General features: G+C 37.3%; 1 protein-coding gene across 6 annotated transcripts; it reads left to right on the forward strand.

Moving 5' to 3' along the window:
• Positions 1-7,278: 7,278 nt before the first annotated feature.
• Positions 7,279-106,614, forward strand: S1PR2 (sphingosine-1-phosphate receptor 2). Of its 6 annotated transcripts, none has more exons than XM_053718023.1 (4): positions 7,279-7,833; positions 84,480-84,577; positions 90,283-90,355; positions 100,190-106,614. In XM_053718023.1, exon 4 carries the CDS (start codon positions 100,339-100,341, stop codon positions 101,383-101,385), a length of 1,047 nt encoding a protein of 348 aa, XP_053573998.1. In that variant the 5' UTR covers positions 7,279-7,833; positions 84,480-84,577; positions 90,283-90,355; positions 100,190-100,338; the 3' UTR covers positions 101,386-106,614. The 6 variants fall into 6 exon arrangements, with proteins under 6 accessions (XP_053573998.1, XP_053573995.1, XP_053574000.1 ...); XM_053718020.1 differs by having other exon boundaries at positions 90,286-90,355; XM_053718025.1 differs by having other exon boundaries at positions 100,190-100,341.
• Positions 106,615-144,179: the final 37,565 nt, after the last annotated feature.

Below are 144,179 nucleotides of genomic sequence, written 5' to 3' on the forward strand. Positions count from 1 at the left end.
CCTTTGCTCCATAACTTGTCCGCTGCCTCTGAGGCCGAGGTCTTCAATCCACCCAATCATATACAATCGGGCTGATTGACACCAGAACTGCTTGTGCAATGATAAATGCAGACAGCGTATCCTGTCGGCATTTATCGATGTGCGGCGGACATGATACATTGTATCATGTCCGTCCCCACTGTAATAATTCGGCCCATGATGTGAAATGCTTGTGCAATACCGTCCCCTGCACATTCACGGCCAAATTGACTGCTAGCAGGGGGTGTCAATCATCCTTATCGTATCTCATCAGGATGATTGCTATTCGCCGCCTCAGAGGTGGTGAATAAGTTAAGGACCAGCGGTCTTAAGACCACTGCTTCTTAACTAACATTTCAGGGGAACCTGACACTATGGGGGTAGATTGCAGCATCTGCTGCTTGTTAAATCTACCCCTAAAAGTCTATTAAAATTGCATGTTCTATCTGAATAATGTAAGTTTAATTTTGACTTGCATGTCCCTTTACCCACTCCCTAACCGTAACTGCCAACTAAGGCTAATCCTTTACATGTTTTAAAATCCGGTCCAGAATCTTTGCAATATTTTACAGGGACTTTAATTGATCACTTCTAATAAAGGTGCGCTGGCCTGTAACTTACTTTTTAATATAGCCGTGCCATTTTAACACCCCGCTCTCCAATTGCCCACTTCAAAACTCATATTTTTTGTGAGCTAACAGTTTGAACTGTTTTCCAATTGGTGCTATAACTACAAAAAAAAGTGCCGTAAGGCTAAAGTAGCGATTGGAGGAAAGTTCAAACCATTAGGTCACAAAATAAAAAGAGTTTTAAAGTGGGGGGAGGGGGGAAAGGTATTAGAAGAGCACGGCTAGATTAAAAAGTAAGTTACAGTGCATCTTTATTAGAAGTGGTCCATTAAAGTCCATCTAAACTATTGCTAAGATTCTGGACCTCATTTGATTATAAAAAATGAAAAGTTTATCATCACTTTAACCCAAACCCTTACCCAATCCCTAACCATAACTGCTACCATTACCTACAAAATAGCAAATATTATTGAACACAACTTTTGTTGTAGTTGAATGTACATCTATAAGATCCCTTAGCCCTTTGGCCAAATGCGGTAACTGACTCTTTCAGTTTCTTTTAAAATTAGCTGAGAGCTTGTGAGCGAGTGCTAGACTTTATTTTTGTGTGTATTGTAATGTCTGTTTAGTAATTTTCCCTAGGGACTTGCTCCCAGGCTGGTCTGGGCCAAGACTGCATGTGACTCTAGAAATAGTGCAGTTTTTTGAGAGTGCTATAGCACCATAGCTGGGCAGTGTTTCAGGGTCATGTGATGTGTCCCCGGTCCGATCTGGGAGTACTGTTCCACTTTCCTTGTTTTGCTTGTGCTTAAAGGGACACTGTACCCAAATTTTGTCTTTTGTAATTCAGATAGAGCATGCAATTTTAAGCAACTTTCTAATTTACTCCTATTATCAATTTTTCTTCGTTCTCTTGCTATCATTATTTGAAAAAGAAGGCATCTAAGCTTTTTTTTTGGTTTCAGTACTCTGGAAAGCACTTTTTTTATTGGTGGATGAATTTATCCACCAATCAGCAAGGACAACCCAGGTTGTTCACCAAAAATGGGCCGGCATCTAAACTTACATTCTTGCATTTCAAATAAAGATACCAAGAGAATGAAGAAAATTTGATAATAGGAGTAAATTAGAAAGTTGCTTAAAATTTCATGCTCAATGTGAATCACAAAAGAAAATTTTTGGGTACAATGTCCCTTTAAGGGTGATTACAAAAGTCTGTGAACCCTGACTAGTTCCCAGTTTGAATATTTCATCCTTCAAAAAAAGTCGGTATACGGCGAAACATGTTAGGGCACTGGTGAGGAGTCTGGGAGCTTCTGTGTTTGTTAGGTCAGTTAGTTAGGAGTCTAATGCATACCTTTGGTGCTAATGGTTCTATTCAAATTTGTACCTGTTATAATATAGTTGTAACTTAAAGGGACATGAAAGCCAAAATTTTTCTTTCATGATTTAGAATGAGCATACAATGTTAAACAACTTTCTCATTTACTTCTATTATCTAATTTGCTTAATTTTCTTTATATTATTTGCTGAAAAGCATATCTAGATAAGCTCAGAAGCTGCTGATTGGTGGCTGCACATAGATGTCTTGTGTGATTGGTTCACCCATGTATATTGCTATTTCTTAAACAAAGGATATCTACAGAATGAAACAAATTAGATAATAGAAGTAAATTGGAATGTTATTTAAAATTGTATTCTCTACCTGATTCATGAAAGACAATTTGGGGGTTTAGAGTCCCTTTAACCGGATCTGTAAAGAGTGTGTTAACTTTGGGCCCCCCTCTCAGTATAACTTTCTCTCTTGCATCCGTTTAATTGATTTTGTTCATCCAATTCAACAATTAAATTATGGCTGCTATTTTTCACATTATAAGCCTGAACTAGTTTCCTGCAGTATACAATGAGTCGATTCTCAGCAGATATATATACTTCATCGATATACCTCTATTTTGTTTGCTACATCCACAACCGCATAGTATAATCTAATTTATATTCCCAGCACATTGATGCATATTAATTTATTAATTAATTAAATATACTGGGGATATCTAAGTAATCTTGGAATGTTAATAGCAATTATTGGGAACCTCTTTCCAGGGTATAATCACCGGTAATATTTATCAGGTGTATGACACACTGATATCTTATTAAATCCGGTAGAACAGTTTCTTCAGGCAGACCATTGAAGTGATTTGATACATTACATCTACCACAATAATATATCACCTTGATGTCTTTATACAGTCACTTATATCACTGTACACTACCATTACTGGCAAAAGGAAGTTAGATTTGTCAAACCTGATACAAAGGGTCTATAAAAATTCAGCAATCCAGCTGACATTTTCCCTTGGGTTGTTGTACTGCAGTACTGTTTGCACCAATCATACTGACTTAAAGGGACATAATACTCATATGCTAAATCCAGAGGCGTAACTAGAAACCACAGGGCCCAGGTGCAAGAATCTAAGAAGGGCCCCCCCCCCATCACCCCTCCCCCCTCCAAAAAAAGGTTAATTTATTACATTTATTTTTTTTACATTTAACACAGAAAAAAATGTGAATCAGATTACATGTCTGCAAAAGGAGGTACCCTGTACCCACAGTCTGTGAGATGGTCTGACCCCCTATTACTGTATATATATATATATATATATATATATATAGTGACACTATTTAACCCCCTAGTACTGTATATAGTAAGTTAGTGACACAGTCTGTAATCTGCCGGTGAGATGGCTGGCCTGACCCTACCCGCCCAGTACTTTTTAAAGTGACCACAGTAGTCAGTGACATGGTCCACCCCCCCATACTGTATATAGTGGTACTGTATAGTGACACTGTTTACCCCCTGCCCCCCCATGCTGTAGTAACAAGGTCTGTAATTTGCTGGTTCCACAAACATACACACCCACACACATACATGCATAACTACACACACAGTCACATACATACACACACACCATACACACACACATAAACACCAATTGGTAAAACAGAAACACTAACCCCTGTAGTCATGTCACACTTACATGATATCAGTGCAGGCAGTGGTAGGTTAACGTTTTTTATAAAAAAAGAATATATATATATATATATATATATATATATATATATATATATATATATATATATATATATATATAAATTTGTTTTTTATTTTTTTTAAGCTGGGCCCCCACCCTCAGGGGCCCAGTCGTACCTGCGACCTCTGCACTCCTGTAGTTTCGCCCCTGACTAAATCACTTGAAACTGATGCAGTATAACTGTAAAAAGCTGACAGGAAAATATCACCTAAGCATCTCTATGTAGAAAAGGAAGATATTTTACCTCACAATTTCCTAAGCTCAGCAGAGTAAGTTCTGTGTAAAAAGGTATACTAAGCTGCAGGTAAAAAAATAAAATGAAGAAATGAACAGCAGCCAATCGGCATCAGCAGTGCTGAGGTCATGAACTCTTTTACTGTGATCTCATGAGATTTTACTTAACTCTCATGAGATTTCATTATAAACTTCCTTACACTGAATAGGGAAATAAGATGAGTGTGCACGTAAGCTCGCTCCTTCCACTGTCCCGGGATAGACATACTGATTTGTTGCTTAGAAGTCCTTTACAATGGGATGTGGCTACTGAGGAACTTTTGAGGTAAAATATCTTTCTTTTTTACATAGAGATGTTCAGGTGATATTTTCTAGTCAGCTTTTTAGAGCTATACTGCATCACTTTCAAGTGTTTAAACATTTGGGTATTATGGCCCTTTAATTATCGATTTAGCAATCATCTGGTACACAATATAGAACGATTGTTAGTCCTCTCTAACTGTTTATTTTAATTGCACATCCCAGGATTTAAATTTTTTGCATTTTTAATAAAAGTTATGTTTTAACTTCCATCACAGCGTATGATCTCGAATCCCCATTTATATCTATGTATCCAGCAATATCAACTGTATCTGACTGCGCTGAGTGCTATATGTGTATTCTTGAATGGTTTCCTCTCCATTCTTTTGTTGCATCATTTGAATATGTGCTTGCACCTGTGTGTGAGCCTGCATTTGTGTGACTGTTTTAGGGTCCCAGATTTTGAAAGAGACCTTGACGTGGTACCTGGACTTGTCCCATTTGGCCAAATGAGGTAACTGACTCTTCCAGTTTCTTTTAAAATTAGCTGAGAGCTTGTGAACGAGTGCTAGACTATATTTTTGTGTGTATTGTAATGTCTGTTTAGTAATTTTCCATAGGGACTTGCTCCCAGGCTGGTCTGGGCTAAGACTGCATGTGACTCTAGAAATAGTGCAGCTTTTTGAGAGTGCTATAGCACCATAGCTGAGCAGTGTTTCAGGGTCATGTGATGTGTCCCCGGTCCGGTCTGGGAGTACTGTTCTACTTTCCTTGTTTTGATTGCAGGTGATACTATACGTCTTTTGGGACAAATATATATGTGTACAGTCTGTGATTTCGGAATTTGATAAACAGAAGTCCAGATAGCAGTTAAACAGTAACGTCATAATTAGACATTCATGATTTAGACACCATACTATTTTAAACAACTTTCCAATTTACTTCTATTATTTAATTTGCTTCCTTCTCTTGGTATACTTTGCTGAAAGGTTTAGGTAGGCTCAGGAGCAGCAAAGAACCTAGGTTATAGCTGCTGATTGGTGGCTGCATATATATATATATATCCATTGTCATTGGCTCACCCATGTGTTCAATTAGAAACCAGTGGTGCATTGCTGCTCCTTCAACAAATGATACCAAGAGAATGAAGCAAACCAGATAATAGAAGTACATTTTAAAATTGTTTACATTTTGGGTTTCATGTCCCTTTAATCTCTGTAATTTATATTGATCCATAAAGTTTCTTCCTGTAACTCCTTTTATAGTTGATCCTATAGGTTTATACACTCATTACATTCCCCTCTCCATGAATGCAGTTGTGATACTTTTTGTTTAGAAATACAAATACAGCAAAACATAAACTATATTAATATTTAATGAAATCTGCAAAAATAAATAAACTTTATAATGCAAAAAGTTCATATTTTGGAAAGACAAAAATGATAATTATGGTTAAGGGGTTAAATTCCCACAATACCAATCTCAAGGCTAGCACATATAGTTAGAAGCCAGGCTTTGTATCTCTTCATACTCATACAAGTTAGGATTTGTTAAAAATTAACCTACAAAATTTATCAAAGACTGCTGCAATAGTTTTATCTATGACATGCCATTGTGCTGACTCAGAACTTCTTATTTGTATGAAATATATTAAATAAAGGTCTACTTGAAAATGTTGATTGTTTAAAGAGATAGATAATCCTTTTATTACTTATTCCCCAGTTTTGCATACCCAACACGGTTATATTAATACACTTTTTACCTCTGTAATTACCTTGTATCTAAGCCTCTGCAGACTGCCCCCTTATCCCCGTTAATTTCACAGACTTGCATTTTAGCAAATCAGTGGTGACTCTTAAATAACTCCACGTGAGTGAGCACAATGTTATCTATGTGACACACATGAACTATCAGCGTCTAACTGTGAAAAACTGTCAAAATGCATTGGGATAAGAGGCGGTTCAATGGCTTAGAAATCAGTTTATGAGGATACGTAGGTTTAGCTTTCAACAAAGAATACCACGAGTACAAAACAAATTTGATTATAAAAGTACATTTGAAAGTTGTTTAAAGTTGCATGCCCTATCATGAAAGTTTTATTTTAAATAGACTGTCCTTTGATGCCCATTTGCTCCCCCGATCAACATTATATACCATATAATACCTAAACTGACCATTCTTAGGAAAGGGATGAAATAACTCACTGTCAAGACAATTTAATGCAACTTTTCTAACCACATTCCCAGAGTCCCTAGAGAGAACAGATTTGACATCAACCACAAGTTAACCAATGGGACAACAGATGTCCTATTCATAATTTCAGACTGCAATGCATGAGTTTAGCTATTCATGTCACAGATTTCCTAGTAATCATCCCTACATGTGTTGTGATCTAATTATTGCAAATTCTTTTGTTTCTATTGTTAATTAAAAATCCTAAATTCTACCCTTGTTCTTATTCAAATATCAACACAGGAGAACAAAATCCAAAACAGAATTAATTATTTTTATTTTCTAGCTATACAGGGTTAATTATATTACTTATTGTATATATGTTTTTAATGCATTACCTGAAAATTATTCTGTTTACTTGAAAATGTTAATCCTTATATTAGGATTAAACAGGTCCCCTTATTTTTGTCATTTTCAAACTGTATTTCCCTTTTCTACTTTGCCTGTAGAACATTTCACATAAAACTTCACTTTTCAGCTTCTAAACATGACCTCTTGTTCTAGCCTGTTTTTTTTTTTGGTGGGGGGTCTGTTTTGCTTTTAACCTTTTTCAATGATTGGACTAGCCAATAGTTAGAAACGATCCTTCTAAATGTCATTGTCATTCTTTAACCCATTCAACAAGATCCTTCAGCTGCAACAGAGTGGGTCTTTCCATTATAGTTTTTACATAGATAAAATGCATGTCTGGGTCACTTGCATATGATAAATCCTAAATAAAGTAATACACGACCCTTCCCCCTTTACAACAGCTGCGTTCCCTATACAGATACCAAATAATAGTGACTGTGTCTAAGCAAGGGGGGTGGAGAGATTGAAGAGGGGGAGGAGACAAGAGGGAGTCAGTCTGTGAATTCTCTCTGAGCTCTTGTGTTAGTCCTAAAAAAACCAGACACTTTTGCAATATTCTGTACTAGTTTCTCCATACTGCTTGCAACTCCTTATTCTCTCCAAATTCTCCTCTCCCTCCTCTTTCTATCTCAGAGTCCCAGAGTGGAGCAGAGGAAAACATCTGGATTGTGGTTTTTTTTAAACAGAAGAGGGGGAACGAGAGAAAAAGAAAAGGAAAAAGGGATGGATGTTCTCTGCTTAAAGCAGAAACCCCCTGCTTTGATATATTTAAAGAGTGAAGGCTGAAGTTTGCTAGGATGGTTATTTGGGACGGAAGTTCAAGGAATCAATATATTTAGTACAAGAAAGAAGATACAAGGAAACCTGTCTTGTTTTTTTGGATGTGTAATTGTTACTGTTAGCAGCAGCAGCAGCTATACTGAGTGCTGCTGCTCTGTGGGGCTTTTCCACTGTGGAATGTATAGGGTCTATTTTGGGTTGTGGATGCGATATAGCTCTTATCTCTTACTGGAGGAAACATTAAAAGACGAACAATTAAGGTAAGGGCTCTTTAGGAAACAAGGAGTGTGCAGAGAAAATTTCCTGCAGCATTTGCTCTAAAGTTTTATCAGAATGCCTAATATATAAGGATATAATGCCCCCTTATGATTACACTTTAGCAATATATATATATATATATATATATATATATATATATATATATATATATATATATATATATATATATATATATATATATATATATATAGTGTGTGTGTGTATATATATATATATATATATATATATATATACACACACACACACACACATATATATATATATATATATATAAATCACTTAAATCCATATTTTTCATTCTTATATATGTGCATTTTTTTATTTATATGCATGGAAACACCTTTAGGTTGTGTTTTGTAACATTAAGCTCATTTTATATATGGGTATATAGTTTAATTAGTATTTGTGTGTGGCTATTTCCCATGAGTGTAAGCATACAATGACTTAGATTCAAGGATAAAAAATTATAAATAATGCTTCAAACTTGCAAAACGTCCTGCATCTATGTTATGTCGTATAGATTCACTAAAGAGCTCTCCATAAGTTAGTGAATTAAAAATCCATGGGTAATAGAATGTTTTGGCACCCTTAAATTAATAAAGACCAGTGTTTGTGTGTATGGACTAATATAAATAATATAAAAAACAAATAATAATCAGATCATTTGGGAAAATTGAACTTTCCCACAATATGCATAGAGAGGCTAATGCATAACTTTTAACAACTACCATGAACAAGAATGAACGTGTGAAGTTGCAATTAATGACATAAAATAAATAAATAATATGAAGAAGAGAGGGTGTGAATGAGAAGAGATGAGCTATGTACCTGACCTATTTTACACCACTAGTCGTTGGAGTGTGTAAATGGGGTATTTATACGTTTTTGCTTCTACAGATGTCTGTCTAAAAACAGAAAAATACACTGTGCATTATCAGAGACATAATTTCTTAAAGTATAGATTACCAGACAACTCAATGCTGACTCATCTCTTACTAACCAAAATATAAGAATATGTTTATATATAGGGTGTAAGTGTAAAATAGTAAGAAAAAACTGTTTCATAATTGCTGTACATTTTTTGAGTACTCAAATTTTAAATTTTTTTTTTTTTTACAGTTAATGTTTTACAGCAGCAAAATGCCCCTAAATCCCCATAGATATTTACTAAGCATTTTTGTCATTTCTGTATTGAACTGTGGGATACCAGTAATAAATCAAATTACAGGTAGTGTTATCATACATATAGTAGGCATTGGACATATTTGTGTCCCTGCATAGTTCTGGGAATTTTAAAGAGGGATTGTATAGTATGATAGATGTATATAGAGCTAAAAAATGGTACATATAGATAATGATGGCTATAGGGTGAGAGATTTTATGTAGATGTTGGATTATTGGATTTGTTATGGGGAAAGGTAGGAAAAGTATCTGGAATTATGAAATTAAAGGACAGGAGGCAAGACAAGAGAGCTTGTATATAGATTCATGTGGAGTCATCAATACTTTGTATTCATAAGTAACATTTTGGCAGCCCCTGCTCCTGTGATCTGTCAAACCCTGTATAAAAGGAGATGCTATACTGAGCAATTGACAAAGTTATAGTGAGATGTTATAAAGAGCAACAGGAGGACTTATAGGGAAATTTGATATGCAGAACCTTAAAAAATATATACAGAAAGGTTTATGGAACAATATAATTAGATTTATGGAGCAATATAATGAATTACATTGAAAAATATGACATTGGACAATATGAAGAGATTGCATGGCTCTATAGTAGGAGATACTTTGCAATATGAGGAGTGATAGTGAAAGGTTATGTGGTGCACTAGTAAAAGTTGCAGGTAGTTGGTTGGTATAGAAGTAGCAGGGAAATTATATAAAATAAGAGCTTATATGGGGCAATGTTAAAGTGGACAACTGGACACAGATAAAAGATAAAGTCTGTGTAAAATAGGTCAGTAGCATACAGAGATACACATTGTTTTCAGTCCAAGTCTTACTCAATTGCATTAAGTCATTCATACTAGAGCGTGTCAGGGGACAAGGAGAAGTGACTGGGGTTGGGATTGCCTCCATTTTTCCATTAAGAACTTTCTGAAAGTCTGAATGTTTGCAGGAGAGGGAAGATTTCCAGGCTAATTAAATGAAAACAAGTGAGGCCAGTGGAAGGGTGTATAAAAGACATTCATGAAAGCAGGGTGTGTATGATGGAGACAATTACCAAAAGGGAAAATAAGTGCAGTGGTTTTGTGAGTCTGCTTTTGACTTCTGCTTAGAACTAGAATTGCTTTTTACCTTATTAGCTCTATTCTAGCATGTAAAGGCATTGGGATTTTTACATTCTACCCCCAGGCAAAGACTGAAGGTCAAACACAAGGTGTGTGAAAACACGTAAAAGAAGGAAGGAAAACAAATGTAATGCAACACTTCTGTCTGCTTTATCTGGTCAGATATTTGTATCTCTGCACAATAATGTGATCTAGATAGACAGACAGACATATATATAGATTGACAGACAGATAAACCTCATCCCATGACTCTCAGCCATATACATTCATATGGGCTCATATCAAACGTCATTTCCTGGAGACCCAATGAGTTATACATTAGACCTCAGATCACACCCATGGCTCCAAGCCCCAGAGAATTACATGCCCATATCAGACTTCCAAACAAACCACTGGCACTTAGAGGCAGTGTCACTTATATGCCCACATCTGACCTCAGAACAAACTCTATGGTCTCTGCCATATGCCTAAATCTGACCTCAGATCAAACAACCATTACCTGCAGCCTCTGGCCATTATATCCATATAAAAACTAGAGACCTGACAATCCTACAGCAAAACAATCCTTTTAATTGCTGTAACTTGTAGATCATGATACAAGCTGGCTATCCCTCCTAGACTTGATACAGACTTATACTTATTTTGATTGCAGATACAGATGCTACCTCCTTTATTCCCTAATACCCACACTACTACACTTCCTCATAACACTATCTGTAATGTCTTCTACGCTTTGAGAACCATTTACATTTTCTGCCCTAGAGAACAATGTTACCTCTTCCTAACAGATTCTACTATCTCATGACATGCACTAGTACCACTTCCTGAATTACAACCTCTTTGCCCCCTGGCAAGTTTTCTGCTCTTTCCTCACTTTGAAACACTCTGCTCTCTCATATACTCCTAGGGCTAGATTTATTAAAGCTGAGGCGGACAGGGGCGCGTATACGCGCCCCTGTACACCTCAGCTCGCCTGTGGCGGGGCGAAATTACCCACAGGTATTCGCCATTGCACACAAACGCAATTTTGCGCTCGCGTGCGATCCCGCCCCCTGCCCGCGCACAGCCAATGAAGCACGGGCAGGAGCTGTCAATCTCCTCGGTCTGACTAGACCGAAGAGATTGAATTTCTCCACCTTAGAGGTGGCGAAGAGGTTAGGGAAGTGGCGGTCTGGTGACCGCTGCTTGATAAATTACGGCGAGCAAGTTCTTGTGAGAACTTGCAGCCGTAGGGCTTTAATAAATCTAGCCCCTAGTGTAACCATGTGGCAGATCTTCCTTATAATATAGGTGGGGGTTAAAATGAGATCAGCCACATGTTTCATGTCATTGCATGTGTGCAAAGCTTTAAACAGATGTTCCATATCACAATCTAGAAGAAAGGGAAAAAAAACTACTGCTCATTCTCTCCCACAAGACTCCTGAGTGCTAATGGATCACACATTTTCTATGTGTTCTTGGTGATATTTACCCCCTTGGAAGTTATACTGGAATTACATTGTATTGAACTTTTGAAACACTGTTCTCCAATCAGTGAGCTATATGACACTGCAGGGTTTTAAATATTGAAGTCCTTTTCACAATGTTTACAAGTTTTGTTTAAAAGATTAATAAATACAGTAGATTTGCACACTCAACAAATGCATGATAAAAAGACAATGCAATAGCACTTAGTCTGAACTTCATATGAGTAGTAGATTTTTTTTTCTGACAGATTTCAGTTATATCTTTCTCCACTCCTCCTGTATCATGTGAGAGCCATAAGCCAATCACAAAAATAGTTTTTCAGGATGAAAAGTGTTTTCTATTAATGTAGTGCATTTATCTTGAAACATTTTTAAAAGAATTGTAACATTTTATAAAAAAGAAATGTTGAAATGTCTGTCTGATCTTTATTTATTTAATAAAAAAAATGCCCAATACAAACTTACATAAAAAATGAATTGTATCTGAATAAAAACAATTGTATATTGTGTTTGTATACACAGCCACATACCACCACCGCACACAGTTGTCTGCAAATATTCTTGTTACCTTCCCCTTCACTCTCCCCCCTCTCATTAATTTGTCACATACCTATCTGTAGGATTTCTCTAGGACAGCTTCTATTACTTTGAATTGTTTGCCTTGCTCTGTAAGACACCAAGCATTAAATATTTTAACTTTCCCTAAAGGCACTCCTGATTTTAAAGGGACACTGAACCCAATTTGTTTCTTTCGTGATTCAGATAGAGCATGCAATTTTAAGCAACTTTATAATTTACTCCTATTATCAATTTTTCGTTGTTCTCTTGCTATCTTTATTTGAAAAAGAAAGTCCAGAACCTTGGACAGCACTTGTTTATTGGTGGATGAATGTATCCACCAATCAGCAAGAACAACCCAGGTTGTTCACCAAAATGGGCCGGCATCTAAAGTTACATTCTTGCTTTTCAAATAAAGATACCAAGAGAATGAAGAACATTTGCTAATAGGAGTAAATTCGAAAGTTGCTTAAAATTGCATGCTCTATCTGAATCACAAAAGAAAAAAAATTGGGTTCAATGTCCCTTTAAGATTCTCATTTGTTCCCTATGTACTTCCTTTAAAGGGATAGTCTGCTCCAGAATTGTCATTGTTTGAAAAGGATAGATAATCCCTTTATTACCCATTCACCAGTTTTGCATAACCAACACTGTTATAGAAATATACTTTTTACCTTTATGATTATGTTGTATCTAAGCTTCTGCAGACTGCCCCCTTATTTCAGTTCTTTTGACAGACTTGCATTTTAGCCTATCAGTGCTGACTCCTAGTTAACAACACTGGTGTGAGCACAATGTTATCTTTACAGCACACATGAACTAGCACTGTTTAGCTGTGAAAAACTGTGAAAATGCACTGAGATAAGAGGGGGACTTCAAGGGCTTAGAAATTAGCACATGAGCCTACCTAGGTTTATCTTTCAACAAAGTATACCAAGAGAACAAAGCAAATTTGATGATAAAAGTAAATTGGAAAGTTATTTAAAATTGCATACTCTATTTGAGTTATGAAAGTTTATTTTTGACTAGACTGTCCCTTTAACATGTACCCACACAAGCTCACCTGTTAAAGGTACATAAACCCTTTTTTCCCTTTCATGATTCAGAAAGAGCATACAATTGTAAACAACTTTCCTATTTAATTCTATGGTCACATTTGCTTCATTCTCTTGGTATCCTTTGCTGAAGGAGCAGTGATGTACTACTGAGAGCTAGCTGAACACAACTAGTCATTCAATGACAAGAGACACATGTTTGCAGGCACCAATCTTAGCTCCCACTTGTGTAGGCTATATACATATTAGTTTTCAAAATGAATACCAAGAAAACAAAGTACATAGAAGTGAATTTAATAGTGTTACAGGCCCTGTACCCAATTGTTGTCTATGCAAACGTAATTTATATTTATCTTAGTCCAGGGTTCGGCACACCCAGAAGCCACTGGCTCTTAGAATTGTTACCCTTTTTGGGTTATTCTCCATATATCTATATACAAACACCACTGCCTGGCTCCTAAAAGTATGTGTGGCTTCTAAATATGCTTATTGGCTACTAAATTTTAAACAGATTTTTCGACCCTTGTCTTAATCAGTAAGCATGAATCTAATGTCAGAGCATATTAAAGGCACAGTTTACACCAGAATTGTTATTATTTTAAAAGATAGATAATCCTTTTTTTACCCATTCCCCATTTTTGCATAACCAACACAGTTATATTTATATACTTTTTACCTATGTGATAATCTTGTATCTAAGCCTCTGCAAACTGCCCCTTTATTTCAGTTCTTTTGACAGACTTGCAGTTTAGCCAATCAATGCTGGCTCCCAGATAACTTAACGTGCACAGTGTTATCTATATGAAACACATGAACTAACACCCTCTAGTGGTGAAAAACTGTTAAAATGCATTCTGAAAAGAGGTGGCCTTTAAGGTCTAAGAAATTAGCATATGAACCTCCTAGGTTAAGCTTTCAACTAAAAATACCAAGAGAACAAAGCAAAATTGGTGATAAAAGCAAATTGGAAAATTGTTTAAAATTGCATGCCCTATCTGAATCATGAAGGACTAGACTGTCCCTTTAAATTAGTTTGAGATATTTATAAATACTAGCTTTATTTAGCTGTTTTACATGTTTGCTGCATAATAGCTGATAACTCTCCCCCACAAGAGAAACAGTTGAGTGTGGCCCAGGCAGAAGGTTTATTAGGAAAAATGGAGCGCAAAGCTAACACTGTAGGGTGATAAAGGCTATAAGGAACTAAATACTAAGGGATAAGTTCTAGGTAAGAGAACCTGTCCCTGTACAATGATAACACTAAAACACATCATAAACACATGGACCACTATGTAAAGAAATCCTTTTTCTTTTACAGTTATAGTAAAATATTGAGTTATTAACAGAGCTCATGGAGTTTTCTTTAACATGTGAATTGACAGTTGACTTTTTGAAGTAACTGTCCTTTGTTCTTTTGCAAATTTTGCATTCAGAAAGAAAGATGACTTTGAATGATGCTGACATTGAGATGTAATCCATAATTAGATCTGGAATCTATCAGGATTTGACCTTGAGACTCAAAGTTTCAGCTAAAATAAACAAATCTCAAGGATCATAGCCAAAGGGTATGGTAGTTTCTGCACATATTCACCCTGTTTTAAACATTTTGGCTTCTAATTATACATAACCATGTTAGCTGTTATCTACATGAAATTCTGAACATTTGTGCTATTCTGTGATTCCTCTGCCATTGTATGTACAGGTCTATCTAGAAGCAGCAAAGGCTTTTTATGTCCATTGGCACAAATAAATTGCAACCCATAGAAATAACAGGCTGTAAGACAAAACCAAACAACAAATCTATCCAAATGAAATTAAAGGGACAGTCTATGCTAGAATTTTTATTATTTAAAAAGATAGATAATCCTTTTATTACCCATTCGCCAGTTTTGCATAACCAACACGGTTATATTAATATACTTTTTACCTCTGTGATTAACTTGTATCTAAGCCTCTGCAAACTGCTCCCTTATTTCAGTTATTTTGACAGACTTGCATTTTAGCCAATCAGTGCTGACTTCCTAGGTAACCCCACGGGCATGAGCACAATGTTATTTATATGGCAGACATGAACTAATGCCCTCTAGCTGTGAAAAACTGTAAAATTCATTCATATAAGAGGCAGCCTTCAAGGGCTTAGAAATTAGCATATGAGCCTACCTAGGTTTAGCTTTCAACTAAGAATACCAAGAGAACAAAGCACATTTGCTTATAAAAGTAAATTGGAAAGTTGTTTAAAATGACATGCCCTTCTGAAAGGAAAGTTTAATTCTGACTACACTGTCCCTTTAAAAAAAAATTATAATTTCCACTTAGCTCAATCATGACATCCCACATATGGATGGAATATTTGTGTATATCAAAAATAACCTCTACAAACATAAATAACATGTATACATAAATAACATAACACCATACTACTGTGTCAAGTTGCCTCTCCACATAAAAAGGTGTTGAGGTTCTAGTATCAATTACAAGATGGATATGGATTGCATGGTTGCAACTTAGGGAATGAGATCAGATGTCAGACATCTGGGGATAATTATGAAAAAAATCTTTAAGAGAGATGGGGGTAGAGGAACAAATGTTAATGCATGTAGTCCCTATACAATTAAATGGTTGATAGCAACCATTTTGGTTATATAGGGACTACATGTATTAACATTTGTTCCTCTACCCCAATTTCTCTTAAAGATTTTTTACCATAGGGTAACCATAAAGGGTCATGAAACCCAATGTACTATTGGGCAGCAGTGTACTGTTGGGAATAGGGTTGCCACCTCAGCCATGTTTTCCTGGACACTTATGAGTTACACATGCTGCAGGGTGTGCAGGGAAGAACATGTATTGTGTTTCTGGACAACACTATTCATATTCCTCCCTGCACACCCTGCAGCATGTGTAACTTATAAGTGTTCTGTATTTTAAGGGACAGGTGGCAACGCTAGTTGGGAACTAGCTGAACACATTGGGTGAACCAATGAAAAGAGGCATATATGTGCAATCACCAGCCAGCTCCCAGTAATGCATTGCTGCTTCTTTCCAAGGTATTCTCTTTAACTAAGGATACCAAGAGCATGAAGCAAATTAAATAATAGAAGTCAATTGGAAAATTAATTAAAATTGCATGCTCTATCTGAATCACATAATTTAAATTGTGACTTTACTGTCCATTTAACCCCTTAAAGGGACACTAAACCCAAAATGTTTCTGTCATGATTCAGGTAGAGAATACAATTTTAAACAACATTCCAATTTATTGCTTCATTCTTTAGATATCCTTTGTTGAAGATAAAGTAATGCACATGGGTGAGCCAATCACACGAAGCATCTATGTGCAGCAACCAATCAGCAGCTACTGATGCTATCTAGATATGCTTTTCAGCAAAGGATATCAAGAGAATGAAGCAAATTAGATAATAGAAGTAAATTATAAAGTTGTTTAAAATCACATACTCTTTCTGATTCATGAAAGAAAAAACGTGGGTTTCATGTCCCTTTAAGGACTGGGGATTTCAGACTAAGACTTCTCCAAAAGACCAGAGCATTTTTGACATCGCTACATTTATACAGAAATAGAGCCTTTTTAAATTATATTTACCTATCAAAAGTATATATATATATATATATATATATATATATATATATATATATATATATATATATATATATATATATATATATATTTTTTTTTTTACTAGACAACCCAAAGGGGCATATGTATCAAGGTCTGGCGGACCTGATCCGACACTGCGACCTCGCAATATGCTCACCAAATTCAGCATTGCACCAGCAGCTCACAAGAGCTGCTGGTGCAACGCCGCCCCCTGCTGACTCGCGGCCAATCGGCCGCCAGCAGGGAGCTGTCAATCAACCCGATCATACTCGATCGGTTGTATTGTGGTGATGTCTGTCTGCCTGCTCAGAGCAGGCGGACAGGTTATGGAGCAGCGGTCTTTGTGACCGCTGCTTCCTAACTGCTGTTTCTGACGAGCCTGCAGGCTCGCCAGAAACACGGGGCATCAAGCTCCATTCGGAGCTTGATACATATGCCCCAAAGTATTGATCTAGGCCAATTCTGGTATATGTAGCTTGTGCAATCATGGCACATATTAATGTAAAAGCTTCTCTGGGACCCCTTTGTTCAGAAAAGCAGACTTATGTGACTTTGCCATTGCTTCTTGGTAATTAGAAGGCCACTAATTGCAGCTGCGCACCACACTTGTTATTCCCAGCAGTGAAGGGATTAATTAGGTAGCTTATAAGGTTAATTTTAGCTTTAGTGTAGAGTTTAGGCTCCCACCTGACACTTTCCACCCTGTGATCCCTCCCTGATCCCTCTAAAACAGCTCACTTCCCTATACAGCACTAGATGGTATTTTCTGCCATATAGTGCTTCAAACAATTATTTAGGTGTCTCTTCAACAAAGATTACCATGGGAACGAATCAAATTTGATAATAGAAGTAAATTGGAAACTTTTTTTTTTAAATTTTATGCTCTGAAAGAAAGAACATTTTGGGTTTTCATTTCCCTTTAAGAACTTTTGTCAAACAAATAAGAAACAAAGAAAAAGGCAGCTTTGTATTTTTTTTTCTTTATTAAACTTTGAGATACACATCTTCTGCACACTCCTTTAATGTTTTATGAGCACTTGCTGATTAGTGTCAATCACATGAAGTTATTTTTTTTTTTTTTTTTAAGATTGTATATAGCAAAGTTTCTTAAAACATTTCCACACATAAGAGCATTTTCATTTTGTTCCTTTATGTCTCTTTAAGGGGACAGTTTACCCAAAAAAACTTTCTCTCCTTTAATTTGTTCCCAAATATCCATTTTACCTGCTGAAGTGTATTACATTGTTTACAAATATGTCCTTAGCGTTTATATTGGCACTTGAAAAGGCTGATTTAGACTATAGTCTCCCTACCTATGCTGAAGTTTATATGTAGCAGGGTTTGTTTGCTGTGCCTGTCATTATGTGTACACTTTGGATATGCAATAAATCACAATTTTACCTGCAAATCTCTCCCGGTCATCATTTATATCACTGTTGCGATCTATGTTTCTTCTCTGAAGTTTATATACCCAGGTATAGGGCTTGATTTATCAAAGCTGAGTCGAGCAGGGGCGCATATACGCGCCCCTGTCCGCCTCAGCTCTCCTATGGCAGAGCGAATTTCCCCGCAGGAAATTACCATTGCACACAAGTGCTATTTTGCGCTTGCGTGCAATCCCGCTCCCTGCCCGCGCACAGCCAGTCATGCGCTGGCAGAAGCGGTCAATCTCCTCAGTTGGACTAGACCGTGGAGATTGAATTTCGCCACCTTAGAGGTGGCGAAGAGGTTAGGAAAGCAGCGGTCTGATGAAGTAATTAGACTCATAGTGGGAGGTGGAAGAGATAAAAAAGGATCATTTTCAATTGTTCTTTCTAAGTATTGTACAGAGACAGAGATAAGAAAGGGAAGCACTTGAGTAATAAGATAACGAGATTTGATCTGTCTGCAAGCTTATCCTATTTGGTATGGGCTGTGGTTTTAAAGAACAAATCCAGCTATTTCTTTTGAAAAAAGAAGCATAAATTAGCAATTTCTCATACATTTTACAGGTGTATGCTGCAGCTGGTATGGGGAACACATTCAGGGGAAAACAGTTTTACAGTGAACTGTGCCTCTAAGTGAGTTTGGAAATTAGTTTGATATATACATTGTCAAAAATCATAAAGGCTCCACCTGAAATCAGATATCTGGTTAGTTCAAAATACATTGTTCAAGGTTAGATATGTTTGCACAAAATATTCTTCTAAATTCATTTTTAATTAAAAAACGTAGAGAATCCTAAATCGTGGGGGGGAAGGGGGGTTGAATGAATGATTCTTGTGCAGCCATTAAAGGGACAGTATACACCACTTTTCATGTAACTGCATGTAATAGACACTACTATAAAGAATAAGATGCACAGATACTGATATAAAAATCCAGTAAAAAACTGTTTAAAAATTTACTTAGAAGCTCTCAGTTTAGCTCTGTTGAAAAGGTAGCTGGAAAGCCCACTGCAAGTGGGAAATAAGACACTTTTCCCCCCTCTCCCTTCTTTTGCATATGAAAAGACCCTTTACACCAACAGAAGCAAGCTGGAGTAGGTATCTGATGGTATTCTCCTAAAACTTTGGGGCTTAGTTAAGAGCCTGAAAATCAGAGCAATATTATTTTAAAAAAAAAAATGATTCAGATAGAGCATGCAATTTTAAGCCACTTTCTAATTTACTCCTATTATCAATTTTTCTTTGTTCTCTTGCTATCTTTATTTTAAAAAGAAGACATCTAAGCTTTTTTTTTTATTCAGAACTCTGGACAGCACTTTTTTATTGGTGGATGAGTTTATCCACCAATCAGCAAGAACAACCCAGGTTGATCACCAAAAATGGGCCGGCATCTAAACTTACTTTCTTGCATTTCAAATAAAGATACCAAGAGAATGAAGAAAATTTGATAATAGGAGTAAATTAGAAAGTTTCTTAAAATGTCATGCTCTATCTGAATCACGAAAGAAAAAATTTGGGTACAGTGTCCCTTTAAGTGTGTTTTTGAAAGCTGACAGTTTTTCAGTCATAATTTACATAAAAGAAATGCAAAGTGCAATCTAATTTATAATATATATATTTATATATATATATATATATATATACATACAGATAGTATGAGCCTAATTTGTTAAAGTTACACAGAAACTGTGAAGGCATAATCAGAATTGCAAAATCACAATCCTTGACCTATCCTCTGCCTTCGACACAGTTGACGCTCCTCTCCTCCTAAAAATCCTTCATTCTTTTGGAATCCAAGAGACAGCCTTCTTGTGTTTTGCTTCATATCTCTCAAATTGCTAGTTTTCCGTTTCCTTTAACAGCATATCTTCTCTCTCAGTAGGAGTACCGCAAGGCTCTGTCTTGGGTCCCTTGCTTTTCTCTCTCTATACATCCTCCCTGGGAAAACATATATCCTCCTTTGGGTCCCAGTACCACTTATATGGTGATGATACCCAAATCTATCTTTCCTCTCCTGATCTGTCCCTCTTTACTTAAAGGGACAACCTACCATAGAATTATTATTGTTTTAAAAGATAGATAATCCCTTTATTACCCATTCCCCAGTTTTGCATAACCAACACAGTTATATTAATATACTTTTTACCTCTGTGATTACCTTGTATCTAGGAACCTTCTTCCAGCCCCCTGATCACATGACTGTGACTGTTTATTATCTATTGTCTTAAATTTAGCATTGTTTTGTGCTAGATCTTAAATAACTCCCTGTGCCTGAACACAGTGTTATCTATATAGCCCACGTGTACTTTTAGTCTCTTTGTGTTGAAAAGACATTTAAAAAGCATTTGATAAGAGGCAGCCCTCAAAGGCTTAGAAATTAGCATATGAGCCTACCTATGTTTAGTTTAAACTAAGAATACCAAGAGAAAAAAGCAAATTTGATGATAAAAGTAAATTGGAAAGTTGATTAAAATTACAAGTCCTATCTGAATAATGAAAGTTTAATTTATACTAGACTGTCCCTTTAAACAGATTTCTAACTGCCTCTGCAATTTCCTCTTGGATGTCCTCACACTACCTCTAACTCAATATGTCCAAAACTGAGTTGCTTCTTATTCCCCCCTCTTCAAGGCATCTGACACCTGACTTTTCTCTGACAGTCGGAGACTCTATTTTCAACACCTCAACCTAGCATACTTAGGTAGCCTCAGGAGCTGCAGCTGCTGATTGGTTGCTGCACATATATGCCTTTGTAATTGGCTCCCAGTAGTGCATTTTTGTTCAATCAACAAAGGATACCAAGAGAATGAAGCAAATTTGGTAATAGAAGTAAATTGGAAAGTTGCTTAAAATTGTATGATCTGAATTTCTGAATCTACAGGATACCTAATTCTAGGCGGGGATTTCAATATGGCCCCACACCAACCCTTGGATAGACTTAGACAGAAGCCTACTGTGGGGAGGAATAAGCGAGACAGCCTAGAAACTAAAATGTTTAAGAAAATTTCCAAAAATTTGTTAGTCAGGGACATATGGAGACTCCAGAACCCAGATCTAAGAGATTTCACCTGTTTGTCTCGAGCTCATAAGACTCTATCTAGAATAGACTTGTTCCTTATTGATGAAAGACTATGTAAAATGAAAATTATAGCCAAAATACTCCCTATTTGTATATCAGATCATAGCCCTATTACAATAGAAATTCAATATAATGATTTCAAACTAGGATCCTCTCGCTTCTTCTTCCCCACATGGCTGACGAATGATGTAAAATTTAAAAACTGGTTAAAAAGCAAATATGAAGAGTATGCTGAATTTAACAAGACTTATGTTGATCGCCCAGATATTTTCTGGGAGGCTGCAAAGGCAGTTCTTAGGGGGGAAATGATTTCATATATTGCTAATAGAAATAAAACACTAAGAATTAGAGAATCAGAAGTGACAAAAGCTGTAATTAACTCATATAATCGCTACTTGCTTGATAACTCCCCGGGAAGTTGGATCAGATACATTGGAGCAAAAAACGAAAGAGACTCATTTCTAACCTATAGAGAGACTCAGAAGGAGCTTAAACTTCAGGCAAGACTTTATCGCTATGGCAATAAGGCTGGAAAGTTATTGGCCAATCTGTTAAAAAGAGAGAAAAGATCCCCATTAATAGATAAGCTTCTGCATAAGCAGAAAACCCATATAAATATAGATGATATTGCCAACATTTTCTCAGAATATTTTTCAAAAATTTACTCTCTAAGGGATTCAGACAAAGTTAAATCAGATGAATTCTGGAGCAAAATTGTCCACCCTGTACTTGACGGTGAAAAAATGCTAATGGTTAACTCCCCAATTTCTCAGGAAGAAATTCTAAAGACTATTCAGGAGCTTCCATCAAATAAGGCACCTGGTCCAGATGCATTACCAAATGAATTTTACAAAATCCTTGCACCATTCGTTGTTTCACCGCTAAGTAAGCTTTTTAACCACATGTTTATTGATGGAAAGGTGGTCTCGCCTCAGTTTTGTGCATCTCACACTACACTGATTCTTAAACCCGGGAAGGATCCGACAAAAAAGGAATCTTATAGGCCCATAGCATTATTAAATTCCGATTATAAGATCCTGACCTCCATTTTAGCCAAGAGATTGCAATTGGTACTTCCGGAAATAATACATAAAGACCAAGCAGGATTTTTGCAGAAACGAAATCTAACAGCAAAGATCAGGGAAGTATTAGTCACTATAGATTATTTTAAATCTACTGATTTGGCGGGGCAGAGGAGAGAGGGGGACTCCCCAGATTTAGCAATTGTTTCAATTGATGCAGAAAAAGCATTTGATTCAATTCATCAGGATCATTTGCTCTCGTCTCTCTATAGGTTTGGGTTCAGAGGACATTTCCATAAATTTGTGGAGAATTTATATAAAAAGTCATTCACGAGGTTAATTGTTAATAATACACTATCTTCGGAAATATCACTGGAAAGGGGAACACGCCAGGGATGCCCCCTCTCCCCTCTCCTCTTTAACATTTCAATTGAACCCTTGGCAATAGCAATAAGAACACAAATGGAAGGAATAAAGATAGGTAGAACAGAGCTTAAAATTGCGTTATACGCGGATGACATCCTGCTATATATCTCTAACACGCAAAACAATATACCCATACTTATTTCAATTATAGAACAATTCGGATCCTTCTCGGGTTATAGGATTAATGCGTTAAAATCTGAATTATTATGGATTAGAAGGAATCCTGATTCTTCGATGGAAATTCCTTTTAGAGTCTCAGAATCATTTAGATACTTGGGGATAATGATCACTTCCGATTTAGACAAATGTTATGATCTTAATGTAAAACCAGTACTGAGAGAGATTGAGGTGAGTTTGAAATTATGGCAGAATCTCCCACTCTCGATTTCAGGTCGCATTGCCGCATTTAAAATGATCTTGCTCCCAAAGTTATTATTCATCTTACAGAATACTCCAATAATCCTCAGAAGGAAAGATATTGAAAAAATTAATAGTATGATGAGAATTTTTATATGGCAGAGCAAAAAACCCAGAATTTCGTTAATGAAACTTTCACTTCCTAAGAAGTACGGCGGACTTGCACTGCCAAATATACAATTCTACAATCTGGCCTCACTGGCCCGAATAGTTATAGATTGGATTCTAAATAAAGATTATGTAACAAATAATGAACTTGAAAAAAATGTAAGTCTACCATACCTTCCCACAGCCTTAATACACTGTAGCCCTAAGACAATCCCCCAGGAAATTAAGATATTCAAAACATTAATATATCCACTACAGGCATGGAGAAAGATATGCAAGTTATTATCTATTAAAGGAAGTGTCTCGAATTATATGCCAATTAAAGGGAACCCTAAATTTCAAGCGGGAATACAATCGGCACCCTTCCAAAAATGGCACACATTAGGTCTGAATAACATTTCTCAGATAATAGACTGGAACGGCCACTGCATTAAAACATTCGAAAGTTTAAAAAGAGAATTCAGCCTCAGCAATAAAGAATTCTTTGCATATTTACAAATTAGACACTTCATAACTAAGATAATAAATGAATCTGGTTGGAACTGGTCCTGGGGAAAGCTGGAGAATTGGCTTGTATTAGCTAAAAATGGGTTTATGTCAATCTCACCATGCTATCAATTATTGATATCTAATAAAGGGGAGATGAATCTAGGAAACTTAGCAGTTGCATGGGATTCTATGATAACTCAACATCCTATAAATTCAAATAAAATCCAGGCTTCTATTTTAAAAGTATCACAAATTACTTTATCAGCCACATGGAGAGAATCCCACATTAAGTTATTGTATAGGACCTACTACACTCCAAAAAAAGGGACAAGATGTGGGAATATTAATTTTTGTACATGCCCAAAATGCTCATTACAATCAGCAGATCTTATCCATATGATCTGGGAATGCCCCAAGATTAAACATTTTTGGGCTAAGATAGAATACTGGATTAATCAAGTTTTAAAAATCTCTCCTCTGAGGTTGGACATAATCTCTGTAATCTTTTTATGGGAAGCAACGAAAGATCTTCGGAAGCATAATAAAATAATCAATATGATTATTCTAGCGGCAAGATATTTAATCTTCAAAAAATGGAAAGGAAGGGCTAGCCCCAGTATAAATGAGCTCAAAAACTGCCTAAAAAAACAATATATAATAGAGCAAAGAGACACTAATATAGAAGAAGAGAATGATATTGAAGGTTTCTTTAAAAAATGGACAGCTTTTATTAAGATATTTCCACTAAATGAAAGAGAACATATGATATACCCATTTAGGAACTCAGAACTAGTATTGATGGGACTATGGTAGTCTTCTCTGCTCATCTCCCATCCCCCCCTCTTTCTCTTTTTTTTTTTTTTTTTTTTTTTTGGGATAATTACATGTTGTGTTTTAGTGTTACTATGTTCAGTGTTGTCTGGTTGTTTAAGTCCTCTTTCCCCTAGTGGATTAGGTATGTTAGGTTGGTTGATTCTTTTTTTTTTTTTTTTTTTTTTTTTTTTTTTCTGTGTTTTTTTTTTTTTTGTTTTTGTGAATAATTGACCTAAGACGGAAAGGGAAGAAAAGGGTAAAACTTAATTATTGTTAAGACTGTTATTTAAAAGATAAGATATAGCATGACAAAATAATGTAAATTATAGTATACGTTGCATCTGAAAGTTCAATTCACATTAACATTTTCTGAAGAGGAATAAGCACTATAGCATTATATAATTTTGAATATCCTGAAGCTAGAGAAAAAGAAAAAATAGAAAAATGAGGTTGAGACTATTTTTGTTTCTTGCTTTTGTTCTTTTTTTGTGATGCAACAAAAATAATGTTCTTTTGCATCATGTGTATATTGTGAATATTTCTTTTTTTGTACCTATGCATTCTTTTTCAATGTATCACATATATGTTGTATTGTGATCTTAACCTCAATAAAAAAAAAAAAAAAAAAAAAAAAAAAAAATTGTATGATCTATCTCAATCATGAAATACATTTGTAGGTTTCATGTCCCTTTAAGAAATTGCCAGCATGAAGAGAAATTATGCAAATTGTTTTTTTATAGCATTTTATTATAATGTATCTGTCTGTATGTGTCTGTCATTCACGTTCAGAACCCTGCTTAGTGCATGTTTGGAGAAGTTGAAACCTGTTCATTCTTTACAGTCAAGCTCATAACATAAAATTTGTCTTTCTATAATTCTTTGATGTACCTTGCAGCACTGGCCCGACCTCATAGATAATCTCACATGACCAGACAGCTTTAGAGAACTTGGCCCTACGTGATAAGTGAGATGTTACTTCTTTGTTACAATTTGAGGAATTTTGCATTTGTAGTAGAATATTTATAATGATCTGGCATAACAGGTTAAAAAAATACTCTTCTAATTATTAACAAATTAGCCTGATTTTTAACAGACTATCTGCATAAAAGATTTGTTTTTAGATTTGTATTTTCTTAAATTAATCTGCTGATGTTAAAACCCAGAGATTCTGTTGTAATCAATATTTGGATCCTGTTTGTTTTCCCATTTGCTGGTGAGGTTTTCAGTAATGCAGTTGTGACTGTACAGTTCAGGGTTTTGTATCTTTGTACAACCTGATCCTCAGCTGGGTACTGTGACCAGGAAAAATTTAAGCTGATCTTGGACTTGCTACATGGGAAGCAAGAGAAAAAGCAATCCGTGAGAGTAACAGCGCACGCCTTTAAAAGAAAGCAAACTACAACTTCAATATCAGTATCCAAATGGTGCTGTATATGAATGGGTATACCACACTGCTGTTGTTAAAAGTTATTTTAATTTAAATTAGCCACTCATATACAGAACCATTTGGATACTGGATCCATTCCAGATTATTCCTGATGTTCCTGTCTGTATCTACTAGCACACTGGGGTGCTTTTGTCAAATGTAAGTACCCCCTTGTATGTGCAGTCCTTCTTGTTGGATGTAACTGATTGATATGCACATGAGGCGCCCCTTTATTTGTTTGATATTTAAGAATCGTTCCATCAGTATTGCGAGGAAGAGTGCAGCCTAAATGTTCTTTCTCTGGAAGAATTGACATTTACCTTCTACTGGGACTGCAGTATTGTAACAATATTTGTTACGTTTGGTACACTATTTTTATTTTTGCATTGATTTATGTGTATTATAGCTGCTTAGAGGCTCAGTGTTGAAGTTTAACCTTCACACCACTGTTTTTGGGCCAAGTTTTCTCCAAACTGGATACTATGTGTGCAATACTTTTTCAGTATGTTTTATTATAATTTTATAATATAACAGTATTTCTATATATTATATTACCTTATTAAAGGGACATACATGTGTAAAAAGAAAAATGCGTAAGTGCATTTTATTATTGCAGTATTCCTTGCATCTAACTCTGTATGTAACCCCTGAAATCAGTAAAAAAAAAAAAACAGCTCCAAAGCAGCAATGCACTACTGAGAGCTAGCTGAACACATCTGGTGATTCAATGACAAATGTGTATAACTATAAACTTCAAAAAACTCCAGCCACCAGCTTCATTAAAAGACCTTTATTCTTTCATTCTGGGTCCCAATAACACATACAACGTTTCAAGCCTGCACTAGGCTCTTAGTCATGTACATGACTAAGAGCCTAGTGCAGGCTTGAAACGTTGTATGTGTTATTGGGACCCAGAATGAAAGAATAAAGGTCTTTTAATGAAGCTGGTGGCTGGAGTTTTTTGAAGTTTATGGATACTGAAGAGACTTGGCAAGTCTGTTGCTCCGTGCCCCACTAAAAGAAGGTACAGGTGTGCTGTTTCCACTACTTGAAATGTGTATAACTGCCAATCACCAATTAGCTCCCAGCAGAGCTTTTCTGAGCCTACCTAGGTATGCTTTCCTAGAAAGGATACTAAACTAAATTTGGTAATAAATGTAAATTGAAAAGTTGTGTGCTCTAACTGAACCACAAAAGTTTTATTATGACTTGTATGCCCCTTTAAACATACACACCTTCTGTACACTCCAGGTCCAGTATAAGCAGCCACTAATTGGTGCATAGATACAGTATACTTGCCTGCTTGTCAATTAGAAAAGTGCAAGGTGCATTTGCACCAATCAGCTCCTGTGTTTCTGTCAAGATTGTCACCAGAAGGGTTGTAAAATGTGCCAGTCTTTTAGTTTTAACAAAAAGGCAAAATATATTTTTCTTTACAGAAATCTTATATATGAGGAACTTTCTTAAAATAGTATAATAGGGCATTGTGACCTAAATTGCATGATATATAGTTCTGCCCAGTGTTGTAGAGGAAGCCTGTTGTGACAAGTAAAACACTACGTGACAAAGTAAAAAGCTTTCATAAATATCACACAGCTATAGGGGTAGAGGGGAAGAGACTTTACATGAGGGTATTATGTGTACCTGCATGTACGCGCATTCCTTGTTTTAACCCTAACTTTAAAGGACAAGTAAATACAGTAGATTTGCATAATTAACTAATTAATTATACAAAGACTTGATGCAGCTGTTTCCGCGCAAGCCTTCAGGCTCGTCAGAAACAGGAGTTAAGAAGCAGCGGTCTTAAGACCGCTGCTCCTTAACTCGTCCACCTGCTCTGAGGCGGCGAACAGCAATCCGCCCGATCCCATATGATCGGGTTAATTTATACCCCCTGCTAGCGGTCGATTGGCCACAAATCTGCAGGGAGCGGCATTGCACAAGCAGTCCACCAGAACTGCTTGTGCAATGATAATCGGCATTTATTGATGTGCGGCGGACATGATCGCTACAGCGGATCATGTACGTCCACACTTTCATAAATTAGCCACTTAGTCTGAACTTCAAATGAGTAGTAGATTTTTTGACAAATTTCAAAGTTAAATCTTTTTCCACTCCTGTATCATGTGACAGCCATCAGCCAATCACAAATGCATATATGTATTTTCTGTAAATTTTTGCACATGCTCAGTAGGAGCTGATGACTCAAAGGGGCATAGTTATCAATGTGCAAGCGGACATGATACGATGTAGCGTATAATGTCTGCTGCACTTTGATAAACATTGATAAATGCCGACAGCATATGCTGTTGGCATTTATCATTGCACCAGCAGTTTTGGTAAACTTCTGGTGCAATGCCATCCCCTGCAGATTCGCCGCTAGCAGGGGGTGTCAATCAACCCGATCGTATTCGAACTTGAGTGTCCCTTTAATAAAGGAAACCCAGTGATGCTCAATACTATCTATCCACTGTATATTGAATACAGTTTCTTGTAAAACAATTGGAATCTTGGCTGACAATAAACACCCTGCACTATATAAAGATTCAGTATTTATCAACTGAACTGACAATAAACTTGCTGACCTGTATAATGATGCTGAGTATGCCAAAAATCCATATACTTATAATTGCATTATATGGGGGGGTCTCAAGTCGGTTTTGAGAGCCTTTGTACCTTTGTACATGATTGCATTGAGGAAGTTGCTATTTGCTGAAGTTTCAGTATGGCTAATGCTTATCCTTTTATGTTCTCATACACGATAAAAAGCTAAGTAAGGAACTTTGGGGCACGATGACACATATTGACGCATTCAGGAAACAGCCTTAAGACAGTCTGGCTGTCACATGGGGTAAATTTATCATGAACCCATATTTCTGATTATGATGACTGTATATAGTAAGAAATCATTTTGCATTTACAATGTTGCTAAGCAGCTATAATTTATTGATTGGCCATGGTAATTTCAAGCAGCAGATTTCCATTTATTATAGTTATATTTCATGCACTGTTTATTTAGTGAAAATAAATGCCCCATTTTGAGTTAGATTACAAGTAAAACTCTAATTTAACGTGTGCCGTAAAGGGGCAAATGTGCCCGTTAAATAACCAGCCATTACAAGTGGCTGGATAATGGTCCCGCAAGCTCTCTGTATCACTTTGCGCTAAGTGAAATTAACCAGAGGTCATAAAATAATAAAAATAGTAGATCCTTTATTTTTTAATAAAAAAACTGCACAAACCAGTTATAAGGGGATATGGGGTGTTAGAAAAAAAAAAGGCACTGAAAAGTGCCTTTACATTGCGGTCTATGGGGAATGTGTTTATACTGTTAATATATATGTATACACATATAAACACAAATATATATGTAACTATTCATATATATATATATATATATTAAATTTGCTGCACAACGCTACACGACTTACCCCCTGCGCTGCGCTAGGTTCTCTGCTGTGTCTCACAGCATGAGAACGAGGCTCCCAGGCAATGCGAATGCGAGGTTGTGTTTGCATTGCGCTTAACTTGTTATACCTGTGCACATTTGCATGTGCTCCACTCGTAATCTAGATTGTTATTGGTATCAGTGGTAGGGTAACCATATTGCCGCTTTAAAAAGGGACACATATGGAAAATACATATGTTTTCAGGGCTGTTCAACTAAATGTTTTTTTATAAGAACCCTGACATATGTATTTTCCATATGTGTCCCTTTTTAAAGCGCAATATGTTCACCATAATCAGTGGGCATTAACAGAAGAGTTTCTTATGCTTTTAAAATATTCTTCTTGCACAACTCCTCCACTCCTTAACTGCAGGCATGTGCACAGTAATCCAAAATTACAGCATGATGGGACGTGCACTTCCCCATGTGCAGCCTAGTTAAATGTATCAGAGAGACACTGCCAATTATAGCAAAGTTAAAGGGACACTGAACCCAATATTTTTCTTTCGTGATTCAGATAGAGCATGCAATTTTAAGCAACTTTCTAATTTACTCCTATTATCAATTTTTCTTCGGTCTCTTGCTATCTTTATATGAAAAAGAAGGCATCTAAGCTTTTTTCTTGGTTCAGAACTCTTGACAGCAGTTTTTGATTGGTGGATGAATTTATCCACCAATCAGCAAGGACAACCTAGGTTGTTCACCAAAAATGGACCGGCATCTAAACTTACATTCTTGCATTTCAAATAAAGATACCAAGAGAATAAAGAACATTTGTTAATAGGAGTAAATTAGAAAGTTGCTTACAATTTCATGCTCTATCTGAATCACAAAAGAAAAAACTTGGGTTCATTGTCCCTTTAAACTGGGCAGCAAACAGCAGCTTAATGGGCAATATAGAAATAGAATTCAGGCACAGGGTTAGTGTAGCAAAGGGTAACGACAAACATATTTGCATGACAGCCTAAACACAAGTGTGTTATCCCGATATATACACTAATAATGAACACACTGTACTCCACTGTATGGTGATATTGGATAATCATATACTGATTAGGTACACACAGCATTGCATGAAAATGAATGATTAGTGCTTTCATATTACTACGATAATCTGAATGTGCTTCATGTGTCTTTAAAGGGACATTCCAGTCAAAATTTAAATGCACATAGATGAATTACATCTTTGAATAGAAACATATTTACAATATACATTTATTGGCAAAAATGCTTCCCATTAAAAGTTATCACTGTTTAGTGTTAACATTTTTTGCTGCACGTGCATGTGAAGTATAACAAGATATTCTCAGTGCACCAGCATTTTAAATACTGCAGCTGCTCAGAGCACCAGTGGGGCTTGTATCCTATCAGCCATTAACAAATTGAGTGATTACCAGATGGTGCAAGTACCTTAGGCTGTCTGAGAAAGTTACGTGTTTAAAATGCTGGTGCACGGTGCATACTTAAATACACTTTTTAAACAGCTATAGCTTTTATTAGAAGCATTTTTGCTAATACAGGTAGCCCTCAGTTTACGCCGGGGTTAGGTTCCAGAAGGAATGGTAAATCGAAACCGTTGTAAATTGAAACCCATTTTATAATGTAAGTCAATGGGAAGTGAGGGAGTTAGGTTCCAGGCCCCTCTCAAAATTGTCATAAGTAACACCTAATACATTATTTTTAAAGCTTTGAAATGAAGACTTTAAATGATAAACAGCATTATAAACCTAATAAAATAATCCAATCTGGACTGATTTATAGACAGGAAGATCTTGTTCCTTTGAAATCTGCTCGATAGCTCAGGTCTGGTTAAACTGCTTAATTTCAGCTTGCATGGCTTTGCTGCAACACATGCGGACAGCTCCACCTACTGGCTATTTTAATCAATGCACTGCTTCTCAATGCTTTTCAATAGCAGTCACATGACTGGAAAAGAAGGTTGTTATTCTGAAACGTAAATTGAACCGTTGTAAACCGAGGGCCACCTGTATATGTATATTACAAAAATTATTTTATTCAAATTTGAAATGCATCTATTGTTGGCTGGAATGTCCCTTTAATTATAACAGCTCTATAATGCTCTAGGCAAATAAAGGGTAGGCAGCACATAAAAGGAAGCTGTTTAATACTATGACTACAGTTTATGATTTGTCATGACAAAAGTTGCAAAAGGACCTCAGGCATGCAGGTTGTCACTACTCAGCGAGACATTTAATGACAGACAGGTAGGAGCTATAGGACATTACAATCTGCCACATTCACTACACAGCATGATGTATTAAAATAAACAGTTTGTGCATTAAAGTGATATTCCAGCAAAAATTGGAATCCACATGGATTCGTTTCACTTTTGAATAGAAGCATTTTTGTCATATACATGTATTAGCAAAAATGCTTCTAATAAAAGCTATAGCTGTTTCAAAAGTGTATTTAAGTATGCACCGTGCACCAGCATTTTAAACACAGTCCTCAGAGAGTCTAAGTTGCCTGTATCATCTGGTAAATTATTCAATTTGTTAATTTCTGACATGATTAGTTGATTACAACCCCCACTGCTCCTCTGAGCAGCTTTTATTATTATTATTATCGGTTATTTGTAGAGCGCCAACAGATTCCGTAGCGCTATAAACAAATGGGGAGTACAACAAAACAATTATAGGGATCAAATGGGTAGAGGCCCTGCCAAGAGTCGCACTGTTGTAGTCAGCTCTTAAAAAGGTGATCTACAAACAGCTGGACTCTTAGGCTTACATGCTAAGTGGGTTCAGGGGATAGCAATGTAGGAGAGGAACTGGTATAAAGAAAGGTTAGCGTAGGTTGTATGCATCCCTAAACAGTAGTGTCTTTAGGGAGCACTTGAAGCTTTTAAAACTAGAAGAGAGTCTTGCGGAGCGAGGCAGAGAGTTCCACAAGATGGGAGCCAGTTTGGAGAAGTCCTGTAAACGGGAGTGTGATGAGGTGACAAGAGAGGAGGAGAGTAGGAGGTCATGAGCAGAGCGAAGGGGATGGGAGGGAGAGTATCTGGAGACAAGGTCTGAGATATAGGGGGGAGTAGTGCAGTTGAGGACTTTGTATGTCAGAATGAGAATTTTGTGTTTGATCCTAGAGGCAAGAGGAAGCCAGTGAAGGGATTAGCAGAGAGGTGCAGCAGATGAAGAGCGACGTGTAAGGAAGATGAGCCTGGCAGAGGCATTCATTATGGATTGTAAAGGAGCTAGGCGGCTGGTGGGGAGACCAGAGAGGACAAAGTTGCAGTAATCAAGGCGGGAAAGAATGAGAGAGTGGATTAAAATCTTAGTTGTGTCTTGTGTAAAGAAGTGTCTAATTTTAGAGATGTTTTTAAGGTGGAAGCGGCAGGCTTTAGCCAATGGCTGAATGTGAGGAGTGAAAGAAAGATCTGAGTCAAATGTGACCCCGAGACTTCGGGCGTGCGGGGTAGGGGTAATGATGGAGTTGTCAACAGTTATAGAGAGATTGGGGTGGAGAGTTTTGAGGAAGGGGGGGAATAAGGAGCTCAGTTGTTTAGCTTGAGGTAGTGTGAGGACATCCAGTTAGAGATGAGAAAGACAGTTAGTGAAACGGGTTAGCAAGGAAGGAGATAGGTCTGGTGCAGAGACGTAGATTTAGGTGTCATCGGCATACAAATGATATTGTAAACCGTGGGACTTTATTAGGGAACCTAGTGATGACGTGTAGATTGAGAAGAGAAGGGGACCGAGGACAGAGCCTTGCAGTCCTCCGATAGAAAGTGGTGACGGGGCAGAAGAGGCCCCAGAGAAGGCTACACTAAAGGTACGGTTTGACAGGTAGGAAGAGAGCCACGAGAGGGCTGTGTCACAGATGCCGAAGGATTGGAGGGTTTGGAGCAAAAGAGGGTGGTCAACAGTGTCAAAGGCTGCGGATAGATCAATGAGGATAAGCAGAGAGAAGTGGCCTTTTGATTTTGCTGTAAGTAGGTCGTTGGTAACCTTAACAATTGCTGTCTCTGTGGAGTGATGGGTAAGAAAATCCAGATTGTAGTGGGTCAAGGAGGGAGTTTATTGTAAGGAAATGGGATAGGCATGCATAAACTAGTTTTTCGAGAAGCTTTGATGCAAGAGGGAGTAGGGAAATAGGGCGGAAGTTGGATGGGGAGGTAGGATCAAGGGAAGGTTATTTGAGGATAGGTGTGACCAGTGCATGTTTCAGCGATGAGGGAAATATACCGGTGCTGAGGGAGAGGTTGAAAGTGTGTGTGAGTATAGGGGTGAGGGTAGCAGAGAGGGAGGGGAGTAGCTGTGAGAGGATAGGGTCAAGGGGACAGGTAGTGAGGTGAGAGCGCAGTATAAGTGCCGAGACTTCTTCCTCAGTGACAGGGGAGAATGAGCTAAGTTTAAGGTTATGTGGGTTGTGGTTGAGTGAGAGCATTTGAGGGGGGAGAGAAAGGAATTATGTTGAGAGCTGATTTCATTTCTGATGGAGGGCGGAGAAGGGTATTGAAAGTGGAGAACAAACGTTTTGGGTTTGAAGAAAGAATAGAGATAAGAGTAGAGAAGTAATGTTGCTTATGGAAATTAAGGGCAGAATAGTAGGAGTTCAAGATAAATTTGTGATGTTGAAAATCAGCTAAATTCCTAGATTTTCTCCAGTGCCGCTCAGCAGTGCGGGAAGATCTGCATAGGTATCATGTCAGAGGAGTATGCCAGGGCTGAGGATGAGTGTTGGATTTCCGAGCTATGGTAAGAGGGGCAAGATTGTCAAGGACGGATTTAAGGGTGGAGTTATAGTGGCAGATAGATAGGTCAGGGCAGGAAAAGGAGGAGGATGAGAGGAAAGGTTTGAGGGAATTAGAAAGCTGTTGTTGATCTAATGAGATAATGCTTCTGTGAAGTTTGGTGTGAGGAGCAGAAGGAGGGAAAGTTGTAGGGAGGGATGATATGTTGCAAGTAAGGAGATGGTGGTCAGAAAGAGGAAAGGGTGAGTTTGTGAAGTTTGAGAGAGTGCATCGATAGCTAAAGATCAGGTCAAGGGAGTGACCATCTTTGTGAGTGGGAGAATCAGTCCATTGTGACAAACCGAAAGAGGAAGTGAGTTGCAGCTGCCGTACATAAGATGCTGGTGCACTGAAAATATCTCGCTATGCTTCACATGCACGTGCAGAGAAAAATGTTAATACATAACACACTGCAGTGTATAATGATGCTGAGTAAAACTATTTATACACTTGTAATGAGCACACTGCTCTATATAATGATACCTAGTAACTATTTACACTGCACTCTATAATGATACTGAGTAGCTATACACTGATGCTGAACGCACTGCAGTGTATAATGATGCTGAATACAACTATCTATACACTTATAATGAGCTCTATAATGATACTGAGGGGCCGATTTATGAAAGTGCAGACAGACATGATCCGCTGTAGCAATCATGTCCGCTGCACATCGATAAATACTGACATATTACGCTGTTGGCATTTATCATTGCACAAGTAGTTCTGGTGAACTGCTTGTGCAATGCCGCCCCCTGCAGATTCTCAGCCAATTGGCCTCCAGCAGGGGGTGTCAGTCAACCCGATCGTATGCGATTGGGCAGATTTCTGTCTGCCGCCTCAGAGCAGGTGGATGAGTTAAGGAGCAGTGGTCTTAAGACCGCTGCTTCTTAACTCTTGTTTACGGCAAGCCTGAAGGCTCACGCGGAAACAGCTGCATCAAGCTCCATTCGGAGCTTGATGAATCGGCCCCTGAGTATCTATACACTGATGCTGAACTCATTGCAGTGTATAATAATGCTGAGTAATATTGAAAATGAAAAATTAATTGCAAAGGATTCTAAGTCTAACCCTAAAAGGTTCTTTAAGTACATAAATAGCAAAAAATCTAAGAAGGACAATAAATAGGTACATTAAAATACGTGGAGGGTAGCATGATAAATAATGACAGGGAGAAGGCTGAGGTACTAAACCAGTTTTTTTCTTCAGTATACACAAGAGAGGAACCATTGGATGATACTTTGGAACAAAATAGAACATGCCAGTTCATACCATTAACTGGGTTATGTTTGTTTAGAGGATATCAGGAAAAAAATGGATAATATTAAGGTAAATAAAACTCCAGGCCCAGATGGAATACACCCAAGGGTGTTAAGGGAATTTAGCACTGTTATAGACAAACCACTACTCTTAATTTTTCAGGACTCGTTATCCTCAGGCATGGTACCCCAGGATTGGCGTAAAGCTGATGTGGTGCCACTCTTCAAAAAGGGAAGCAGGGATGATCCAGGAAGCTATAGACCAGTTAGTCTGACATCAATAGTGGGGAAGATATTTGAAGGGATTATAAGGGATTATATTGATGAACACATTCGTGTAAACAAGATTATGAGTTCTAATCAGCATGGTTTTAGGAGAAATAGATCATGTCAAACTAATCTAATTAGATTCTACGAGAAAGTAAGTAAAAAATATAGATAAAGGGGAATCAGTTGATGTGATATACTTAGATTTTGCAAAGGCATTTGATACAGTGCCACATGAGAGATTAATGCACAAAATTAAGGGACTGGGAATAGCTAAAAATGTTAGCTCATGGAAAAATAACTGAATAAAAGATTGTGAGCAACGAGTAGTTGTAAATTAATCATATTCAGATTGGACAAAGGTAATCAGTGGAGTTCCCCAGGGATCAGTACTGGGCCCTGTTCTTTTTAATATTTTTATAAATGACTTGGAGCAAGGATTAAATAGCGACATCTCTATTTTTGCAGATGATACTAAGTTAAATAAGGTCATTAGGTCAGAGCAGGATGAACTTTAATTACAAAGGGATCTGCAAAAATTAGAAGTATGGGCAAGTAAATGGAAAATGAGATTTAATACGGGAAAATGCAAGGTTCTACATTTTGGAAGTAAACATAAGCAGGCAACGTTTTTTTTTTAAATGGGACAAGATTTAGCCAAACAGAGGAGGAAAGGGATTTGGGAGTAGCAATAGATAACAAGCTAAATATGGGTGCCCAATGCAGGACAGTGGCTTCAAAGGCTAATAAGATACTAGCATGTTTTAAAAGAGGCATTGATTCAAGGGAGGAAAGCATAATTCTGTCACTAAATAAAGCCCTGGTAAGACCTCACCTTGAGTATGGAGTGCAGTTCTGAGGACCAATCGCAAAAAAATATATTGCAGAACTAGAAAAAGTTCAGAGAAGGGCCACAAAGCTTATAAGGGGATTGGAGAATTTAACCTATGAGGAGAGGCTAGCCAAACTGGGTCTGGTTTCTTTAGAAAAAAAGGCGTTTGAGAGGTGACATGATTACTTTATATAAATATATTCAAGGCCCATATACAGAGAAAGCAGAAGCTCTGTTTATTCCAAGAAAATTGTTTCTGACAAGAGGTCACAATTTAAGGTTGGAGGAAAGGAGATTTAATCTCCTGCAACGGAAACGTCTTTTCACTGTAAGAGCAATAAAATTTTGGAACTCATTACCAAAAGGAGGTAGTGAATGCCAATACCCTAGATACATTTAAAAATAATCTGGATACATTTCTGTATATAAACAAAATTCATGGATATGATTGCTAGTATTAAATGGGTCACCTTTTAGTGGGGTTATTTAAGCTTAACTGGAGCTTTTTGTAAGTATTTTAGATTTGTATAGGTTGAACTCGATGGACTTTGGTCTTTTTTCAACCTTATGTTATGTTATCTATAAACTTATAATGATCACACTGCTCTATATAATGATACATAGTAACTATTTACACTGCCCTCTATAATGATACAGAGTATCTATACACTGATGCTGAACTCACTGCAGTGTATAATGATGCTGAGTAAAACTAGCTATAAACTTATAATGAACACACTGCTCTATATAATGATACATAGTAACTATTTACACTGCCCTCTATAATGATACTGAGTATCTATACACTGATGCTGAACACACTGCAGTGTATAATGATGCTCATCATATATACACAGATAGTGATCATGCTACACTGCAATAATGTTGTTAAATATAATATCAAACCCTGAGCTTGGGAGTGGAGTGTTGGTCCAGTAAGGTTTCCATCTCCATTGCAATGTTCTTTGGCACAGCCCTTGTAATATTCAACAGTCTCAGAGCTCTCCACAACCATCTTGCTCTCTTCCCACATCCAGAGCTGTGAAAGGAACGTGGTGTGCTGCATGAGTGATAATAAAAGCTAAGGGGGTAGTTAAAGGTTTAGTCACTGTTGCTTGTGTTACATGTAATCAAGGGTTTAAATCACTGCTGCAAGTGTGTTTTTGTTAGATTTAGCACAAAGCCATCAGCAAGTGAGTGCAGCAGAGTATCTACAGCAGCAGGTTGATATTTGATCAAAGTAAAACTTATGGTCAATTCCAGGAAAAAGGTCAGGCCCAGGCAGGTTAGGGCAGCCTGAACAAGTTCACAGGTCAAACACAGAGGGTTAGGACAGGTTCAACAAGTTCACAGGTCAAGCACAGACAAAGGGTTAGGGCAGGTTTAACAAGTTCAAAGGTCAAACAGAGGGTTAGGACAGGTTTAACAAGTTCACAGGTCAAGCACAGACAGAGGGCTAGGGCAGGCTGAACAAGACATAGAGCACAGACAGGGTTAGGGCAGGCTGAGCAAGACATAGAGCACAGACAGGATTAGGGCAGGCTGAACAAGACATAGAGCACAGACAGGGTTACGGCAGGTTCAACAAGTTTAGGGCAGGCTGAACAAGTTCACAGGTCAAGCACAGACGGAGAGTTAGGGCAGGCCGAACAAGTTCACAGGTCAAGCACAGACAGAGAGTTAGGGCAGGTCGAACAAGTTTACAAGTCAAGCACAGAAAAAGGGTTAGGGCAGGCTGAACAAGTTCACAGGTCAAGCACAGACAAAGCATAAGGCAGGCTGAACAAGTTCACAGGTCAATCACAGACAAAGGGTTATGGCAAGCTGAACAAGTTCATAGAACAAGCCCAGGCAGGTTAGGGCAGGCTGAATAATTTCAGAGGTCAGGTCTAGGAAAAAGGTAAGGGAAGACAAAACAAGGCACAGATCAAGACAGTTACCAAACCAGCTACTGACTGAGCAATGTGTCAAGATACAAATTGAAAAATGTATGTGCATGTTAAAGCATTCAACCTTTGTGGTAAGTAGTGTGGAACCTGAAAGTTGTGCTGCTCTGACTTAACACTTTTGTTGTGTATGTGAGTTTGTTTTGTCATTTGAGGGTTAAATTCAAAGCTTCATGTGTGTTTATGGCAATCAAGGGCATAAACCACTGTTGTGTAAGTTATGAAGCAGTGATTTAACCTCTAAATACCAAATATGTGTAGTATGCAATATACTAGAAATAAGACTTCAAAAAGGACAGAACATTTTTTAAAAGTGGAATGAAAATAACAAATTCATTTCAATTCAGCCAGTATTACACAAATTAAAAAAATATATATACTTTACATGTATGCACTGAACATAGTCCAACCAAGCCTTAGCAAATTTTTAAAAGCTGAGTCTTGTGGCAATACAACCAATCAAATGCCATACCTTCTGAGCCATTGCAGCCTATGGGGATGCACTAGTAAGTACTTCTACACTACTAGTTCAATGGATATAAGTACATACATGTCTGGTAGTTTACTCTGTATGTAGTGCAGTTCTAGGGACCAATTTCAAAAAGGATATTGCAGAATTAGGAAAAGTTCCTAAAGGGCCACAAAACTAATAAGAGTAATGGAGGGTTTAGACAATGATAAAAGATTGGCCAAACTGGGTCTGTTTTCACTATAAAAAAGGCACTTCAGAGATGGCTATAAACATATATTTGTGAAAAAAAACATTATATATATATAGAAATGTGTATTTATGAAAACATAGAACATATTCTTCTATTTGAAGAAGAATGGAATGTGAAATATTAATATTTTCATGTTGGGTAAGCACACTTGAGAATATGTGATGGGGTTTGCGTGCGAGTAGGGTGTTTCTTTTTCCCCTTTATTTGCTTCATTGACTTTTATATTGTGTGCGCAATATTTTAAGTTTGTCTTTTTATGCTAATCAGGTTATCGCGCGAGCAATAACTTTTTACTTTCAACTTGTATTACAAGTGCAACCCGATGCATGCAAAATGCTAACTTCTAGCACAGTTAATGCTCAAGCGGGAGCATTAAATAGAGCTCCACTTGTACTCTGGCCCTTAATCATACTTTTTTGAGAGTTCTTTTTAACTACTACTAAGAGTTTAAATAATGCATTTACAAGGGCTATAATCAGTTTACAAAAAAAATGAAGGTATTGCATGTGATACAAAATCTAGTAATCTTGGTTGTGATGCTGCTCATGAATATATTATTTTTAGGGAATATGCAATTCTCCATCCTTTACCTATATTGAAAGGAAATATGTTTTGTTTTCAATCAAGGCACTACATTTTACTTTTTAAACTCTGGGTACATTCCAATCTTTTATCATTGTTAACCAAACATCAATTTTCTCCCACTATTTGTTTTTTTATGTATTAAATATATATATATACTGTATGTATATATATATATATATATATATATATATATTCCAATTTTTGAGAAACAACTGGGGCTCTTAAAATACATCACTGATAGTTCACCTTAACTCCAGTTATGGCCCTATGTTACGATAAATTAGATTATATTAGATAGTAACAGATAGCCGCATCAACTTTTAATTAACCCTTTGGGTCAGTGGGGCGAGCTTACAACGCTAGGCACGCCCACCAGGTCTCAATCCTATTCTGGAAGCACCATTGGCTTCAGTACAGCTAAATGGCTAGGGCGTTCCATGCCATCCTAATAGCGCTAAAGCCCAGTGCAATTAGGACAGCGTAGAAGGTCTTAACGTACGGAAAATGTTAAATAAGTCAAAAAATAAATAATAAAATAAATAACATCATAATAGCTTTAAATGCAGTTACGCTATTAAACATAAAACACAATCCTAAATAACTCCCACCTGCTATTCTACAAGCTAGCACCCTTACACAACTCAAGTAAGATGTGCCTACTTCACGCTTTTGCCACGCCTATAGGAGTTATCCCTTTACAGTGAAAACCACCAAATTAGGCCCCACTAATAATGCAACACGTATCGTAGCCTAAAAAATAGAGAGTGAGGACAGACAATCATCCTTGCCATAAGGCACTAAAACTAAAGACACTTATGGTTTTACGCTACCTATATTATCCTACCTATATTTCCTCTCCTGAATACAGCCCCCTGAACTAGCTGTGGTGCCCCCTGCACAGACCGGCCTTATTGGGCCCACATTAACCCACTTCAAGTGCTTTTCATACAGGATAGTGCTTTATTTCCTGCATTTGGATTGGTTCAATACCAATAAGTTATAAGTGTAACTGAAGAGTGTTCACATACCAACAAGGAAGTAAAAACTGAGGCACCAATGGGAAAGAAGATCATTATTAAAAATGGATACATTGATGCTGACGGCTGCTTTGTATATTGCAGCTGGTCACCTTACAAGCTTGTGGTTAGCCATTTCCTATCATTTTGTGTCAGTAAATAATTACAAATTAAATAACACCCTAATTTTAATATTTTTCATAGTGAAAAATGCGTGTTTATTATTTCAATGTCCTGATGAAACTAGGAAATTATTCATTGTAATATAAACTTTATGTATGAGATTGGCACCAAAGCCTAGATGTGATCTGCTACTTTGGATTGGACAAATTGTTTTTTTCAATAGGATAAAGGTTTGAAAAGTATTTTTAAACATCTAGTAGAAAAAAAACTATATGAAGTTTGTTTTCTGATGTTAAAGGGACATTAAATGTAAAACAGGACCTCCAGTTTATAAATGTATTAATTTGTTTTGCTTGCTTTTGTTGTAAAATTCATTTGAATATGGTACATTTTCCACACTCCATAAAGAGACTGGAGTTCAAATCTATAAACTAATCATGCAGCAAATAATGTGAATTGTCTAGCCTGACTACACACTGCATAGTGATTGATTAGAGTAGGGTACAAACTAATTTACAACTAGCCCTTAAAGTAAACACCTTTAAATTACAAGACATTTCGGTTGTCTTATAGAATAACATATCAGTCAAGTTTAAACAACTTAAAACAAATTAACATTGTTTGCTGTAATTGTTTTTCAATAGCCAAACTCCACCCACCAACCTGTGCTTCAGTCTGCAGCTAACAAGGCTAGCACTGCTTATATTGTTAGAGCTCGATTATATATTCTTCGCCAGCTGAAACCTTCTTTTTCTCTCTGACACTCGCAGGGCAGCCCCGGTGCAATGATCGCAAAAAAGGGGCAGTCCCTGCAAGTTGCGAGATGGCTCCTATTAAAAGTAATGAAGCTTGCCGGATAGGGAAACTTCGCTCCTTAGTGCAAAGTTAGCAGGGAGCAGGGGGAGCACTTTAAAATTAATATCCTGCAGCCAATATAACTCACATTACGCTACTTACTGCTTATAGCATCTTACATTCGCCCATATTTTAGTATGCATTTGTTTTTCTATTGGGGTTACAAGTGTTCATATTGTTTTGACAAAAGCTCGCCACCTTTTAGTTGGCGAGAAAAAACTGTGATATCTGCAGTGCGAAAATCTTAATAGAATTACGCTGGGATTAGTGAGACATTGTCATATACGCCCATGGTACGCCCATGTTCAGCCCATTTTACGAAAAAACAATTACACTTTGCATTTTTTACTTATAAATTAAAATTTCTGTGTGATTTTTGCACATCCAGTGTACTACAATTACGATTTACGCTGTGCATATTTAATTTGATTTATTCCTGTGTAAATTACATACTAATTTTACTTTTTTGTTAACATACAATTTTTGGTGAATAATTTTGTTACGATTTTTGATGCACATTAACAATACAATTTTTCCCTGCTTATTTTTGTGTGAATGGTTCAAATATTTGTTTTGTATAATGTTTAAAATACAAATTTTGTTGTGCACATTTCATATGAAAATGCAGTATACGCCCCTTAGCGAGACACCCTGTTTTCAGGGTAAAAAATGGCTTTAGATCATTCCACCAGGGAAATAGGACTGGCAAGCATTCATTAACAATCTCGCCAGCCAAGAGAGCTTTCAATCATCAAGCCCTTAGTATATGGTGTATTGTTTTACATCTGTTGAAGTCAATTAGGGAAAGATACACTATATGGCCAAAAGTATGTGGACAAATGGCAATCATATCAGTTCCAAAATTATGGGCATTATTATGGCATTGCCCCCTCCCTTTGCAGCTATAACACCCACAACTCTTCTGGGAAGGCTTTCCACAAGATTTTAAAGTGTGTCTGTGGGAATTAGAGCCTATTCAGCCTAAAGGACTGAGCTTGGATGATAAGGTCTGGTTTACAATCATCATTCCAGTTCTTCCCAAATGGGGTTTATGTCAGTTCCTCCACATTAAACTCATCAAACTATGGTTTCATGGACCTCACTCAGTCATGCTGGAACAGGAAAGGAACAAACTGTTGCCAAAAAGCACCCACTTTTCTAAAATGTCCTTTTACCCTGTAGTATAAAGATGACCCTTCACTAGAACTAAGGGGCCTAGCCCAAACCCTGATCATTATCCCTCCTCCACCAAACAGTTGGTACTATGCTGCCTGGTACATTATGCATCCGCAACACCCAAACGTGATTCATCACTCCAGAGTCCAGTGATGTTGTACTTTACACCACTCCAGCCAACGCTTGGCATTGTACATATTGGTGTGAGGCTTGTGTACAGCTGCTTGGCCATGGGAACCCATTTCATAAAGCTCCTGACACCCAGTTCTGCTGTCAATGTAGCTTCTAGAAGCAGAGATGCAACAGATGATAGGCAATTTCATGTGCTACTCGCTTCAGCACTACTCTGTGAGTTTGGGTGGTCTACCACTTTGTGGCTAGGCTGAGGTTGCTCCTAGATGCTTCCACTTCACAATAATCTCACTTTTTGTTGACAGGGGCAGATCTAGTAGGGCAGAAATTTCAAGATTAACTTGCTTTATTTAAAGGTGACATCCCATGATAGTGACACATTTAAAGTCAATGAGTTCTTTAGAATAAGCTGTTGTACTGCCAACATTTGTCTATAGAGATTTCATGGCTATATGCTGGGTTTTATGTACCTGTTAGCAATGGGTGTGGCTAAAACATCTTAACTCAATAATTAGCAGGGGTGTCCATATACTTTTGGCCATTTAGTGTATGTAGCAGGGATAGCACTGAGAAGTCTGCAGTGTGCTTTTTCAGTTCTGAGAATCAGAAAAATCACAATTTTTCCCAGAGCTAAACTATATGAAAAGGGGCAAAATAAACAATAAATGTATATTGCAAAGTTATTTCACTACACATAACTAAAACTTTTATGTTAAAATGTCAAGGTTTTAACAGTCCATTTAATTGGTCACAAACAAGGGAGATAAGATTATTACTACCTGAGCATAATTTTTCAACGTTTGAAACCTTTTAGAAGCTTGTTTTGCAATTCATTGTCAAAGGCTCCATTACAGTGAAAAATAATTTGCATACTATTTTAAAGCCTGTTTTTTTTAATTTATTGAAATATACATTTGAAAACAGCTTATTGTAATGCAAGAAGCTAATCGAGAAGACTAGAATATACCCATCTGATTCTATAATACATGGACAGTAATGTGGTGGATTAAATCTGTTTAAACATTAAAGGGACATGATTCAATATGCAATTTAAAGAAACGTTTCAATTTACTTCTGTTAACACTTTTTGTTGTCTTATCTTTTATTGAAAAGCATATCAAGGTAGGCTCAGCAAGCAAGCTTGTGATTAATGACTATACATGCACATAAGCCTCTGAATTAGTGGCTATGCACATATAAGTATTGCAATTTGCTCACCAGATGTGTTCAAATAGCTCACAGTAATGCAATTGCTGCTCTTGAGCTGATTTTAACTATGTATGTAAACCCTTTCCAGGGGTTGAATACATTGTTATATGCAAGCAAGAGAGTAATAGTTGCATGCTCTAACACATAACATTTTCTTTATGCATTTTATGTCCCTTTAAAGGGACAGTCTACTCCAGAATTTTTATTGTTTAAAAAGATAGATAATCCCTTTATTAACTATTTCCCAGTTTTGCATAACCAACACGATTATTTTAATATACTTTTTACCTCTGTGATTACCTTATATCTAAGCCTCTGCAGACTGCCCCCTTATTTCAGCTCTTTTGACAGACTTGCATTTTAGCCAATCAGTGCTAACACAGAAATAACTCCACGGGAGTGAGCACACTGTTATCTATAAGGCACACATGAACTAATGCCATCTAGCTGTAAAAACTGTCAAAATGCATTAGATAAGAGGCGGCTTCCAAGGGCTTAGAAATTAGCATATGAGCCTACCTAAATTTAGCTTTCAACAAAGAATACCAATTTGATGATTAAAGTAGATTGGAATGTTGTTTAAAATTGCATGCCCTATCTGAATCATAACATTTTTTTAATTTTTTTTAATAATAATTTGTATTGAGGCAAATTAGAAAAGACATACAGAAATTCAGTAAAATACAATATGTAAGCTTAGCGAGGATGACAATGGAGAAGTGTTATGAAACAACAAAAATATTACTAGATATGGTCTGTATAGGTCATTGTATGCACAAATATTATAGCGCCTCTTTTTTTTTTTGAGGACTATATAAAGTCATATTTCCACATAACAAAACAATGAAACATATAACAATTCGGGGCCCACTTTCCATTTCTCACCAATTATTAATAGATTCTCAAAGAACCCACATGCCTGCCTATACTGCCAAATGGGCAAGGGACCTCCATACCATCATAGACCAAAAAGAGTGGCATAGTATATTCCAAAGAACAAAAAAATCTTCCACATCCCCTCAGATTCTTGAGCTAAATTATAAAATCCTCTCCCGTTGGTACCTAACCCCAACGAGACTGAACACTATATACCCTGAGTCCTCTCGAAAATGTTGGAGAGGCTGTGGGGAACTGGGTAGTCTAATACATATGTGGTGGGAATGTCCCATAATAAAACCAATGTGGAAAGAAATAGAGCTATACCTTCGGAGATGGGCAGGGAATTCATTCAAATTAAATCCTAGAATAACACTACTGAATGACAAACCTAATATACCTTGTAAACTACGATCTCTCCTGGTATAGATTAGCCTCAATAGTGCCAGGTCATTGATTGCCCGGGCGTGGAAAACGCCAATAACACCGACAAAGGGGATGTGGTTAGAGAGAACATCAGAACTTCTACGTTTAGAAGAATATGGGTATCTTAAACGCGATAAACTGCCTTTCTTCCTGGATGCTAAATTCTTATGGGATGAATATATCCTCCCTCATCCTAACCCCACTAGCATTACTAACACCAACACACAAGGGTAAAAAAAAACAACAACAAAAAACCATATATATATATAAACTACCCCTGGCAAAGACGGTCTCCCCCCGGGATTGGGGGACAGGAAGCAGCCATTATATAGCATCCAGGATCTTTAAGGTCCCTTTACTGGTTCAAAACACAAACACAACCCTAGGTAGAATTGAAATTTTAATGAAGATTATATATATGTAAAGTGCAGAGGGGGTGGAGACAGAGGTTGTGCCCTTCCTTGGAGGACTAGGCAGAGCTATAGAAGATGATTCAAATATGGTATGAGCAAAACTGCGGACTATCAAGTTTGTTAGTTAATTATGTTAGTTAATGTTGTTATTGCTGACGATGTAATGAGATACACTTTGTGAAATGGTAAAAATAACAAATAAAAAAAACAAAAAAAAAAAAACAATGAAACAACTAACATAATGTTTTACCCAAATAATAGATATAGGCCTCTCATGGACCTCTCAAAAGACGTCAGTAACTAAGGGGTGGCTGGGGGAAGATGAACAAGATATAGGGTATTCAAGGGATGCATTTTCCTTTGTTTACCAAAGTAAACTGAATGTGGGGAGGAGCCAGTATTGCCATATGAAGGGATAACTGATCTAATTGGTGGTATGATAGTAAATTTATTTGCAATCTTTATATATAGGGTAATACTTTCCAAATAGAGAAACTGACATAAATTGTAATTTTTATAATATTGGCGGAGATATCAGGATCTTGTAAAAAGAGGATTATGTTCCAAAGCTGATGGGGAGTAGATGAGTAAAGAGGATCTCTGTATGCCATGAACAATAAACATGAAACCCAAAAAACTTTCTTTCATACAAGATAGAGAATACAATTTAAAACAATCTTTCCAATTTACTTATTATTTAATTTGCTTCCTTCTCTTGTTATCCTTTGCTGAAAGGTTTATCTAGGCAAGCTCTAGAGCAGCAGAGAACCTAGGTTCTAGCTGTTGATTGGTAGCTGCATATATATATATATTGATTGTGATTGGCTCACCCATAAGTTCAGTTAGAAACCATTAGTGCATTGCTGCTCCTTCAACAAATTATACCAAGAGAATGAAACAAATTAGATAATAGAAGTAAATTAGAAAGTTGTTTGAAATTGTATCCTCTATCTGAATAGTGAAAGAAAAAAATTGGGTTTCATGTTCCTTTAATGAAGAGTATAATGTAAATAAGGTAAGAACATTAGGTGGTCTTAATAAGGTCTATGCATTTAAAACTAACTAGTTCTGCTCCTGTTATGAGCGTCTGGAGTTCAATGTAGCAATGCTGGCCTAGTAAAAGCCTAAGAGATTTCACTATTCATTCAATAAGTCAGTTGGTACATACTAAACACATTTGTATGTGAAGACTGGAGACATAGGGGTCTATCTATTAAGCTCCGAATGGAGCTTGATGCCCTGTGTTTCTGGCGAGCCTGCAGGCTCACCAGAAACACCAGTTATGAAGCAGCGGTCTAAAGACCGCTGCTCCATAACCTGTCCGCCTGCTCTGAGCAGGCGGACAGACATCGCCGCAATTCAACCCGATCGAGTACGATCGGGTTGATTGACAGCTCCCTGCTGGCGGTCCATTGGCCGCGAGTCAGCAGGGGGCGGTGTTGCACCAGCAGCTCACAATGGTGCGTATTGCTCTCCGTATTCAGCGAGGTCTGGTGGACCTGATCCGCACTGTCGGATCAGGTCCGCCAGACCTTGATAAATAGAGGCCATAGTCACCAAGGGAATTGGAATAAGAGGTATAAGTACAAATTCTCTGTGAGTAGCTAAACAACTTTGCATTGTAGTCTAATAAATAGCTTGAAAGTACTCTTTAGTTTTATATGATCATTGAAGACCACAATATAAGGTATATATGTAAAATATAACCTCAGAGATATATGCACACACTAAGGTAACTCTAACCATATATAACACTCCCAGCCAGAAAAGGTTGTAAAAGCCATACATGTAAAAATATCTTAACCAATTCTGAACTATTAAGCAATTTCCAAAAAAGGCAAAGCTAACACCTTATATAATAACAACATGACTATTAAAATAGTTAAATTTATAGAGAGCATAGAGTACATTAGGACTCACAATTCAATCATGAAAAACGAAAATATATATTAAATTGAAACTTGAATTTGTGACCTTCATAAAGATCTTAATGAACATTAAAGGGACAGTCAACACCAGAATTTTTGTTGTTTAAAAAGAAAGATAATCCCTTTATTACCCATTACCCAGTTTTGCATAACCAACATTGTTATAGAAATACACTTCTTTACCTCTGTGATTACCTTGTATCTAAGCCTCTGCAGACTGCCCCCTTATTTCCGTTATTTTGACAGACTTGCATTTTAGCCAATCAATGCTCACTCTAGGGTAACTTCACGTGCATGAGTTCAAAGTTATCTATATGAAACACATGAACTAATGCCCTCTAGTGGTCAAAATGCATTCAGATTAGAGGCAGTCTTCAAGGTCTAAGAAATTAGCATATGAACCTCATATGTTTAGCTTTCAACTAAGAATATCAAGCGAACAAAGCAAAATTGGTGATAAAAGTAAATTGAAAAGTTGTTTAAAATTACATTCCCTATTTAAATCGTTAACTTTTTTTTGGACTTGACTGTCCCTTTAATAACTATAGAAAATGTTTAGTGAAAAACTATAAGAGCCATTCCTGGAGCATAGAGGAAGTCCATATATCTGTAAGCATAGTGGCTTACAATAGTTTACCTCACCCTAGTTACATACAATTCTTATTGGGAAAAGAGATTGTCACAAATCTGAAGCTAGAGTCACTAACTTCACAGTATGGCCTGGCACACCGCTAGTAGCTACACGCCTTGCAATATTTATTCCACCCCAGATGGCCAAGGTAGTTGACTTCTCACAGTATCGTCCCAAAACTGATATTGTCCCCAGGGTAAAGCCTCTATTGCTGGTTTCAGGTGTCTCATGGTCGAATGTTTCCCATCAATCAGGCATTTCTCTTAAGCGGTATAGGTTAGCTCATTTCTGTAGGGAGCAAACTGGGAGAGACCTATGTGGATCCCCTCAGCGCTAACATAGTATCCACAGCTGATCCAGATATCGCCATGTTGACCCCCTCTTTGCAGACAAGCGTAGGTATACTCTGACGGCTCTAACTCTGTGAGTTCTCCATTGAGGTCCTCCCTCTGCTCTTCTAAGGAGTATACCTCCAGAGTCTGGGGTTCAGCCACATCCCTCATAATGCAAGTATTGAAAGGTACGGGGATTTCCACGGTAGTAGCGTCTGTGTCAGGAGTTTGGTCTAGAAGGCAGAGCATAGAGGTTCTCAGCTGCATAGGTCTATCCTCTGGTACTATTGTCGGCTTAGCATCAGTGTGCCCTGCCACCAGATCGGTACGGTTTAGTGCTTGGTTGATCTCTTGTAACGTTGAGACCTCAAACTTGGAAATTAAGGCATGTAGCTTTGTGAAGAGATCCTCCATAGTGAGAATTTGCTGCAGGTCTCTAAAATACAGTCTCCTGTTTAAAACTGACGCGCCGCGTGGCTAAGAAAATGGCCGCTCCCTAGTGAACTCCTATATGTTTTCAAAGTAAGCGGGAGTGAGACTCCTTCCTCTAGGCTGCTTCATAGGTTGATATGATTGGTTTTAATCTCCTTACGGTGTTATCCTCCTCATTAGTGTAATTTGGGCTGCATTGAGCGGTCAGAGATGCAAATAAAATCATTTCTGGTCTGGAGCTGCTGTAACATGCGACCGCTCAGATGCAGGGCTAGACCCGCCCCCTGAATCATAACATTTTAATTTTGACTAGACAGTCCCTTTAATGTGACTTTAGACTTCATACATTTTAAATAATAGTAAATCATTGTAAATAAATGTGTGAATTACATGTTCATTTAATGAAAAAGGCAAACAAACATAAAACATAAAAATAAAAAAAATATATTATTATAGCCAAAAAACGATTTCAAGATGTGTTACATAACCTCTTAATCTTCTTTAGCTTTTGATTTTATCTAAACCAGAAACCCAAACTGTAGAAAGAATATCAGCTCTGCTTGGTTTCCTTCTGGTAAAAAAAGTAATGGGTTTGCTTTTTGATATTATCATTTTTCTTACATGTAATAGTATGTGCAGTGATAAACATTAATATTCTAATTCATCACACAAGACAAAATATTTAGTTTTGTCTGAGTCTGTCAGAGTGGAAACTCCCTGTGAGGTCTTTGTAGTGAAACAATAGGCCACATGGCTATTCAGGTCAGTTCTCTACAGGACGTCTAACCTTCTGCATCAAAGGGCTTACTCTAATATGGAGCCTGTGATAATAGAATTGGCTCAAGTTAAAGGGACAGTCTACTCCAGAATGTTTATTGTTTAAAAAGATAGATAATCCCTTTATTACCCATTCTCCAGCTTTGCATAACCGACACGGTTATATTAATACACTTTTTGCCTCTGTGATTGCCTTGTATCTAAGCCTCTGCAGACTGCCACCTTATTTCAGTTCTTTTGACAGACTTGCATTTTAGTCAATCAGTGCCCTTTCACAAGTAACTCCACGAGCGTGAGCACAATGTTATCTATATGGCACACATGAACTAACACCCTCTAGCTGTGAAAACTGTCGAATGCATTCAGATAAGAGCCGGCCTTTAAAGAGCTTAAAAAATTAGTATATGAGTCTATCTAGGTTTAGCTTTCAACTAAGACTAAAACTAAAAAAGTGTCACAATGGTGAAAAAGTAACACAGTTATGTGATAAAGTGAATATAAAATGTGTGAATAAATACAATTAAAGTAATCCGATACGACCATAAATCAGATATCAAATACCAATATTCCTTTGATTAAAAAGTAAGGCAGTCTTTATTTCCAAAGATCTTCCACAGCAGTCCTCAATGAAAAGAAAAGATAGCCATAGTGTAAATTAGTTTACAAGTATGTGCACAAATCCTACTCCTCACGTGGTAAAGAGCTTAAACTAGCTCTAGTATAAGCGCTCAATATCATAACATCTCCCAGTTCACAGAATACAATTTATTTAAAAGCAAAAACCAGACATAAGCCACTATGGGTTTACAGCTTTGGCAATAATAACAAACACTAAGATTTGGAGTTCGGCGGTAGCCGTCAAAACCAGCGTTAGAGGCTCCTAACGCTGGTTTTGGGTGCCCGCTGGTATTTGGAGTCAGTGATTAAAGGGTCTAACGCTCACTTTTCAGCCGCGACTTTTCCATACCGCAGATCCCCCTACGCCATTTGCGTAGCCTATCTTTTCAATGGGATCTTTCTAACGCTGGTATTTAGAGTCGTTTCTGAAGTGAGCGTTAGAGCTCTAACGACAAGATTCCAGCCGCCTGAAAATAGCAGGAGTTAAGAGCTTTCTGGCTAACGCCGGTTTATAAAGCTCTTAACTACTGTACCCTAAAGTACACTAACACCCATAAACTACCTATGTACCCCTAAACCGAGCTCCCCCCACATCGCCGCCACTCGATTAAATTTTTTAACCCCTAATCTGCCGACCGCCACCTACGTTATACTTATGTACCCCTAATCTGCTGCCCCTAACCCCGCCGACCCCTATATTATATTTCTTAACCCCTAACTTGCCCCCCACAACGTCGCCGCAAGCTACTTAAAATAATTAACCCCTAATCTTCCGACCGCAAATCGCCGCCACCTACGTTATCCCTATGTACCCCTAATCTGCTACCCCTAACACCGCCGACCCCTATATTATATTTATTAACCCCTAATCTGCCCCCCTCAACGTCGCCGACACCTGCCTACACTTATTAACCCCTAATCTGCCGAGCGGACCTGAGCGCTACTATAATAAAGTTATTAACCCCTAATCCGCCTCACTAACCCTATCATAAATAGTATTAACCCCTAATCTGCCCTCCCTAACATCGCCGACACCTAACTTCAATTATTAACCCCTGATCTGACGACCGGAGCTCACCGCTATTCTAATAAATGTATTAACCCCTAAAGCTAAGTCTAACCCTAACACTAACACCCCCCTAAGTTAAATATAATTTTTATCTAACGAAATAAATTAACTCTTATTAAATAAATGATTCCTATTTAAAGCTAAATACTTACCTGTAAAATACATCCTAATATAGCTACAATATAAATTATAATTATATTATAGCTATTTTAGGATTAATATTTATTTTACAGGTAACTTTGTAATTATTTTAACCAGGTACAATAGCTATTAAATAGTTAAGAACTATTTAATAGTTACCTAGTTAAAATAATAACAAAATTACCTGTAAAATAAGTCCTAACCTAAGATATAATTAAACCTAACACTACCCTATCAATAAAATAATTAAATAAACTACCTACAATTACCTACAATTAACCTAACACTACACTATCAATAAATTAATTAAACACAATTCCTACAAATAAATACAATTAAATAAACTAGCTAAAGTACAAAAAATAAAAAAGATCTAAGTTACAGAAAATAAAAAAATATTTACAAACATAATAAAAATATTACAACCATTTTAAACTAATTACACCTACTCTAAGCCCCCTAATAAAATAACAAAGCCCCCCAAAATAAAAAATTCCCTACCCTATTCTAAATTAAAAAAGTTACAAGCTCTTTTACCTTACCAGCCCTGAACAGGGCCCTTTGCGGGGCATGCCCCAAGAATTTCAGCTCTTTTGCCTGTAAAAGAATAAATACAATACCCCCCCCCCAACATTACAACCCACCACCCACATACCCCTAATCTAACCCAAACCCCCCTTAAATAAACCTAACACTAAGCCCCTGAAGATCTTCCTACCTTGTCTTCACCATACCAGGTTCACCGATCCGTCCTGAAGAGCTCCTCCGATGTCCTGATCCAAGCCCAAGCAGGGGCTGAAGAGGTCCATGATCCGGTCAAAGTCTTCATCCAAGCGGGGCAGAAGAGGATCTTCCATCCGATTGAAGTCATCATCCAGGCGGCATCTTCGATCTTCTTCCATCCGGAGCGAAGCGGCAGGATCCTGAAGACATCCAGCGCGGAACATCCATCCGGACCGACGACTGAACGACGAATGACTGTTCCTTTAAGGGACGTCATCCAAGATGGCGTCCCTCGAATTCCGATTGGCTGATAGGATTCTATCAGCCAATCGGAATTAAGGTAGGAATTTTCTGATTGGCTGATGGAATCAGCCAATCAGAATCAAGTTCAATCCACTCACTGGCCACTTTATTAGGTATACCTTGCTAGTACCAGGTTGGATCCCCTTTTTCCTTCATGCAGTTGCTGCAGCTTTGTTGGCTGCACATCCATGATGTGAATCTCCCATTCCACAACATCCCAAAGGTGCTCTACTGGTTTAAATCTGGTGACTGTTGAGGCCATTGGAGTACACTGAACTCATTGTCATGTTCAAGAAACCAGTTTGAGATGATTTGAGCTTTGTGACATGGTGCATTATCCTGCTGGAAGTAGCTTTTAGAAGATGGGTACACTGTAATCATAAAGGATGGGACATGGTCAGCAACAATATTCAGGTAGGCCGTGGCATTTAAACGATGCTCAATTGGTACTAAGGGGCCCAAAGTGTGCCAAGAAAATATCCCCCACGCCATTACACCACCACCACCAGCCTGAATCTTTGATACAAGGCAGGATGGATCCATGCTTTCATGTTGTTTATGCCAGATTCTGACCTACCATCTGAATGTCAAAACTGAAATCGAGACTCATCAGACCAGGCGACGTTTTCCAATCTTCTATTGTCCAAGTTTGGTGAGCCTGTGCAAATTGTAGCCTCAGTTTCCTGTTCTTAGCTGACAGGAGTGGCAGCTGGTGTGGTCCTCTGCTGCTGTAGCCCATCTGCTTCAAGGTTCGATGTGTTGTGTGTTCAGAGATGGTATTCTGCCTACCTTAGTTGTAACAAGTGGATATTTGAGTTACTGTTGCCTTTCTATCATCTCAAACCAGTCTGCCCATTCTCCTCTGACATCAACAAGGCTTTTTCGTCCACACAACTGCCACTCACTAGACATTTTCTCTTTTTCGGACCATTCTCTGTAAACCCTAGAGATGGTTGTGTGTAAAAATTCCAGTAGATCAGAATTCTGATGCTCGGTTTGAACTTCTCAAGTCATCTTCACCACGTCTAGATGCCTAAATGCATTGAGTTGCTGTCATGCGATTATATATATATATATATATATATATATATATATATATGAAGAGTCATAGAATTATTGTATAAAAAATTAGAAAATCTAGGCTAGTATCTCCACTTGCTTTTTCCCAAACGTGCTCTGTATACATTGTTACCAATGCACCAGAGAACTCTGGGTAAGATATGCATATTAGATATACAATATCTCACGCTTTTGGCTTGCAAGTACTGTGTTTAACCACAGCAATCCCCTTTATAGTATAGGTGCAGCAAAAACAAACCACGTTGCCTTTCCTGCACCTACCCCATTAAGGGGATTGATGATAATAAATTTAGAAGGTATTCACCATTTTATAAAGTACCACCCATAAAGATTAGAGATACATTGTACATTCAAAGTAACATGAAACCAAATGAATGAAATGTTACGTTTTCTGTCATTTTTCCTTTTGCTTTCTGATGACATATCCTGTGATTTATTTCCCATTGATAAAGAACAAGCAATGTTTTTCCAGAGCCAAAAATGTTAAAATAGCTTTGATAACCATATCCTTCCAGCTGACATTTACCTAGTCATGTACTCCGCTTAGGAAGCAGCTCTTTCTCTCTCTCTCTTTTGTTTTATATTTTTGTATTTCATTTTGTACAGATTTTTTTGTGACTTTTGTTTTTTTTAAAAAAATAATGTTTTTTTAAAGTTACTTATAGTAATTGTATATGTATTTGCAACAATCTACTTAAACAGATTTAAAGGGACAGTCAACACCAGACTTGTTGTTTAAAAATAAAGATAATCCCTTTATTACCCATTCCACAGTTTTGCATAACCAACACAGTTATAATAATACACATTTTACCTCTGTGATTACCTTGTATCTAAGCCTATTTCAATTCTTTTGATAGACTTGCATTTTAGCTAATCAGTGCTCACTCCTCAGTAAATTCACGTGCGTGAGCTCAATGTTAACTATATGAAACACATGAACTTACACCCTCTAGTGGTGAAAAATCATTCAGAATAGAGGAGGCCTTCAAGGTCTAAAAAATTAGCAAATGAACCGCCTAGGTTTAGCTTTCAACTAAGAATACCAAGTGAACAAAGCAAAATTGGTGATAAAAGTAAATTGGAAAGTTCTTTAAAATTACATGCCTTATTTGAATCATGAAAGTTTTTTTTTTTTACTTGACTGTCCATTTAAGTGTAAATTTCATCTATGTTTTGTGGTAGTGATGGTACTAAATTACCACTGTAATCAGAACTGAACTGGATTAATATAGTAAGGTATAATAAATTGTTCTTATTTTTTAGTTACTAGTAACCACTGGATGTAAAGTTACTGTTCAGTGTTACCCAATCAGAGCTCTTTATTTAGGGTTGCCAGGTGTCCAGTATTAAACTGGACATTCCAGTATTTTAGCAGGCTGTCCGATAAAATGTAGGCAAAAATATCGGACACTTAAATGTCCAGTTTTTTTAAGTCCCAGAATAATGCCCAGAAGGAAGTGACACTCAAATGCTCTGTGTGTTACTGGCAGCCATGATAATGTGATATGTGTAGCTGTTGGTATAAACCTTATAGGTCTGTGTATGATACTGGCAATCAAGGAAGAGTGAAATCATCGCTGTGTGTGTATAACTCGCAGTCAAAGAAGTAAAATTATTGATTTGTATATTACTGGCAGTAAAATTAATGTTTAATTGTGAAGAATTTGTATGGATGTGGGTCAAGGTTATGGCTTAAAGGGACACTGAACCAAATTTTTTTCTTTTGTGATTCAGATATAGCATGCAATTTTAAGCAACTTTCTAATTTACTCCTATTATCAAATTTTCTCCATTCTCTTTGTATCTTTATTTGAAAAGCAAGAATGTAAGTTTAGATGCCAGCTCATTTTTTTGGTGAACAACCTGGGTTGTTCATGCAGATTGGTGGATAAATTCACCCGCCAATAAACAAGTGCTTTCCAGGGTATGAACCAAAAGTTGTCTGGCTCCTTAGCTTAGATGCCTTCTTTTTCAAATAAAGATAGTAAGAGAACAAAGAAAATGTGATAATAGGAGTAAATAAGAAAGTTGCTTAAAATTGCATGCTCTATCTGAATCACGAAATAAAAAATTTGGGTTCAGTGTCCCTTTAAGGAAAAGTTTGGGCAGGAGTCCTTTTATAACCCTCAACTACCACCGGTGCGGTAACTCATGGTGTCACCATTCCAGTAATGGGGTTTTTTTTACTGTTACTCGTAAATCATAACTCATTTAGTACTTTAAAGGACCATTAAACTTGACATTTCAACAACACATAAAATGTTTCATTATTGCAAGTGAAACATGATTGCAATATACATTCATCATTTATTTTGGCGTCTTTTATTGTAAAATACATGTAAAAAATGAATTTGTTTAATTTTCTCCCAGGTAGGCTTGGGTTAATACTTTAAGGCAATTTATGCAAGCTTTTGTTTACTTTTCCCTCCCTCCCTAATCTTATATGGTGTCACATGCTTTTAAAAGCTTGGTTATCAGTTTTGCATCAAAATCATGATAGGCAAATCATTCTTTGCAATAGTAACCAAGTTGAATCAGTGCTAAACCACAAGAGGCCAGGCTACTCCAGTCTGCACATGTGCAAACAGAGTTTGTGCTATATCTGAATATTAGTTTGTGATTGGGTAGCAGGGTTTCCTTTGTTCTGGTGGACAGAGAAATCAGTGAAACGAATAAACATAAAACAATATACTCATTTGACAAAATAAAGCTGCAATTTTCATTGCAAAATTATACTTATATATAAAGGTTTATAATCACGTAGTTTACAATTTGTGCTTAGTGTCCCTTAACAGATCTGCTTCTATTGTCTTTAATTAATATCGTTTTTATAAGAATTCACTTATGTTTTGTTTTACCTTTTTGCTACTGGCACTACTAGTATCCTAAGATAGAGGTTTAGGGAATGGCCACCTATCTGCGTGCTCACCTGGTATTCCAGTATTTTTGTGGAGAAGAGCTGTAATTTACTTATGCATCAAAAATACCCCAGAGTTGTCTCAACCTCAAAAGTACACAGTCTCAAAGCAAATTAAAAAAGTAAATAAATAAAGAAGGAACAAAACAATGTATAATGGTATTGTATGTCATATAATATAGTGATTTACCATATACAGTTTTATCTCTGGCCGTTTGTCAATTCATTCATCCTGTAATTCTTGAAATAACGGTCATTTAACCAGTTGACTTTTAACTTCCCCCTTTATTCATTAGTTCTTCATTCTCTCTGTTTGAATTTATATTTATTCTCTTTTTATGAGAGAGAGAAGATGAACAGAAAAAGGATGATGTGATAATGATAAAGTTGAGCTAAAAATGAGCTTGGTAAGTAGACTTAAAAAAAAGACGATAATTTGAGAGAGGGAGAAGTGGGTGTGACTAAATACATAGGCCTCACAGAGCGTTCAGCAGACTCAAAAATAGAAAAAAATAAAATAGTGTCAAAAATGGTGGATGACCCAACCTCTGAGATTAAACACAACTGTTTTCACTTTATGATCCTGGAAAGGTTGAATTTAATTGTTAAATGCAAGTGTAGTAATATACATTGTATAGTCCTACATAATGTCTCATTGTAAGTTTATTCTATTGTATTGTACCATTATGATTGTAATGTAACTTTGTATAGCGATGTGTAAAATTTTGGTGCTTTATAAATAAGTGCTAATAATAATTTAATAATAATAATGATAAAATGTATTTAAGATGAACATGCGTACATACATGTGTGTGTGAGACTGACATATTTTTTAATGAAATCACAATTTTCTTTTTTTATACTATTTTGACACTGTTGAAGCCATCAATTCAGTTAAAGGGATACAGTTAAAGTCAAAATTAAACTTTCATGATTCACATAAAGCATGCAATTTTAAACAACTTTCCAATTTACTTTTATCTAATTTGGTTTATTCTCGTGTTATTCTTTGTTGAAAAGCATACTAAGGTAGGTTTAGGAGCAACAACGCACTCCTGCAAGGTAGCTGCTGATTGGTGGCTGCACATAAATGCCTCTTGTCATTGGCTCACCAGATGTGTTTAGCTAGCTCCCAGCAGTGCATTGCAGCTCCTTCAACAAATGATAGCAAGAGAATTAAGCAGATTTGATAAAAGTAAATTGGAAAGGCGTTTAAAATTAAATTATTTTATTTATTTTTTTAAATTGGTTTTCATGTCCCTTTAAATAAGATTTTTTTTTTTTTTTTAATTGAAAGGCATTATTACAGGGAGCTAAAAGTCCTACTGAGCTGAGGCTATTTCTCCTCAGCATACACATATTTTACTGCCTACCTGGATCAAGGAGTGTGCAGAGATGCTGATTGGCTCTGTAAGTTGTCACTCATGCATGTGCATGGTGTGTTCATCCTAAACAGAATATCTCTAGGCTCTAAAAAACACCACAGTTAAATTTGAGAACTAAAGGTTGTTTTTACATTTAAAAAAGAAAATATTGGGCTCCATGTACGAAGCAACAAAAGCTGCTCTGGAGCCCTTGCAATGTAAAAAGCAGCAAGGGAAAATCACAGAGAGCTTGCTCGCTCTCGGTGATTGACAGCCCCCTCAGTCGCGTGAATGAAGGGGCGGGCATCAGGGGCGATACTACATGGGGTGCAGAGGTCGCAGGTGCGACTGGGCCCCTGAGGGTGTGGTCCCAGCTTAAAAAAAAATAATATTTTTTTTTATAATTTTTTTTTATTTATAAAAAACGTTAACCTACCACTGCCTGCACTGATATCATGTGAGTGTGACATGACTACAGGGGTTAGTGTTTCTGTTTTACCCATTGGTGTTTATGTGTGTGTGTATGGTGTGTATGTGTGTGTATTTATGTGACTGTGTGTGTATTTATGCATGTATGTGTGTGACTGTGTGTGTATTTATGCATGTATGTGTGTATGTATGTATGTGTGTGACTGTGTGTGTATTTATGCATGTATGTGTGTGTGTATGTATGTGACTGTGTGTGTATTTATGCATGTATGTGTGTGACTGTGTGTGTATTTATGCATGTGTGTGTGTGACTGTGTGTGTATTTATGCATGTATGTGTGTGTGTATGTATGTGACTGTGTGTGTATTTATGCATGTATGTGTGTGACTGTGTGTGTATTTATGCATGTATGTGTGTGACTGTGTGTGTATTTATGCATGTATGTGTGCATGTATGTGTGTGACTGTGTGTGTATTTATGCATGTATGTGTGTATGTGACTGTGTGTGTATTTATGCATGTATGTGTGTATGTGACTGTGTGTGTATTTATGCATGTATGTGTGTATGTGACTGTGTGTGTATTTATGCATGTATGTGTGTGTGTATGTTTGTGGAACCAGCAAATTACAGACCTTGTTACTACAGCATGGGGGGGCAGGGGGTAAACAGTGTCACTATACAGTACCACTATATACAGTATGGGGGGGTGGACCATGTCACTGACTACTGTGGTCACTTTATAAAGTACTGGGCGGGTAGGGTCAGGCCAGCCATCTCACCGGCAGATTACAGACTGTGTCACTAACTTACTATATACAGTACTAGGGGGTTAAATAGTGTCACTATATATATATACAGTAATAGGGGGTCAGACTGTGGGCACAGGGTTCCTCCTTTTGCAGACATGCAATTTGATTCACATTTTTTTCTGTGTTAAATGTAAAAAAAATAAATATATATATGTATTAAATTCACCTTTTTTTGGAGGGTTGGTGAGGGGGCCCTTCTTAGATTCTTGCACCTGGGCCCTGTGGTTTCTAGTTACGCCTCTGGCGGGCATTACACACTCCATTGAATGTGTAATGATACATACGGGCAAGCGGATCAACAGATCCGATGCTCGTGTGTAGCGAAGGCGGCCGGACAGCTTCGCGAGTTGAGAAGCTCTCTGCCCACCGGTTAGTACATGGAGCTCATTATGTAGAGTAGCAACAGCAAACTTTTTGCAAGCAACTTTACAAAATAACTTTCTTTTCCATTTTCTTTCATTTGAAGATCAGCACTATTTAGACTTCCCCCAGTGGCAATCTCAGACACATACACAGTCACTGATTGGTAAATATGACTTGTGCACATGCTGGATTGTTATGCAAATAGATACACAGTGTATAGGCATCTGAAAGAGGCTCACAAGTTGTTATGATGCCAAGTTGTATTAGAATAATGTATGTTTAACATAGACATACAGCTAACTCTGATTAACCCCTTAGTGACCAGAGCACTTTTCCATTTTCTGTCCGTTTGGGACCAAGGCTATTTTTACATTTCTGCGGTGTTTGTGTTTAGCTGAAATTTTCCTCTTACTCATTTACTGTACCCACACATATTATATACCGTTTTTCTCGCCATTAAATGGACTTTCTAAAAATACCATTATTTTCATCATATCTTATCATTTACTATAAAAAAAATTATAAAATATGAGGAAAAATTGAAAAAAACACACTTTTTCTAACTTTGAACCCCAAAATCTGTTACATATCTACAACCACCAAAAAACACCCATGCTAAATTGTTTCTAAATTTTGTCCTGAGTTTAGAAATACCCAATGTTTACATCTTCTTTGCTTTTTTTGTAACTTATAGGGCCATAAATACAAGTAGCACTTTGCTATTTTCAAACCATTTTTTTTCAAAATTAACGCTAGTTACATTAGAACACTAATATCTTTCAGGAATCCCTGAATATCCATTGACATGTATATATTTTTTTTTAGAAGACATCCCAAATTATTGATCTAGGCCCATTTTGGTATATTTCATGCCACCATTTCACCGCCAAATGCGATCAAATACAAAAAATTGTTCACTTTTTCACAAATTTTTTCACAAACTTTCAGTTTCTCACTGAAATTATTTACATACTGCTTGTGCAATTATGGCATAAATGGTTGTAAATTCTTCTCTGGGATCCCCTTTGTTCAGAAATAGCAGACATATATGGCTTTGGCATTGCTTTTTGGTAATTAGAAGGCCGCTAAATGCCACTGCGCACCACACGTGTATTATGCCCAGCAGTGAAGGGGTTAATTAGGGAGCATGTAAGGAGCTTTTTGGGGTAATTTTAGCTTTAGTGTAGTGTAGTAGACAACCCCAAGTATTGATCTAGGCCCATTTTGGTATATTTCATGCCACCATTTCACCGCCAAATGCGATAAAATTAAAAAAAACGTAAAATTTTTCATAATTTTAGGTTTCTCACTGAAATAATTTACAAACAGCTTGTGCAATTATGGCACAAATGGTTGTAAATGCTTCTCTGGGATCCCCTTTGTTCAGAAATAGCAGACATATATGACTTTGGAGTTGCTTTTTGGTAATTAGAATGCTGCTAAATGGCGCTGCGCATCACACGTGTATTATGGCTAGCAGTGAAGGGGTCAATTAGGTAGCTTGTAGGGAGCTTGCAGGGTTAATTTTAGCTTTAGTGTAAAGATCAGCCTCCCACCTGAAACATCAGACCCCCTGATCCCTCCCAAACATCTCTCTTCCCTCCCCTACCCCACAAATGTCCCCGCCATCTTAAGTACTGGCAGAAACTCTGCCAGTACTAAAATAAAAGGTATATTTGGGCTTTTTTGTGCATTTTTTGTTAGCATATTTACATATGCTTCTGTGTAGGGATCCCCCTTAGCCCCCAACCTCACTGATCCCCCACTAAACAGCTCTCTAACCCTCCCCCTCTGACTTAATGTGCGCCATCTTGGGTACTGGCAGCTGTCTGCCAGTACCCAGTTTAGTGAAAAAAAGCTTTTTTTTTAAATAAAATGTCCCTTTTCTGTAGTGTAGCTTTCCCCCCCCCCCCCCCAAGACCAACCCCCACCCCTTCCAGATCCCTTAGATGGTTTTTAAAATAAAGTTTATTACATTATTTTTTTACTTTTACTTGTTAACTTTTCTGTAGTGTAGCGGTTCCCACCCGCTCCCGCCCCGTGCACGCGCCCGCCACCCCCGTGCACGCGCGCGCGCCCGTGCGCGCCCTCGACGGTCCCGATCCCGATCCCGATCCCGCCCCCCGTGACGTCACGCGCAACACCGATGGCCGCCCACCCGCCTCCCAATTCGGCTCCCACCCACCAACGATACCGGCCATCGATGTCCGGTGCAGAGAGGGCCACAGAGTGGCTCTCTCTGCATCGGATGGCCATGTATGGTTATTGCAGGATGCCTCCATATCGAGGCATCACTGCAATAACCGGAAAGCAGCTGGAAGCGAGCAGGATCGCTTCCAGCTGCTTTCCACACCGAGGACGTGCAGGGTACGTCCTCAGGCATTAACTGCCTTTTTTTTGAGGACGTACCCTGCACGTCCTCAGTCATTAAGGGGTTAAACGATATGCAGAGGCCAAATAGCCATATTTGGATTTTCTGATTAATGTTTTATCAGGTCCTAAAAACATCTGAAAAATAGTTTATTGGGAATTAAACATATGATCTTGCACAATTACATAAAAACAGTCTGCAAACTAATGGAAAAAAGTGATAATTTAACCGACTTCTGTTTACACTCGGCAGTTTCAAGGCCTCACAAGATTATGACACTGGCTCTCAATAACATAGTTCCCTGGCACCAATTCATATTGCTCCTGTCCTCTGCTCTCTTTGGGTGGAATGTTAAGTTTAATTGCTTGGTCATATGACAAACATATTCCCATCCCTGCTATGAAAGGACCATTATATACAATAGAATTGCATAATCACCAAGAGCATAATAAAAATACAATGCAATAATGCTTACTCTGAATTTTAAATAAGCAGATTTTTTTTTCTGATAAATTTCTTCAATTTGCTGGCCACCTGTATCATGTGACAGCCATCAGCCAATTACAGACTCATATACCTTTACACTTTGAACGTAGTGGTAGCTTGCCTCAGAAAATCTGTATATAAAAAGGCTGTGCCCAATTTGAGAATGGAAGTAAAATAGAACGTCTCTCAAAATGACATGCTCTATCTGAATCCTAAAAGTTTAATTTGACTTGCGTGTCTCTTTAAAGGGACATGAAACCCAACATTTTTATTTAATGATTCAGATAGAGCATAACATTTCAAACAACTTCCAGCATGTATCAAAGTATTGTTAAAAATAGATATTAGTTCCCATTTTGCTAAAGGACTTGTCACAAGGCAAAGTAAGCCTTAAATAATACATACAAAAATTTATATTCTAAAAGAAGACCACATGTTACAGACAGATTTCCTGCTGCTATGAAAACTTTAATTAAAACATCAATATTCCTCTGTATAGGGTTGTATGATGCAAATGAGAATAATTACATTTGGCATGTTAAGCCATGTTGTATGTTACATGGTAAATGTTAAAAAGTTTGACTGATGTGCTGGGGTTGTCAGTCATTTTTGCACATTTAATTGAAAGCAAAGCAGCAGCTAGTTCCCAGGCAAAGTGCTGAACTGACATTACAAGCAAAATGGGTATTAAAGGGACGCTCAGGTTTTATAAAATGTTCACGATTCAGATACAGCATGTAATTTTAAACAATTTTCAAATTTACTTCCATTAAAAAAAATGTGCAGTATCTTTTATATTTGCACTTTTTTGAGTCACCAGCTCCTACTGAGCATGTGCAAGAACTCAGACTATACGTATATGCATTTGTGATTGGCTGATTGCTATCACATGGTACAGGGGGAGTGGAAATAGACATAACTTTGAAATGTGTTAGAAAAGAATCTACTACTCATTTGAAATTCAGAGTAAATGCTATTGGATTGTCTTGTTATCTTGCATTTGTTGATTATGCAAATCTACTGTGTTCACTGGTCCTTTAAGACCTCTTTTTGACAGCATTTTGACACACACTGGAAGTGTATTTCCAAAAATAATTAAAACAAAACAAACAAAAAAAGGACTTCCAAAAGAAAAAATTGTTTTGTATTTCTAAAAAAAGAAAAATGTACTTCCAAAAAAAAAATATATTTGTAATTAAAGATTAGTATTCTAAAAAAAGCACACACACACACAAAAAAAAGAATTTCCAAGATTTTTTTTGTGTAAATTTAGATTTGTATTCTTATGTCCCAATTTTCATACAATTAGAAACAATTAGACACGTGGCTTTTTGACAGCAATCTTATTCCATATACTGGTCAGGTCAGTAAAATACCAGTTGGGTGGCAACCCTATGCACCTTTATGATATATTCATTACACCCTACAGGAAAAGCAGGCAGAATTAAGAATGACATTTCATTGCAGTCAAAATGGAACTTTTTATGGGAAAGAAAATTTTGAGTTGACAATTTAAGGGGTTGATTTATCAAGCTGTGGCGGACAGGGGTGCATAGAAGCGCCCCTGTCTGCTGCAGCTTGCCGCTGGCAGAATTCAGCATTGCACACGAGCGCTATTTTGCCCTCGCATGCAATCCTGCCCTCTGCCCGCGCAGGCAAGAGCTGTCAATCTCCATGGTCGGACGAGACCAGGGAGATTGAAATTTGCCACATTTGAGGTGGCGAATGGTTAGGAAAGATAGAAATTTGCCACATTTGAGGTGGCGAAAGGTTAGGAAAGCAGCGGTCTGATGACCACTGCTTGTTAAATACGGACTGCAGGGGTTCTCTTATGAGAACCTACAGTCATAGGGGGTCGAAAGGCTTGCAAAGCCTTTAATAAATTGACCCCTAAGAGACATGTCAGGAGGTGTATCCCTGGGCTGCTCTAAAAACCAAACAAGAATTTTTTTTTTTAAAGGACAGCTTTCAGAATGTAGTGCTAATTTGCTGACACTTACTATGTAAAATAATTTTAAATGGATATAAAGTACATTAAACATGCTCTAATATGTTAGAACATTATACAATTGCTCTATTGTCTGTCTGTAACTATTTGTTTTATTTTATTTTTTATTTTGGGGGGGTAAAGCAGATGTTACCTCAATCTATTACTCATAAAACTTATCATGTTTATAGTTTACAGCATAAGCTTATGGAGCCATTTTGTTGCCAAAAAGAAAGAGCTTCCAAGAAATTACACAGTATTAAACTGTAGATGTTTTATTTGTGCGTCTGAGACTGGGGTTTACTGAGAAGAAGAATCTATGGGGTCAATTTATCAAGCTCCGTACAGAGCTTGATGCCCCGTGTCTAAATACCTCTGCTTCATAACCTCTCCGCCTGCTCTGAGGCGGCGGACACCCCCTGGGTTGATTGACACCCCCTGCTCGCGGCACAAGAACTGCTGGTGCAATGATAAATGCTGACAGCGTATGCTGTCGGCATTTATCGATGTGCAGCGGACGATACGCAACATTGTATCATTTCCGCTCGCACATTAATAAATTGACTAGTTTACGGTTCTTGTTGAAAAAAAGAAAAATAAATAATTAGTTTGGTTTCTTATGATGCAAAATGTCTGGGGTGTTCCCATCATAATTAATAGCCTGTATAAGTTTTCTGAAGAAAAAGATGTATCACTTACTTTAATATGAGTTGACATGCCAGGGGTGTAGTATAGACTTGCATAACATTTCTGTGAGTATTGCTTAAACATTTATTCTCTATTAATGTTATAGTTTTTTGTTCACTTTTTGCATGTTCAAAGTTGTCAAACCCTTAAAGGGACATTAAACACTAAATACATGCTAGATAGAATGATGCATTTAAAGAAAAGATTAGTCCATGAGTAACATGTAGAAGTATTTTTTAAAGTTGCATTAGTAGTTTAAAAAGTGACAAAATAAGTGTAAAGTTTTAGTGTCTATAAAACACTGGGAGCTGCCATGTTGTAACTTGTGTTACCTTCTCTGCTGTGGCCAATTAGGGTCAGTTATAAATAGGTCACTAGAGTGTGCAGCCAATGGTTGTGCTGGATTTAACAGTGTTCTGCACTTCCATTTCTAACAGGAACTGAAAAGCTCGCAATTTCAGAATGGAATTACAGGCAAAGAGGACAAAATAAATAATGAAAGTATATTGCAGAGTTGTTTTACTGTATATATACAATTTATCATTTTATATTACCATCTCAAAGTGTTTAATGTCCCTTTAAAGGGTTATGAAACCCCAAAAATTATTTTGTGATTCAGGCAGAGCATACTATTTAAAAAAAAATCCAGTTTACTTATATTATTAAATTTGCTTTGTTCCTATAGTACTCTTTGATGAAGAGCTACATAGGTAGACATCTGGAGCACTACATAGCAGGAAATAGTGCTACTATCTATTGCTCTTACAAATTGGTAACATTCTTGCAAAACTGCTGCCATATTGGACCAGGTTTATCAAAAGTTCTGGTTGCAAGCTCGCATGAGTGAACTTACAGTAGGAGACTTAAAGGGACATTAGATAATAAACCCAACAATTTAAACAACATTCTCATTTAACTTCTATTATCTTAATTGCTTCATTCTTTAAATATCCTTTGTTGAAGAAATAGCAATATCATGGGTGAGCCAATCACACAAGGAATCTATGTGCAGCCGCCAATCAGCAGCTACTGAGCCTATCTAGATATGTTTTCAGCAAAGGATATTAAGAGAATGAAGCAAATTAGATAATAGAAGTAAATTTTAAAGCTGTTTAAAATGACACGCGCTTTCAAAATCATAAAAGAAAAAATTTGGGTTTCATGTCCCTTTAATAAGCAGCGGTCATCAGACCGCTGCTTCTTAACCCACTTTGTCACCTCTGTTACGTGGCGTATCTCAACCATCCCTGGACTTTTCCGACTGGGGAGATTGACAGCCGATGCTCGTGCGAGATTGGCTGAGCGCAAGCAGGGGGAGGCATTGGTACACTGGCACACAAAATTTCTCACCACGAAATGCCAAAATAACCAGCTGTCAAATGGGCTGAAAAAGGGGAGAGTAAAAGTTAACTTTTATTTAGTAATGCAGATAAAAACGATTTGCCAAGCAATCGTGCATAAAGCTATATCACAGCCAGTGAAAACAGCCAGCAACTAGCCAGCACTTCGTCAGGGATAGGGTTAAATTCAGTACACACAGTATAAAACAAGGTGTGATCCAATCAGGACAGTCCTGACCTTTTCTGATTAATCAAGTGTTGTTAATATTTATGCTATGCAACAGAAGCTAGAATCACAAAACTGTTTTTTAGTTTCAATTACCGAATCATTGCAAAATGTTTTCTTTGTAAATTTTTCTTTCTAAAATGACCCCCATAATAATATAGCTTCAACTTAAAGATACTCTATATCAAATCCTTGATCGCCAATAGTTGAGAAGTCGATAATACAATCTCTACACTGTGGATTATATGGGATTTGCAGATGTAGTTACAGTGGGACCTCGGTTTATAAACGACTCGGTATACGAAATTTCGGTTTACGAATTCAAAATCTTGAAAAAAATTGTCTCGGTTTAAGATTTTTTTTCGCAATACGAAACAAATGTTCCGGTTTGCCCCTCGGTTTACGAATTTTTTTCGCAATACGAAACAAGTGTCCCGGTTTGCCCCTGCATACTGAAGTGTGGGTAGCAGTTGGAGAGGTTTTGGAGCCATTTGCAGCAAATTGTTGAGCCTTTTGGAGCCATTTGCAGCAAGTTGTTGAGCCCTTTGGAGCCATTTGCAGCAAGTTGTGGAGCCTTTTGGAGCCATTGGAGCCATTTGCAGCAAATTTTGGAGCCTTTTGGAGCCATTGGAGCCTTTTGCAGCAGGTTTTGTAGACTTTATTTGACTTTTTCTCTCACCTCCGGAACGCATTAATTGGTTTTCAATGCATTCCTATGGGAAACCGTGTTTCGGTTTACGAATTTTTCGCAATAAGAAACGTCCCGGAGAACGAATTAAATTCGTAAACCGAGGTCCCACTGTATATCGATAAATTATCTGACTGCTAAATGGGATTTTTCCTTCCTCTTGTGATAAAAGTTTCTTGTGATAAAAGTGATTGTCAAACAGCGATATAAATACAGGCTATTAAGCAAGCTGTTAAATACAATTTTATGATATTTCTATGACAGCTATTTTTATAATCACTATATTACTGGCTGTTTCATTATAATAAGTGTTTTCTGAATTTAAAAAAAAATGTAAGTTCCTACGAATATCAAAGAAATATAATCTTTCTGTTCTAAATACTATCTGTTTAAGAGGTAGTTTTAATATCCTTTAAAATGTATTGTACGTCAAAGTGTGATCCTAAAACAAATATGTTAATATGACAGTATTTAATTAACACATATGAAGTTTTTCAAATCATTACAGGCTGATTGGCCAGAAAAGGTCACGACTGTCCTGATTGGATCACACCTTGCTTTATACTGTGTGTACTGAACTTAACTCTATCCATGATGAAGTGCTGTAATGGCACGAAACATGTTGGACTAGATGTATAGTTGCTGGCTGTGATATAGCTAAATTGTTTTTATCTGCATTACTAAATAAAAGTTACATTTTACTCTCCACTTTTTCGGCCCATTTGACAGCTGGTTATTTATTTTGCCATTTTGTGGTAAGAAGTTTTGTGTTTTATTCCCATTTTAAGCGGAGTGTACCAGGCTACATCCGTTACCAGTTTGTCCCAACAACGCTCACAATTACAGTTTGCTACATGTGAAGCTGACCGGCATATCCCCCCTGTATACACAGGGCTGCTCTCGGAAGCACAACTACCTGCAACATTGGGATATAACCTTTAACACAGCAGAAAAAAGATTACCTGTGAGCACTAATATATTTGTACTTGGACACCACATAAGCAACATTGATACACACCGGACATGGTGAGTGAGCGTCTTTTTATTTTTTTATTGTGCTAAGTGAGGTTGTGACATACCTATAATACAATCCTAGTGAGGAAAAATAGTCACAACACAGGACACTTTAGAGACTTCCAGAAAAGAAACAAGCAGCAGTATTTACTTTGACACATATCATATACGCAAAATATATAATCAAACTGCTAGCATTGTGTGAAAGACTCTATGGGGTTGATTTAACATGGTGCGGACAGACATGATCCGCTATAGCGAATCATGTCGCCACACATCGATAAATGCCGACAGCATACTCTGTTGGCATTTATCATTGCACCAGAAGTTCTTGTGAACTGCTGGTGCAATACCGCCCCCTGCAGATTCCCGGACAATCGGCCGCTAGCAGGGGGTGTCAATCAACCCAATCGCATTCGGTTGGGCTGATTGCTGTCCGCCACCTCAGAGGTGGCGGACGAGTTAAAGAGCAGCGGTCTTAGGACCGTTGCTTCTTAACTTCCGCTTCAGACGGAACTGAAGCGGAGTGGGTTGGACACAGCATCCGCTGCTTCATAAATCGACCCCTATCACTGCACGATACAAACAGTCCTGAATCTTTATACATTTCAATAATAAATGCTAGAAGGACTGCATATCAGACTCTTTTCTCATAAAGCATTGTACACTAGTCATAGATGTACGTGAAGATGTACGCCCCTGTCCACGGACTTTAATAAATCTAGGCGTCCCTGCTTTTCAACAAAAGATACCAAGAGAACAAAGAAAATTGATAATAGAAGTTAATTAGAAAGTTGTTTAAAATGGCATCTTTTATCTGAATCTATAAAAGAAAGATTTTGGGTTTCATATTTTTTGGAGGAAAACAAGTTGCTATGGACCTTTGAAATATGGCCAGGGCCGCCATAGTCACAAGAATTGATTTGTTTGCACTGATGCCTCCATTATCTTACTACATATATATTTCTGTAATAAACGCCCTATTGCTGCCTCCTCTGGATGTAGTGAGCAGCTAAGTTTGCTACAGACTTACAACCAAGCATATAATAAACTGTTCATTTGCTATCGCTCTTTAGTGTTAAGTACCCTTTGGCAATCAAATATTTTGCCTAATGTTAAAGGGACATAAAACACAAAGGGCCAGATTACGAGTGGAGTGGTAATGTTTGTGCGTGGACGATAAGAAGTTTATTGCAGGTGTTTGCACGTGTCTTGTTTCCCGCTCGTATTACAAGTTAAAAGTAAACGCAATCTCTTGAGTGCAATTCAAGTTAACGGTCGTTAGATTAGGGCGTCCTCAGAGCACTGGGTAACTGTTTTGCAAAACAATAAAGTGCTACAAAACACATAAAAAATACATTACACAATACAGTTACACTCATACTAGCACTATCTAATTAAAAATATTTTAAAAAATTGCACAAAAAAAGTCTCAAAGATATGAGGTCTTAGGTCTAAGAAAAAAAGGCATTCAAAGGGTTTTAACAGAGAGACATACATACTTAGCATGTCTAAATATGTATATGTTTGTTTATATATGTGTATATATGTATTTACAGACATATATACACATATAAACACAAAAATACATATGTACACATATATAGACATATAAATGTGTATTGGAGCCCTTTGCAGTTAAAGTGAATGTCAACTTTCATGATAAAGTGCCCGGTTTCTAAAAAAAACTATCAAAAACAGGGGCACTTTCATTCATGAAAGTTTACATTGCACCGGATTTTACAAATACTTACCTTCTTCTCCTGAAACGCTGGATCACCGGGCACTTTATCATGAAAGTTGACATTCATTTTAAGGGGCCGAATTATCAAGCTCCGAATAAAGCTTGATGCCCCTGTTTCTGCGCGAGCCTTCAGGCTTGCCGGAACAGTAATTATGAAGCAGCGGTCTAAAGACCGCTGCTTCATAACTTGTTCATTGCCTCTGAGGTTGCAGTCTTCAATCCCCCAATCCTATACGATCTGGCTGATTGACACCCCCTGCAGGGGGCGGCATTGCACAAGCAGTTCACCAGAACTGCTTGTGCATTGATAAATGCCGACAGCGTTTGATGTGCGGCGGACATGATACGCTACATTGTATCATGTCCGTCTGCACATTAGTAAATTGGCCCCTTGGTAGATGAAAACATGAAAAAAACATATTTATGCAATATTCATTTTTAATAATGGTTTTAACTATGTATTTACTGTAAATATTTCACATTACAATGTTCTGTACATTGTAGAATATGTTCTATGTATTTATAAATAGATATTCTTATATACTGTATATATCTATACCCTATATATAATCAAGATTATATAGGTATAGTTATATATTGTAACAAAATACCATCATATATATGTAGAAATATGTATTTATGAATAAATAGAACATATTCTGCTATGTGAAGAACATTGGAATGTGAAATATTCATATTTTCATGTCGGGTTAGCGCACATGAGTATATGTGATCGGGTTTGCGCTCAAGTAGGGTGTTCTCCATTGACTTTTATGGGGTAATACGTGAACGCGCACGCAATATTCTAAGTTTGGCTTTGTGCTTGTGTTGTAGACAGAGCCAAAGCAGTCTTCAGAAACCATGACATTTTCCCGGGTCTGGGGACCTGAAGACAGGAAAGCGGGAAGACTTCCCAACCCATGAAAATCCAACAAAATCCATAAGGCAGCGGCTAATAAGATACTAGCATGTATTAAAAGAGGCATGGATGAAAGGGACGAAAGCTTAATTCTGTCACTATATAAATCCCTGGTAAGGCCTCACCTATAGAGTGTAGCTCTGGGGACCGATCTCAGAAAAAAACATTGCAGACTTAGAAAAAGTTCAGAGAAGGGCCACAAAGCTAATAAGGGGAATTGAAAATTTAAGCTATGAGGAGAGGTTAGCCAAACTGGGTCTGTTTTCTCTAGAAAAAAAAGCGCTTGAGGGGTGACATAATTACTTTATATAAATATATTCAAGGCCCATATACAGAGATGGCAGAAGCTCTGTTTATTCCAAGAAAATTGTTTGTTATAAGAGGTCACAATTTAAGGCTAGAGGAAAGAACATTTAATAATCTCCAGCAACGGAAACATTTTTTCACTGAAAAAGCAATAAAATTGTGGAACTCATTACCTAAGTAGGTAGTAAATGCCAATACCATACATTTAAAAATGGTTTAGATACATTTCTGGCGTCACCCTTTTTAATTAGATTAATTTAAGCTCAACTATTGAGATTTGTATAGGTTAAACTCAATGGACTGTCTTTTTTTTCAAACTCATCTACTATAATAGTTGAGAGGTCACTACATTGTTTAATTTTTGTTCTATTTTATGCATATAGCGCTCTATTTTCCTTTTCTTCCATCTAAATCCCATTCTGCCTTTATTTTATGTTCTTTGTTTGTTTCTCAGTACATTTCTCTCTCTCATAATGTAGCTTGCTAGTTTCTCACAATCACATAACGTTCTGAGGCCAGCAGTGATTATAGATTAACATAAATTTTACTAGCATATATGTTTTTTACTGTCAGTAACTCTTTATTTTTATTGTTGACATTTTGGTGCAGTTTACTGTACATTAGTCATCTTGCTTTCAGGGCATTGTATTTTTATTTATGACATCCCTCAACCTATATTTATAACAAGACTCAGCAAATCCCAGGATCAGTAGGGCCATAATACCTTAAATGTACTGGCTTTTATTTATTTAGTTTGTTATTTGGTTGTTTGTTTTTCTATGTATTTATCATTTATATCTTACATACAATATGTTTATACACTTAACATTATATAAATATGGCTTGTACACCACTGGGCACTGAAAATATTATATTAGTTAATCAGTTTCTAATATACTGAGGCTCTCAGAGGGAATTGCTAGTATATTTTTTTTCACCCAGAATTTATGCCATATGTAATTAACAACCTTAAAGGGACATGAAACCCCAAATGTTTCTTTCAAGATTCAGATAGAACATTTAAACAGCTTTCTAATTTACTTCTATTATCTAATTTGTTTCAATCTCTTGGTATTATTTGTTGAAGGAGCAGCAATGCACTAATGGTTTCTAACTGAACTCGTGGGTGAGCCAATCACAATCGATATATATATGCAGCTACAAATCAACAGCTAGAACCTAGGTTCTCTGTTGCTTTCCTAGATACAGTTTTCATCAAAGGATAACAAGAGAAGGAAGCACATTAAATAATAGAAGTAAATTGGAAAGTTGTTTAAAATGGTATTCTCTATCTGAATCGTGAAAGAAAAATTTTGGGTTTCATGTCCCTTTAAACTTTGTTTGTATTGGTTTGCTTCAACAACATGAATTTACAAACATTTTATTATGTGTCACTGGCATTTGGATTTCCCTGTGTTCTGTATATTAATACCCACACTTAAAGGAGCATTAAATAAAATACAGTAGAATTGCACAATTAACAAGCACATAATAAAAAATACAGTGTAATAGCCCTTATTATGAATTTTAAATAAGCAGTACATTTTTTTCTGACTACTTTTTTCCCCATTTGCCGGCCCTCTGTATCATGTGACAGCCTTTAGCCAATCACAGACTAGTATATGTATACACTGAATTTGTGCACATGCTCAGTAGGAGCTGGTGTTTTAGAAGCTGCGCTTTAAATGTGACTTTTTATAAACAGTTACTAGTTAAAAGTTGAGTTTGCTTGGTGTTATATTTGGGATTCTTCCTAGTAAGCCACAGTTTTTTTGTTCTTGTCATATTTTAACTGGGCTTGACATTTCCCATAGCCAGAAAGCCACAGTGCGTGGCTGACTCCTAAATTTGAAATACATTTCTCAACCCTCGTTCATAATTGTTATGTCGAATGTTTGCAACAGAATGCAGCAAGTTATATAAATTGCTATTAAATAATAAAATATTTTATATAAGGCAACAATGTTTTTCATTCTAATGTATTTTTCTTTATATTGTACCTTCTCTGTTTCGTGTGTTTTTCCAATCCTGTATGAACATAGCACAGCAGTGAAAAAAATCATATTCATAAAAAAATTCCTTTGACAGAGACTTGGTGTCAGGAAATTAGGCCTCAACTGTTTTCCCGAATTGGAGACGTAGGCTGAAGGAGCAGAAACCCTATTGTTATAGTATGGGATGTGGGACAATGTCAGGCTTTGTATTTTGTTTAATGACATCCTTTTATTTCTAATCCCCCCTCTCAGCCTGACCCTTGGACAGCTGTTTTGTAAGATTTCCTCCACACTCCATCTCCCTCACGCAACAACAGAGTGTGTGGGAGGCAGAAGAGCGGTGTGTGTTGGGGGGGGGTAGATAACAGTGGGCTCACAATCTCAGATTAGCTTCAAGAGTCACATAACCTCTTGAAACAAATCACAATTGTTTTTTATTATTTATTCTTTTTACTTTGGGAATGAAGGAATTAAAAGGACTTGATAGTCAAAATTAAAGTTTTATGATTCAAATACAAGGGGAAATTTAAAAAAGACAAGTTACTTCTTGTATGAAATATAACCCTTTCTCTTGGTCTCTTCTGTTTAGAAATAACTCCTTTCAATGGGCACAACACACACACACACAAAATTAGTTATTTCGCAACTTGTAATAGCTTTAATATTGAGATTTATGCCACATCACAGATTACAACTCAGATAAACAGAAATCGCCAATAGTAGTGCTAGTAGTCAGATTTTACTGTTATTTAGTTACCCTGGCAATACAGCTAGTAACAAGTCAGCGTAACTAAGCAATCATTAACCATCAGTAGAGAATGATACAAATATACTTGCATAGTCTGAGAGAATTATTTAGATATATATTTGTTTATAGTTATAAATACTGTGGCTAATTTATTTATGGGAGATGGGGAAGCGTTATATTGACTGCAACAGAAAGACAATGGCATGTATTTATCAAGCCGTCAATCGCAAATACACTTGAATTCCGCAGCGTATTTGTGGCGAGCCCGATTCGCCTTAGTTATCTAACCCTACAGACCGGCAAAAGTAGAATTTAGTGACGTAACATACGATCCGCCAGACTCAGTCCAACACAGATCAATGCTTACATCACTACAGATGTTCCAAACGCAAGTTCGGCACTATCTGTCTACTTTTGGAAGTTATCAAATTCCTACCAGGTACGCTCAGAACTATTCCGGCCCAGCGTACCTGGTTTTCAATCCGCCGCCCAGGAGGCGGCGGATGCCATAGGAATCAATGGGAGTCAGAAAGCAGCGAGAGCTTATGTTCGCTGCTGCCCGATATCCCATTGATTCCTATGGTAATGTCTACACCTAACACCCTAACATGTACCCCAAGTCTAAACACCCCTAATCTGCCGCCCCTACACCGCCGCAACCTACATTATACTTATTTTGCGAGGTGGGGGGCCAGCGATTTAGGGGTTAATAGGTTTAGTTTATTAGTTACAATGTGGGGGGCTGGTAGTTTAGTTGTTAATAGCTTTAATTTATTAGTTGCAATGTGGGGGGCCTGCGGTTTAGGGGATACTAGATTTATTTAGTGTTGGTGATGTGGGGGGTCGATGGTTTAGGGGTTAATAGGTTTATTTTAGTGTCACTGATGTGGGTGGGCAGCAGATTAGGGATTAATAGGTTTAATATAGTATTTGCGATGCTGGAGGGTGGCAGTTTAGCGGGTAATAGGTAGTTTATGGGTGTTATAAGTTTTGTGAAACATTTTTGTTTCGCAAAATCCATAACTACTGGCCTCAGATCGCGTCGGTATAGGCTGTAACACAAGCATTTTAGCTGGACCACACAACCTGTAATATAGTGCTATGGAAAATCCTGCACTCAAACGTCATTTTTTGAGTGCGAAATGGAGGGTTAAAATGTTTGCGGTATAGCTATACCACAGCGACTTGTAATATGCGTTACCTGCCATTCCATGCGCAATGGCCAATTTTTCAGCGATATAGCCGTTCCGCACCATATCGCAAAACTTGTTATCTAGCCTAAAGTAAATAGCAGTCGCCAATTGCATCTTCAGTTCAAAAGAGATTTAGTTTAGGCACAAACAACGTCTGTATCAGGGGTTCGTTAGTATACATTCGGTATCCTTTAAATTAGGTTTTAAAGGTTAATATACTCACCTAGAGAGCGATGGGGCGCTGCGCTAAATCTTGCCCTTTTTCACAGAGTCTAGGGCTGCGCTTCTAGGAAGATTAATGCGGCGGACCTTCTTCTTCAGCGCATTTCACACTTCAGGAAGTAAAAGATTTTCTTGTTCTAATAACCATATGTTAGAAATAACAAAAATGTACACAAAGGCAGACATCTTATTTGGTATAAGTGTTTTGTCTGGTTACAGTTTCTTAATTTAAATTTGAAACTTAAATAAACTCCCCCCAAGAAACAAAACTAATTAAGCTATTAGTGCTTACATGCAGCATATTTAGGAGGAAATACAGGTTTAAAGTGACATAAAACTCATATCAAATGTAAGCAATCCTTTGACACTACCATTTTGTTACCACAATTTACAAAGTTTTGCAAAACAAGAGCAGTTCAGAAATACACCTCTTGAAAAGCCTAGAAGAATTCTTCTTCTTAGTCTCCTTTGCTGTAGCCAAATAGGGACAAATTAAAATTAGCTTGTGATTTGAGGTAAACAATCACTGTGTAGAATGTTGCAGGTTCATGCAATTGTATATGTTCTCATACTTAAGTACAACTTTAGCACTTCACCTACTCAGGGGAGAATGAAATAAGCACAATCTTTACATGTATATTTAACAAAAGTAGCATTGTATTTCTACAGCAGCAATCACACAGATGGGCCAGTACTGATTGCCTTACCAGCTGTGTCTGCTCCTGTCCAGTAGTTCTCTGTGGTTTTAAAACAATACTTTAACTATGTTTTTAACCTCTGCAGGGTTGGTGGTGCTAAAAGAAATGCTGGAACGCCGTAGAGCATGTCATGTTTGCACTATATTGGCCCTTTAATTGAACCATTAACATCTAATATTCCTTACATTTCATGTTTTCACTATGAGAATGCTGCAGTTTTTTTCAAATTGTTTCATTGCAAAAATGCATTTTTTTTGTGTGCAATTAATATATTATCTAAACCACAGACACACATCTATACAGATCATGACATCCGGTGTGAAAAAACAATGCTTTACATTTATATTGAGATTTATGCCACATCACAGATTACAACTCAGATAAACAGAAATCGCCAATAGTAGTGCTAGTAGTCAGATTTTACTGTTATTTAGTTACCCTGGCAATACAGCTAGTAACAAGTCAGCGTAACTAAGCAATCATTAACCATCAGTAGAGAATGATACAAATATACTTGCATAGTCTGAGAGAATTATTTAGATATATATTTGTTTATAGTTACAAATACTGTGGCTAATTTATTTATGGGAGATGGGGAAGCGTTATATTGACTGCAACAGAAAGACAATGGCATGTATTTATCAAGCCGTCAATCGCAAATACGCTTGAATTCCGCAGCGTATTTGTGGCGAGCCCGATTCGCCTTAGTTATCTAACCCTACAGACCGGCAAAAGTAGAATTTAGTGGCGTAACATACGATCCGCCAGACTCAGTCCAACACAGATCAATGCTTACGTCACTACAGATGTTCCAAACGCAAGTTCGGCACTATCTGACTACTTTTAGAAGTTATCAAATTCCTACCAGGTACGCTCAGCACTATTCCGGCCCAGCGTACCTGGTTTCCAATCCGCCGCCCAGGAGGCGGCGGATGCCATAGGAATCAATGGGAGTCAGAAAGCAGCAAGAGCTTATGTTCGCTGCTGCCCGATATCCCATTGATTCCTATGGTAATGTCTACACCTAACACCCTAACATGTACCCCAAGTCTAAACACCCCTAATCTGCCCCCCCCTACACCGCCGCAACCTACATTATACTTATTAACCCCTAATCTGCCCCCCTACACCGCCGCCACCTACATTATACATATTAACCCCTAATCTGCCGCCTCGACACCGCCGCCACCTACATTATACATATTAACCCCTAATCTGCCGCCTCGACACCGCCGCCACCTAAATAAAACTTATTAACCCCTATCCGGCCACTCCCGGACCCCGCCGCAACTAAATAAAATTATTAACCCTTAAACCGCCGGCCCCGGAGCCCACCCCCACCTACATTATACTTATTAACCTCTAATCTTCCAACCCCTACACCGCCGCCACTATATTAAATTTATTAGCCCCTAAACCTAAGTCTAACCCTAACCCTAACACCCCCTAACTTAAATATAATTTAAATAAATTGAAATAAATTATTCCTATTTAAAACTAAATACTTACCTATAAAATAAACCCTAAGATAGCTACAATATAACTAATAGTTACATTGTAGCTATCTTTGGATTTATTTTTATTTTACAGGCAACTTTGTATTTATTTTAACTAGGTAGAATAGTCACTAAATAGTTATTAACTATTTAATAACTTCCTAGTTAAAATAAATACAAATATACCTGTAAAATAAAACCTAACCTAAGTTACAATTACACCTAACACTACACTATCATTAAATAAATTAAGTAAACTAAATACAATTAAAAACAATTATCTAAAGTACAAAAAAAAAAAAACACTAAATTACAGAAAATAATAAAATAATTACAAGTTTTTTAAACTAATTACACCTAATCTAATCCCCCTAATAAAATAAAAAAGCCCCCCAATAGTAATTAATGGGCCCACAAGTGGTCCTTATATTCATGATCCCTGTTACTCCCCTATCTAATTTTGACCAGCTATCAACATTCCAACAGTGACTGATATACTTTCATATGGGGAAATTATTTATCTATTACAATGATTACATTTATTAAGGGATATCTTTAATAGCAAATTTAAAAAATGAGGTTTCTCTAATCTACCAATACATCTCAGCTGTACATGCTTATATTAAGATTGTGTCCATTCTTGGGTATGTATTATTGATGCGCTTCAGATTTCTATTCAGTTTGAAATGTAAGAAGTTTGTTTGTGTAATTACAAGCTTAATAAAAATTACAATATTAAAAAAAAAAAAAAAAATCCCTACCCTATACTAAATTACTAATAGCCCTTAAAAGGGCCTTTTGCGGGGCATTGCCCCAAAGTAATCAGCTCTTTTACCTGAAAAAAAAGTAAAATACCCCCCAACATTAAAACCCACCACCCACACACCCAACCCTACTCTAAAACACACCCAATCCCCCCTTAAAAAAAAACTAACACTAACCCTTTGAAGATCACCCCACCTTGAGACGTCTTCACCCAACCGGGCCGAAGTCCTAAACGAAGCCGGGCAGAAGAGGTCCTCCAGACGGGCAGAAGTCTTCATCTAAGCAGGGCAGAAGAGGTCCTCCAGACAGGCAGAAGTCTTCATACAGGTGGCATCTTCTATCTTCATCCATCCGGAGTGGAGTGGGTCCATCTTCAAGACATCCGACGCGGAGCATCCTCTTCCAACGACATCCGACGACTGAATGACGGTTCCTTTAAATGACGTCATCCAAGATGGCGTCCCCTTAAATTCTGATTGGCTGATAGAATTCTATCAGCCAATTGGAATTGTTATTGTATCACCAGATGTGTTCAGCTAACTCCCAGTAGTGCACTGCTGCTCTGGAGAAGATATGAAATATGTGTTTAACCCTTTTTAGGGAAACGTGTCACAGTAATTTTCTTTGATTAGTGCACATAGTACAGTTGCACATATTGAGTAGGGATGGGCGAATGTGTTTATATTCTAATTCGAATGTTAGAACGAATGTTATTGTAGAAATTCGATTTACATAATACAATGTTGATTCTATTCTATTATCGAATGATATTTACAGTTTTCGAATATCACTTTCGAATTCGAATGTGATAATTGTATTCAATTGTGACATTCAAATTCAAATGTAAATATTACATTTATAAAACACAGACTAGAAATACTATTTTGAATTTGAATGTCGCATTCTAATTTGAATATTACATTTATAAAACACAGTATTAGATTAGAAATACTATTTAGAATTTGAATGTAGCATTCAAATTCGAATATTACATGTATTAAACACAGTTGTAGACTAGAAATACTATTTTGAATTTGAATGTTACATTTGAATGTCACATTTGAATTTGAATATTACATTAAGAAAACACAGTATTAGACTAGAAATACTATTTTGAATTTGAATATTACATTTCGAAATTGAATGAATACATAGCTAAACATTCTATTAATGAAAAAAATCGAAAATAGAATGTTAGAATGTTATATAAACATTTGAAATTCGATTTCAACAAACAAATGTATCAAAATTCGTTTTAAATTTCGAATTTTTAGAAACATTCGCCCATCCCTAGTCTTGGGATAGAAAAATAATTTATTTACTAAAAAAACATTTTCATGCAAGGTGTTTCCATTGGGGTGTTTACTTGTTGATATACAGTATATATACACACTATGCATAGATTACATTAAAATCAATTTAAAGGGACAGTGATGTCAAGATTAATAGCGTGCAAGGGTCTTTAGCAGTCTATGGTAGCAGTGTTTGCAACTATGTATAACACTGCAATAAACAATGTTGCTAACACCACTGCCATAGACTTCTAAAGACCATTGCACACTGCTTTGCCCCTATAAGCCTACTCTTCAACAAGGGATATCAAAAGAACAAAGCTAATTTGATAATAAAAGTAAATTGGAAAATTACTTAAAATGTCATGCTCTGTCTAAAACATTTAAGTTAAAATTTGGCTTTATTGTCCCTTTAAGTATTAGCTGTATAGACAGTCTGGCACTGTTATGCAGAAAGAAACGTTTTGCAAAGTAAAGGATGTGAAACAAAGCTGAAAATAGATTGCTGTAAGTCCAGCGGAAGATCGGAACAGAATAGCAGATGTGACCTTACAACTCCCTGCCTATGATTGTCCCTTCCCACTGGGGACGTCTGCTCTTTTACCCTCTTCCTTCATCTCCACAATCCATTGACATAAACTGGGGATCTTGCCAGTAAAATGTGATAGCGGAAATATCCCTCTGTGACCCCTCTATCCGCTGTGAATTGTTTTATTTCAAATACAGTGACCAAGGGAGTGTAACACCTATAAACAAAGGCTACTGTAAAAGCTGTATAATGGCTATAGATAGGATCTGTATATACATTTAGCATTAAAATAAATCTATAGCCATGTGCACACTATTTTCTTGAATTTCTTCATATGAGTGAGTATATCTATAAATGTTACTGTTAGCAAATACCTGTGTATCTTTCTTAAAGGGACATTAAACTTAAAGCGGTTGATTTATTATTTATCGAGCGGATATGATTTGCTATAGCGAATCATGTACGCTCGACATCGCTAAAGGCACACAGCATACGCTGTCCGCATTTATCATTGCACAAGCAATGGTAAAATGCTTGTGTAATCCCGCCCCCTGCTCACTGGCGGCCAATCGGCTACTAGCCGGGGATTATTATTATTATTCTTTATTTATAAAGCGCCAACAGATTTCGCAGCACTACCCATGGGTACAAGGATAAAAGTACAACGGAGAAACAAATATATGAAAAATGCCGTTGCACTACCCTTTTACAAATCATGTGTACTTATAAATAAATGAGTACTTAAATTATAACCTTTTTACTACATCGCTGGATCATGGTCTCTCAGAAGGAATAAATATATATAAAAAGAGTTCCAATCAATGCTTGGGAAAGTAGTCCACAGTCTGATCAAAGGATGTGTGTTACAAGCTATTACAAGGAGTTATATTTCAGAGAAGCGAAAAAAGGAGCCACACCGACCTTATATTACAGGACTGTTAAGGATAAAAAGTCTGAGGCACTAGTGCGGGTCCATATATAGGATAATCCTTTTAATCCATACAAAAGAAACCTCCAAGTCATGTCTGTGTATTTCCCAGAGGTTGTAGGGCTGCAGCTTCGTGTTGTGGGAGGTTTTCTGCAAAGCGTATTCCAAAAATGTAGGCACTGTAGGAAAGAAGAAACACAAGCGCCCACAACGGACCTCTAAGGGTAAAAGTTTTAACACAAATTTATTTAGCGCTATATAAAAAGCACATACAAGATAAAAGATTAAATGTTACGCTGAGTGATAGTGTCACCATGCGTCAGCTGCTTTTGCCAGACTATATCTTTGACAAACTGCTGTGATCTTGGCTCATTCACCGATCTGGTGTGTAGATCTCAGATGTAGCCTGTTCGCTCTTAGCAGTCTGGCTGGCGTTGCTGCGATGACACGTATACCCATCCTCAACGCTTTTCATCTGGTGACGCCCAGATTTTCTCAAGAGGTAGGTTACGGAGCAGTTGAACTCCGGACTTAAATAATCAAATTCTAAAAGTACCCGGTTTTCATATCGGGTCCTGATTGGCTGTTAGGTGTCCAATTGCACGGACTTGATTTGCTGTGTAACATCCCATCTCGGAAGGCAACGTAATATACTAGTCAGTCCAATGTGAGTATTACAAATTGATACAACATTGCAACAACAAATTGTACACAGTATTAGAACTATTACTTGTTACATGAAAAGGCTTTATATGGCACACAAAACAGAGTAGAAGCTGAGAATTCCAAATATCACTATCTCTATTTCCGTGGTATATAATAATGAAATCTTATTGTGATTAACTCATGATATCACGCTGAGATTTCATTATTATATATAAATGGAAATAGAGATAGTGATATTTGGAGTTTTCAGCTTCTACTCTGTTTTGTGTGCCATATAAACCCTTTTCATGTAACAAGTAATCGTTCTAATACTGTGTACAATTTGTTGTTGCAATGTTGTATCAATTTGTAATACTCACATTGGACTGACTAGTATATTACGTTGCCTTCCGAGATGGGATGTTACACAGCAAATCAAGTCCGTGCAATTGGACACCTAACAGCCAATCAGGACCCGATATGAAAACCGGGTACTTTTAGAATTTGATTATTTAAGTCCGGAGTTCAACTGCTCCGTAACCTACCTCTTGAGAAAATCTGGGCATCACCAGATGAAACGCGTTGAGGGGATATGTGTCATCGCAGCAACGCCAGCCAGACTGCTAAGAGCGAACAGGCTACATCTGAGATCTACACACCAGATCGGTGAATGAGCCAAGATCACAGCAGTTTGTCAAAGATATAGTCTGGCAAAAGCATCTGATGCACAGTGACACTATCACTCAGTGTAACATTTAATCTTTTATCTTGTATGTGCTTTTTATATAGTGCTAAATAAATTTGTGTTAAAACTTTTACCCTTAGAGGTCCGTTGTGGGCGCTTGTGTTTCTACTTTCCTATTTCCTACAACGGAGAAACAATACAATAAAAGACAACATTTTACAGACAAATACAGGGGGAATTGAGGGCCCTATTCCCGTGGGAACTTAAAATCTATCATCCCTATCGTATCAGATCAGAATTATTTTAATCCGCCACCTACAACTGCTGCTTCTTAACTCGCCTGAAACGATGGGCCTCCAAAGCAGCATCCACTGCTTGATAAATGTCTTAAATGTAATAATTTTTCTTGCTTTTTCTGTAAACCTTGTGCTTGTCCGACAAAGTTCAAATTCTCAAAGTATTCTGTAAGATGCTACACATTGTTACAGATTCTGTATTTGTGAAACTTATAGGAAAAAAAATCACCCTCTATAAAACAGTCCACTCTAACATATGTACAAAATAAAAATTTGAATGTGTTCAATATAAATATAAGGGAGTTAAAAATGAGACAACCTTGTCAGCTTTGAAATAGTAATACTAAACCCCCCGACTGAGATACTTGTAGAACACCGCGAGTGCCCACAGCCAGCCTCTTGTTCACACCTGCAGGGATTCTATAATGGTTCTCATTCTATCCATTATCAAATGTCTGTCCGCCAGACATCGCTGAATGCTGACAGCATACGCTGTCGGCATTTAACATTGCACAAGCAGTTCTGGTAAACTGCTTGTGCAATGCCACCCCCAGTAGATTCGCGGCCAATCAGCCTCTAGCAGGGGGTGTTAATTCAACCTGATCGTACACGATCAGGCGGATTGATGTCCGCAACCTCAGAGGCAGCTGACCAGTTAAGGACCAGCGGTATTAACACCGCTGCTGCATAACTGCTGTTCCGGCGAGCCTGAAGGCTTGCACGAAAACAGGTGCATCAGGGGCCATTTGGCCCTTGATAAATCAGCCCCAGAGACTATATTTTTCTGCTTTGTTAGCTCCCTTTGGCTTTCTGAACAAGATATCAAGGCCCTTAAAGGGACATTAAATTTAATATATATTATTGTGCAGCATGTGCACATTGAAAGAGGCTTACTGTGAAATTGATTTTGTAAAGTTTTTTCCACAGATATGTTGCTTGGTTGAAGCAACTTTTTTAAAGCATATCACAAAAGTTGTCCATTTTACCTGCTAGAGTGTATTTAATTGTTTGCAAATTGCTCCTTTACATTTATGTTGTTATTTTAAATAGCTTATTTAACCTGTAGAACCTACATTTAAGATAACAATAACAAATGTAATATCTGTAGAAAAGCTATGTAAACATTAGACAATAACACAAATTAATCTCCCAGTGGGGGGTATGAGAGAGATTTTTTGTATCTGAAATAATTGTGCTTGTTGAACCCCCAGCCCAGCCCAGCCCAGTCCAGTCTCGCCCTGCAAATCACCTGTGGGCCTTCTGGAAGTGCCCCACCAACAAGAAATTTCTGGGGATGCCTCTGTCTGCGGTAGGTATAACAAGTAATTTAAAACTCATTAAGGGGAAACAATTCTCACAGTTCCTTATACAGGTACAAAGGACTATTTGTGCATCTGAAGGACTATAATAAACATTCCTAACCATGTTCCCTGGGACTTAGAGTTACTATCTTTCTTGGGCAAAAAAATATTGCCCTTGATAAGTAGCATAAAAGTAGCTATCATTTATTTTTCCCATACAATTAGAAAAACATTTACCTTAAAAGAACATTAAACTCAAATTTAAAATGCACATTAATGCATTTCAGTTTAAAATTATAATACAAATGTATTAGCAAAAATATATTATAATGTGACAACTTTTACTGAGCGCATAGTATATATATGTGTGTGTGTGTGTTCCTAGACTGATATGAATGAAACCACTATTTTTTTTATTTTATTTTTTTAAATAAGCAACTATTTCTCAGGTTTTTTGCAGGGATTCACTGCTTTCTGGTTTAATTTAAATATAGTCACCAAGTGATATGAGCGCTGTGTATGTATGGTATCAGGGGTGGGGCAATATTAGAATACAAGGAAATGTGCTGTTTCCTTATACACTATGGCCTAGATTACAAGAGTAGCGCACAAAAATATTAGCACTGTTGAAAGCTAACACCATAATTCAATAGCGCTCCTATTATTGTGCTCATATTACAAGTAAAAAGTTTGCGCACATCTATAGGTCGGATAGTGCAACATTTGCTAACTCCCTTTCCCCATAGAATTCTACAGGGTGCTCTACAAAAACCTCTTCTGGCTTATTATCGCACGCTAACCTGAATGTGCACTAGGCCAAGTGTGCTCTAAAGCCATAGGTGCATTAAGAAATACTTTAAATACCTTTGTTCTTCACCTAAAATAAAATGTCATTTTTATTTATCTTTATATTTATGTATGTACCTTTTTTTTAGTACAAAAAAGCACTGTGTATGTATGTATATATATATATATATATATATATATATATATATATATATATATATATATATATATATATAGAGAGAGAGAGAGAGAGAGAGAGAGAGAGAGAGAGAGAGAGAGAGAGAGAGAGAGAGAGAGAGAGAGAGTATTGCTTCAGACTTGAAAAAGGAAGGCATTCATCCGAAAGCTTGTCATCTTATAAATGTATAGATAGTCCAATAAAAAAGTTTTCTTGTTATTGTGATATCTAAATCTCTGGACTAACACGGCTACTCCAATCAACGTATATATATATACATGTATATATGTATTTGTGCACATACATATATACACATATATACATACATGCATACATACATATATGTATATGACAAATGAAGACAATTGCACTCTCTGGATTTATAAATCACAACTGTTTACTGCATAATGTTTCGAGGTATCCACCCCTTCCTCAGACGGCTCTGAGGAAGGGGTGTATACCTCAAAACGTCACGCAGTAAACAGTTTTGTTCTTTATAAATCCAGACAGTGGAATTGTCTTCAACCTTCATTTATAATTATTTTTGCAACCTGGTAGATTGAAGACTAAAGGATAGTGAGTGTTTTATATATATATATATATATATATATATATATATATATATATTTATATTATATATACGTGTATATATGTATATATATATATATATATATATATATATATATATATATATATATATATATATATATATATATGTGGTTATTCTGTTTTACCATGTACTTGTAATACTAGATTGTGCTTTAATCTTACTGCGGTCCTGTGATATTGATAGCGCACCCTGGACTACCAGTGTAATCTAGGCCTATGGCTAAATATATATCCAGTGTGCATGTCAGTAGCCATATTAAAGTGAAACAGAGAAGAATGCCCACATCAATCCATCTGCAGCCCACATCCCTCACATGTTTCCTAGTTTGATGATTAATAATGTACACACTTCACAGGAAGTGTTGTTAAAGGAAACAATATTTCTATAATTGAATTTGCTGCTTTCTAAAGCAAAATGTAGATGTTAGACACAGCAAACCTTTTTAAAATAAAAACAAAAATAAAAAACACAATAATAAAGAACATATGTTTGTCTATATAGTTTATAATTATGGTTGTTTTTTTTTAAATTCAAAGTATAAAATAACCTGTGTTTATTTCTGTAACATTTTACTGTTTAAGTTGATGTATCTTATATAATTTAATTTGTGTGTCCTGATTTATGGAGTGAAAATGCTTACCATATTGGTAGAAGAGACTCCACTCTGTGTGCCACACTACCTGAGAGACTGAGTTCACTGCTCATCTATATCAGTGTATGATTGCCTCAGCAACTATTTATTTTATCAGCAACTATGTGTGTGTGTATATATATATATATATATATATATATATATATATATATATATATATATGTGTGTGTGTGTGTGTATATTTATATTTTTATATATATATATATATATATTTGTGTATTTTATATATATATATATATATATATATATACACACACAGTATCTCACAAAAGTGTGTACACCCCTCACATTTTTGTAAATATTTTATTATATCTTTTCATGTGACAACACTGAAGAAATGACACTTTGCTACAATGTAAAGTAGTGAGTGTACAGCCTGTATAACAGTGTAAATGTACTGTCCCCTCAAAATACACAGCCATTAATGTATAAACCGTTGGCAACAAAAGTGAGTACACCCCTAAGTGGAAATGTCCAAAGTGTCAATATTTTGTGTGGCCACCATTATTTTCCAGCACTGCCTTAACCCTCTTGGGCATGGAGTTCACCAGAGCTTCACAGGTTGCCACTGGAGTCCTCTTCCACTCCTCCATGATGAGCTGGTGAGTGTTAGAGACCTTGCGCTCCCCCACCTTCTGAGTATGCCCTACAGATGCTCAATAGGGTTTAGGTTTGGAGACATGCTTGGCCAGTCCATCACCTTTACCTTCAGCTTCTTTAGCAAGGCAGTGGTCGTCTTGAAGGTGTTTTTGGGGTTGTTATCATGTTGGAATACTGCCCTGCGGCCCAGTCTCCGAAGGGAGGGGATTATGCTCTGCTTCAGTATGTCACAGTACATGTTGGCACTCATGGTTCCCTCAATGAACTGTAGCTCCCTAGTGCGGGCAGCACTCATGCAGGCCCAGACCATGACACTCCCACCACCATGCTTGACTGTAGGCAAGACACACTTGTCTTTGTACTCCTCACCTGGTTGCCGCCATACATGCTTGACACCATCTGAACCAAATACGTTTATCTTGGTCTCATTTTACCACAGGACATGGTTCCAGTAATCTATGTCCTTAGTCTGCTTGTCTTCAGCAAACTGTTTGCGGGCTTTCTTGTGCATCATCTTTAGAAGAGGCTTCCTTCTGGGATGACAGCCATGCATACCAATTTGATACAGTGTGCGGTGTATCATCTGAGGACTGACAGGCTGACCCCCCACCCCTTCAACCTCTGCAGCAATGCTGGCAGCACTCATACATCTATTTCCCAAAGACAACCTATGGATATGACGCTGAGCATGTGCACTCAACTTCTCTGGTCGACCATGGCGAGACCTGTTATACAGGCTGTACACTCACTACTTTACATTACTTTACCCTCAGCTTCTTCAGCAAGGCAGTGGTGGTCTTGGAGGTGTGTTTGGGGTCGTTATCATGTTGGAATACTGCCCTGCGGCCCAGTCTCCGAAGGGAGGGGATCATGCTCTGCTTCAGTATGTCACAGTACATGTTAGCATTCATAGTTCCCTCAATGAACTGTAGCTCCCCAGTGCCAGCAGCACTCATGCAGGCCCAGACCATGACACTCCCACCACCATGCTTGAGTGTAAGCAAGACACACTTGTCTTTGTACTCCTCACCTGGTTGCAGCCACAATTGCTTGACACCATCTGAACCAAATAAGTTTATCTCAGTCTCATCTGACCACAGGACATGGTTCCAGTAATCCATGTCCTTAGTCTGCTTGTCTTCAGCAAACTGTTTGCGGGCTTTCTTGTGCATTATCTTTAGAAGAGGCTTACTTCTGGGACAACAGCCATGCAGACCAATTTGATGCAGAGTGCGGCGTATGGTCTAAGCACTGACAGGCTGACCCCCCACCCCTTCAACCTCTGCAGCAATGCTGGCAGCACTCATACGTCTATTTCCCAAAGGACACCTCTGGATATGACGCTGAGCACGTGAACTCAACTTCTTTGGTCGACCATGGCGAGGCCTGTACTGAGTGTAACCTGTCCTGGGAAATGGCTGTATGGTCTTGCCCACCGTGCTGTGGGCAATCTTCTTATAACTTAGCCCATCTTTATGTAGATGAATAATTCTTTTTTTCAGATCCTCAGAGAGTTCTTTGCCATGACGTGCCATGTTGAACTTCTAGTGACCAGTATGAGAAAGTGTGAGAGCGATAACACCAAATTTAACACACCTGCTCCACATTCACACCTGAGACCTTGTAATACTAACAAGTCACATGATACCAGGGAGGGAAAATGGCTAATTTGGCCCAATTTGGACATTTCCACTTAGGGGTGTAGTCACTTTTGTTGCCAACGGTTTAGACATTAATGGCTGTGTGATGAGTTATTTTGAGGGGACAGCAAATTTGCACTGTTATACAGGCTGTACACTCACTACTTTACATTGTAGCAAAGATTTATTTCTTCAGTGTTGTCACATGAAAAGTTATAAAAAAAATGTGAGGGGTGTACTCACTTTTGTGAGATACTGAGGCCTATTTATTAAAGGTTTCGCTGACCTGATTCGACAGTGCGGATCAGGTCTGCAAGACCTCGCTGAATGCAGAGAGCAATACGCTCTCCATATTCAGCATTGCACGAGCAGCTCACAAGAGCTGCTAGTGCAACGCCGCCCCCTGCAAACTCGCGGCCGCCAGCAGGGAGGTGTCAATCAACCCGATCTTACTCGATCGGGTTGAATTGTGGTGATTCCTGTCCGCCTGCTCATAACTGCTGTTTCTGGCGAGTCTGAAGACTCGCCAGAAACACAGGCCCACAAGCTCCATACAGAGCTTGATAAATGGGCCTCACTGTGTATATATATATATATATATATATATATATATATATATATATATATATATATATGAGTATACATACATGAGTGTGCTTCCACTGGTATTAAAGGGCCACTAAACCTAAAATCTTTCTTTCATGATTCAGATAGAGAATAGAAATTTAAACAACATTACAATTTACTTCCATTATTTATTTTGCTTCATTTTTTAAATATCCTTAGTTGAAGAAAAAGCAATGCACATGGTGAGCCAATCACACAAGGCTTCTATGTGCAGCAACCAATCAGCAGCTAGTGAGCATATCTAGATATGCTTTTCATCAAAGAATATCAAGAGAATAAAACAAATTAGATAATATAAGTAAATTAGAAAGATGCTTAAAATTGCATTCTTTTACTAAAGAAAAAATGTGGGTGGCATGTCCCTTTAAGTTTGTATGAAGATTAATTTAGATTCATATCAATATACTTTGCAAATGTTTGTGTATAACTGTGTTTTAAATGATGTATACAAAACTAGAAACAGCTGAGATTACCTTTTGATATATTTTACACACAAGTCATATTGCATCACTAGAAGATAACATTAAAAGTCATGTTGTTGCCTTTTAAAACAGAAATTCCCCATTTACACCCACACGTCTGTGCTGTTTAATTGATGCACTAATTTCTGCTTATTTCAGCAGAAGCTGTGGTGAAAAGAGGAAGCAGGAGTAGAATCAGGCGTAGCACACCGTGCTTGCAGCCAGCTCACAGGTAAGTAATACTGAGAGCATCTGTTTTAACGGTAAAACTATTGTATCAGGATTAAGGGATCATTTGATGCATGTTCCTGCTAAGAACACTACGGATTAAAAATGAGTAACTGTAATTGAATACAAAGAAGGAAAAAGTAATATGATCTATAAGATGAGTAATATATAGGGAAAGGTTACATTGGGCTATAGAAAGAGGTTACATGGAAGCTATTGGAAGTGCTATAGGATTTGCCAATAGAGTATATATTGAGTCATCTGTTGCTTTAAAGGGACATGAAACCCAAAATGTTTTTTTAAATAGTCTAGTCAAAATTATTAAACGTTCATGATTCGGCTACAGCATGCAATTTTAAACAACTTTCTAATTTGCTACTATTATCATTTTTTCTTCTTCGTTCTCTTGCTATCTTTATTTGAGAAAGCAAGAATGTAAGTTTAGGAGCTGGCCTATTTTTGGTTCAGGACCTTGGGATTAAGAGATATTCTTGCTGTAACATTTTTGTGCAACAATCCGCAGTCCACATTTATCATTGCACATGAGCAATCCCAAGCGTTTGTGTGCAACCACGCCCCCTGCCCGCACACAGCCAATCACACACAGACAGGAGCTGTGAATTTCCCTGGTCGGAAGAGACCGGGGAGAATGAAATTCTCCACCTGAGAGGTGGAGAATGGGGCAGGGAAACAGTGGTCTTATGACTGCAGCTTGATAAATCCTGACTTTAGGTTAGCTTGTGCAAACCTGCAGTCGAAGGGGAGAAAAGGGCTTGATAAATCAAGCCCCTTTTTGTGACTTCGTATCTGTGGTATACCATATTGTGAAATGATGTGGATTTAAAAATTAAAAATAAAAATTATAATACTATTTTTTAATGCATTAGATACATTTTACATAAATTAACACAATTATTATACTAGGCCAAACACAGGTAAAAGTCTATATCATGAAATAACCTGGTTTAAAAAAATACCTAGTACAATATAGCCACTTTAACACACTCTACTTATTTTGAGCTAACAATTCTACTGTACATTGCCAGTATATTCGCAGCTATATCAACCACAAACAGCTGTTAGATTGTGCTCAGAGCTGATTGTTGTGTAGTTCCTTTGAAGAGTGTAAAATTAAAAATTAAAATGAACATCTGTTGATATAGTGGTGTCTATCAGAAATTGTGAGAATTTCAGCTCCTGTTAGAAATGGAAGTGCAGAACATTGTAATATTACACACAGCCATTGGCTGCACACTATAGTGGCCTATTTATAACTGTCTCTAATTGGCCACAGCAGAGAAGGTAACCTAAGTTACAAAATGGCAGCTCCCATTGTTTTATAGACACTAAAACTTTACACTTATTTTATCGCTATTTAAACAACTAATGCAACTTTATAAGATGTATCTACATGTTATTCCCAGACTAATCTTTTCTTTTAAAGGGACACTGAACCCAAATTTTTTTCTTTTGTGAATCAGATAGGGCATGCAATGTTAAGCAACTTTCTAATTTACTCCTATTATCAAATTTTCTTCATTCTCTTGGTATCTTTATTTGAAAAGCAAGAATGAAAGTTTAGATGCCAGCCCATTTTTGGTGAACAACCTGGGAAGTTCTTGCTGATTGGTTGATTAATTTAACCGACAAATAAACAAATGCCGCCCAGGCTACTGAACCAAAAAATAGCTTATATGCCTTATTTTTTAAACAAAGAAAGCAAGAGAAAGAAGAAAAATTGATAATAGGAGTAAATTAGACAGTTGTTTAAAATTACATGCTCTATCTGAATTGCAAAATAAAAAATTTGGGTTCAGTGTCCCTTTAATGCATCATTCTATCTAGCATTTATTTAGTGTTTAATGTCCCTTTTAAGGTTAAAGTGCTTTTGTGATAACTTTTAATGTTACAAATCACTGCAAATATTAGTTACGTGTGCACATCTTTATCACCCTAAAGCAGAGCTTTCCAAACTTTTTATGTTGGTGACACACTTTTTAGACCTACATCATTTCGCGACACAGTAATTCAGTTGTACTAGCAAAAAGGAGGTTAAACTAACTTGTTTTAAGAGATACAGGCACATACATACATTATATAATAATGAAATGTATTTACAAGTAACTGTAAGTATGTGCAAGAATTAAAAAAAGTTTAATAACACCAATAACTACTTACTATTTTAATGGGATTTATGAGGTTGATGGGATGAACACAATTTCTGAATATTTGGTGGAATATTAGATAAATACACTCGCATTTCATCATCAAGCATTTCTTAAGCTTCCACTTCCTATCCATAAATCAAGAGCAGGAGCAGCAATGCACTACTGGGAGCTAGTTCCAAAAAAAACCCACTGACATTCAGCTCAGCATTTAAGCTGCCGCCCTCAGAGCTCGGTGAGTCCGATTGACTACTGCCCGCGCTGCAAACACACTGCTCTCCCACTCACTGACTACACATGCAGTCACGAGCCGATTAAGGAGACTGCACATGCAGTCACGAGCCAAAGTGCCGCCAATGGGAATAGTTTCAGTTCCCACTGAGCTGCGCCAATAGGTTAAGATGATCTGTGTCCCACTAGGTATCAATCACGTGTCAACCATGTGATATGCATAGCAGGCAGGCGGAAAGTCAGAAACCAAAAAAAATAAAAATAAATTTGTGCTGAAGCAGGGACACACCTACACACTGCTGCCGACAAACTAGTGTGTCCCGACACACAGTTTGGAAAGCACTGCCCTAAAGGATCTGAGCACTGGTGATATTGCTTGTCACGTCACCATCATCCCACAGAGCATTAGGGGGCAGCCAAAGCATAATTTATTTTAATAGTATTTAAAATTCACAGCTACAAATTTGAATTCCCATAATATATTTAAAGAAACATGAACCCCCAAATTTTTCCTTAAAGGGACACAAAACCCAATTTTTTTTCTTTTATGATTCAGGCAGAGAATACAATTTTAAACAACATTCCAAATTACTTCTATTAACTAATTTACTACATTCTTTAGATATCCTTTGCTGAAGAAATAGCAATGCACATGGGTGAGCCAATCCTATGAGGCATTTTTGTGCAGCCACCAATCAGCAGCTACTAAGCATATCTAGATATGCTTTTCATCAAAGGATATCATGAGAATGAAGCAAAATAGATAATAGAAGTAAATTAGAAAGTTGTTTAAAATTGTATGCTCTTTCTAAATCATGAAAGAAAAAAAATTGGGTTTCATGTCCATTTAACGATTCAGATAGAGCATGCAATTTCAAACAACTTTCTAGTTTACTTTTATTATAACATATTCTTCTTTCTCTTGGAATCTTTTTGTAGAAAAGCAGGGACGTGAGCAAGAATGTGAGCAAGAATGTTATCCATTTGCAAGAGCACTAGATGGCAGCACTATTTCCTGCCATGTAGTGATCTAGTTGCCTACCTAGGTATCTCTTCAACAAAGAATACAATTGGAATCAAGCTAATTTGATAATAGAAGCAAATTGGAAACTTTGTTAAAATGTTATGCTCTGTCTGAATCAGAAAAGGATTATTTTTTGGTTTCATATCCCTTTATCTATGTACAGTAAACACTAACACATGTATGTATAATACACTTTTATTATTTATTTTGCCCCTTTACCTGTGAATAAACACTGAAAATTAAAATGTTGCTACAAAATTACACTTTGAAACATTTTGTATGTCTATTGTTTTGCTCTATAACATTGTGCTAAAAAATGTTCTTTCATCCATATGGAAAGCAGCATTTAACCATGCTAAACTTTTTCTTTACCTGAAAAAAAGATAAAGCTGTTCAAACAAACTGAAACTAAGTACTCGTTGTATCTATTAACAGGAAGGACACTGCTGTATAGTTTGAGTTTAAATTGAAACTGCTTTTACTACACACTTTGTTGCTATTTCATGCGGATGAAATATTGTGTACAATGTCCCTTTAATTGCTGATATATATTATGTATATATAAAGCAACACAATTTATATTCCTTTTACCAGATAAACCAGAATATTAAGATCATTGTAGTCTTGGAAAACATTTACATTAAAATTAAAATTGAGAAAACTTAAATGACCACAAAATACAGTAGAACTGCATAATTATCAAGTGCATAACAAAAAGACAATGCAATAACACTGAATTTCGCAAAAGCAGTAGATTTTTTTCTGGAAATGTATTTTTTTTCTCCCATTTGCCAGCCCCCTGTATCATGTGACAGACATCAGTCAATCACAGACTAGTATATGTATACCCTGTGAGCTTCTGCACATGCTCAGTAGGAGCTGGTGTCTTAAAAAGTGTGTGTATAACAAAAGATTGTGCAAAGTTTGATCATGGAAGTAAATTGGAAAGATTCTTAAAATTGTGTGCTCTTTCGGAATCATGAAAGTTTAATTTTGACTTGAGTGTCCCTTTAAAGGACCAGTAAATACAGTAGATTTGCATAATCAACAAATGCATGATAACAAGACAATACAATATCACTTAGTCTCAACTTCAAATGAGTAGTAGATTTTTTTCTAACAAATTTCAAAGTTATGTATATTTCCACTCCCCCAGTACCATGTGACAGCCATCAGCCAATCACAAATGCATATACTTATAGTCTGTGAATTCTTGCACATGCTCAGTTTCTACTGAGCATGTGCAAGAATTCACAGCTGGTGACTCAAAAAGTATAAATATAAAAGACTGTGCACATTTTTTTTAATGGAATTAAATTAGAAAGTTGTTTAAAATTACATGCTGCATCTGAATCGTGAACGTTTAATTTGACCTGAGTGTCCCTTTAATAATAGTGCTTCTAAAGAAAACATAAATTAGTTTATTCACAGCAAGTCAGTCATAATGTTACTGTAAAATATAAAACTCACAGCAGGTTGTAGACTTCTTCCTACCATCACAGTGCGGTATAATGAATATTCTCATATTACACGCCAAAAGCCCTTATAGAACTAGACAACTCCCTTCCTTCAGCATCTGTAGAACATCTATTTTACATGACTGATCTTGGCAGCATAGGGGATTACAGCTAAAGAGACTACTGTCTGCATTTTTTGGGACGTGTAAGAACAATAACAGCACATACAGATAAACCAACCCTCAGGAACTATAATCCCTCAGTTATGGTCCAACAGGTCGTGACCTTGGGACAGCAGGGTATACTACTACCACTTTTTGGAGATTAAAACTAAAATAACAAAATGTTGCTGGATTTAAAAGGACATTGTTAAATGTTTCCTAGTTTCAAAGGGCAACATAAGTATGTAATCTCAGGCTAAATGTTGGCATTTGCATAGGGAACTATGTAAATGTTAGTTTAATTTTAGGGCTAACCCTAGGATTAAGTTTATGACTGTATAGGCAATATACAGTATGCCATTCTGGTAACCAATGGATACAAAGGAGACTGCCTTACTTTCAGATTTTTCAAGTTTTAACAATGTTTACCTGGGCCATTTTCACATTGCTCTTTAAAGTCTGGAAATGTTTTAATATCACTTTTACACCCTGCAACATTTCAGTGTTGCCACTATAAAAGGGACATTATAGGGACAGTGTATTAAAAATGGGTTCTCCTTAAAATGTTTCCAGTGACTTGTATTTATTAAATATAAAATATTCAAAAATAAAAATTAACGTAAATAATTATTATAGATGTACTGTTAAATTTCTAAATGTTCCATATAATATATATACTGTGTATTTTACAGTATCTATAATAACAATTAATAATAATTATTTTTTAATATTTTATATTTAATATATTCATTACACGCCTTAAGATAATTAATTCATGTGCGCTAACCCGAAACCACGCTAGACCTAAAGTGGGAAACCCAAAGCGTGTTGCACATATTTTACATTCCAATATTCTTCACATAGAATTTTTTTATTGTTTTATTATATATATATATATATATATATATATATATATATATATATATATATATATATATATATATATATATATATAATAATGTAAATGTAAAATAAATATTTATACCTATATTTCTATAGGAATATATATAGGTATATACAGATATATATAGGAATAGAAAATTAATAATAAAAATAACATTTTCCTCTATGTGAATAACATTGTAATGTTATATTTACAGTAAATACAGTATTAAATATTGATTACTTATTTAGACATATATATATATATATATATATATATATATATATATATATATATATATATATATATATATATATATAATAGCCCCTTGCAGTCGAATACATGGCCATATACCATATACATTTGAACCCTTATAAAAAAATATATAAATATTTATATGAATATTTTTCATAAGATAGTGTTTATGTCAGTGTAACAGTATATTTTAATGTATTTATGTTGTGTCCTAGCGCTTTACACAAGGTCTTCAATCACGCTAACCTGATGCTCATTAAATTTGATTGCACTTTTGCGTTCATGTTTACGTTTAAGTTATAATATATGAGCAAGTTAACGCTGGTACAATATTCCTATATCGCTTGCGGCACTTGTAATCTAGTTCAAAATTTTAAATTATACATAACAAATACTTTGCAATGCATGTTCATTATTTACATGTTTCAAATCAATTGGTTAATATGTGCAGGAGCCCATTTATATATGTCCCTGATTGGCAATAGTAAAGGAAGTAAGTTAAACATAAGCGGTTTTAAAGGTGATGTGACCAGGGATTGCAAAGAACTGATATTATTTGTATTTCCAGTCATGGTTTCAGGTCAAGTGTAGGGATGGGCGAATGTGTTTATATTTGAATTAGAATGTTAGAACGAATATTATTGTAGAAATTTGATTAACATAATCGAATGTTGATAAGAACGAATATTCTTAAAAATTCTATAACTGAATGCTATTTACAGTTTTCGAATGTCACTTTCGAATTTGATCGTTTATAATTAGATCGAATGCCCCATTAGGTCTCATGTCATAAAATTAAAGCGTAGAAAGGTATGCGCTATTTGAATAAATAGGGACACAACAGTTATTTAGTTTTATGGTAATGAGAGTGATTAAATACATAGCTGTAGTCACCTCCAGAGCAGCAACACACTACTGGACTTAAAGGTACATAAAACAGGTTGAGATCTGTGCATATCCTAAAAGGGCTAATTAATTAAAAATAGTTTGCAGGAAATTTTTGTTTAAAAATTGCTGGCGAATATTTTAAAATAATTTTCAAAAATAAGCAAAATGAATTACATAGCTAAACTGCCTGGAGCAGCCAACTTCACCCCTCTTATCAGTGGTTAGACACAGGCATTGTATTCAACTGAGTTTACAGCTTCTATGCATGCTCCAGCAGATAATCCCTTTGCATTTTTGTATTCTACCAAAATAACAATAGATATAGATACAGCCATAGAAGAAATTGTGAGGGGGGAGTTAGAGCTTTAAATTCAGAAACTAAAAAAAGAAAGGGTTAATGTTGAGGCACTGCAGTATAAATTTGCAGGTAAAGTAATTAAAGTACATATTATATTTTGTCTCTATCCAGACTTGTTTTATGTCCCTTTAAGCTGAACATGACTACAGAGCCATTCAATAGCAGCATATGTGTTTAGCTCAGAATCAGCAGTGGATTGGGGGTTCAGAGCTAACTTCAACTATGTTTTAAACACATAGTCTAGGTTAAACACTTTGGTATAGGTGAGTAATAATGCAGTATGAACATGCTATATCCCTTCAATTGAGATGTATATGTATTTTTTATTATCTATTTGCTGTCTATATATACTTTTAAATGTTACATTGTTATTCCAATAACTCCTACTGATGTGTTAATTAACTCTGATCCCTATAACTTACATATTGTTCAGTATAACCTTTTACTTGTACTGTATATGTGGCTCCATATCATTTTTCCCTGTAACATATTCATAGATAAAAAATTCTTCATTTGACATCTTCAATTGTTCCATAAATTCTCTTTGAAGGACCCCTCTTCAATATCCATTATATTACATACAACTAATTTATATCACTTTCTCATATTACTGTATGTAACTGTTAAAGGGACAATCTACTCCAGAATTGTTATTGTTTAAAATTATACATAATCCCTTTATTACCCATTCCCCAGTTTTGCATAACCAACATGGTTATATTAATATACTTTTTTCCCTCTGTGATTACCTTGTATCTAAGGGGCATATTTATCAATGTGCGAGCGGACATGATACGAAGTAAAGTATCATGTCCACGGCACATCAATAAATGCCGACAGCATACGCTCTCTGCATTTATCATTGCACTAGCAGTTCTTGTGAACTGCTGGTGCAATGCCACCTCCTGCAGATTCGCTGCCAATCGGCCGTTAGCAGGGGTTGTCAATCAACCCGATCATATTCGATCAGGTTGATTTCTGTCCGCGGCCTCAGAACAGGCAGACAAGTTATGGAGCAGCGGTCTTCTGAAGGCTCGCCGGAAACAAGTGGCATCCAGCTCCATACAGAGCTTGATAAATATGCCCCTACGCCTCTGCAGACTGCCCCCTTATTTCAGTTCTTTTGACAGACATGCATTTTAGCCAATCAGTGCTGACTAAATCCACGGGAGTGAGCACAATGTTATCTATATGGCACACGTGAACTAGTGCTGTCTAGCTGTGAAAAACTGTCAAAATGCCCTGAGATAAGAGGCAGCCCTAATTGGCTTAGAAATTAGCATATGAGCCTACCTAGGTTTAGCTTTCAACAAAGAATTACTAAGAGAACAAAGCAAATTTGATGGTAAAAGTAAATTGGAAAGTTGCTTAAAATTGAGTGCCCTATCTGAATCATGAAAGTTTAATTTTGACTAAACTATCTATTTAACTATAAATTTGTCATTATCACCTCTATTGTTCTCTATAATTGCTCAAACTCTTCATATATCTCCTGTAATGTTTTGTATACGCTGTCCTTATAATGCATCCTATTGCTGTATATAGCCCTTGCATATGAATAAAGGGACAGTAAACCTACACAATAATGTCATTTAATTTTGCACATAGTGCAGAATTATATATCATTAGTTTAGCGGCAACTTTATACTTCAAAGCATTTCAAAGATTTTTTATCTCAAAGCAGAATTTTTTAGAACGCCGCTCCTGGCTCTACTGAGCGGGTCTGTTTTTTTCAGAAGTGCATTGCGGCACGCTCTCGAGTCACAGCCAGCCCTATTGCGCCATCAAACTCAATGTAGCTCGCTCCCGTTACCAGACCAGAGTGGGAGCAAGCTACATTGAATTTAATGGTGTGATCAGTCTGACTGTGACTAGGCAGCGTGCCACAATATGCTTCTGAAATTAAAACAGACCTGCTCAGTAGAGCCAGGAGCGGCGTTCTACAAAATTCTACTTTGGGATAAGAAATCTTTGAAATACTTTGAAGTATAAAGTTGACGCTAAAATAATGGTATATAATTCTGCACTATGTGCAGAATTATATAACATTATTGTGTAGGTTTACTGCCCCTTTAAGTTGTTCCCTATAGCTTCCTCACATATCTCTTCATATTATTCATATCCCTAAAATCTTCTATTTCATATAACCTCTCCCTATATATCCTATTGTTACATATAACTTCTTCTATTGCTCCATAAATGTTCCACTAGAATTTATTTTTATTGCTCTACATTTCCCTTCCCAAGAATTCATTTTTTATGCCATATAACCTCTCTAAACTGTAAAATAAGTCCTGGTGAGTAAAAAGATGAGAAGATGATGAGAAGATGAGGAGAGAAAAAAAAACACTGTAAATATAGTTTTTTTTTTATTTTATTTTTTTAGTAACACATATGTTTTATATTTACCTTCCAGATTTTCAGCAACACCGAGAGAATGGGTTGTGTGAGCAGACACTTCTGGTTGTCTAAGTGTTGACCACCTCCTATGTTGTATTTGAAAAAGAGACAAAGGAAGGCTGAGCTGAAGAAGTGGTATATTTACGGCTCACCAACACAGTCAGGATGCCCAAGATCTACGAGGATTACTTGAAACCAGATACGGTCAGAAAACATTACAATTACACCAAAGAGAACCGTGTTGAGAGTGCTTCTCAGGAGGTTGTCTCTGCAATCGTTATAATAATCTGTTGCATTATTATCCTGGAGAACCTACTTGTACTAATTTCTATATGGCGCAACAAGAAATTCCACTCTGCTATGTTCTTTTTTATTGGAAATTTGGCATTTTCCGACCTCCTTGCTGGTTCTGCATACATTGCCAACATCCTGCTGTCAGGGAAAGTTACACGTTCATTAACTCCAGTTCAATGGTTTATTCGTGAAGGAACTGCATTTACAACACTATCTGCTTCTGTCTTCAGCCTACTGGCTATAGCCATTGAACGTCATGTGGCTATTGTTAAAGTGAAGGTCTATAGTAGTGACAGAAACTGTAGGATGTTTTTTCTTATAGGGGCCTGTTGGGTTATATCAATGGTCATTGGAGGGCTACCCATACTGGGTTGGAACTGTATTAAAGATATGGATGAGTGTTCCACTGTGTTTCCTTTATACTCCAAGAATTATATTCTTTTTATAGTCACCATCTTCACTGCCATACTGTTATCCATTGTTATCTCATACGTACGGATATATTTAATTGTGAAGTCCAGTCATGCTGAGATTGCTGCCCCTCAGACACTCGCCCTTCTAAAAACTGTGGCTATAGTTCTTGGTGTATTTATCATCTGTTGGTTGCCGGCATTCAGCATCCTGTTAATGGATTTCTCCTGTGAGAGGAAAAAGTGCCCAATACTTTACAAAGCTGAATACTTTTTTGGAGTGGCCACCTTGAATTCAGCCATGAACCCAATCATTTACACACTGAGGAGCAAAGAGATGAGGAAAGAGTTTTTGAGAGTACTGTGTTGTTGGGGTTGCTTTCATAAAAACAGGAATCCTGACAGACGTATGCTTCCACTACGAAGCTCCAGCTCCCAGGAACGTTGCACACAAAAACCTGACAGTCCCATATCACCAATTATAACTAATTGCACAACATTTGTGTGACTTAAAAATCTGACAATTTGGAGGAAAAAACTTTGGGAAAGATTCTCTCCAAAGAATTCAGAGTGCACCATTAATATACAAGCATAATGCTTTCACCAATATAGTCCTGAGCCATTTTACTTAATTACAGGCAACTTACATTTTTGCACCGGAGTATGTAAAACCATCACACTGCTTCTTGGTTAAACACCCCTTTCAAATTTCTATTTTTCGGCACAGATTGCTGGTTTTCTGTATATTGTGAATTCATACTAGGCTATTTATCTTAAATTAGGAATTTATTTTTTAACATTAGAATTCTGCTGAGAATACACATTCCAAACTTCCTGGTATTAGGATAACACATTTCCACCCCCTTGATTTGAGCAGTAATAATGTGATCAAAAAAGTAAGCCTAATTTTTTTACAATAATTTAATTTAAATATTATTACATACATTTTCTCTATCTTTAAAGGAAACGCCTAAAATGTATGATTTTTTTTTAAAAAAATCAATGTTCCTGTGCTGCAGGCTTTTCAACGAGAGTTGACTATCCCATCCAGTCAGCAATAGAGTCCCAGGACTACACTGTAAACAATGATGCACTTCCTGCTAGTTTAAATTTACATTTAAATAGCTTTAACTTAACCTTTTTCTAATGCAAAAAATATATTTTAACATGCAAAAATATATTTTAACATGTTTTACTGATGCTCTTTTGTACACATAATAAAAAGAGTTTGAGTAATATATCCCTATAAATACACTAGTGCACTTAAGATTTTCTCAGTAGAATGTAATGTTGTGTTAATTTACAGTACCCCTATTCTGCTAGACTTCAGTTTACAGCTGCTTAATAGTATTATACTTTCTATAATATCTACTTTCTTACCTGTTTTCTCCTATAACACATACATATTGACGAGTTTGTATTATGAAGACAGTATTATAGCAACCATCTCATGAGGGCTTAAAGGGACACTAAACCCAACATTTTTCTTTCATGATTCAGGTAGAGAATACAATTTTAAATACTTTTAAAAGTTACTTCTATTATCTAATTTCCTTCATTTTTAAGATATGCTTTGTTGAAGAAATAGCAATGCACATGAGTAAGCCAATAACATGAGGCATCTATGTGCAGCCACCAATCAGCAGCTACTGAGCCTATCTAGATATGCTTTTCTGCAAAGAATATCAAGAGAATGAAGCAAATTAGATAATAGAAATTAATTAGAAAGTTGTTTAAAACTGCATACTCTTTCTAAATCATGAAATATAAAGATTGGGTTTAATGTCCCTTTAAATAAACCTCTCAATGGTTGCTTTCATAATATTTATTTTGTGTTTTGTATATTTTAAACTGTACATAACAAATAATACAGAAACCACCAATTTATTTTAGTAGTCCAGATGATTTCCTTTTTTTAATATCCTGAATGCTATGTATTTTCTTATGAAAATGTGATATATTTTTTTTAATGGAAAGACATAAAGCAGATCCTGCCCCCTTCACTTCCTGTGCAGACTTTCCCATGCTTACAGAATTGAAATCTGCAAGAGACTAGTATAAACAAGCATAAAGATCAAGAACTGTACCGTCAAATCTTCAATCTGCTATGTACCAACGAGGCCTTGTTAAAGCAAAAATATTTTTAGGAGAGATACAAATCACTATTCATTTTTTTAAGGTTGTTTAATACTAAAACAAACATATTTATGTAAAATGACTTTAATATATCAAGACTGGAAAATCCCCCCACTTGTTTACATTCTCCAACAATGAAAATATATAGTTCACCTTCAGTAGATACAGGGCATTGCCCACCCACAATGCACTGCCTCTCTCATGAGGGCTTTGTTAAAATACAGTGAAAAAACCATACAGACCCCTGATTATGGTAGTTATAAATTCAAAATATTTTGTTCTTACTTTGAACCAAGTGCATTTTAAAATGTGTTATAGTTTATTTATTTGTTTTAATTTGTTTTTTTTCTGCGGAAAAAAAACAAAAAACTTTGTTTTTATGTTTGAGGTATCATTACCCACCAATACAGCTTTTGGGGGTTGTCCTTATAACCAATTACAATTATTTCCATCAATCAGTTAAAGGAACAGTCTACTCCAAAATGTTTATTTTTTTAAAAACATAGATAATCCCTTTATTACCCATGCCCCAGTTTTGCACAACTAACACTATTATATTAATATACTTTTTAGCTCTGTGATTACCTTGTATCTAAGCCTTCTCAGATTGTCTCCTTATCTCAATTCTATTTATAGACTTGCATTTTAGCCAATTAGAGCAGACTCATGAATAACTCCATGAGCACAATATTATCTACATGGCACACATGAACGAGTAGTGTGTTGAGGTGAAAAGCCATAAAAATTTCCTGAGATAAAGGTGGCCTGCAGGGGCTTAGAAACAGGCAGACATTTAGATTTTAAAGGCTATAAAGTATATAATGGTTATTAACGGTGTTACCTATTTTTTTTAAATACAATTTTGGAGTAGACTGTCCCTTTAAGCACAAATATTTACCTCCTGTCCTTTTTAAAAATGAACAGACTTAATTTAACTTTTTCATGCAAAAATGTTGTAGCATATTCTTTTATATTTTTGAGTTTAATATCCCTTTAAATAAATGTGACAAACAGCAGCACATTTTTTATATTGACATTCACAATTTATTCATGGTGCATTTTTTATGCCAATTTTAAAAGATTGTGCACATTGGTAAATGAAGAAAATGTCTTGATATATTAAACCTACAATAGATAAAAAAAAGGTCGTTTGTTTATGCTTGTGTGCTTTAATACGGTCAGGATCGCTTTGTTTGTTCTGCCAGAGAATCTGAAGCATGGGATTAATATAAATTATAGTTACATAAGAGGCAAGGGCAATATTTAGCCTTTTTGAGTATGTGCCAGGCGCTCTTTACATCAGAGAGAGTGTCAGACTGAGTTTGATATATATAATCTGTGTGAGACATAAAGGAGATTATAGCATTTCTATGTGTGGATGCCCATTTGTCCTGTCAGAGGAATGTACCATTGACCCTAATGACCTTTAGTAAAACCTATGAGTCAAACAACAGTATCATATGGAAGTCATTACTAAGTAATGTGAATACTAATTAAAAGGACATGAAAACAGAAAATGTAACTTTATGATTTGATTAGAGCATACATCTATTATCAAATATGCTTTATTCTCTTGGCATCCTTTGTTGAATAAGCATCAATGCACTACTGAGAACTAGTTTAACACACAGGGTGAACCAGAGGCATAAATGTGCAGCCATCAATCTGCAGTTAGCGCCCAGTAGTGCATTGCTGCTCCTGAGCCTACCTAGGTATGCTTTATAACAAATTATATAAAGACAAAAAAGGCACAATAGATAAAAGAAGTAGATTGTAAAGTTGCTTAAAATTTGCATGCTATCTGAATCGTGAAAGAAAAAAAAATTGTTTCATGTCCCTTTAATTCTTTTTTCCACAGGTTTATTTAAATGCTTGCAGTTAACTATGTTTTTAAATACCAGGGATATGAAACCCAGTATTTCATGATACAGATAGAGGGTAAGATAAAAAAAAAAAACAGGTTGATTGGCTCAGGAGCACCCACGTGTCTGGAGAATATATAGCAGCAGTTTTGTAAGAATATTATTAACCAAGAGCTATAGGTGTTTTGTTGCCCTGTTGAGCACCAGACACTTGCATGTTATCTACCTAGGTATGCTCTTCAACAAAGAATACAATGAGAAAGAAAGAAATTTGACAATAGAAAAAAGTAAAGTTTTTTTGTTTTTTTTAAACTGAATGCCTTATCGGAATCATGAAAGAAACAATTTGGGTTTCATATGCCTTTAAACACAAAGTCAAGCTTGCACATTGGGCTGCTGAGCTGGTCCTGCTACATAATACGTATGCTGCTCAATGCTGCTTCTAATGGTCTCACTGGTCGTGTCTGCCTCAGAAGCAGCATTGCATTAGCAGATTCTGAGCAGACATTAAAGGGACAGTCAACACAAAAATTGTTATTCCTCTAAATTTCTGCCAGTAACTAAGCCACTACAGACAGCCTCTTAATCACATGTTTTTATTTGATTTTCACAACAGGGGAATGCTATTCATGTGAGCCATATAGATAACATTGTGCTCACGCCCGTGGGTTGTGCACAACACAGCACTAATGCGAGTCAATAGATAATAAATAAAAAGTCATGTGATCAGGGGGCTGTCAGAGTATGCTTAGATACAAGGTAATCACAGAGGTAAAACATATATTAATATAACCATGTTTTCTGTGCAAAACTGGGGAATGGTTAATAAAGGGATTATCTATCTTTTTAACAATACAATTTTTTGAGTTAACTGTCCCTTTAATTACATCATAGTTCAGATTAAGCTTTTGTACAATAATAAAATGCTCTAATTACATGTTCTTTTAATATTGTATGTGTGCTGTTTACAATATTAAAATGACTCCTTTTAATAAATGAAATAAAATATAGAACTAAGACGGGGGCAGTTATCTTTTTATTGTTTTTTTTAACAGGGTTAATAAATGGCACTAATAGCACCAGTTTACTTAATGGTGTTTTTAGCACCAGTTGATTGTTTAAGTTTGATTTATTTATTTCTTGAATAGAGTGAGGATTGTAATCAGTATCCGCTCTGTATTAATATGCAGTTAGATTCAATAGTGCACAGTATAAGCCCTTTACGCACAATATGACAACATTTTGACGCACATTTTGTTACTCAAAGTGAAGAATGGAATCTGGCCCCAATTTGCACAATACGTTTGTTTTCACTCCTGTGTTTAAAAATTCTGGATAGTGTCCTACACTTTTGTTTTTATTATGCATGTCTATATCTACCTATGTCATTATAAGCGGTACAGACCTTGTTTCAATAGCTTTTCTAATTGGTACTAATATTTTCCATCGCAGTGGTACATTTTGTTTTTTTTACAACACAATATTACAGGCAAAGATTTATGTGACTGAATCTTATCCATGTAACCTTTTGAACCTGTTTCTGACAGAGGTCAACAAACTTTGTTAACTTTTCACCGTATTTTTATGAACATTTAAAAGAAAAAAAAAATGACGTACATTTTCTCTTTTAACATACACTACAGATTATGTTGTATAAATGTTAATAATTGTGCAATTTTGAAGAGTTGTTTGTTATGTCTAATGTGTATACACATATTAAAGTTGTGCTTTTTAGTAAATATATGCTACATTTTTATTTATTAAAAATATAAAGCCTTTCTTTTCTTTTAGTTGTACATAGGCCGGGATTGGGATAAAAACCCTTGCACATAAGCAATTCAAACAGTTTAGTAGCCTACTAGAATATTTAGGAGCTAGATAATTACTTCCGAAAGTCTACCAGAAGTGAATTGAACACTGTACATGTTGAATACGGATGGGCGAATGTGGTGAAAGTGTAATTCCTTTGGTAGAACAAACAGTCCTGTGGACATTAATTTTGGACAATCGAATGTTGATATAAACGAAAATCCATTAAAATTTAGTAATCTAATGTTATTTCCGGTTTTTGAATGTTAATTTCATTTTTAAATGTTCTTATTAGATTGAATATCAACATTCAAAATTTCAAATGTAACATTCAATTTAACAAATACTATTCAGAAGCTCAATAGTTCATGTGGTAGGGGATTTAGTAGATTGATACATAATAGATACAAATATATTGATTAAAATTTTCTATTTCGAGTATTGCATAATTTGAATATTAGATTTAAAGAGAGCATTAGAAATACTATTTCAAATATATTGATTCCATTTTTTTAAATTAAAATATTGCATAATTTGATTTCAATTATGCAATATTCAAATTAGAAAAATTTAAATCAAATATTACATTTTAAAATATAGCATTAAAATGCTATTACATTAAATGGATTTTAGATTGTTTTGGAAAAATTCAAAAGTCGTTTCATTTTTCAAATGTTGACTTTTTTTTTTTTTTTGCCTGATAAAAAAAAAAAAGTAAAAGTAGTAAAATGTTAATGTATACTAAAATACCTGTGTCAGTTGTACACTCACTGTTATAGCTAAGTGGCTTATTTTAATTAGTGGAAATTTTAATATAAAATGTTAATTTATGAGTTTCTAATTCTCAGAACTGAAAATGCAGTCTGCTGACTTCTCAAGGTTCACTCTGCTACATATTGTTCCCTAATTCAGAATATGGAAATGACCTTTAAGTAAGAAGTATTTATCAGCTAATTAATGTTAGCAAGAAGTACCTATCAGCCATTGAGATGTAGGAGAAAATATATACAACTAATACAGTTGTATTAGTTGCAATTTAAAGAGATAGAAAAGTCAAAATTAAACTTGCATGATTCAGATAGAGCATGTCATTTTAAGACACTTTTAAACTCAATTCTATTTTCAAATTCGTTCTCTTAGTATCCCTTGTTAAAAAATGAATATGCACATATCATACACTAGTGGGAGCGCTGCTGCTAATTGGTGCCTGCAAACATTTGTCTCTTGTGATTGGCTAAATAGATATTTTCAGCTTCCTGTCAGTAGTCCCTTCAGCAATGGATAACAAGAGAATGAAGAAAATTTGATAACAGAATTAAATTGGAAAGTTGTTTAAAATTGTATGTTCTATCTGAATCATAAAATAACATTTTGGGCTTTACTATCCCTTTAAATGTAAACAACTTTTAATTTACATTTTTATTGTAAACATAAAAAAAAATATTCACATACTACTCATATATACGACAGAAAAAATTGGAGTACAGTGTCCCTTTAAACAGAGCTCATAATGTCTAATGTAGCAGCCTTTGTGTTAATACAGTAGAATTGCATAATCAACACATGCGTTTTAAAAGAAAGTAACAGTCTGAATTTCAAATGAGTGGTAGATTTTTTTCCCTGACAAATTTATTTAAATTTTCCCTTTCCACTGTACCGAGTTCCCTGTATTATGTGACAGCCATTCTGTCAACCAGCACAGTAGGAGGTGGTACCTCAGAAAGTATTCATATAAGGAGATTCTGCACATTCAGAGATGCAAAAATTTAAAGTTTCCTAAATCTAAAGCTAAGGGGGTTATAAAGTAGGGAATTATAACATATGTAAAATGTATGTGCCAGGAATGGCTTATTTATCCATGTTCCCTCCAATTTTCTCCAGTGGTAAACATATGTAGACAATATAAATATATTTTTTTCCAAGGAAGGGACAAAAAATAAATAAACCCCCTAACAAAATAATATCAGTGGCAAATTAACTAGCAGGAAGAGTTACTTGTTGTTCACATTGCCATTCTTAAAAATGGTGGCTTATGCATTTACCCTTCTTGCCCATACTTCCATAGAGTGCTAGACATATGCACTCTCCTGAACTCCAATGAGTCTACCTAGGTTTACTCTTCAAAAAAAATACCAAGATAATTTTTTTTGATAATAGGAATACATTGGAGAGTTTTATTATTTATTGTGCCCTCTACCAAACCCATGAAAATGTATTTCAACTTCAATGTCTCTTTAAAGGTCAACATCTACCTCATTCAGAGCAAGATCTTATGTCAGGCACTACAACTTTGAGACATTGTAGATTTTCCTGGGTATTGTTGACTGCCCAAGAGTATTGCTTAGTAACAAGGTCTTATGCCCTGTGTAGTAGGACTTTTTTCTTCTGAAATGAAGTTGCACAAAGCCATTTTCAATTGTAAGATGTATCGAGTCCACGGATTCATCCATACTTGTGGGATATTCTCCTTCCCTACAGGAAGTGGCAAAGAGAGCACCCACAGCAGACCTGTCTATATAGCTCCTCCCTTAGCTCCGCCCCCAGTCATTCTCTTTGCCTGCTTAACTGCTAGGAAGGGTAAAGTGAGTGTGGTGACAAAAATGTTAGTTTTTATTTTCTCAAGCAAAAGTTTGTTATTTTAAATGGCACCGGTGTGTACTATTTACTCTCTGGCAGAAAAGGGATGAAGGATTTCTGCAAGGAGGATGATGATCTTAGCATTTTGTAACTAAGATCCACTGCTATTCTCACAAGGGCTGAAGAGTACAGGAAAACTTCAGTTGGGGGAACAGTGTACAGGATAAACTGCATTAAGGTATGTTCAGTCTATTTTTTTCTAGACAGACTGTGTTATTTCTAGAAAAGGCTGGCAATATCCCCATGAGGGAAAGGTAAGCTGTATTTAGTACAAGAGGAATCCAAGCTTGCATAAAGGGCTCATAGTTACTGGTGACACTAATAGGAAAAAACGTTTTGGTTTAATTACAAATATAACGTTTTTTGAGGGACTTTAAGGGGTCTTTGTGTCTTGTTTAAGGGTTATTAACCCACATGGCTAGTTTAAGAAACACTCTGTGGTTTTTCTTTTAGGCCCCATAACATCGAGTGAGGTGGGAGGGGCCTATTTTTAGTTGCACAGTTTATTTACCTCAGAAGCATCCAGCTACTTCTCCAGAGATTCTGCTGTATTTGAGGGCTGTAAATAGTTTTTTTCCCCCACAAATCGTTCCTAAAGGGCAGGTAGGCGCCACAGCAGAGCTGTGGCAAGGTGCTGAACGTTATTTTACCGGTTTTGAAGTTTTTTCAATCCGGTTTTTACATTAAGGGGTTAATTGTTTATTTGCATAGTGGTGCAAAGTTACTAAGGCTTTATGATGCTACTGTAAAAATTTCGTTTTGTTTACTGCTTTTTTACACTGTTTTGCAGAGTTTGTGCAGCTTTTTTTCTCTTAAAGGCACAGTACCGTTTTTGTTTAAAGTGTTATTTTCTTTGATTAAAGTGTTTTCCAAGCTTGTTTGTTTCATTACTATCCTGTTTAACATGTCTGACACCAAGGAAAATCCTTGTTCTATGTGTTCAGAAGCCATTGTGGAACCCCCTCTTAGAATGTGTCCCACTTGCACTAATATGTCTATAAATTATAAAGAGCATATTTTAGCACTTAAAAATATTGCAATAGATGATTCTCAGTTAGAAAATGAGGGTTTAGCATCTAGCTCTCCCCAAGTGTCACAACCAGTAACGCCCGCACAAGTGACGCCAAGTACCTCTAATGCGTCAAATTCATTTACTTTACAAGACATGACCATAGTTATGAATAAAACCCTCACAGAGGTTTTCTCTAAACTGCCTGGTTTACAAGGAAAGCGTGATAGCTCTGGGTTAATAACAAATGCTGAGCCGTCTGACGCTTTAGTAGCGTATCCGATATACCCTCACAATGTTCTGAAGTAGGGGTAAGGGATTTGTTATCTGAGGGAAAGATTTCTGATTCAGGAAAGACGCTCCCTCAGACAGATTCTGATATGACGGCCTTTAAATTTAAGCTTGAACACCTCCGCTTATTGCTCAAGGAGGTATTAGCTACTCTAGACGATTGTGACCCTATAGTGGTCCCAGAGAAATTGTGTAAAATGGACAGATACTTAGAGGTTCCTGTTTACACTGATGTTTTTCCAGTCCCTAAGAGGATTGTGACTATTGTTACTAAGGAGTGGGATAGACCAGGTATTCCGTTCGCTCCCCCTCCTGTTTTTAAGAAAATGTTTCCCATATCTGACACCATACAGGACTCGTGGCAGACTGTTCCTAAGGTGGAGGGAGCTATTTCTACTCTTGCTAAGCGTACAACTATACCTATCGAAGACAGTTGTGCTTTCAAAGATCCTATGGATAAAAAATTAGAGAGTCTCCTAAAGAAAATTTTTGTTCATCAAGGTTTTCTTCTCCAACCTATTGCATGCATTGTTCCTGTAACTACTGCAGCTGCTTTCTGGTTTGAGGCTCTAGAAGAGGCTCTCCAGGTGGAGACTCCATTAGAGGATATTATGGATAGAATTAAGGCCCTTAAGTTGGCTAATTCTTTCATTACAGATGCGGCTTTCCAAATGGCTAAATTAGCGGCAAAGAATTCAGGTTTTGCCATTTTAGCACGCAGGGCATTATGGCTTAAGTACTGGTCTGCTGATGTGTCATCAAAATCTAAGTTGTTGAACATCCCTTTCAAAGGAAAGACCCTATTCGGGCCTACACTGAAAGAAATTATTTCAGACATCACTGGAGGGAAAAGCCATGCCCTCCCTCAGGATAAAACAAATAAGATGAGGACCAAACAAAATCATTTTCGTTCCTTTCGGAACTTCAAAGGTCCCGCTTCAGCTTCCCCTGCAGCAAAGCAAGAGGGGAATTCTGTCCAATCCAAGTCAGTCTGGAGACCTAACCAGGCTTGGAACAAAGGTAAACAGGCCAAGAAGCCTGCTGCTGCCTCTAAGACAGCATGAAGGGGTAACCCCCGATCCGGGACCGGATCTAGTAGGGGGCAGACTCTCTCTCTTTGCTCAGGCTTGGGCAAGAGATGTTCACGATTCCTGGGGTTTAGAAATTGTGTCTCAAGGATATCTTCTGGACTTCAAAGACTCCCCCCAAGGGGGAGATTTCACATTTCTCAATTGTCTGTAAACCAGACAAAGAGAGAGGCGTTCTTACGCTGTGTAGAAGACCTACATACCATGGGAGTGATCCGCCCAGTTCCAAGAGCGGAACAAGGGCTAGGTTTTTACTCCAACCTGTTTGTGGTTCCTTAAAAAGAGGGAACTTTCAGACCGATCTTGGATCTCAAAATTCTAAACAAATTCCTCAAAGTACCATCTTTCAAGATGGAGACTATTCAGACTATTCTTCCTCTGATCCAGGAGGGTCAATATATGACTACCGTGGATTTAAAGGATGCGTATCTACACATCCCTATTCACAGAGATCATCATCAATTCCTCAGATTCGCCTTTCTGGACAGGCATTACCAGTTTGTGGCCCTTCCTTTCGGGTTGGCCACGGCTCCCAGAATTTTCACAAAGGTGCTAGGGTCCCTTTTGGCGGTTCTAAGACCGTGGGGTATAGCAGTGGCGCCTTATCTAGACGACATCTTAATTCAGGCGTCGACTTTCCAGCTAGCCAAGTCTCACACGGACATCGTATTGGCTTTTCTGAGATCTCACGGATGGAAGGTGAACATAAAAAAGAGTTCTCTCATCCCTCTCACAATAGTTTCCTTCCTAGGGACTCTGATAGACTCGGTAGAAATGAAAATATTTCTGACGGAGGTCAGAAAATCAAAACTTTTAATCACTTGCTGAGCTCTTCATTCCATTCCTCGGCCATCAGTGGCTCAGTGTATGGAGGTAATCTGACTCATGGTAGCGGCAATGGACATAGTTCCTTATGCCCGCCTACACCTCAGACCACTGCAACTATGCATGCTCAAACAGTGGAATGGGGATTATACAGATTTATCTCCTCAACTGCATCTGGACCAAGAAACCAGAGATTCTCTGGTGGTTGTCTCAGGACCACCTATCTCAGGGAATGTGTTTCCGCAGGCCAGAGTGGCTCATAGTAACGACAGATGCCAGCCTGCTAGGCTGGGGTGCAGTCTGGAAATCCCTGAAAGCACAGGGCTTATGGTCTCGGGAGGAATCTCTCCTCCCGATAAACATTCTAGAACTGAGAGCGATATTCAATGCGCTTCAGGCATGGCCTCAGCTAGCTGCGGCCAAATTCATCAGATTTCAGTCGGACAACATCACGACTGTAGCCTATATCAATCATCAAGGAGGAACACAGAGTTCTCTAGCGATGATAGAGGTAACCAAAATAATCCGATGGACAGATGTTCACTCTTGCCATCTCTCAGCAATCCATATCCCAGGGGTAGAGAACTGGGAGGCGGATTTCCTAAGTCGTCAGACTTTTCATCCGGGGGGAGTTGGAGCTCCATCCGGAGGTATTTTCCCAGCTGACTCAGCTATGGGGCACACCAGAATTGGATCTGATGGCGTCCCGACAGAACGCCAAACTTCCTTGTTACGGGTCCAGGTCCCTGGATCCCCAGGCAGTACTGATAGATGCTCTAGCAGTGCCCTGGTCCTTCAATCTGGCTTATGTATTTCCACCGTTTCCTCTACTCCCACGTCTGTTTGCCAGAATCAAGCAGGAGAGAGCTTCGGTGATTCTGATAGCACCTGCGTGGCCACGCAGGACTTGGTATGCAGACCTGGTGGACATGTCATCTGTTCCACCGTGGACTCTGCCAATGAGGCAGGACCTTCTAATCCAAGGTCCATTCAAGCATCCAAATCTAATTTCTCTGCGTCTGACTGCTTGGAGATTGAACGCCTGATTCTATCAAAGCATGGTTTCTCTGAGTCGGTCATTGATACCCTAATTCAGGCTAGAAAGCCTGTCACCAGGAAAATCTATCATAAGATTTGGCGCAGATATCTTTGTTGGTGTGAATTCAAGGGTTACTCATGGAGTAAGATTAGGATTCCTAGAATTTTGTCCTTTCTCCAAGAAGGATTGGAGAAGGGATTATCAGCTAGTTCCTTAAAAGGACAAATATCTGCTTTGTCTATTCTTTTACACAAACGCCTGGCAGATGTCCCAGACGTTCAAGCATTTAGTCAGGCCTTGGTCAGGATCAAGCCTGTATATTTTTTTTTTTTTTTTTTTTTTTATTGAAGTTTCAAGAAAAATAACATAAAGGGAATACAAGATTCAACAATTGCCCATCTATAGGATAAACATCAAGGTACACCTCATAATATTATGACCTTCAAACTAACTATGCAGTTAACATGGGAGTATCTGTTACAGGCATCAAGTAAAGTCATGAATTCTGAGGTTTTGTAGAGAGAATCATAATAACAGAAATACATAAAAATTACTCTTAACAAGCATAAGTCTATATTAAGTTTAGATAGGTGTCAGAGATAAGTATGGGCGCGTTAAGATGAAACTTCATTTTATATTTTATTAAATGGACTCTGGTCTCCACATCTATAAAGTGAGTAAAGTGTGAGTTCCTGTCATGATGTGGGGAGTTAGCATTTAATGTGACCGCAAAGGTGTCATAGGTATCAGGAAAGAAGAGGGGTTACAGTGGACAATAGCCACTCGATGTATGGGAGGGGGAGGGGGGGGAGGAAAAAGCGGGGAGGGCGGAGCCAGTTGTGATAGGGCTTCAGAGTGAGACTATTTATACAATTATTTATACTGTGGGTGTCTGAAGAGCAATGACTAGAATAAAGAGCTATGGTGGGGTATCATATGTACAATGTATATCTATGGGGTGGGAAAAGATATAGTCATGGTAACAGAGGTGTAGGGAGGCCAAGAGATTCTATTAACACCCTAAAGGAAATTAGGTTGTTAGGCCTAAAATGGGGGCATTGATATGGAGGAGAATAATCTGGTACACCACTACAGACCTCCTGGTAGATTTGGAGGGGGAGGATAGTTAAGTGATAATCCCAGGTGTAATAGGGGGAGGCTAGCCATTAGGGGCACTTAATGTGAAGCTTATAGAGGTGATTTCCCAAATGTACCCTCCAAGACCTAGAAACTACAGTCTCCACTTTATATAAAAAGTCTATACATTAACATGCATATTTACTCAGGAGCCAGAGAGGTGCATATGCGAGCAGTAGACTGTGAGATGTGACAGTTTTACTATAAGGGTATTCAGACATATCCTGAGGACATCAGTCTTTAATATGTGCTATGATATATTACTATCCTCTAATCACCTCTTGAATAAATTGAGGCTGAAATATGTAACATTAAGGAGAGTTCCCTAAGGAGGATATAAATAGTGGAGGTCGACTAAGCATATGAAAAAGTACATGAGAGACAGAGATAAATAAGGCCCTCGCCTATTCAGATATCTCCAGCACCATGTATTATGTTAGTTACTACCCATATATCCGAACTAAGGTCATTAATTTATCTAAGATACTGAGCTGTGCCTTCCCAGTTAACACCGCCCAGCACTAACCTTTATATCATGTATTGAGAGACCTCAGTAGGGTCTATACCAACTCTCGAACTGAAAAGTATTGTTTGGAGATACTCAAGTAGTGTGGTTTTCAAACAAGAGCAAGTAAACTCGACATCAGAGATAGGTTTACACATTTAGGGTGCAATAGGATATATGCAATAAGAAAACTGGTTCATGTCTATTAGCTAGGTATGTTGAAGCTAACTAGATGTATGCGTCATGGATCTAGCCGGGAGATTAAATCAGGCCCTGAAGATATAGCGAGGATAAGGGGACAAAACTAAAGATGGCCATGTTGCAGACATTGAGGAGTGGGAGTAGAAGCTGTTCGTTAGTCCTTTATATAGACATAAGGGAGAAATTATAATGCTCAGTTCTCCACTGGAGGCTATAGGAGTGCTCAAAAGACAGATTATGTGAGGCTAGGAAATCCAGTATCACATTGTAAACATGTGTAAAACAGTGTATAGAAGAGAGAGCAACTCTAGAAGGCATTGGGAGGACTGAGTATCTAAGTATTGAGCACACTGTATTAAGATTAACACTATATAATAATAAGTGATATTTGGCTAGAAGAGTGTCTCTAGGGATTAGCTTAGGTAGAACAAGATAACTAGGAGTTTGTCTCATGAGTCCTATCCTTCTGCCAGGTACATATCACATATTAAATGAGGTACTATTAACCTTATGAGTTGAACTATAAGATACACTCTAGTACTCTTCATGTCAGGCAAAACAGCCTAAGAGTAATATTATGCAGAGTCTCATAATGAGAGAGGTTAGATTAAAAAAAGGATAAGAGTTGGGATTTCAAAGTAGTATGCGTAGGATAGTTACAGGGAAGTTTATGTCTCTGCGTAGATAATAGCGAGTATGGTAGGACCTATAGGTAATCGCATTGTAATGATAGACTAACTACTATGCTCCAAGATTCTACAAGTGTGCGTGTTAACCAAAAGAACAAACCAAGATCTTACATGATCTCAACATATAACATTGCTGTATAGGCATATAATCAGGTTACTAGAAACATAGAGGTATAATGAGCATGTACCCTTTTTATGTGCTACATACATAGTTCCTCATAAAAAGTGGCAGAACTTGTGCAATGCAGCTAATATAGGCCTATTAAAGGTGGCGTATAACAGTAGAGCTCAAATATACATTCTCCTGGGGAGTATTGTCTCAAACAGTATATCAACAGATGGATAAAAGTTAGCTATATATGAAAAATAATAAAAAAAAAAAGGTGGTAGGATACATTCATCTAACATATAAACATACAGACGTGCATAGATGTTAGTGAGAGATGCAGATGCCACTAGAGTCTATGTTTAACATATAATTTCCAGATAGATGCCTAGTTATGTTCAGACTGATTTCAGGTTTTAACACCTTCATATGTAACTGAGTTCTAGCAGCTTTGTGAGGTGAGACAGAGATCTGTTATGTCGTATGAAAAGTTCAGTTCACTGCCAGTCTGTCACACTTATTGCACAGTAACCTATAGATCGATTACTTGCAGCTATATTTGAAACAGAGTTAAGTTATGGCATCCGGAAAGCTTTGAAGTATCTCTTGGTAATCTCCGCTAATGGAGTGGATCATCTGCCAGGTAGAGCTAAGCGAGGTCCTCCACCTCCGGAGTAAGAGCTGTTCTATTTCCCCCTTACCTTCCTGTATAGTGGTGAGTACCATAAGTAGCGGTCGTGTATGCTCCGCTAGTTGTCTGCAAGAGCCTCCCGTAGCCGTCAGAGTCCCAAGAATGTTAAGTGTGGGAGTCGCTTTCATACCTAGGCAAGGAGGGGTAATGAGCTGAGGACTTTGGCCTGAGTTGATCCGAGCAGTTCTTACTGCTCCCGGTGCAGCGGCTTGTATGTAGAACAGGTCAGCTGCGCTTGGCTGCTTCGGCTCGCTGCTTACAGGTCCAGAAGGAATACAGGTTGAACCCTGACTAGATTGCCAGTCTAGTGGACGATCAAAGGAATATAGCAGAAGTAGTGGGTCTGCCGTCTGGGCTGTAATGTGAGGGTCGTAGCTGGGGAGGACAGAGACGCCATCTTTGTTGCGTATCTCCGAAATTGTAGACCTCAAGCTGTAAAACTGACTGTCTGCCTTAACAATCAGACCTTCCAGTAAAGAAATAAAGTATGTAGGGAGCTCCTCCATCCTAAGGGCAATGTAGGGAAAATATATATAGGCTCCCAAAATGCCAAAAAGCAAAGGTTTAGAAGTTAAACTTCAGGAGCTCTGTAAAAGTATGTCTTGGCGCTTTGGTAGTTGGCTCCGCCCCCATCAAGCCTGTATTTAAACCTGTTGCTCCACCATGGAGCCTAAATTGGGTTCCGTTTGAACCTATGCATTCCATAGATATTAAGCTTCTATCTTGGAAAGTTTTGTTTTTAGTAGCTATCTCTTCGGCTTGAAGAGTTTCTGAGTTATCTGCTTTACTGTGTGACTCACCTTAGCTAGTTTTCCATGCAGATAAGGTGGTTTTGCGTACCAAACCTGGGTTTCTTCCTAAAGTTGTTTCTAATAGGAATATCAATCAGGAGATTGTTGTTCCTTCTCTGTGTCCTAATCCTTCATCAAAGAAGGAATGTCTGTTGCACAATCTTGATGTGGTTCGTGCTTTAAAGTTCTACTTACAAGCAACTAAAGATTTCCGTCAAACATCTTCATTGTTTGTTGTTTATTCTGGTAAACGGAGAGGTCAAAAGGCTACGGCTACCTCTCTTTCCTTTTGGTTGAAAAGCATAATCCGTTTGGCTTATGAGACTGCTGGCCAGCAGCCTCCTGAAAGAATTACTGCTCATTCTACTAGAGCAGTGGCTTCCACATTGGCTTTTAAAAATGAGGCTTCTGTTGAACAGATTTGTAAGATGGCGACTTGGTCTTCGCTTCATACTTTTTCCAAATTTTACAAATTCGATACTTTTGCTTCTTCGGAGGCTATTTTTGGGAGAAAGGTTTTACAAGCAGTGGTGCCTTCCGTTTAGGGTACCTGTCTTGTCCCTCCCTTCATCCGTGGTATCCCACAAGTATGGATGAATCCGTGGACTCGATACATCTTACAAGAGAAAACAGAATTTATGCTTACCTAATAAATTTCTTTCTCTTGTGATGTATCGAGTCCACGGCCCACCCTGTCTGTTTAAGACAGGTAGTATATTTTTAATTAAAAATCTTCAGTCACCACTGCACCCTATAGTTTCTCCTTTTTCTTCCTAGCCTTCGGTCGAATGACTGGGGGGCGGAGCTAAGGGAGGAGCTATATAGACAGCTCTGCCACTTCCTGTAGGGAAGGAGACTATCCCACAAGTATGGATGAATCCGTGGACTCGATACATCACAAGAGAAAGAAATTTATCAGGTAAGCATAAATTCTGTTTTTAAAGGGACAGTCTACACCTGTGATGCACTTAATTTATCTGAATGCTTCTTAACACACAATTCTCCAACACCCTAATGCATTAATAAGCTAATATAGGAATAACAACATGTGTTGTCTTTTTGTGTGCCATATCGATCCTCAAAATGGCCCACAAACTCCTCGCTTATGTAATGTGGGATTTCTGTACTTTCAGAGTCAAATTATTGCCAGCGACTCGCAAATTAGCTTTCAAAGTAGTGCACAGAGGTTTTGGGCATGCGCATTCCACCCCTTCATCCTGTTATCCTAAACATTTTTGTTGCATAAAATTTGTACTGATGGAGGAATATATTGTGGACACAAAGAAGCAGTATACATTCAATTCGTAATGAGCATAGCAAAGGTAAGTAGTACCTAAAGAGATGATTAGGGAATTTAAAATATATGGCATGTATCTAGGGTTTTGGTAACATTTTATTATTGAAACAGAATACTTTTATTGTAAAATAAAGATGAAATAATTTTGCTATATTAGTTGTCCTTTGAGTATAATGAATCATATTATATCTGCTATGGTAACCATTTTGTATAAGCTTATATGTTCCAACTGGTGCTGACAACCACTCCCCAGATCTATAGTCTTCAGAGGGGAAGTAGAATGCTTCAGTTACAGTCCGATTTTGAAGATGTTCCCCTGCTCTTCTGGCCGCATGTTAAATACACTATGCATGTGCTGTGACTCGCAGTATGGAATAGTGGCATTATCATAATTAAAAGGAATAGGCCTAAAAAAGTTGGTGGGGAAGACGGAGGAGGGGGTGGGTGCCATTTTGAGGATAGATACGGCACACAAAAAGGCAAACAAATGTAATCCGATATGTTCTTAGTAAAGGGGCATGAAACACTTTGAGATGGTAATATTAACCTTTTAACGCCGTTATGCCGTTCTATTCCGTCATAATTACACTGGGCTTTAAAGCCGTTATGACGGAATAGAACGTCATAACAAACGGCTGTCCTGAAGCCTTCTGTGCTTCTAGGACTTTATCGCGGTCTGGAGGGCGTTCCTAGGGTTGTAGGGACGCCCCCCAGATGCGATCCAATAATTGAAATCTCACGATCGTATGCACGATCGCGTAGTTTCAATTTGTCTACATCGGAACAGGTGTTCCGATGTAGGCACTTTAACCCTGTCACTAAAGGGTTAAACTTATATATCAAATATATAAAAAAACCTCTACAAAATATTTTCATTATTTATTTTGTCCTCTTTTCCTGTAATTTCATTCTGAAATTGTGAGCGTTTTAGTTCCTGTTAGAAATGGAAGTACAGAACACTGTTATATTCCATAACCAAAGTCCTAAAAGACAAAAGGAAAGGCGCCACAATTGAGGTTGGCAAACTCAAACTCATGTCCACAGATGCGCCACAGGCTCAGGTCAAGGTTCAGCAGGAGGTCCCAAAGAAAATGCCAACCATCACAGGAACTGGCCAATCAGGGAGCTGAAGGTCCATGGAAGGAGAATCAGTGCAGAGACAAGACAGAGGCCTAGATTTGGAGTTTGGCGGTAAAAGGGCTGTTAACGCTCCGCGGGCTTTTTTCTGGCCGCACCATAAATTTAACTCTGGTATCGAGAGTTTAATCAAATGCTGCGTTAGGCTCCAAAAAAGGAGCGTAGGGCATTTTTACCGCAAATGCAACTCTCGATACCAGAGTTGCTTACGGACGCGGCCGGCCTCAAAAACGTGCTCGTGCACGATTCTCCCATAGGAAACAATGGGGCTGTTTGAGCTGAAAAAAAACCTAACACCTGCAAAAAATCAGCGTTCAGCTCCTAACGCAGCCCCATTGTTTCCTATGGGGAAACACTTCCTACGTCTGCACCTAACACTCTAACATGTACCCCAAGTCTAAACACCCCTAACCTTACACTTATTAACCCCTAATCTGCCGCCCCCGCTATCGCTGACCCCTGCATATTTTTTTTAACCCCTAATCTGCCGCTCCGTAAACCGCCGCAACCTACGTTATCCCTATGTACCCCTAATCTGCTGCCCTAACATCGCCGACCCCTATATTATATTTATTAACCCCTAATCTGCCCCCCTCAACGTCGCCGACACCTGCCTACACTTATTAACTCCTAATCTGCCGAGCGGACCTGAGCGCTACTATAATAAAGTTATTAACCCCTAATCCGCCTCACTAACCCTATCATAAATAGTATTAACCCCTAATCTGCCCTCCCTAACATCGCCGACACCTAACTTCAAACATTAACCCCTAATCTGCCGAGCGGACCTCACCGCTATTCTAATAAATGTATTAACCCCTAAAGCTAAGTCTAACCCTAATACTAACACCCCCTAAGTTAAATATAATTTACATCTAACGAAATTAATTAACTCTTATTAAATAAATGATTCCTATTTAAAGCTAAATACTTACCTGTAAAATAAATCCTAATATAGCTACAATATAAATTATAATTATATTATAGCTATTTTAGGATTAATATTTATTTTACAGGCAACTTTGTAATTATTTTAACCAGGTACAATAGCTATTAAATAGTTAAGAACTATTTAATAGTTACCTAGTTAAAATAATAACAAATTTACCTGTAAAATAAATCCTAACCTAAGATATAATTAAACCTAACACTACCCTATCAATAAATTAATTAAATAAACTACCTACAATTACCTACAATTAACCTAACACTACACTATCAATAAATTAATTAAACACAATTCCTACAAATAAATACAATTAAATAAACTAGATAAAGTACAAAAAATAAAAAAGAACTAAGTTACAAAAAATAATAAAATATTTACAAACATAAGAAAAATATTACAACAATTTTAAACTAATTACCCCTACTCTAAGCCCCCTAATAAAATAACAAAGCCCCCCAAAATAAAAAATTCCCTACCCTATTCTAAATTAAAAAAGTTACAAGCTCTTTTACCTTACCAGCCCTGAACAGGGCCCTTTGCGGGGCATGCCCCAAGGATTTCAGCTCTTTTGCCTGTAAAAAAAAACATACCATACCCCCCCCCCAACATTACAACCCACCACCCACATACCCCTAATCTAACCCAAACCCCCCTTAAATAAACCTAACACTAAGCCCCTGAAGATCTTCCTACCTTGTCTTCACCATACCAGGTTCACCGATCCGTCCTGGCTCCAACATCTTCATCCAACCCAAGCGGGGGTTGGCGATCCATCATCCGGTGCTGAAGAGGTCCAGAAGAGGCTCCAAAGTCTTCCTCCTATCCGGCAAGAAGAGGACATCCGGACCGGCAAACATCTTCTCCAAGCGGCATCTTCAATCTTCTTCCATCCGGTGCGGAGCGGGTCCATCTTGAAGCAGGCGACGCGGATCCATCCTCTTCTTCCGTTGTCTCCCGACGAATGACGGTTCCTTTAAGGGACGTCATCCAAGATGGCGTCCCTCGAATTCCGATTGGCTGATAGGATTCTATCAGCCAATCGGAATTAAGGTAGGAATTTTCTGATTGGCTGATGGAATCAGCCAATCAGAATCAAGTTCAATCCGATTGGCTGATCCAATCAGCCAATCAGATTGAGCTCGCATTCTATTGGCTGATCGGAACAGCCAATAGAATGCGAGCTCAATCTGATTGGCTGATTGGATCAGCCAATCGGATTGAACTTGATTCTGATTGGCTGATTCCATCAGCCAATCAGAAAATTCCTACCTTAATTCCGATTGGCTGATAGAATCCTATCAGCCAATCGGAATTCGAGGGACGCCATCTTGGATGACGTCCCTTAAAGGAACCGTCATTCGTCGGGAGACAACGGAAGAAGAGGATGGATCCGCGTCGCCTGCTTCAAGATGGACCCGCTCCGCACCGGATGGAAGAAGATTGAAGATGCCGCTTGGAGAAGATGTTTGCCGGTCCGGATGTCCTCTTCTTGCCGGATAGGAGGAAGACTTTGGAGCCTCTTCTGGACCTCTTCAGCACCGGATGATGGATCGCCAACCCCCGCTTGGGTTGGATGAAGATGTTGGAGCCAGGACGGATCGGTGAACCTGGTATGGTGAAGACAAGGTAGGAAGATCTTCAGGGGCTTAGTGTTAGGTTTATTTAAGGGGGGTTTGGGTTAGATTAGGGGTATGTGGGTGGTGGGTTGTAATGTTGGGGGGGGGTATGGTATGTTTTTTTTTACAGGCAAAAGAGCTGAAATCCTTGGGGCATGCCCCGCAAAGGGCCCTGTTCAGGGCTGGTAAGGTAAAAGAGCTTGTAACTTTTTTAATTTAGAATAGGGTAGGGAATTTTTTATTTTGGGGGGCTTTGTTATTTTATTAGGGGGCTTAGAGTAGGTGTAATTAGTTTAAAATTGTTGTAATATTTTTCTTATGTTTGTAAATATTTTATTATTTTTTGTAACTTAGTTCTTTTTTATTTTTTGTACTTTAGCTAGTTTATTTAATTGTATTTATTTGTAGGAATTGTGTTTAATTAATTTATTGATAGTGTAGTGTTAGGTTAATTGTAGGTAATTGTAGGTAGTTTATTTAATTAATTTATTGATAGGGTAGTGTTAGGTTTAATTATATCTTAGGTTAGGATTTATTTTACAGGTAAATTTGTTATTATTTTAACTAGGTAACTATTAAATAGTTCTTAACTATTTAATAGCTATTGTACCTGGTTAAAATAAATACAAAGTTACCTGTAAAATAAATATTAATCCTAAAATAGCTATAATATAATTATAATTTATATTGTAGCTATATTAGGATTTATTTTACAGGTAAGTATTTAGCTTTAAATAGGAATCATTTATTTAATAAGAGTTAATTAATTTCGTTAGATGTAAATTATATTTAAGTTAGGGGGGTGTTAGTGTTAGGGTTAGACTTAGCTTTAGGGGTTAATCAATTTATTAGAATAGCGGTGAGCTCCGGTCGTCAGATTAGGGGTTAATAATTGAAGGTAGGTGTCGGCGATGTTAGGGAGGGCAGATTAAGGGTTAATACTATTTATGATAGGGTTAGTGAGGCGGGTTAGGGGTTAATAACTTTATTATAATAGCGCTCAGGTCCGCTCGGCAGATTAGGGGTTAATAAGTGTAGGCAGGTGTCGGCGACGTTGAGGGGGGCAGATTAGGGGTTAATAAATATAATATAGGGGTCGGCGGTGTTAGGGGTAGCAGATTAGGGGTACATAGGGATAACGTAGGTGGCGGCGCTTTGCGGTCGGAAGATTAGGGGTTAATTATTTTAAGTAGCTGGCGGCGACGTTGTGGGGGGCAGGTTAGGGGTTAATAAATGTAATACAGGGGTCGGCGGGGTTAGGGGCAGCAGATTAGGGGTACATAAGTATAACGTAGGTGGCGGTCGGCAGATTAGGGGTTAAAAATTTTAATCGAGAAACGACTCTAAATACCAGCGTTAGAAAGATCCCATTGAAAAGATAGGATACGCAAATGGCGTAGGGGGATCTGCGGTATGGAAAAGTCGCGGCTGAAAAGTGAGCGTTAGACCCTTTAATCACTGACTCCAAATACCAGCGGGCGGCCAAAACCAGCGTTAGGAGCCTCTAACGCTGGTTTTGACGGCTACCGCCGAACTCCAAATCTAGGCCAGAGTGAACACAGAGCGATGATAATTAAAACTTTAATAAAAGAATAAAATGTTACAACGCGTTTCTCAGCATGAAAGCCATTTCATCAGGCTGATAAAACTAAACAACCTCGCTCTAATGATAAAACCAAAATTGGCCAATCAAAAAGTGGGCAGCATGCTCAAACCTCATGAGAGAGCCAATAAGCTCAAACATAGAGTAATTCGTACAAATATAGCATATAAACGTGTGTGAACAATTTTGGTAATCATAAGGTATTCTGACAATTACAATCTAACACGATGTAAAAAACACACATAGAACTCTTGTTCAAATAGTCCCATAAAGAGGTTAGCAAAGCTTGGGGCAAATCTGGTACCCATAGCAGTCCCCTTCACTTGAAGGTAAAACCGATCTTGAAAAAGAAAACAATTATGCTTCAAGATAAAAGATATAAGTAGTAATATAAACTTCTTCTGACATGCAGGTAAGTAAACATCATTCTCTAAATAACAAGATACAGGTTTCAACCCCAACTAATGTAGAATATTTGCATAAAGAGCTTGCACGTCGCAGGTAATCCACAGATAATCGTTATTGATCTGTAGTGTGTCTCACTTGCATAGGTGGTCTGATGAGTCTCTAATATATGAGTCTAGACCCAACACATACTGTTGAAGAAAGTGATAAACGTACAAAGAGACATTGGGGCCTATCTATCCGAATGGAGCTTGACGCCCCGTGTTTCTGGCGAGCCTGCAGGCTTGCCAGAAACAGCAGTTATGAAGCAGCGGTCTAAAGACCACTGCTCCATAATCCTGTCCACCTGCTCTGATGAGGCGGACAGGAATCGGCGGAATTCAACCCGATCGAGTACGATCGGGTTGATTGACACCCCTCTGCTGGCGGCCGATTGGCCGCGAGTCTGCAGGGGGCGGCGTTGCACTAGCAGCTCTTGTGAGCTGCTGGTGCAATGCTGAATAGGAGAGTGTATTGCTCTCCGCATTCAGCGATGTCTGTCGGACCTGATCCGCACTGTCGGATCAAGTCCGACAGACATTTCATAAATAGGCCTCATTATCTGTCAGGCTTCCAATGCCTGCTATGATGGGCCGACAGGGGGTGCTCTCTCTTCTTGTGAATCTTGGGTAAATGGTAGTAAAAAGCTAAATTAGGTTCCTTAGGGATTAGAAATTCTTTCTCTTTTTATCGAGACTATACCTTCAGTGAATGCAAATTTGTCAAGCTCTGTCAGAACCTTTAAATAACGGCAAGTGGGATCACAATCTAAAAGTGTATAGTAGGATTAGTCTGGCAGAATCCTCTCAGCTTCTAAGAATTTCATCTTGAAGATTCTGCAGAACGATGCCTCCCACTTTGTCGGCCTGGAGGATCACCAAATTAGAGTTATTCTGAAGGGTTGCCAAGGCTCTTTTTTCATTAGGATACAAATTAGATGCACCATTATATTTTTAAGGGATAGACTCAAACTCTTCAATAACCAGTTCTTTGAAAATATCAATATGTGTATTATTGCTTAATTGTGGAGAGAAATTAGATTTGCTCCTAAATTTTGTTTGTATGTATTCCTCACTTAATTGTTCCAAAAGTGTATCTGGTTCATAATAAAAAATATTACATGATATTCTTGTGTCCATTGAGTCAGTCAGTATGGGCAACTTAAGTTTATAATTTAGATTCTTTTCAGCAAAGCATTTCTGCATTGACAATTTGTGTATGAACCTATTGAGATCCACAAATAAATTGAAAGAATTACGATTGTTGGTAGGGCTCAGTGACGTGCAGTAATAGGAGGCAAGGGAGGCAGTGCCTCCCCTGCCAAATCAGAGAAAAAAAGTTTTTACATCTGATGAATAAAATGTATTAAATTTAATTTAATTTTTTCAGTTTTTTTTTTTTGTGGGCCACTTTTTTGGTTTTTTTTGGGCCACCCCCCCCAGGTTCCCCCCCCCCCGACCCTCCCGCCGGCGCCACTTGATACACAATAATATTATATTTTATAGGTATTGCAATACATTGACATTCAGCAGCATCCATTGTTGCGCAATAAGGAGGCAGTGAGCTGCTCCGCTGCCCTCCATTTATTGCGCAACCTGGATGCTGAATACTGTTCTTCGCTCAGAATGAGCTAGCACCATCTAGTGGTGGCTTACCGGGCTTGATACATGCTTCAATAGAGGCGGTTCTTAAAACCGCCTCTATGATGGAGCAGCAGTTCCACAGCCAATCAGCAGCATCAGGAGGTGTGCCTGCTGGTCTTGGCTGAGTGACGTGAATGACGTCGCAATGGCGGTAAAACACTGACAGCAGTAAGCAGGACTCAGGACAGAGCTGCTGCGGCGTAGTAGATGAGCCGGGAGCGGGGAGCTACATGTGAGACTGAATCTCACTCTGTCAATTTTGTCAAAGAGCAGTCTGTCAGGTTAGTCACATCACAGTCAGTGTGAGTGAGGGGAGCGAGACTAGCACTATCCAGACCAGCTGGCAACAGTGTCGACGACGTGTCTATGTAAGTAGATAGACTTTAAAAGTATTACAAGTTACAACAGAGTGACTAACTATATATTTTATGTATTATTTTATATAAAATGCAAAACAAATAGTTCTGTTTGACCTTTATGTAACATTAGCAATATATCCTATTCTCAGAGAATTCCCTCGTTGTCTTAGCGAATATATAAACAGGGTCAAGTTAACATGTCTGTAAGCACAAAAAAAGTACAGTCATCATTTTCTGCCTGAGCACAGAATTCTTGTCAAATTAATCATGTGTGACCCCAAGAACATATTTAGAAAAGCACTTTCAAAGTCAGACACCTGAATCTGAAATATATATAAAAATAAATATAAATAATATTAATAAATAAAATATATATTATCACAAGTAAAAGACTGGTAAAATATGCTTAAAAATGCATCTTTTAGCCTAGTTAGAAAACTGTATTGTGAGATTAACCTTTTTTGTCACTTGAATGTGTTATGAGAATTTGTTCTCAAAAAATACCCCATAAAGAAATAGAGTATATTTTATGCAGTTTGCACTATTAGGCTATGTAGCTATGTGTGGTTATTTAACCCACTTATGGTACTAGTAGGAATTACCCAGCTACATAGCCTAATAGTGCAAACTGCACTAGGCATCAGTCTTTGATTGATTGCATTTTATTTGCACCTGCCACAATCTTTTTGTACACCATTATATATTTGATTTTGCACAGGTTGACAGGTGTGCACACATTGCTCTTGCCTTTCTTTTCTCAGTAGCAGATGGGTTAACTTAAAAGGACATTAAACCCAAGATTTTTATTTCATTATTCAGATAGAGAATACAATTTTAAGCAACATTCCAATTTACTTCTATTATATCATTTGCTTCATTCTTTAGATATCCTTTGTTGAAGAAATAGCAATGCACATGGTTGAGCCAATCACAAGAGGCATCTATGTGCAGCCACCAATCAGCAGCTATTGGGTCTATCTATATATGCTTTTCAGCAAAGGAAATCAAGAGAAAAAAGCAAATTAGATAATAGAAGTAAATTAGCAAGTTGCTTAAAATTGCATGCACTTTCTAAATCATGAAAGAAAAACTTTGGGTTTCATGTCCCTTTAAGCTTTGCAGTTTGCACAGTGCAGTGAAAGATACTTTATTTAGTGAGTAATATAATATATGAGGTTAATATATTGGGGTTGGTATTGGAGCTGAATTTGAGGTTTTATCTGCTGGTTTTGGAATTGTATTTGAGATATATGCATTACTTTTACTACATGCTTTTATCCGCTGGTATTGGGTTTGGCACATTTTAAACTTTATATGTAGCAATCCCTTGTTAGGCTAAAAGTTAGGCAAAAGCAGTTTGTGTGTGCTCCATTGAGCAGGGCTGCATGCAATGTCTTTTTAAGCTTCTTACATTTATAATAGGAAACTAGGAGTGGATTTCTGGCACCTCCTAGTATGGTAACTTATTTTTCTTTTTACAACACAGTAGTGAGTAGAGAAGAGCTTGTGTGTCATTCTAATTGCTTAGTAGCTGTCATTGTGCCACAGAAATGTGTGAATGGGTATGTGAGCAGAGTGTGCCTGTAGAGTGTGTGTCAGTGAGCAGAGTATGTGTGCTTTATTCTCCAGGTAATCAACATATTTCAGATGAGCTGGTGCTTTAGTGCAGTGTTTCTTAACCACTGTCCTAAAGTACCCCCAACAGGCCAGGTTTTCATTAAAGCTGAATCGGTGCACAGGTGAAGTAATCAGCTGGTTAGTAACCATGGTTACTAACTTGCTCTCACCAGCTGAATATTTAAACTGTGCACTGGTTCAGCTATAATTAAAACCTGCCCTGTTGGGGGTACTTGTGGCCCGCGGTATATGTGTTTCTCCGGCGTATCATATCTAGTGCCTCACCAGCCTCTGACCTCACCGCACATCACTGGTAGGGCTAAATGATAACCCCTTACCTAACACTCTAAACTCATCATCAGTTAATTTATGTTTGGATGGGTTATAGATCCCTTTGCTTAGTTTCTGTAATCTTGCCATTTTAGCAGGAGTGGCATATCCTTGGTTACCCCATCTATGTATGGCCTTTTCCATTTTTGGGAGGGGGTCTGGGTCACTATAGGTTCTAAATAACTCACTATTATCCGCTGGGACCAAGACTGCTGTTTTGGACTCTGATCTAAAGAAATAACGATTATTGGAGTAATTCGTATTTTGGTAGTTCGTAGTTTGATACCCAGCTGAGTCAGTACCAGAAGTGGAAGGCCTTTTCTCAGTATGGCCATCAAATGACTCACGTAAGGGTGCAAATCTATTGCCAGTCCTATTTTCATTCATGTTTCTATTTCTTTAATGGGAAAGGTCTCTATTATTTACCCCTGTCTGGTGGTGAAGTCTAGATTAATGTTGGTTGGTTGGCCACTGTGTATTCCTCACCTGGGGATCTCTGGGTCTTTCTTACCCTATTATGTTCTGATTTTTCTTTTTCTTATGGCTATTACTCCTAACTAAGGTCCAATTGTTCTCCTTACAGTCACTCTGGTGTATACTGCCTCTAGTGTTCCTTTGGTTTCTATTTGCACCTTTTGCTTTGGTTTGCACTATGAGGTGCCTCTCCTTTTGTCTTTTAGGACTTTGACTATTAATCATCTCTTGTTTGGGAGTGCATCTAAATGTTTGGACATTCACCACTATTGGGACTTTATCGTATTCCATTTAGTCCAGATGTGTGACTAGTCCCTCTGTCATATGTTATTATTTTTTATTCACAGGTACACTTTATTATTTTATATGTATTTTTTTAGGATATTTATTATAGCGCACCTTTCGATATTGTTTTGGCAATATTTTTGATACTATTATATTCCACACAGACATTGGCTGCACACTCTAGTGACCTATTTATAACTGTCCCGAATTGGCCACAGCAGAGAAAGTAACCTTAGTTACAACATGGCTCCCATTGTTTTATAGACACTAAGGGCCAGATCACGAGTGACACCTTAACAGTTATGCGCGAGCGATAAGGGGTTTATCATGGCTGTTTGCTCTCGTCGGGTTTTACGCTCATTTTACAAGTTGAAAGTAAATGTGATTGCTTAAACTCAATTGAAGTTAACGCACATAAGCTTAGTGTGACCTCAGAGCTCTGATTAACTGTTTTGTAAAACTAAAAAGTTGCACGAAACACATCAAAAATACATTACAGAGTATAGTTACATTCATAATAACACTATTTAATAAAAATGATTTCAAAAAAATATTGCACTCAAAAGTTATAACAGCTCAAACATATGAGGTCTCAGGTGTTAAAAAAGAAAAGAAAAAAGGCACGCAGAGAACTTTAACGCTGAGATACATACATTTACATGTCTGAAGATGTATATGTATGTATATATAAATATATATATATATATATATATATATATATATTTATATATACATATATATATATGTATTTATATGTGTACAGGGAGTGCAGAATTATTAGGCAAGTTGTATTTTTGAGGATTAATTTTATTATTGAACAACAACCATGTTCTCAATTAACCCAAAAAACTCATTAATATCAAAGCTGAATAGTTTTGGAAGTAGTTTTTAGTTTGTTTTTAGTTATAGCTATTTTAGGGGGATATCTGTGTGTGCAGGTGACTATTACTGTGCATAATTATTAGGCAACTTAACAAAAAACAAATATATACCCATTTCAATTATTTATTTTTACCAGTGAAACCAATATAACATCTCAACATTCATAAATATACATTTCTGACATTCAAAAACAAAACAAAAACAAATAAGTGACCAATATAGCCACCTTTCTTTGCAAGGACACTCAAAAGCCTGCCATCCATGGATTCTGTCAGTGTTTTGATCTGTTCACCATCAACATTGCATGCAGCAGCAACCACAGCCTCCCAGACACTGTTCAGACAGGTGTACTGTTTTCCCTCCTTGTAAATCTCACATTTGATGATGGACCACAGGTTCTCAATGGGGTTCAGATCAGGTGAACAAGGAGGCCATGTCATTAGATTTTCTTCTTTTATACCCTTTCTTGCCAGCAACGCTGTGGAGTACTTGGACGCGTGTGATGGAGCATTGTCCTGCATGAAAATCATGTTTTTCTTGAAGGATGCAGACTTCTTCCTGTACCATTGCTTGAAGAAGGTGTCTTAAAGAAACTGGCAGTAGGACTGGGAGTTGAGCTTGACTCCATCCTCAACCCGAAAAGGCCCCACAAGCTCATCTTTGATGATACCAGCCCAAACCAGTACTCCACCTCCACCTTGCTGGCGTCTGAGTCGGACTGGAGCTCTCTGCCCTTTACCAATCCAGCCACGGGCCCATCCATCTGGCCCATCAAGACTCACTCTCATTTCATCAGTCCATAAAACCTTAGAAAAATCAGTCTTGAGATATTTCTTGGCCCAGTCTTGACGTTTCAGTTTGTGTGTCTTGTTCAGTGGTGGTCATCTTTCAGCCTTTCTTACCTTGGCCATGTCTCTGAGTATTGCACACCTTGTGCTTTTGGACACTCCAGTGATGTTGCAGCTCTGAAATATGGCCAAACTGGTGGCAAGTGGCATCTTGGCAGCTGCACGCTTGACTTTTCTCAGTTCATGGGCAGTTATTTTGCGCCTTGGTTTTTCCACACGCTTCTTGTGACCCTATTGACTATTTTGAATGAAACGCTTGATTGTTCGATGATCACGCTTCAGAAGCTTTGAAATTTTAAGAGTGCTGCATCCCTCTGCAAGATATCTCACTATTTTTGACTTTTCTGAGCCTGTCAAGTCCTTCTTTTGACCCATTTTGCCAAAGGAAAGGAAGTTGCCTAATAATTATGCACACCTGATATAGGGTGTTGATGTCATTAGACCACACCCCTTCTCATTACAGAGATGCACATCACCTAATATGCTTAATTGGTAGTAGGCTTTCGAGCCTATACAGCTTGGAGTAAGACAACATGCATAAAGAGGATGATGTGGTCAAAATACTCATTTGCCTAATAATTCTGCACTCCCTGTATATATGCATTTCTTTCATGTAATTGGCAAGAGTCCATGAGCTATGGGATATACAATCCTACCAGGAGGGGCAAAGTGTCCCAAACCTCAAAATACCTATAAATACACCCCTCACCACACCCACAATTCAGATTTACAAACTTTGCCTCCTATGGAGGTGGTGAAGTAAGTTTGTGCTAAGATTTCTAAGTTGACATGCGCTTCTCAGCATTTTAAAGCCCGATTCCTCTCAGAGTACAGTGAATGTCAGAGGGATGTGAAGGGAGTATCACCTATTGAATGCAATGGTTTTCTTCACGGAAGATCTATTTCATAGGTTCTCTGTTATCGGTCGTAGAGATTCATCTCCTACCTCCCTTTTCAGATTGACGATATACTCTCATATTCCATTACCTCTACTGATAACCATTTCAGTACTGGTTTGGCTACCTGCTATCTGTGTATGGGTGTCTTTTGGTAAGTATGTTTTCATTACTTAAGACACTCTCAGCTATGGTTTGGCACTTTATGTATTTTATAAAGTTCTAAATATATGTATTGTACTTATATTTGCCATGATTCAGGTTTTCAGTATATTTCCTTTTTCAGACTGTCAGTTTCATATCTGGGAAATGCTTTTTTAGGAAAAATGTATTTCTTACCTGGGGTATACTCTCTTTTTCAAATTGACTGTTTTTTAAATTCACGGGCAGAATTAGGCTTGCGAGGGCACAAAATGCCAAAGTATACTGCGTCATTTTTGGCGCAAAATTTTTTGGCGCGGTTAAGTTCGTTGAGGAAAATTTGTAATTTCCAGCATCTTAGTTAACGCCGAGTCCTTCACAAGGTTGCGTCTTCTGTGACGTGAGTGTGTCATTTCCAGACGTTTTTGGTGCCAAAAAATATTTTTCTGTTTGTGTGCGTCATACTTGGGGCCAAATATTTTCATTATTTAAGACCCCATTCCTATATGCCTCTTGCCTTTTTTTCTCTATCAGAGGGCTTTGCTGTTTGCATTTTTTCCCATTCCTGAAACTGCCATATAAGGAAATTGATAATTTTGCTTTATATGTTGTTTTTTTCTCTTACATTTGCAAGATGTCTCAATCTGATCCTGTCTCAGAAATCACTGTTGGAACCCTGCTGCCTGATAACAGTTCTACCAAAGCTAAGTGCATTTGTTGTAAACTTGTGGAGGTTATATCTCCAGCTGTGGTTTGTAATAGTTGTCATGATAAACTTTTACATGCAGAGAATGTATCCATCAGTAGTAGTTCATTACCTGTTGCTGTTCCCTCAACATCTAATGCACAAGATATACCTGTAAATGTAAAAGAATTTATTTGTGATTCTATTCATAAGGCTTTCTCTGCCATCCCACCTTCTAATAAATGTAAAAAGGTCTTTTAAAACTTCTCATAAAGTTGATGAAATTTCAAATGACCGGCAACATGCTGAATTATCCTGCTCTGATGAGGATCTATCTGGTTCAGAAGATCCTACCTCAGATATTGACACTGTCAAAACTTCTTATTTATTTAAAATGGAGTATATTCGTTCTTTGTTAAAAGAAGTGTTGATTACATTGGATATGGAGGAAACTAGTCCTCTTGATATTAAAACAAGTAAACGTTTAAATTCTGTTTATCAACCTCCTGTGGTTATTCCAGAGGTTTTTCCAGTTCCTGATGCTATTTTTGATATGATTTCTAATGAATGGAATATGCCTAGTACTTATTTTATTCCTTCTTCAAGGTTTAAAAAATTGTATCCTTTGCCAGCAGTTACTTTAGAGTTTTGGGAAAAGATCCCCAAAGTTGATGGGGCTATCTCTACTCTTGCTAAATGTACTACTATTCCTACGGAAGATAGTACTTCTTTTAAAGATCCTTTAGATAGGAAACTTGAATCTTATCTAAGGAAAGCCTATTTATATTCAGGTCATCTTCTCAGGCCTGCAATTTCTTAGGCTGATGTTGCAGCTGCTTCAACTTTTTGGTTGGAAACTTTAGCGCAACAAGTATTGGATACTGATTTGTCTAGCATTGTTAACTTGATTCAACATGCTAATAATTTTATTTGTGTTGCCATTTTTGATATCATCAAAATTGATGTTAAATCTATGTCTTTAGCTATTTTAGCTAGAAGAGCTTTGTGGCTTAAATCTTGGAATGCTGACATGACTTCTAAGTCCAGATTGCTATCTCTTTCTTTCCAAGGTAATAAGTTATTTGGTTCTCAGTTGGATTCAATAATTTCAACTGTCACTGGGGGGAAGGGAGTTTTTTTGCCTCAGGATAAAAGACCTAAGGGTAAATCTAAAGCTTCTAACCGTTTTCGTTCCTTTCGACAAAATAAGGAACAGAAACCTAATCCTTCCCCCAAGGAATCTGTTTCCAATTGGAAGCCTTCCTCAAATTGGAATAAATCCAAGCCATTTAAGAGATCAAAGCCAGCCCCCAAGTCCGCATGAAGGTGCGGCCCATTCCAGCTCAGATGGTAGGGGGCAGATTAAGATTTTTCAAAGATGTTTGGACCAATTCGGTTCAAAATCAATGGATACAGAGTAAGACCGCCTGTGAGAAGATTTTTTTCTCTCACGAATCCCAGCAAACTCAGTAAAGGCTCATGCTTTCCTGAAGTGTGTTTCAGACCTGGAGTTATCAGGGGTAATCATGCCAGTTCCGTTTCAGGAACAGGGTCTGGGGTTTTATTCAAATCTATTCATTGTCCCAAAGAAAGAAAATTCATTCAGACCAGTTTTGGATCTAAAAATATTGAATCGATATGTAAGAGTACCAATTTTCAAAATGGTGACTATAAGGACTATTCTGCCTTTTGTTCAGCAAGGGCATTATATATCCACAATATACTTACAGGATGCATATCTTCATATTACGATTCATCCAGATCATTATCAGTTCCTGAGATTCTCTTTTCTAGACAAGCATTACCAATTTGTTGCTCTTCCTTTTGGCCTAGCGACAGCTCCAAGAATCTTTTCAAATGTTCTCGGTGCCCTACTCTCTGTAATCAGAGAGCGGGGTATTGCGGTGTTTCCTTATTTGGACGATATCTTGGTACTTGCTCAGTCTTTACGTTCTGAAGAATCTCACGCAAATTAACTAGAGTTGTTTCTTCAAAGACATGGTTGTAGGATCAAATTACCAAAAAGGGCTTTGATTCCTCAGACAAGGGTAACCTTTTTAGGTTTCCAGATAGATTCAGTGTCCATGACTTTGTCTCTAACAGACAAGAGACTTTTGAAATTGGTTGTAGCCTGTCGGAACCTTCAGTCTCAGTCATTCCCTTCAGTAGCTATGTACATGGAAGTTTTAGGTCTCATGACTACAGCATTGGACGCGATCCCCTTTGCTCATTTTCATATGAGACCTCTCCAGCATTGTATGCTGAACCAATGGTGCAGGGATTATACAAGGATATCACAATTAATATCCTTAAATCCCATTGTTCGACAATCTCTGACTTGGTGGTTAGATCACCGTCGTATTGTTCTAGTGGCCTCTTTTGTTCATCCAACCTGGACTGTGATCACATCAGATGCAAGTCTTTCAGGTTGGGGAAGCTTTTTGGGGATCTCTGACAGCACAAGGGGTTTGGAAATCTCAAGAGGTGAGATTACCTATAAATATTTTGGAACTCCGTGCGATTCTCAGGGCTCTTCAGTTTTGGCCTCTGTTGAAGAGAGAACAGTTCATTTGTTTTCAGACAGACAATATCACAACTGTGGCATATGTCAATCATCAGGGTGGGACTCACAGTCCTCAAGCTATGAAAGAAGTATCTCGGATACTTGTTTGGGCGCAATCCAGCTCCTGTCTAATTTCTGCAGTTCATATCCCAGTTATAGACAAGTGGGAAACGGATTATCTCAGTCGTACATCTGGGAGAGTGGTCTCTCCACCCAGATGTGTTTTCTCAACTTGTTCAGATGTGGGGTCTTCCAGAAATAGATCTGATGGCATCTCATCTAAACAAGAAACTTCCCAGGTACCTGTCTAGGTCCAGGAATTCTCAGGCGGAAGCAGTGGATGCATTGACACTTCCTTGGTGTTATCAACCTGCTTATATTTTCCCGCCTCTAGTTCTTCCAAGAGTAATCTCCAAAATCATCATGGAGCAATAGTTTGTGCTGCTGGTGGCTCCAGCATGGCCTCACAGGTTTTGGTATGCGGATCTTGTTCGGATGTCCAGTTGCCAACCTTGGCCACTTCCATTAAGGCCGGACCTTCTATATCAAGGTCCGTTTTTCCATCAGGATCTCAAATCATTACATTTGAAGGTATGGAAATTGAACGCTTAGTGCTTAGTCATAGAGGTTTTTCTGACTCCGTGATTAATACTATGTTGCAAGCTCATAAATCTGTTTCTAGAAAGATTTATTATTGAGTTTGGAAGACTTACATTTCCATTTCATGGTGTTCCTCTCATAAATTCTCTTGGCATTCTTTTAGAATTCCTAGAATTTTACAGTTTCTTCAGGACGGTTTGGATAAAGGTTTGTCTGCAATTTCCTTAAAAGGACAAATCTCTGTTCTTTCTGTCTTATTTTACAGAAAGATTGCTAAACTTCCTGATATTCATTGTTTTGTGCAGGCTTTGGTTCGTATCAAGCCTGTCATTAAATCAATCTCTGCTCCTTGGAGTCTTAATTTGGTTTTGAAGGCTTTACAGGCTCCTCCATTTGAACCTATGCATTCTTTGGACATTAAAATACTTTCTTGGAAAGCATTGTTTCTTTTGGCCATCTCTTCTGCTAGAAGAATTTCTGAATTATTTGCTCTCTCTTGTGAATCTCATTTTCTGATTTTTCATCAGGATAAGGCAATTTTGCGGACTTCATTTAAATTCTTACCTAAGGTTGTGAATTCTAACAACATTAATCGAGAAATTGTTGTCCCTTCCTTGTGTCCTAATCCTAAGAATTTTTTGGAGAGATCTTTAAATTCTTTAGATGTGGTGAGAGCTCTGAAATATTATGTTGAAGCTACTAAAGATTTCAGGAAGACTGCTAGTCTATTTGTTATCTTTTCTGGTTCCCGGAAAGGTCAGAAGGCTTCTGCTGTTTCCTTGGCTTCGTGGTTAAAGCTTTTGATTCATCAAGCTTATTTGGAGTCGGGTCAAGCCCCGCCTCAGAGAATTACAGCTCATTCTACTAGATTAGTCTCCACTTCCTGGGCTTTTAAGAATGAAGCTTCAGTTGATCAGATTTGCAAAGCTGCTACTTTGTCTTCTTTGCATACATTTACTAAATTCTACCATTTTTATGTATTTGCTTCTTTGGAAGCTTTTTTTCTGTAGAAAAGTTCTTCAGGCAGCTGTTTCAGTTTTATTCTTCTGCTTCTGATTTAAGTTTTTTTCCTTTCATTTATGAGAAAAAACTTATATTTTGGGTTGTGGATTAATTTTTTTCAGCGGAAATGGCTGTTTTTATTTTTATCCCTCCCTCTCTAGTGACTCTTGCGTGGAGTTCCACATCTTGGGTATTGCTTTCCCATACATCACTAGCTCATGGACTCTTGCCAATTACATGAAAGAAAACATAATTTATGTAAGAACTTACCTGATAAATTCATTTATTTCATATTGGCAAGAGTCCATGAGGCCCACCCCTTTTTTATGGTGGTTATGATTTTTTTGTATAAAGCACAATTATTTCCAAATTCCTTTGTTGATGCTTTTTACTCCTTTCTTTATCACCCCACTACTTGGCTATTTGTTAAACTGAATTGTGGGTGTGGTGAGGTGTGTATTTATAGGCATTTTGAGGTTTGGGAAACTTTGCCCCTCCTGGTAGGATTGTATATCCCATACGTCACTAGCTCATGGACTCTTGCCAATATGAAAGAAATGAATTTATCAGGTAAGTTCTTACATAAATAATAAGTGCATTGGAGCCCTTTGCAGATAAAGGAATAGTCTACACCAGAATTTTTATTGTTTAAAAACATAGATAATCCCTTTATTTCCCATTACCCAGTTTTACATAACCAACACAGTTATATTAATATATGTTTTACCTCTGTGATTACCTTGTATCTAAGCCTCTCTAGACTGCCCCCTTATCTCAGTGCTTTTGACAGACATGCAGTTTACCCAATCAGTGCAGACTCCTAAATAACTCCACAGGAGTGAGCAAAATGTTGTCTATATGACATACATGAACTAGTACTGTCAAACTGTAAAAAAACTTTCAAAATGCTCTGAGCAAAGAGGCGGTTTTCAACGGTTTAGAAAGCAGTTTGAGCCTACCTAGGTTTAGCTTTTCAAAAATACCACCAAGGGAACAAATGTAATGATAAAAGTAAATTGGAAAGTTGTTTAAAATGTCATGCCCTATCTGAATCATGAAAGTTTAATGTTGACTAGACTTTCCCTTTAAGTAGATGAAAACATGTAAAAGCATATTTATGCAATATTCATACTTAATAAAGTGTTATACTGTGTATTTACTGTAAATATTTCACATCCCAATGTTCTGCACGTTGCAGAATATGTTCTAACTTTCAACTCATAATATGAGCGCAACCCGATGAGCGCAAAAAGCTTACTTCTAGTGCAGCTAACGTACAAGCTGGAGCGTTAATTAGCGTTCCACTTGTAATCTGGCCCTTAGTGTTTAATGTCCCTTTAATGTATCACGGTGCTGGAGGATTGTGTGGGGAGAAGCATTCAGAGAAAGTGTGTCACAGGTGTAGACTGTCCCTTTAATGGTTTTATGGGGCCTCAAATATTATTATTATTATTGTTTGTGGTCCCAACTCATAAGCCATCAAAAAACTTTTTTTATTACTGCTATAGAACACCCATATTTATGTTTAGCAATGTCCCACAAGTACAACAATACTGCACATATACAGGTTTTATGGTGTTTCAGGAAGTTACAGGGTCAAATATGGGGCTTACCCATTTCCATGGAAATTTGGCACATTTATTTTCTGGGCCTATGTCCCCTTTAAGACATAGGCCTCTATTTAACAAAGTCTTGGGGACCTGATCCGACAGTGCGGATCAGGTCCGCCAGACCTCACTGAATACGGAGAGCAATACGCTCGCCGTATTCAGCATTGCACCAGCAGCTCACAAAAGCTGCTGGTGCAATGCCGCCCCCTGCAGACTCGCGGCCAATGGGCTCAGAGCAGGCGGACAGGGTTATGGAGCAGCGGTCTTTGTGAAACACGGGGCATCAAGCTTCATTCGGAGCTTGATAGATGGGCCCCATTATGATAGCCCAGTAAAGCAAATAGCCCCATTGTGGCATACCATTTGTAATAGAAGACAACACACAGTATTTCCCAAGGGGTATCTCCAGTCTTTTTTTTGCCACTTAGTCACAACAGCTGACCAAATTTAATGGTCATATTTTTTTATGAGTTTTTCTCACAAATACTGCACTTTGCTTGTTTTTATCATCACAAGTATAATGTCACCCCCCATGTACAGGTTTATGGTTTTTCGGGAAGTTACAGGGCTAAACATGGGGCCTATTAGAGCATTTTTCATTTTACACTTGTATGTCACTTAAAAGTTATTGAAGATCTCTGAGTCTAGGTTATCAGATAAGGAGTTTTTAACAATTTAATTTTCCATTTACATAGTAACATAGTAACATAGTAACATAGTAGATAAGGTTGAAAAAAGACTGAAGTCCATCGAGTTCAACCTATACAAATCTAAAATACTTACAAAAAGCTCCAGTTAAGCTTAAATAACCCCATTAAAATGTGACCCATTTAATACTAGCAATCATATCCATGAATTTTGTTTATATACAGAAATTTATCCAGACTATTTTTAAATGTATCTATGGTATTGGCATTCACTACCTCCTTTGGTAATGAGTTCCACAATTTTATTGCTCTTACAGTGAAAAAACGTTTCCGTTGCAGGAGATTAAATCTCCTTTCCTCCAACCTTAAATTATGACCTCTTGTCAGAACCAATTTTCTTGGAATAAAAAGAGCTTCTGCCATCTCTGTATATGGGCCTTGAATATATTTATATAAAGTAATCATGTCACCTCTCAAGCGCCTTTTTTCTAAAGAGAACAGACCCATTTTGGCTAGCCTCTCCTCATAGGTTAATTTCTCCAATCCCCTTATTAGCTTTGTGGCCCTTCTCTGAACTTTTTCTAGTTCTGCAATATCTTTTTTAGCAATCGGTCCCCAGAACTGCACTCCAAACTCAAGGTGAGGTCTTACCAGGGCTTTATATAATGACAGAATTATGCTTTCCTCCCTTGAATCAATGCCTCTTTTAATACATGCTAGTATCTTATTAGCCTTTGAAGCCGCTGCCCTGCATTGTGCACTCATCTTTAGCTTGTTATCTATTACTACTCCCAAATCCCTTTCCTCCTGTGTTTGGCTAAGTCTTGTCCCATTTAAAAAATACATAGCCTGCTTATTTTTACTTCCAAAATGTAGAACCTTACATTTTTCCGTATTAAATCTCATTTTCCATTCACTTGCCCATAGTTCTAATTTTAGCAAATCCCTTTGCAAAGAGAGTTCATCCTGCTCTGACCTAATGACCTTACTTAACTTAGTATCATCTGCAAAAATAGAGATGTCGCTATTTAATCCTTGCTCCAAGTCATTTATAAAAATATTAAAAAGAACAGGGCCCAGTACTGATCCCTGGGGGACGCCACTGATTACCTTTGTCCAATCTGAGTATGATCCATTTACTGCTACTCGTTGCTCCCTATCTTTTATCCAGTTATTTATCCATGAGCTAACATTTTCAGCTATTCCCAGTCCCTTAATTTTGTGCATTAATCTCTCATGTGGCACTGTATCAAATGCCTTTGCAAAATCTAAGTATATCACATCAACTGATTCCCCTTTATCTATATTTTTACTTACTTCCTCGTAGAATCTAATTAGATTAGTTTGACATGATCTATTTCTCCTAAAGCCATGCTGATTAGAACTCATAATCTTGTTTACACGAATATGCTCATCAATATAATCCCTTATAATCCCTTCAAATATCTTCCCCACTATTGATGTCAGACTAACTGGTCTATAGCTTCCTGGATCATCCCTGCTTCCCTTTTTGAAGAGTGGCACCACATCAGCTTTACGCCAATCCTGGGGTACCATGCCTGAGGATAATGAGTCTTGAAAAATTAAGAGTAAAGGTTTGTCTATAACAGTGCTAAGTTCCCTTAACACCCTTGGGTGTATTCCATCTGGGCCTGGAGTTTTATTTACCTTAATATTTTTTAGTTTTTTCCTGATATCCTCTAAACAAAACCCAGTTAGTGGTATGGACTGGCATGTTCTATTCTGTTCCAAAGTATCATTCAATGGTTCCTCTCTTGTGTATACTGAAGAAAAAAACTGGTTTAGTACCTCAGCCTTCTCCCTGTCATTATTTATCATGCTACCCTCCACACATTTTAATGTACCTATATTATCCTTCTTAGATTTTTTGCTATTTATGTACTTAAAGAACCTTTTAGGGTTAGACTTAGAATCCTTGGCAATTAATTTTTCATATTCAATTTTGGCTAATTTGATTGCTTTTTTGCATGCTTTGTTACATTCCTTATAAATATTGTATGCTGAGTCTGTACTATTTTCTTTTAATAATTTAAATGCCCTACGTTTTTTCCTAATTTCTTTTAACACATTTATATTTAGCCATAACGGCTTATTTTTTTTATTTTTATTTTTATAACCATATGGTATGTATTGATATGTATATTTATTTAACAAATTTTTAAATATTATCCATTTATCCTCTGTATTTTTATTAGAAAATACATTGTCCCAATTTATATTATTTAATGATTTCCTTAAATCGTTGAATTTTGCTTTCTTGAAATTAAAAGTCTTAGTTAAGCCTTTAAAACACTGCATATGAAAAGAGATTTCAAATGTGACCATGTTATGATCACTGTTACCCAAATGTTCTTTGATTTCTATGTTTGATATTATATCTGTATTGTTTGATAGCACTAAATCCAATATAGCTTTACTCCTAGTTGGCTCCTCTATTAATTGTGACAAGAAGTTATCCCTGAGAACATTTAAAAATCTATCCCCCTTAGCTGAATTACTAGTTTCATTGGCCCAGTTTATATTTTACTTTAAAATTTCATATTGTAATTTTACTGATCCATAGCATTATCTGGAGAACAGATTTCAAATTGTGTGTCTCATAATGTGACTTCATTGCTATAGGAATGAAGCCTCATACAAACAAAGAAGTGTCAATTATGGGGGGAAAGAAACTGTCCCTCCAATTCATAAGGTGTTGCACTGAAAGGAAACAGATCTGGGCTATGGATTGATGTCATTCAACCAAAACTGCCCTGCCTCTTACAAGGTGACAATGTTAAACTGAGATTGTTTCCACATAACATATCTGAAGATCTTAAATAGCCCGGTCTCAGACAAGTTTTACAACATTTTAGTGCAGTTTGGTTAGAAAAATATGAAAGCAATTCTTGAAATGTTTGAAACTTTGCAATGTTGTGTCTATAAGGTAAAGGTATCGTTTTAGAGAAATGAACTCAATGACGGAAACAATGTAGAAGAGGTGTGTGAATGTATGTAATGTGTGTTTGTGTGCTATGTGTTTGCCTAGTGTGTGTGAGCGATTTATGTATATGTTTAAGCAGTGTGTGTTTGTGTATGTGTTTGTGCAGTGTGTATGTGTCTTTGTAGTTTGTGTTTATGTAGTGTGGGTGTCTCTGTATTTATAATTTGTGTTTATGTAGTGTGTGTTTGCGTAGTATGTGATATATGTATGTATTTGTTTATGCAGTGTGTGTTTGTGTAATATGTATGTGGTTTTGTAGTTTGTGTTTATGTAGTGTGTATGTTTGGATTTGTGTAGTGTGTGTATGTGTGTGAGTGTTTGTGTGTATGTGTAGTATATATCTGAGTAATGTGTGAGTGTTTTTGTAGTTTGTGTTTATGTAGTGTGTGTTTGTGTAATGTGTGTGTTTTTGTAGTCTGTGTTTATGTACTGTGTGTGTGTGTGTGTGCAGCAAATGTTGTAAAGAGGGAACTTGTCAGGAACAAATTCTCAGATGATGTGGGCACTTAAAACACTTATTACAGTATGTTACTTAAAGGGATAGAAAAGCCAAATGTACACTTACATTAGATAGAGCATGTGATTTCAAGACACTTATAAATTCTATTTTCAAAGTTGCTTTGTTCTGTTGGTATCCTTGGTAAAAAATAATATGTACATACCCAACACTACTGGGAGCTAGCTGGTGATATGGAAACTATCAATGTGAACACATATCATGAATTGTTATTATTAAACTGGAAAGAACTGCACTTTAACATTAAAGGGGCAGCAAAGTCAAAATAAAACTTTCATGATTCTGATCATGAGCATTCAATTTTAAACAACTTTCCAATTTACTTATATAATTTGCTTTGTTCTCTTTGTTGAAAAGCATACTTAGGTAGGCTCAGGAGCAGCAATGCTTTACTAGAAGCTAGCCACTGATTGGCAGATGCATATATATGCCTCTTGTCATTGGCTCACACAATGTGTTCATTTAGCTCCTAGTAGTGCATAATGCTACTATAACAAAGGAAAACAAGAGAAATAAGCAAAATTAAGAATAGGAGTAAATTGTAAAGTTGTTTAAAACGATAGTTTCTAACGGAATCATAAAAAAATGGGGTTTCATGTGCCTTTAACACTTTAGGTAGTTATCAATAATGCAATAATTTGCTACATTGTTTTAATTTTGTGTTAGCCACATATGTTTGCTGTGATGGCCTTTGGACCCCTACCCACCACCCCCGCCAAAAACAAAGCCTGAGAAAAAGTGTTTCTTATGTGTGTGTTTGTTTTTTTTGTAGTGTTTGTGTGAGTAGTGTCTATTTGTGTGTGCAGTGTGTATGTTTAGTGTCTGTGTGTGTGTGTTTGTTTTGTGTGTAATGTGTATGTGTGTGTGTAGTGTCTGTGTTTCTGTTCTGTTTTGTGTGTAGTGTGTATGTTTAGTGTCTATGGTGCCCATTTAACAAGCTCCGTAGTGAGCTTCTGGGCACGTGTTTCTGGTGAGCCTTCAGACTCGCCAGAAACAGCAGTTACGAAGCAGCGGTCACAAAGACCGCTGCTCCATAACCTGTCCGCCTGCTCTGAGCAGGCGGACAGACATTGCCGGAAATCAACCCGATCGAGTACGAACGGGTTGATTGACACCTCCCTGCTGGCGGCCCATTGGCCGCCGGTCTGCAGGGGGCGGCGTTGCACCAGCAGCTCTTGTGAGCTGCTGGTGCAATGCTGAATACGGAGAGCGTATTGCTCTCCGCATTCAGCAAGGTCTGGCGGACCTGATCCGCACTGTCGGATCAGGTCCGGCAGACTTTGTTAAATAGAGGCCTATGTGTGTGTGTTTTTGTTTTGTGTGTAGTGTGTATGTGT

Source organism: Bombina bombina, chromosome 6 (genome assembly GCF_027579735.1).
Source record: "Bombina bombina isolate aBomBom1 chromosome 6, aBomBom1.pri, whole genome shotgun sequence".
Taxonomy (NCBI): Eukaryota; Metazoa; Chordata; class Amphibia; order Anura; family Bombinatoridae; genus Bombina; species Bombina bombina.

Excerpts from the sequence above, each read along its gene's own strand:
- S1PR2 (XM_053718023.1), top strand. The coding sequence starts at position 100,339 with ATGCCCAAGATCTACGAGGATTACTTGAAACCAGATACGGTCAGAAAA.